This window comes from Silene latifolia, chromosome Y, assembly GCF_048544455.1.
Source record: "Silene latifolia isolate original U9 population chromosome Y, ASM4854445v1, whole genome shotgun sequence".
Classification (NCBI taxonomy): Eukaryota; Viridiplantae; Streptophyta; class Magnoliopsida; order Caryophyllales; family Caryophyllaceae; genus Silene; species Silene latifolia.
This window is the reverse complement of record NC_133538.1, coordinates 47,633,821-47,777,999: the sequence shown is the minus strand read 5'-3', so window position 1 is coordinate 47,777,999 and position 144,179 is coordinate 47,633,821. Positions and strand designations below refer to the sequence as shown.

The window sequence follows — 144,179 nt, the reverse complement described above, 5'->3', positions numbered from 1 at the left end:
GCCTACCTTGTTGAGCTAGTATCTTTGATTAGTTGTGTTTGGGTGCTCATTTGGGATTTATTTTATCTTGAAATATAATTGTGAGCTTGGTCTTAATGCTCTTGAAGAAGAAATAAGAAAAGGAGGAAAAAAATGAAAAGGAATGAATTGAAAAAATGATGAGGAAAAAAAATGATGAAAAGAAAGAAAAAGAAAGAAAAAAGAGAAAAAAAAAACATGAAATGAAAAAAGAAGAAGTATGATTTGAATTGAAAGAAGAAGAAGAAGAAGAGGTTGGTGTAAGAATACTCTCATGTCTTATTCATATATTTTGGAGAAAATTCTTATGATTTGTATCGGAATTATTGGGTTAGTTTCGGGATTGAGCATCCTTTCATTTTGGATAGTTGCTAGCTTAACATAAGCTCCACATTTCCATAATTCATTTGTTCCCCTTTCTACCCATGTCTTTTACCTTCTTCTTACGCATTTGGCTTCTTATTCATGCTTGCATATAATTGTTTTTGGCTTGTAGTTTTTTTTTTTGGTGAAATGTGAAATATATTATAAATGATCAAAAACGGATTATATTAGTTCACTCACCAAGCTATGACAATTAACCATTACAGCAAAATTCATCCACACAAACAAACTAAGGCACTAGCTTGTCTGCATCCCTGTCAGTGCCCCTGGTAGCTGATCTTTAGAGGTAGATAGCTTCTGCCTGCAACGCTGCTGTACCTCAGAAATTACTTTTTTAAGCACAAAGAAAGAAGTGAACAACTTGGCTTCTAGCCTACAAACATTCCGAGCATGCCACAGGTGGTACCAAAGAGCTGTGATTGCAGTGAACACAACCTGTTTCTTTAACAGTGATCTGCTCCTCCAATTAACACTCCATTGTACCACATCTTGTACAGGAACAGTCATCCCAAGCCATAGCATTAAACTGTCCCAGCATTTCTGATTGTAGATACATTGAGAGAGCAAGTGCTGATGGTTCTTAGGAGCATCAAGACAAAATTCACATATTCCATTAGTAGGTAACCCAAAAGCTTGCATTCTATCCTTTGTAAATAGCCTACCCTGAACTGCCAGCCACCCCACAAAGGAGTGTTTAGGAATACTTGACTTATTCCAGATCAAAGGAAACCAATCACACTTCACCTGCTCCCCTTGCAACCATTTGTAACCCTGTGAGGAAGAGCAGTCACCAGCAGTCCCAGTCCACACACAGTTAGTATACCCAGGTTTCATAAGCTCCTTAACATGACAGCTTCGTCTCCAAGTCCAGGTAGTGTTACAAGTAGGTTGATAATCCATATTAGATTGCGGGCACATTCTCATGAGTCGAGGATAGATGAGTGTTATTCACACAAATGTCCTTTCACATACAAATGAGTTAGAGTGCATCGTGAGAGTCCATTAGTCAAAAGATCATGCAAGAGCATAAAGGTTCATTCAAAGTCTTTCGTACTACGCCGTCATGTAAATCTCATCCATGTTTTTGCATTATTCCTTATGCCCATGTTGTCTCGGGTTTTTAATCATTATGCTTAGCTTGTTTTAGGATATTGCAATTGATGGAATATGGTTTCTTGCGTGGGGACAAGCAAGAGTTTAACTTGGGGGAGTTTGATGTGTCCATTTTATATATAGTTTAACCCCCTATTTTAGCTCTATTTATTTGACTATTGCGCTTTATTTAGTGTTTTTGTGAGCTAATATTGCATTCTAGGTGTATTGCTCGTATTTGTTACATTTTGTAGGAATCTAAGCGATCGGAAGCTTTTTCCCGAATATTTTAGCAAACATCGGAATTTGCAAGGCTAAGTAGAGGCAATCTTGATCATGTCATGGCAATTTATAAGGAGTGTTGGTCCAAGCAAAAATGACAATAACTTATGTTAGTAGAAAAATGAAGAAATGAGCCCAAGTATAAAATCAAGTGTTAAAGCCCAAGTAGAAAAGATGGGAGAATGTCTTGGATGCTCATCTTAGGAAGCTCTTTGGATGCTAATTGAGCAATTAACCGGGTGTTTAAGAAGGAGTTAATGGCCAACATGGGATTCTCTTGGCAATTACTCAAGAATTGAAGGAAAATTAAGAGTGTGCTTAAGATGCCATTTTGGATTCCTTTCCAAATTTTACTCCCTTATTCTTATATAAAGGGTGTTGATCAACACACCTTTACACACCATTTTTCTTATTATTTTCTACACTACTTTCAAGTTCTTAGGTTCTTAGTTTAGTTTAGACTAGATTTACTATAAACATTTTCCTTTAAGCATTTCAATTTATATTACAATTTCCATTTCAAGTTATATTCAAGTTATTTATATTTGCATTGTTCTTCAATTCCATTACCATTTCCATTTCAAGGTAATTCTATTCCTATTTTCATTATGTTTATCATTTCAATTGTCATTAGTTTAGTTTACATTTACATTATGCTAGAGTAGTCTACCTTGTCTAGGGAATGAAGGGAGCCATGCATAAAAAGTATTTGTAACATCATAAACTAGGATGTTATAATACCGTCTCATTGTTTCTATCACATATTTGTATCGTCATGTTTAACCTTTTTTTAAAGGCCTTATTCATTTATTAAGTTTGTTAATTCGTTCTATAAGTCTAGAGGCACGGAATCGGATTAGACTAAGCATGTGTAGTAGGACGACCTAGTCATAAACAAGAGTTTGTCTAGGATCCGGTCTATGGTTGACACTAATATAGTGAGGTGGGTGTCTCTAAGCCTAAACAATTAATGATTCATCAACTCCTATGTTTAATTTGAGCATTTACATAATTTGCATGTGTGACCCGACCTCCCTAGACTATTTCTTTATCATTATTATTTTCTTCCATCATCCAAACCAACCAATCATACGATAACCGACCTTGATAAATTTCAATCCATAACAACTAATTAACAACTACCGTCTCTCTGTAGATTCGACCCCTACGTACTACATTCATTTGTGTCTAGGGTATTTATTTTTGCATAGGTGTGTGATAGCCTATCAAACCCAAAGAACGAATCAGACAGTTTAAAAAATATAGCTAATTGCGTAGTGAAGGGAGAGAATGAACCATCTTTATCTAGGAGCCGTATCATTGTACCATCAATATTTTTAGGAGGTTGCAGCTACTTGAAAGCGAACTATCAAGATACAATGGTGATTTACAAATACTATCAAGAGGGAGACCAGACTTCACGCACCAAAAAAGTTTCTGCCAGTGAAGATTGAACAGGAATGATGGTTTTGTCATGTCTGAGAAAAAAAATAGCCGAAGGGTATTAAACCCCGATCATATTATGCTATTTTAATGCAATGTATTCAAATAAATCATCAGCGTGTGTGCAAATATCGTTTGACTATGGTTTTTAGAACCGGAAATAATTACGGTATAAATTTTTGGGTTACTCATAGTTGTGTTTTTTCCCCTAATTTCAGATCTACATTCCTTCAGAACATAAAAAATCATAAGTAAGATCAATTTAATTACCAATACAACAATCGTTAGCATTATATAATCAAAATAGCTGAAACGAAGTTGATAATCAAGGTACGAGAACTCATCGAGGCCGATTAATTGAACAATCGAACATGCAAATGATCTGGGAGACGTGAGTTGATCACTTCACCGTTAAAATGATCATTACGCCATATATTTTAAGATTCATAGTTGTGATTTTTTTTCCTTAATTACAGATCTGCGTACGTTCCTTCCATGTAACACCCGTGAAATTTCCATTATGACATTTAAAATTTATTTAACCGTTTAATTACTTTATTTTATATTTTTGAATTATTTAATTTTACTAATTTTATTTTAAACACGATTTTTATAAAAGTAATATTTTAAAGCTTAATTTATATAAAAATACGTATTTTAGTCGGATAGTATTAATAATAATATTAATGGTAGTAAACTTCCGTCTTAAATTATAGTAGGTTGAAGGTGAATTTCCGTCTAGCAAGACCGTCACATGTTCACATGTGAGACTAGACTTATCTACTCTCGACATATCCCGTGTCGACAACACACTCCTCAATTTTGACACCCAACTAAAATTATAATAATTACACTCCCTGGCTGACCAATACCATCCGGCCCATTGGTTTCCTCTTTTGTCATCAATTTGTAAACAACCCACAAACAACAAAAAAAGAAAGGGGAATGCAGCAACATCATTCAAACAAGCAGAGTCTCTAAAAACGCCATTTTCGTGAGTCACTCGTGACCCTTTAATACAGATCCCGGCTCCATTTCTTCACCATTCCTCTTAATTTTTGCACCATTCTCCTCCTTACTTCCTCCTACATCTTTCAAGGTAATAAAGTCTCATTTTTGTGATGGTTTCACTTTTTGCCGTCTTATAAAAGTTTCATATTTTAGCTTCTTTATCCCGTTTTCATGCTCTTTAATGAAGGATTTGAAGACCCGGAGTAAGACTCAAGCTTTGGGAACCCTTTATTCGAAGAATAAGGAGCGTTTAAGGTAACGGTGATAGGTTACTCGATAAACGTCAAAATTTCCGTCTTATGGGTCGTTTTGTATGTTCTTTTCTAATAAAGTTTGATTCTTTACTTATCTCATTTGTATGGTCAGTTTCTGTCTTATATTAGTGTCTGAAATGGACTGTTTTGGGGCGGTTTTGTAATACTCCGTATTTAAGAGTCTTTGGGTACTCTATCGAGTAGGCCTTACTCTGTCGAGTAAGGGTGAGTTGCGTTTTAAAATAGTTTCTGACCTGTTGGGTACTCGATCGAGTAACTAGGATACTCGATCGAGTAAGGGGGCACTCGATCGAGTACCTTAGCTACTCGATCGAGTAGCTCGCTTAGCGGATGATAATTCGACGGGTTTTGTTAATAACACGGATTAATATATAAATCTTTCCGTCACTTTCATAATACACTTTTACAAACCTAATAACATTAAAAGGGAGATTCAAGTTACGTTCTTCGCATTCATCCGTGTTGTTGACAAATCCCGGAGCTTGAGAGGTCAGATTCCATCGTTCTTTATACCTTTGTGATCCTTGCGTCGAGGGTAAGATCTACATATCAATTTTATAGTATTTCGTCAAGTTTCGTTAAACCCTAATTTTGGGATTGGGGGTTTTGTTGTAGATAATGATTGGTAGTGATTATGTGTATGTATGATAGGAGAAGGATTTGTAGAAGAGGCTTTTTATACACGGTTGTTGAGACCGTCTCGATTGTGTTCTTGTTCGGGTAGGATTTCCTACTCAGTATTAGTCCCATAATGGGATATTGGTTGATGTGTTGTGATTGGTTGTTTGATATAGTAATTGTATTGTGACGGTTGTGATTGTGGTTGTGATCATTGTCTATGGTTCGCGAAGCGTGGCCTCGGCTGAGTGAGGTCACTTGCGGGAGTGGCTTCACGCCCTAGTTTCGCCTTCTGTGGAACCCGCCACAGAAGGGATGTGCACATTAATGGACAGGGTTATCGCTCATTATGAGGAGCGGGGATTTGGTGGGTACAGTGCGGTCCCCCCGGCAGGGTGGTCCGGTGGACGATCGGTGATTGAGATTGTTGGAATTGGTGTGGTTGTGTGTGTGACGGTTAAGGTTCATCTGTTTATCTTATTGTTGATATATATATTGAGTTGTGTGATTAGTCGACCCGTTTAAATGTTTTAAAAGCGTGGTGATCCATTCGGGGTGGTGAGCGATTATTGAGCGAGGTATGATGTGATGCGTATGGGATAGCCGGGATAAGTCATCACGTGGCGATTAGAAGTTTTCACGTGTCAGACGATGTTTATAGCTTTGATAGTTTTAGCGATGAGACCGTCCGAGGATCTTGTATTTCTTTTTATCGATTTGGATTGCTATGTAATCACTTTAAACTTTATTTACTTTTAAAGTTGTTTCGTTATTGTCTTATGAATATCATGCCTCGGGTAACCGAGATGGTGGCATCCTTATACCTGAGTGGTCCTGGTAAGGCACTTGGAGTGTGGGGGTGTTACAAATGGTATCAGAGCGACGATCCTGAAACCTGTAACCAATGAATCTAATGAATATAGGGAGTCAATTAAAATGAACCCGGGGTAAAGGTTGTAGGAGCTAATGCAAAGGCTTGGGAGACGTCCTAAAGTCGCGAACTTGCCCTACAATTTTGAACCGGTCACTATGGGATATGAGTCGGGATCGCTATGTGTTTACCTTGTGTATTGTGTACCTATGTAGTGATGTGTGGCATGAATCAGTGGATGTATGTATGTTGAGAGTGGGGAATGTGTAGAAAACATGGTGATGATGTGATTTCGTATGTTGTTGATTGAAAGCATGTTGAATGATAGTTGGTTTACAATGTTGGTTAGAATTGTTAGAAAAGTGTATGAGAATGATGAGTAATGTGTTGGAAATGGATGAATTGATTGGAAAAGATGGAGTAGCAATTGCATGAGAATATGAATTTTGTGATTATGAATATGTTTAGGTGACGAAGTGTATTTGTAATGTTGTTGTATTAGTAACATGGAAATAGGATTTGTAATGTATGAGAATGTTTTTTGTTACGAAAAGTTATAAAATTTAAAGTATGCGGTTAGTACATGACTAATGAGTTAAATAATATATGTGCATCATGGATGTTGTTGCTTGATTTTTGAAGATGGTAACATGAGATTAGCAATACTGGTTTTATGAGTACTGAGTCGTTTTGTCTACCTTGTTGTTGTTTAAGTCATTTGGGAAGTAAAAAATCAATAGTTGTGTTTTTCGTTTATAAAGAGGTTGTCTTTAAACTGTTATAACTTGAGATGCATAAATGATTTTGATGTGATTCCAATTGGAGGTGATAGCTTGTCCTTTTACGATTCTAACGATAGGTCACACGCCCAAAACGACCAAGTAATGAGTGAGTTATGACTGTTTTACGAAAACTGGACAGTGCTGAGAATTGGGGTACTCGATCGAGTAGCCTTGGTACTCGATCGAGTAAGGGGGAACTCGATCGAGTACGTTAGTTACTCGATCGAGTAGCCCTGGTGATTTGTTTTACGTGCTTCTGATCTTCACCTACTCGATCGAGTAAGTCCCTTACTCGATCGAGTTGCCTGTACTCGATCTAGTGACCCCTGTTTTGGGTCATATGCTTATCTTTTGACTTCGTTGCATATTATGTTTAATTCAAAGATGTTATTTTACTTCTTTATGCATTGTTTTACATGTATGTTGATCCTGATGCGTAAGTTACCCAATCTTATGGTGTAGTGAGTGGCACCTGTGGTGAGTAGGAGTTCGGTGGGAGGACATGAGTTCTATGTGTTGTGATAGATAGTGGAAAAAGAAAAAGGAGATTGGTATGGCTTAATTGAGGCATAGAGCATGTTTTGTGAGACGGAATGAGTGATATGATTGTGTGTTGAGTAATGTAAGAGTAAGTGAATGTGGGCAAAGAGCGATGTAAGTTTAAGGAACGTGAGAATGAAAAAAATTGAAAGAAAGGATGTGGATAGTAGCAACCTGAGATGTATAACGAATTATGGAAGGAGATGGTTAGAAATAGTGTTGAGTAAGAATATATGTAATGAAAGGTCGTTTTAGAGGAATTGAGAAGAATTGGTTATAGTGAACTTAATGGAGACATGTCGCGACGTGGATTTGCAGATAGTGACTGAGTTTGGAAATTTGTGTTATCGAGAGACGAAACTAATGTGTGATTTCCTTGGGCAATTAACGGTAAAAATTTCTAGAGATGTAATTGTTTGAACTTTAAATGTTGATTTTTATGGACAAATTAACGACAAGTGTGAGTGAGTGAGTGGAGTGATGAGAGGGGACACATGGTAAGGAAGAGTGAGATAATATCGATAAAAAAATAATGGGATTGGAATTCTGGAGCAATGAGAAGGTGATCGGAGCACTAAAAAGTTAGGAAGAAGTAATAAGGAGTTGAATGGTCAATTGCTTTAGTCGAGTGTAAAAAGAAAAGCATGAGGAGAGTAAAAAGTAAGCTAAGGAAAATTTTCACCGAAGTTATGTGATATAAAGGTAAGGAATCATCGAAATGTGTGATATTATCATGAGGATTTTAGTTAATGGTTATATGGGAGCTTCAGGACAACATGATTAATAATGAGTTTCGAGAAATTAAGGAAAGTAAGAAGTTAGTAGAATATCTGCATGATATGAGATTTTGGTGGAGAAATGGATGATGATTCAATTAAGGAAAATATTGGGAAGAATGTTGAGGTAATTTTGTTCATGGATTCGATGTTCGTTGTTTGGGATGTTAACCAAAGATAGAAAAGAAATCATGATGTATAGAGATGAGTGAAGAGGTTTGATGTCCAGGACGGTGGTAGTGTTATGGTCTTTGACTAGTGGTTAAGGGTGAGGGTATATTAGAAAAGTGGCAATTCTAAAGAGGCTGATTTTGTAAAAGACCGAATTGATAAAAGTATGGTTGTCGGGAAGTATAAGACATAGTCTTAGGAGGTGGTTTCTCATAATGAGTGTTAGTTGTATGGTTATGTATGGCGAAGGTCTTTGGTGATGCGAATGGAAGAATGTGATGAGGGGCATGCGAGTTAAGCTCGGACAACAGGTAACCTTTGTTGAGTGGTAACTTACGTGATCGGGATTATTTGGTTGGATGTGATTACGGGTCTGTGATATATAAATGTGTGTGTGAGGTTTTGACCTCACAAGACGTGGTATGGTGTGATTATCATAAAGTTGTTATTTGAGTGTTCTGTAATGCATGTTGAGTACGCTAATCTAATTGAATGATATTCAAAAAGGTAATAATTTGAGTGATCTGGCATGACTGGCTATACTTGTATGTATTCATGATACATGTCAAACTGTGATATGGTAAGAGGATGATATTCACGAGGTTATTATCTGTTTAATTCATATAACATGTTGCTTGTGATTTAGTAAAGTGGATTTGAGTAAGTTTTTCTTGTTCGAGAAGTTATGTTGAGCCAGTACTTATGGGATTGTGTAAGTTGTGATGACTATCGATGTGGTTGTGGTGCCTCGGGTGGTGATCCGGGCACGATATTTAGTGTTGTGATGCGGGTATTTTCGCATTGCGGTGTGGCTGTTGGTGGCGGTGTTGTGATGCCGTCGCCGGATGTGGTGGAGTAGGCAGGATGTTTATGATTCGAGTTTCGAAAGTACATACCAATTATACATAGATTGTTGTTTTGGTTGATGTTGCTCCCTGCGAGTTTCAGTTGGTGTAGATAGAAAGTTGTCTTGTTTATTGATGTTTCTTACCAGTTCAGTTTTGGTATGAGAGTAGAGTATGATATGAAGAGAGTTGTATATGTTTTCGTTGTTGTCATGGTAGAGTGACATTACGTTGATGGGACACGATCGTCGAAGTTATTCTGATACTTTTGATCTTGTTTTAAGATGAGGCTTTAGACATAGTCATGGTAAGTGATCGGTGGAACATGTGTTGTATTGATACGGGCTGCAGGTGGTTCATAATCAGATTTTGGGACAGTGAGTGTAGGGTGTTGGGAATTAGTGTCATGTTAATTAAGTTTTGTATGAGTTTTGCGGTAATAAAGAAAAGAACTTGAGGATCTAGTGTGAGTGAACGTAACAAGTGTGGATCGTGAGTTATGCTTTTGACGATAAGAGTTTTATGTAGTTTATATAGAGAGGTGTGTCATGTTGCGGTAATAGGGAACAAGTGAAGTTTTGGATTAAGTTAAGGATTTTGTGGTATAGGTTAGGTGGTGTGACGAGTAAAGTGAAGTATGAGAGTTGTTTAAGTAAGAGAGCCTTGGATATGTGCATGGCGAGTGTTTAGGTTCTAGGTGGTTATCTTTGACATGCGGTGGTGATGAGGATAATGAAAAGATATATCTAGGATTTACTATTAGTGAGTTATGAGGACGTAACATTTATCTTAAGAGGAGTAGGATGCGATAAAAGAGATTTGATGGTTGTACATATGGTAGTATATTTGGAAGTAGAGTGTTGGTGTAGCATAAGATATGGATTTGTATATGTTGTGGTTGATAGTGTTAAAAGGTCATGGACGTGCTTGTAGTAGTTCGATGTTAGGAATGCGAGAATACTTCGATAGTGTTGACAGTTGGATGATGAGGTTATGAGTGTGAGTAAACTTCGAGGACGAAGTTCCTTTTAAGAGTGGTAGAATGTAACATTCCGTTTGATGTTTATGTAGTTGGTTATGTATGGAGTTAGTGTCGGGAGAGTTTATGATGTAGTTGATACGACATCGTGAGCGAGTTGTGGAGGTAGGAATAGTTGGTGGAGTTGGTGTTAAGAGTTCATGGTTTCATGTTCGGTAAGTTGGGGTTTTGTTTTGAGTTCTTAGTAGCGTTGTTGCGTCTTGACCGAGTTAGTATGTTTGTTTTTATGTATGGGTAGAACTTCGGGGACGAAGTTCTTTTAAGAGGGAAGAAAGCGTAATACTCGTATTTAAGAGTCTTTGGGTACTCTATCGAGTAGGCCTTACTCTGTCGAGTAAGGGTGAGTTGCGTTTTAAAATAGTTTCGACTGTTGGGTACTCGATCGAGTAACTAGGATACTCGATCGAGTAAGGGGCACTCGATCGAGTACCTTAGCTACTCGATCGAGTAGCTCGGTTAGCGGATGATAATTCGACGGGTTTTGTTAATAACACGGATTAATATATAAATCTTTCCGTCACTTTCATAATACACTTTTACAAACCTAATAACATTAAAAGGGAGATTCAAGTTACGTTCTTCGCATTCATCCGTGTTGTTGACAAATCCCGGAGCTTGAGAGGTCGGATTCCATCGTTCTTTATACCTTTGTGATCCTTGCGTCGAGGGTAAGATCTACATATCAATTTTATAGTATTTCTTCAAGTTTCGTTAAACCCTAATTTTGGGATTGGGGGTTTTGCTGTAGATAATGATTGGTAGTGATTATGTGTATGTATGATAGGAGAAGGATTTGTAGAAGAGGCTTTTTATACATTTTGTTGAGACCGTCGATTGTGTTCTTTATTTCGGTAGGATTTCCTACTCAGTATTAGTCCCATAATGGAATATTGGTTGATGTGTTGTGATTGGTTGTTTGATATAGTAATTGTATTGTGACGGTTGTGATTGTGGTTGTGATCGTTGTCTATGGTTCGCGAGGCGTGGCCTCGGCTGAGTGAGGTCACTTGCGGGAGTGGCTTCACGCCCTAGTTTCGCCTTCTGTGGAAACCGCCACAGAAGGGATGTGCACATTAATGGACAGGGTTATCGCTCATTATGAGGAGCGGGGATTTGGTGGGTACGGTTGCGGTCCCCCGGTGGGGGTCCGAGAGACGATCGGTGATTGAGATTGTTGGAATTGGTGTGGTTGTGTGTGTGACGGTTAAGTCATCTGCATTTATCTTATTGTTGATATATATATTGAGTTGTGTGATTAGTACTGACCCCGTTAAAAAGTTTTAAAAGCGTGGTGATCCATTCGGGGTGGTGAGCGATTATTGAGCGGGTATGATGTGATGCGTATGGGATAGCCAGGATGAGTCATCACGTGGCGATTAGAAGTCTTCCATTTGTGTCGACGATGTTTATAGCTTTGATAGTTTTAGCGAGAGACCGTCCGAGGATCTTGTATTTCTTTTTATCAGTTTGGTATTGCTATGTAATCACTTTAAACTTTATTTACTTTTAAAGTTGTTTCGTTATTGTCTTATGAATATCATGCCTCGGGTAACCGAGATGGTGGCATCCTTATACCTGAGTGGTCCTGGTAAGGCACTTGGAGTGTGAGGGTGTTACAGGTTTGGTCCTCTGTTTTGGGCAGTTGGAGTAAGGGTGGTGTGGACTGTTTGGGTGTTGTGCTGGAACCGTGACGGACGGGTTTTGGATTGTCGTTCTGAGTGCAGTTTCCGTCTCAAAAGGACGGGTATTTATAGCTTCTTTTCTGTTCTTTGTCGAGCTTGGTGGTGATAAATTTCGGTGGTCATTCAATCTCAACCTTGCTTTCATTTCTGTCGTAATTTCGAGTCGGATAGATGGTTGTGAGACTCTGTTTGTAACCGTAAAAGGGACTGGTTGGGCTCTATTTGGGGTGATCGAGATGGTGTTTGTTGGGTAACCGGTAATAGCCTGTATTTTGGTTTGTTTTGGCGGATCTGGTGGTCTACTTTGGGTTCTGATTTGGCTTGCTTTTGGTGGCGTTTGGGCGGCTGAGTTGGGGGTTAATGGTGGCCATTGTGGCTTGTGTTGGTGGCTGGTTTAATTTATTTGTGGGTTAGCAAATACGATATTAGAGTTGAGGAAGGTTTGTTTTAACGCAAATAGGAAACTGAAAGCTTAAGAATATGGGACTATGAGGTGTCGTTGTACAGTGATTCTTGAGGATGGCTTTGTAATGGAACATATTTATGGAATTAAGACGGTGGTATGTAGTTCGTGCATACTCCCTCCCATCCAAACCAAAGGTTACATTTGACTTTTTGGCTTGTATTTTGTCAAGTAGCGAGGCCATGTTTTCATTAACAATTATTATATTGGTATTGCATTGTTGTCGCTTTCTCACTTACCTATAATATGAATTTTTAATCCGTTCATTCTCATTTATTTATCGTATCTCAAATATGAGTGAATTATTCTACTTGTTTAATTAAAGGGTTATTTAATAACAATAATCCAACCTAAGCCTTCTCTTCCCCATTTAATCCATCCTATTGATTATCTCATATTAATCTGTTCTATGCTATCATTTATCGGATTTTGATCTTTTGGAAGGGCAACCTGTTAAACAGGTTACCATTTGGGTTAAACATCATTACCATCTCTCACCATATCACAAACACTCAAACACCATTCAACTACCCCATCCAAGCGCTGCAACACCACAACCACCACCATCGTACTTACACCACCACCATCCGCATCCACCATAACGACACCACCACCATCCACATCCACCATAACAGCACCACCAACATCCACATCCACCATCCACCATCCAACTGCCGCCACCACTCTCTCTGATTTTCTCGACTCCGTTCCGGTATCAATGCTACAACCAAATCCAACAAACCACGCACCACCGCTAGTCGTAGCTCGATTTCGCCATCGCTCTCCGGTCTTACATTTCCCCAACATTCTTTCCCCAAACCCCTTTAATCTCTTAAATCACTTGGTAAATCTTGCTCCACATTTTATATTGTTCCTATTGTTGTTGATGATGTTTTGATTTTGTGAAAAAAAAAATGTAAAATGAGGATGATGATTTAGATAGTGGTGGATGTTGTCGGTGGAGGAAAGAAAGGAAAGAAAGAAGAAAAATGAGTATCGATTTTGGGCACTTTAAGTAAAAAAAAGAAGGAACAAATTAAGGGAAAAGGGAGCTGTAATGAAGAACAAATAAAAGAAAAAATTACAGAGAAAATGAAGAAATAAAGAAGGAAGAAGAAGTGATGAAGAATGAGAAATGAATTAAGAAACAAAAAAATAGAAAAAAAAGCGGGCCCACGTCATGACCTGTTTGTTAACCGGTTCTAGTAGGTCAAATATGGGACGAGATCAATGAAAGTTAAATGATAGGAAAGATTAGATTAATATGGAATAATCAATAGAATAGACTAAATGGGGAAGGGGAGGCTTAGGTTGGATTATTGTCATTAAATAACCCTTAATTAAATTGAGTCATTTATAATTGAATGCTTGTTTTGCTTATTATAAATGGTTCATCTCCGTTCCTTACATTTTTATTCAAGTGACAAATATTGAGGAAATGGGTTACTTATTCATATTCATGATTATGATTTGGCATTAAATGTCTCACTTGGATTATCATCGGTTCATTACACGTAGTGGTCTCTTTCCAAGTTGATTCGTATCGCTTGGTTAAGTCGTATACTTATGATAATGCCTTTATGCTATACCTTATTCCTTAACTTATCTTTACGCCTCTTTTGGACTGTCCTGCCGATTTTGGGTTTAGCTCATATCTTCCGCCTCTTTCGGACTGTCCTGCCGATTGTGGGTTCTCGATTTCCGATTTCGGGTTCGGGACTTGGATGCGGACTGTCCTGCCGCATGTCGAATCGGGAACTGTGTTGTCCCGAGAGTCTGGCCAGATTTAGACTAGGACTGGGTCTTGGGAGTACCATTGTCGTCCTACCAGGGGAATTATATATTTATATATAAGTATTAAAGGTCTTTCTTGGTTATAGATATTGGTATTTGTCTTTCAAGGCAAGAGTTATGCCTTGGGTTGTTTGTGTAACATTCCGTTTGATGTTATAAGTATCTTGATATTGGATTTGGTAGTGGATGATATTATGGAGCTAGCAGCGTTAGAGGATGGTAGTTGGTAGTGTATGGAATTAGTGTCGGGAGAGTTTATGATGTAGTTGATACGACATCGTGAGCGACGTGTGGAGGTAGGAATAGTTGGTGGAGTTGGTGTTAAGAGTTCATGAGTTATAGGGTGAGGTTTTGTTTTGAGTCTTAGTTGCGTTGTTGTGTCTTAGTCAAGTTGGTAGGTTTGTTTATGTATGGGTTGAACTTCGGGGACGAAGTTCTTTTTAAGGAGGGAAGACTGTAATACTACGGTTTTATGAGCCTCTGGGTACTCTATCGAGTAGCCCTGGTGATTTATTTTACGTGCTTCTGACCTTCACCTACTCGATCGAGTAAGTCCCTTACTCGATCGAGTGGCCTGTACTCGATCTAGTGACCCCTGTTTTGGGTCATATGCTTATCTTTTGACTTCGTAGCATATCATGTTTAATTCAAAGGTGTTATCTTGCTTCTTTATGCATTGTTTTATATGTATGTTGATCCTGATGCGTAAGTTACCCAACCTTATGATGTAAGGAGTGGTACCTGTGGTGAGTATGAGTTCGGTGGGAGAACATGAGTTATATGTGGTTGTGATAGATAGTGGAAAAAAAAAGGAAGATCGTTATGGCTTAATTGAGACATAGAGCATGTTTTCTGAGATGAGATGAGCGATATGATTGTGTGTTGAGTAACGTAAAAGCAAGTGAATATGGGCAAGGGATGATGTGAGTCTAAGGAACGTGAGAATAAAAAGATTCAAAGTAAGGATGTGGATAGTGGAAGCTTGAGATGTGTAAAGAATTATGGAGGGAGGTGGTTAGGAGTCGTGTGGGTTAAGGATATATGTAGTGAAAGTTCGTTTTAAAGGGGTTGAGAAGAGTGGTATACAGTGAACGTTGATTTTATGGATAGATTAGTGGCAAGTGTGAGTAATAGCATAATAAGAGAAGATCCATGGTAAGAAAGAGTGAGGTGATATCGATATAAAATAATGGAATTTGAGTTTTGGAGCAACGAAAGGGTAACTGGATTACTAAAGAGTTAGCTGGAAGGAATAAGGAGTTGAACTATTAATTGGTATTGTTGAGTGTAAAGAGAAAAGAAAGATAAAAGTAAGCTGAGAAAAATGTTGACCAGAGTTATGTGATATAGAAGTAAGGAATCGTCGAGATTTATGATATTATCATGAGGATATTAGTTAAGGGTTATATATGAGTTTCAGGACAACATGATTAGTCGTGAGTTTCGGGGAATTGAAGAAGGTAAGAAGCCAGGTAAAGAATTTACACGATATGAGATTTTTGGTGGGAAGTTAGATGACGATACAATTAAGGATAGTATTGGGAATAATGTTGAGGTAATTTTTGTTGATGGATTCGATGTTCGTTATTTGGGATGTTAACGAAAGATAGGAAAGAAATCGTGATGTTTAGAGATGAGTGTAAGAGGTTTGATGTCCGGACAGTGGTAGTGTTATGGTTTATGACTAGTGGTTAAGGGTGATGGTATATTAGAAAGGTAGCAATTCTAATGAGGTTGATTTTGTAGGGGCCGGATTGATATGTAAGGTTGTAAGGAAGTATAAGATGTGGTTAGATGAGGCGGGTGCTAATAGTTGAATAGTAATGGTATGGTTATACTTGACATGAGGTGATGGTTATGCGAATGGGGGAATATGTTATGAGGGGCATATGAGTTAAGCTCGGGTGAGAGGTAACTTTTATCAAGTGGTAACTTACGTGATCAGGATTGATTGGTTGGATGTGATTACGGGTCTGTGATATATATATAAATGTTTGTGTGAGGTTTTGACCTCACAAGACGTGGTATGGTGTGATTATCATAAAGTTGTTATTTGAATGTTCTGTAATGCATGTTGGGTACGCTAATCTAATTGAATGATATTCAAAAAGATAATAATTTGATTGATCTGGCATGTATAGTTAAAATGGTATGTGTATTGATGATACATGTTTATTCCGTGAAATGGTAATGATGATGTTCATGAGATTCTTGTCAGTTCTTTCCGCATAATATGTTGTGTTATAATCTAATAAAACGGTTTTGAGTGAGTTTTTCTTGTCCAAGAAGTTATGTTGAGTCAGTACTTATGGGATTGTGTAAGTTGTGATGACTATCGATGTGGTTGTGGTGCCTCGGGTGGTGATCCGGGCACGGTATTTAGTGTTGTGATACTGGTATTTTCGCACTGCGGTGTGGCTGTTGGTGGCGGTGTTGTGATGCCGTCACCGGTTGTTGTGGAGTAGGCGGGATGATTATGATTCGAGTTTCGAAAGTACGTACCAGTTATACATAGATTGTTGTTTTGTTTGATGTTGCTTCATGTGAGTTTCAGTTTCTACAGATAGACAGTTGTTTTGTTATTGATGTTTTCTTTACTTGTTTAAGTCTGGGAATGAGGGTCGAGTATGATATGAAATAGAGTTGTATATGTTTTTGTTGTTGTCATGGTATAGTGATTTTCCTGTTGATGGGACATGGTTGTGAGAGGTTGTTACAGTACTTTTGATCTTGTTCTAGATAAGGCTTTAGTAGATATGGTAATGGCAAGTGAGTCGTAGAACATGTGTGGTAATGACCTGAAAGATGCAGGTGGTTCATAATCCTTTGTTGAGACAGTGAGTGTAGGGTGTTGGGAGATTTAGTGTTATGTTAAGTTATGCATGGGTTTTGCGGTAATGAAGGAAAGAACTTGAGGATCTAGTGTGCGTGTACGTAACGAGTGTGGATCGTGAGTTATGCTTCTGGGAGATAAGTGCCTTACATAGAGAGGTATGTTGTTTTGCAGTAATATTGGAGAGTTCGCATGGTGTTTTGCTACGAGTTTTATGGTATAGATTAGGTGGTGTGCCGAATGAGTTGAGGTAATGAGAAATGTTTAAGTAAGAGAGCCTTGGATATATGCATGGCGAGTGTTTAGATTTTAGGTGGTTATCTTTGACATGCGGTGGTGATGAGGATAATGAAAAGATATAGCTAGGATTTAGCATTAGTGAGTTACGAGGACGTAACATTTATCTTAAGAGGAGTAGGATGCGATAAAAGAGATTTTGATGGGTGTGCATATGGTAATTTATTTGGAAGTTTGAGTCTTGATGTCGAATAAAAGATTGATTCGTGTTGTGGTTGATTTTGTTAAAGGTCATGGTCGTGCTTGTAGTAGTGTGATGCTTAGGAGTGTGAGAATACTTCGATAGTGGTAAGGGTTGGATGATGATGTTTAGGAGTTCGAGAGTTTTGATAGTGGCATGATGATGTTTATGAGTGTAAGTAAACTTCGAGGACGAAGTTCCTTTTAAGGGTGTTATAATGTAACATTCCGTTTGATGTTATGGATATCTTGATATTGGATTTGGTAGTGGATGATATTATGGAGCTAGCAACGTTAGAGGATGGTAGTTGGTAGTGTATGGAATTAGTGTCGGGAGAGTTTATGATGTAGTTGATACGACATCGTGAGCGACGTGTGGAGGTAGGAATAGTTGGTGGAGTTGGTGTTAAGAGTTCATGAGTTATAGGGTGAGGTTTTGTTTTGAGTCTTAGTTGCGTTGTTGTGTCTTAGTCAAGTTGGTAGGTTTGTTTATGTATGGGTTGAACTTCGGGGACGAAGTTCTTTTTAGGAGGGAAGAGGCGTAATACTACGGTTTTATGAGCCTCGGGTACTCTATCGAGTAGGCCTTACTCTGTCGAGTAAGGGTGTGTTGCGTTTTTAAAATAGTTTCGACTGTTGGGTACTCGATCGAGTAACCTTGATACTCGATCGAGTAAAGGGGAACTCGATCGAGTATCTCACTACTCGATCGAGTAGCCGGTTTCTGGTAATGTTTTGACGGGTTTTATTAATAATGCGGGAATGATATATAAGGCTTTCGTCACTTTTTCTCAAAACACTTTTACAATCTAAAAACCTTCAAGAGAAGATTAGAAGTTACGTTGAATCATTCTCGCCGCATTATTAGCAAATCCCGGAGCTAGAAGTGTCGGATCTTGTCGTTCTTTATATCTTTGTTATCTTTGCGTCGAGGGTAAGATCTATGTACCGAATTTGTTATATTTAATTAGGTTTCGTTAAACCCTAATTTTGGGATTGGGGGTTTTCTATGTTTATGTTGATGTGGTAGTGATTGTATGATTATGTGTATAAGAGAAGGGTTCGTAGAGGAAAGGTTTTGAGACAGCTGCTAGATCGTTTGATGATTGTGTTGCTTTCCAGGTAGGGTTTTCCCTACTCAGTATTAGTCCCATGATGCATTGTTGGTGTTATGTGATTGTTGAATATTATCGTATTCGTATTGTGACGGTTGTTGGTTTTGATTGCTGTTTAATGGTTGTGATTGGCTGTCTTTGGTTCTCGAGATGCGTTCTCGGTTGAGTGGAGTCACTTGCGGGAGTGGCTTCACGGCCTGGTTTCGCCCTCCGTGGAACCCGCCACGGGAGGGGATGTACACACTAATGGGACAGGGTTTTCACTCGGTATGATGAGTGGGGCTTAGGTGGGAACGGCTGCGGTCCCCCACTGGCAGGGCTGGTCCATTGGACAGTCGGTGACGGAGATTGATTGGAGTGGGTGTGATTGTGTGTGTGACTGTTTGAGCTGCTTGTTTACTGTGGTGTCGGTTATATAAATTGTGTGATTAGTACTGACCCCGTTTAATGTTTTAAAATCGTAATGATCCATTCGGGGTGGTGAGCGATTATTGAGCAGGTATGATATGACGCGTATGGGATAGCCGGGATGAGTCATCACGTGGCTGTTAGAAGTCTTCATTTGTGTCGACGATGTTTTATAGCTTTGATAGTTTTAGCAGTAGACCGTCTAAGAATCTTGTATTTCTTTTTATCAGTTTTGGAGTTGCTATGTAATCACTTTAAACATTATTTACTTTTAAGTATGTTTCGTTATTGTCTTATGATTACCATTGCCTCGGGAAACCGAGATGGTAGCACTTCCATGCCTTAAGTGGTCCTGGTAAGGCACTTGGAGTATGGGAGTGTTACAGTTTGTCTTGGTCCTATCGGATACTAGGGGTGAACTATAAGCCCTCTAGTTGCGATGTGATCGTCGGGATTGATCTTCCCATCCGTTCTTATGGTGAGATGAAAGCCATGAGTATGAATGTGACATTAGTAGCCATGTCCCGTCAATGTTTGCTAAGTGGTTTTCCAAATAATGGCTACGGTTTCTATTCTTGTATTTGCATTCGTTGATCCCTTACTTAACTGCTTCACATGCTTCGGATTCTAATCTCATATCTATGTTGTAATTCCTTGAAATGCGTACTTTTGCATAATTGACCGTATTCTTGTCTTTCATATTATTAAATTGTCTCATATGAGTGGTTTAGTCGTTATCATGCTAATGTTGATCTATCTTGTTCTATCTCATTAAATTGCCATATTTAAATATAAACTTGATATTCATATCTTTTGTAAGTATCTTACATGATTTTACCTGTTTTAGTTCTTTGTCATGTTCATTTCGACAATTTGTGGCCGGGAGAACCTTGAGTTACTTCCCACTGACTGTGGCGTTCATGTTTACATGAATGACAGGTACTAGTTGGTGCATTCATGGGGTGAAGACATGTGTGAGCTAGCGAGCACTTTGGCTCTGTAGTCGGATTATTAGGATTGCTTAAACTCACCTTTTATTGTATTGTCATTCGAGGGATATATTTTCCCTCACCTTGACTATCACGTTTGTATAATTTAAACTTTATTTCCGCATTCTTTATTTCTGTTATAGATTTTTATTATTGTAATTTTCTTACCGTTATTGTGGGGGTTCACAGTTGGTATCAGAGCCTTTGTTGCTCCCGACGCACACACGTGTACCCCAAACTTAGTTTGAACTTGACCTTGAATAATGAATGAGAGATGGGTAGAACTAAGGTCCTATGTTGGTAGTCTCTTTGTGTATGTTATTTGTTAGGTGCTAACTTGATTGATTTATTTGGTGTCTTGAGAAGATGGTGCGACCAACCAAGGTGGATAATACTATCATGGAAGCCCTCACTCAAATTCTCCGGAATCAACAAGATGCCAATGCTCAAGGCAATCCTCGTCCTAACTCCCGTGGCGAGAGATCCTTTGTGCCCTCATCTTCATCATCTGCTAATAGGAGGAAGAAGCCCTTTCCAAGAAGACAAGGACCAAGTGGACAAGTGCAAGGTCGACAAGCTTCCTCATCGGAAGACAACCCTGAGGAGACCCGCAAGTGCTTCAAGTGTAGGCAAGCTTATCACCCTGGGAATGGATGCTTTGATATGCCCTTAAAGTGTTACCATTGCAAGAAGCCCGGTCATCTCATCAAGGATTGCCCCGAGAAGAAGAAGATTGCTCCTCCTCCTCATGTTCCGGAAGCCAGACCAAGAGGATCCATTCGTATCGAGAATCAAGTCGGAGCCGTCGTAACTCCCGACACCGCTTCGGGTGTCTTTTCTATCCTTGATCAACCTTATCTTACTTTTATCCCATGATACTCATCCTTCTTCTAAACTCCGTTTTGTTTTACCTTGGGAGTTCATCTCATATCATTCTTTCCGTTTTAACCTTGGAATTCTTTTGTAATTCTTCCTCTCAACTCACCTTTGTACCTTTCCCTTTTCCTTGACCATAAGCTTTATTGTTCATGCATCTCCTATTCTTTTGGTTGTGCTTTCCCTTTCGATTCTAATCTAGAGGCTTATGAAAAATTCTATCTTTGACATCCTTGTTGAGCTTACTTCGACTCTTACCCCGAGAAAGTTCGTCATAGTTCTTTTATTGGTTAAGTTTAAATTCTCTGAGCGTGCTTTGTAAACGTAATATCTAAGTTGTTTTCCATTTCGTACAATTTCTAAATATTTCAAGCTACCATTTTTGGTTCTTTGTTAAAAATTTATATTACTATTACAAAACTTTATCTATTTGTAAAGATTTGAAAAATGAAAATTTGCTTTAATTCTCCTTTTGTTCTTTGAATATAACTTCTTTATCATGATTTTAATTACTAAACCTGAATTTCTTTTAAATTTTGCTCAATTTCTTACTAACTTTGATTTATTTATGATTCTTTGTCAAAGTTTAATGTTATAATTTCAAGAACTTGACTCCTTTTTTAGTTTAAAAATGAAACTTTCATTTTTGTTTGGCTTTTGCAAAAGAAAATTTGAGTGGATTACCTTTTTCGATTGTTTTTAACGATGATGGAATGTTAGGACTCGTTATTAAAGGCGTCTAATAACTTGTCCTACGCTTATCGATTAATGATTTTTGTTTTAAACTTGTCTTTGAATTGGAAAGTTAGCGCTCTTGTGTGCACGACAAGAGCAATTTCGTTTCATGAAGGAGACTTATACCTTTGAAAACTCTTCATAAATATTTTCGAAAGTATTTTGATTTTGGATTTCTGTAAAGGATTTGATTTTTGACCTTGTCTTCGATTTGGAGTGTGATGTTCTTGAATGCGCAACGAGAACACTTCCGTTCCTTTGACGAGAATCTGGTGCTGCTGGAAAATTTACTTGAAAATTTTGAAGGAACTTTTAATTTTACAATAAGTTACCTTTTAATATTTTAATTACCAATTTCAAAAAGTCCAACTTTATTTTTATAACCTTTCATTTCTACTTTCAAGTTTCGAGGACGAAACTTTTTAAAAAGATGGGGTGATTGTAACACCCGCGAAATTCTCATTTTGACATTTAAAATTTATTTAACCATTTCATTACTATATTTTATATTTTTGAATTATTTAATTTTATTAATTTTATTTTAAACACGATTTTTATAAAAGTAATATTTTAAAGCTTAATTTATATAAAAATACGTATTTTAGTCGGATAGTATTAATAATAATAATAATATTAATGGTAGTAAACTTCCATCTTAAATTATAGTAGGTTTAAGGTGAATTTCCGTCTAACAAGATCGTCACATGTTCACGTGTGAGACTAGACTTATCTACTCTCGACCTATCCCGTGTCGACAACACACTCCTCAATTTTGACACCCAACTAAAATTATAATAATCACACTCCCTGGCTAACCAATACCATCCGGCCCATAGGTTTCCTCTTTATCATCAATTTGGAAATATCCCACAAACAACAAAAAAAGAAAGGGGAATGCAGCAGCATCATTCAAACAAGAAGAGTCTCTAAAAACGCCATTTTCGTGAGTCACTCGTGACCCTTTAATACAGATCCCGGCTCCATTTCTTCACCATTCCTCCTAATTTTTGCACCATTCTCCTCCTTACTTCCTCCTACATCTTTCAAGGTAATAAAGTCTCATTTTTGTGATGGTTTCATTTTTCACCGTCTTATAAAAGTTTCGTCTTTTAGCTTCTTTATCCCGTTTTCTTGCTCTTTAATGAAGGATTTGAAGACCCAGAGTAAGACTCAAGCTTTGGGAACCCTTTATTCGAAGAATAAGGAGCGTTTAAGGTAACGGTGATAGGTTACTCGACAAATGTCGAAATTTCCGTCTTATGGGTCATTTTGTATAATCTTTTCTGATAAAGTTTGATTCTTTACTTATCTCATTTGTATGGTCAGTTTCCGTCTTACATTAGTGTCTGAAATGGACTGTTTTGGGGCGGTTTGGTCCTCTGTGTTGGGCAGTCGAAGTAAGGGTGGTGTAGACTGTTTGGGTGTTGTGCTGGAACCGTGACGGACGGGTTTTGGGTTGTCGTTCTGAGTGCAGTTTCCGTCTCAAAAGGATGGTTGTTTATAGCTGCTTTTCTGGTCTTTGTCGAGCTTGGTGGTGATAAATTTCGGTGATCATTCAAGTTTTTAGTCGTGTTTATTTCTGTCTCAAGCTTGCTTTCATTTCCGTCGTAATTTCGAGTCGGATAGATGGTTATGAGACTCTGTTTGTAACCGTAAAAGGGACTGGTTGGGCTCTGTTTGGGGTGGTCGAGATGGTGTTTGTTGGGTATCCGGTAATAGCCTGTATTTTGGTCTGTTTTGGCGGGTCTGGTGGTCTGCTTTGGGTTCTGCTTTGGCTTGCTTTTGGTGGCGTTTGGGCGGCTGAGTTGAGGGTTAATGGTGGCCATTGTGGCTTGTGTTGGTGGCTGGTTTAATTTATTTGTGGGTTAGCAAATACGATATTAGAGTTGAGGAAGGTTTGTTTTAACGCAAATAGAAAACTGAAAGCTTAAGAATATGGGACTATGAGGTGTCGTTGTACAGTGATTCTTGAGGATGGCTTTGTAATGGAACATATTTATGGAATTAAGACGGTGGTATGTAGTTCGTACATACTCCCTCCCATCCAAACCAAAGGTTACATTTGACTTTTTGGCACTATTCATAATTGTAGATAATCTTTAGTATTATTAGTAATGTATAAGAGAAAACATAGTCATCCGAGATCTTGTTTGATTCATCGTCATGAATGCTATAAGAATATCAAGTTTTTATAATTTTTAATAATGTGTAACTAAAGATATTCACGTTGCAAAACGCGCCTCAGCAAGCGTAATAAAGTCAAATGTAACCTTTGGTTTGGATGGGAGGGAGTAGTTAAGAGTGCCATTTTGCTTGATATTTTGTCAAGTAGCGAGGCCATGTTTTCATTAACAATTATTATATTGGTATTGCGTCTTATAACAAGTTCTCCAATTGTAATTTTGTTGTTGCTTTCTCACTTACCTATAATATGAATTTTTAATCCGTTCATTCTCATTTATTTATCGTATCTCAAATATGAGTGAATTATTCTACTTGTTTAATTAAATTTAGTCATTTATAATTGGATGCTTGTTTTGCTTATTATAAATGGTTCGTCTCCGTTTGCTTACATTTTTATTCAAGTGACAAATATTGAGGAAATGGGTTACTTATTCATATTCATGATTATGATTTGGCATGAAATGTCTCACTTGGATTATCATCGGTTCACTACACGTAGTGGTCTCTTTCCAAGTTGATTCGTATCGCTTGGTTAAGTCGTATACTTATGATAATGCCTTTATGCTATACCTTATTGCTTGACTTATCTTTACGCCTCTTTCGGACTGTCCTGCCGATTGTGGGTTTAGCTCACATCTTCCGCCTCTTTCGGACTGTCCTACCGATTGTGGGTTCTCGATTTCCGATTTTGGGTTCGGGTCTTGGATGCGGACTGTCCTGCCGCATGTCGAATCGGGAATTGTGCTGTCCAGAGAGCCTGGCCGGATTTAGACTAGGACTGAGTCTTGGGAGTACCATTGTCGTCCTACCAGGGGAATTATATATTTATATATGAGTAGTAAAGGTCTTGCATGGTTATTGATATTGGTATTTGTCTTTCAAGGCAAGAGTTATGCCTTGGGTTGTTTGTCTTGGTTCTATCGGATACTAGGGGTGAGCTATAAGCCCTCTAGTTGCGATGTGATCGTTGGGATTGATGTTCCCATCCGTTCTTATGGTGAGATGCAAGCCATGAGTATGAATGTGACATTAGTAGCCACGTCCCGTCAATGTTTGCTAAGTGGTTTTCCAAATAATGGCTACGGTTTCTATTCTTGAAATTTGCATTCGTTGATCCCTTACTTAACTGCTTCACATGATTCGGATTCTAATCTCATATCTATGTTGTAATTCCTTGAAATGCGTACTTTTGCATAATTAACCGTATTCTTTTCTTTCATATTATTAAATTGTCTCATATGAGTAGTTTAGTCGTTATCATGCTAATGTTGAACTATCTTGTTCTATCTCATTAAATTGCCATATTTAAATATAAACTTGATATTCATATCTTCTGTAAGTATCTTACATGATTTACCTGTTTTAGTTTTTTGTCATTGATAAGACAATATTTACTCATATTTATACCCTTTATCTATATATTTTTACGGTCGTCTTTAGCATTATTTTATATTCGTTAGTTTCGGAATTTAATTACCAATATTATTATAATAAATATAAATAAGTGGACTTAGTGTGTTTTGGTAATACTAGATTGCAAGACGGAAAAGAACGGGCCGAATGACGCGCTTAATAGATCAAAAGTATGACGCGAGGATGTGTAAAACAGACCAAGGAGCAAAATAAGAAGCGAAACAAAGAAATAAAAAAGCTCGCAAGCAGGCATGTACGTAATCTAATTAATCACGTAGCCCGTGTCTTAAGAGGTTAGAAGTGTCAGGAAATTTAGATAAGAACAGAAGAATGGATATGGACGGAGCTACTGGAAACATGAAAACTCTCCATCAATTCGGATTTTCATTCTTTCCGAGTTCTACCTACAGTCAAATTCTGTATGCTCAAAATCTATCCTATATTGCTGCAAAATTTATCCCGAATCCACCAAAAAAACACCGACCTTGGTCAAGTGTAAATACCCGATTCCATTATCCTAATTGGGGGAAGCAAGTTTATACGAAATACCCAAATTACTAGTGAGCGAGATTGACGGAGATCGGAGATAGGAGCAGTCCATCGATTGAAGCGTCTTCAATTCGAAGGAAGAAGGAGAAAGCACTTGCAGAGGCTTGCAACCGAACCAAGGAGGCATTCTTCGGTCTTAATTCTTAAGTTCTCCACTCCTTTAGCTTGTTAATTTCAGTTTACTAGTTTTTTCTTTTAAACCTTCGATGATTTAATCTTTCAGTTATAATAAAGTTTGATGTCAATTCTAGCATTATTGAGTTAGTAGTATTCATATTATACTCGTTCATATTGTTTCCGATTCATTCTGTTGGCTGCAATTATTTGCTTAATTTGCTTAGTAGTTTGAACCGTTAGCTAGTTGGCGCGGCGTTAAATCGTACAACATAGTAGCAACTAATTCAATTTGGGACTGCAATGATGTCGCTAGATTGCATTAGGAGTATAATTTGGTCTGACTAATTAATTGGTTAGGGTTACTGATATATTTCTAGTACTTAATGCAGTTAACTAATTTGCGGAACTTTGCAACTTGCGTAGAATTGGTTAGCTAGAACTGGTAGTCGAGCGGCTCGCTGCTGGTTAAAACTAAGGATTGATAGGGAGGATTTAGCGGCTAAGTTCTCTACAGTTAACATGTTATTGACTTAAATATTCGTTAGAGGAATCAACGAGTTAACTGAGTTATTAATTAAATCTGAGAAACATGTGCTTAAACGTCATACTTGCTTCACTAGTGAGTAGTAGGACTGGTATTAGCTTATTATTCTCCAATCGAAACATTAAATGAACCCCCCCCCCTAATCGTACATAATGTTAATAGTCGTATATATATAAGTTAGTGAATAATAGTACTATATAGTTAATTAGTTTTTCCAGTCTCTCTGTGGGATCGACCCTACTTATCCTTTACTATGTTATTATTTTTGAAGTTAAGATAGATATTATAAATTATTAATTTGAATACGCTGAACGACACATATCAAATTTTGGCGCCGTTGCCGGGGAGATTGAATTTAAAATTAATTTTCTATATATCTTGTATATTCCCCCACACTCATGTAAACTCTAGTGCTGTATGTCTTATTTCAAATTTTAGTTTTTAGTCGGATTTTCTTAGGATGCAATTTGAGTGGAAGACGTGTTTTCTAACAAATTTTTGCATGTGTTTACTCATCTTGTTTCATCCTATTTTTGATTCTGACTTTATTAGTTTTTAGCAGTTAGGTACTTGCATTTAGATTCACATGTTTTTATAACTCTAATAGCATGCAGTAAGGATCCTTTGTCCCACTTTTGTGTCCCATTGTGTGTGCCACCCCACTCACCTTTTGACACATCACTTGTTGCAAAATAAAATATTGCAATAATTATATTAATTTGTTGATGTGTTAGAACATGATTGGATTGGTACATGCATTGGGACACCAAATGGGACAGAGGATCCCCACTCAATAGCATGTCTGTAGTTTTTCTAATGATTAATATCCACAATTAGCATAGTATGCATACTTTCCCATGTATTTGTCGACCATAGTATCATTTAGCCTAAACTAGTTTACACATACTAATATGTTGTTGATGTAATGAAAACTCTCTGGTCCTGAGCTACAATATGGAGTTTGGAGGTGATGGGGTTAGTATTCACATGTGAGAAGAGTGATCCACTTTTCAAATTGTACTCCCTGCCATTTTGCTAATAATAGGCTTAATTTGATTATGAGCGTGCACATGTACTTGGCAAGCGAAAGAACGAACATTAGGTAGAGTGACATTATTTTTTTTTGCAGGGATTAGTAGCGTAGCTAACTACTTGCTTTCTGTTTTACGTTCGCTCAGGCTTTACATCTCTCACGAATAGCCTATCATCTGAATCACCCTTTCTCTTATTTATGTTCCCTTACTTTAACCAAAGTATGGGGGAATTATTTGAAGACGTAAACTCATAGTCAGCTATTGAGATAATATAAAGGATATAGTGATTGAATTATTTGAGACACCAGTGAGCTAGATTTGAGGAAATCATTGAAGTTTTGAGTTGTACTTGCTGGGTACATTTGACGGAAAAATAAGTAGTGTCTGAAAGTTAGCCGTTGTTGCTGAGAATATGAGATTTTATTAATAGCTGAACTGAATTAGGAGTTGAGGTCTTGGAAGACATAGTTACATTCTGAACTGAAAACAATGGTACTACTTGACTGCTATGCGTCAAGTGACACGTTGAATGACAGAAAGAGGAATTTGAGGTTTTAAGACATATATATTTGCTGGTACTTGGAGAAATTTGCTGGTGTATTGTGGACTTAGGTTTGAATGACCTACAAGCTGGTAGGTGCTGAGATATTAGATTGGATGAGCTGATTACAATATTAGTTATGGAAAAATAACTGAGCTTGTTGTTGATAAGTTTAATTATTTTTTAGAAGAATAGAACTATGTCGAGCCACGACATTAAACTAAGCGCTTCTTGGGAGGCAACTCAAGCTTAATTTTTATTGCTTTCATGTGTGATTAATATTTATATACATCTTAGTTGATTAGTTGAGTCGGCTTAAGTGCCTCCCTGAGTTTCGTAACCTTTGTAGGGGGATGTTAATAGTGTCGGTTGCACAAAAAAATTAGCTTAGGTTAAGAATAAAAATAGCTGCTAGTATTTTGGTTATTTCGCTTCCTCCATATTTCACGGATCTTGGTTGAGGGTTCTATTTTGCAGGTGCTGATCTATATAGCTGTCGGGGTTGCTTATGAGTTAAAGATGGAATAAAAAGGGCGCTACTGTGAGTTTCAGTAGGAGATCGACAGAGCTTAGCCAGAGGCTGAAAAGACTATCAACAACAATCTAATCTACTGGAGGTGGTCGTAATTGGTTGAGCTTGACAAACGTTAACAAAAAGCTGGAGCGTCTTGCTGCAAGTTGCTTATAAATTAAATCCGCTAAGTACCTTTATCCCTCTTATTTTTATTATATGTTTAATCTCATCGAGGACGATGTCGAGTTTAAGTGTGGGGGAGAGGTAAATTGTGATGAAACTTGTGGAGTTGGCGGGTGGCCATTGGTCTTTAATATGTTTTACAGGTTTTAAATTTTTTTGGATATGACCATTTTTAAGGGAGGTGCTGTCAAAATTTGGTCAGAAATTGGTATAACTAAAAAAGACCTTGTTTTTATTGGACTAGCTGGACTAGCGAGTCGACGACAAGCTCTAATCTAACAACTTTTCAAAAATACTAACTTTTAAAACTAATTTCACTAATATTAGTAGTACTAAAAATGTTTTGAAGTCGTGTATACTTGAGTTTTTCCTCCATTTTGAACTTGGATTGACTAATTAAGTGACGTACATATTTTAGTCTTTTTTAAATTAGAATAATAAAGCACTTACTTTGGCTATCTTTATTACACTTTTTGTTGACTCTAGAGTGTGGGAGCGTAAGCCGGTCTTATTAACCAATTTACTTTCATAGGTGACTCCCTCTTTAAGTTCTTGACCTCAATTCTATCTGGTGCCCGAGTGATTAGACCCTTAGGGGAACCCAATCAATGTATTGGGAGAATGCCTAATGACTTGTCCGAATGGGCGGGATCCATTGGTCGAAAGCTCGCTACAAGGGACACTGGATATATCCACGTGTGCGGAAGGTGGAGATGGTAAGAAAAAAAGAAAAAAAAAATTGAAAAAAAAAAACAGAAAAAAAAAGTCAAAACAGAAAACAAACAGAAACAGAAGAAACAAAATATGACAAATTTGTAAAGAAAAAAACGTGGACAATGTGATGTTGGAGTGTTGGTGGTAAGTTAATTGAGGTATGACGGATACACTTGAATGTTCGGGAGAACGATCCTCGTACTATGTACAAGAAAGTAAATCCCCTTTTCCTAGGACCTTAAATTGCTGAGCCCCTCCTCTACGAGTCAATACACTTGCACATGCGCACGAGGATAGTTGGACCGAGTGTATTACTAATGCAATTATTTATCATTATAATTTAGAAGCGGTTTAAAATATTTATGTTGGCTAATTAATTGGTTGTATAGTGTGAAGTGGAGGGAAAAATTTGGTATATGTTGCTTTCTAATATAACTACAAATGTTTTCCGTTGACTACACTACTTAAATAAAATGATTTTCTAAAAAATGTTTTAGTTTGTCGTCGATAAACTTTGTCTTGGTTATGTCTAAAATATTTGAGGTTAATAAATAATCTTTGTAGCTCATGTTTTGTCATTTCGAGGGCGACAACAAGCTAAGTGTGGGGGAATTTGATAAGACAATATTTACTCATATTTATACCCTTTATCTATATATTTTTACGGTCGTCTTTAGCATTATTTGAGCTATATATTATATATTCGTTAGTTTCGGAATTTAATTACCAATATTATTATATTAAATATAAATAAGTTGACTTAGTGTGTTTTGGTAATACTAGATTGCAAGACGGAAGAGAACGGGCCGAATGACGCGCTTAGTGGATCAAAAGTATGACGCGAGGATGTGTAAAACGGACCAAGGAGCAAAATAAGAAGAGAAATAAAGAAATAAAAAAGCTCGCAAGCAGGCATGTACGTAATCTAATTAATCACGCAGCCCGTGTCTTAAGAGGTTAGAAGTGTCAGGAAATTTAGATAAGAACAAAAGAATAGATATGGACGGAGCTACTGGAAACATGAAAACTCTCCATCAATTAGGATTTTCATTCTTTCCGAGTTCTACCTACTGTCAAAATCTATATGCTCAAAATCTATCCTATATTGCTGCAAAATTTATCCCGAATCTACCAAAAAAACACCGACCTTGGTCAAGTATAAATACCCGATTCCATTATCCTAATTGGGGGAAGCAAGTTTATATGAAATACCCAAATGACTAGTGAGCGAGATTGACGGCGATCGGAGATAGGAGCAGTCCATCGATTGAAGCGGCTTCAATTCGAAGGAAGAAGGAGAAAGCACTTGCAGAGGCTTGCAACCGAACCAAGGAGACATTCTTCAGTCTTAATTATTAAGTTCTCCACTCCTTTAGCTTGTTAATTTCAGTTTACTAGTTTTTTCTTTCAAACCTTGGATGATTTAATCTTTCAGTTATAATAAAGTTTGATGTCAATTCTAGCATTATTGAGTTAGTAGTATTCATATTATACTCGTTCATATTGTTTCTGATTCATTCTGTTGGCTGCAATTATTTGCTTAATTTGCTTAGTAGTTTGAACCGTTAGCTAGTTGTGTTATTTAGCGCGGCGTTAAATCGTACAACATAGTAGCAACTAATTTAATTTGGGACTGCAATGATGTCGCTAGATTGAATTAGGAGTATAATTTGGTCTGACTAAATAATTGGTTAGGGTTAATGATATCTTTCTAGTACTTAATGTAGTTAACTAATTTGCGGAACTTTGCAACTTGCGTAGAATTGGTTAGCTAGAACTGGTAGTCGAGCGGCTCGCTGCTGCTGGTTAAAACTAAGGATTGATAGGGAGGATTTAGCGGCTAAGTTCTCTACAGTTAACCTGTTATTGACTTAAATATTCGCTAGAGGAATCGACGAGTTAACTGAGTTATTAATTGAATCTGAGAAACATGTGCTTAAACGTCATACTTGCTTCACTAGTGAGTAGTAGGACTGCTATTAGCTTATTATTCTCCAATCGAAACATTAAATGAACCCCCCCCCCCCCCCCTAATCGTACATAATGTTAATAGCCGTATATATATAAGTTAGTGAATAATAGTACTATATAGTTAATTAGTTTTTCCACCAGTCTCTCCGTGGGATCGACCCTACTTATCCTTTACTATGTTATTATTTTTGAGGTTAAGATAGGTATTATAAATTATTAATTTGAATACGCTGAACGACACGTATCAGTCATGTTCATTTCGACAATTTGTGGCGGGGAGAACCTTGAGTTACTCCCCACTGACTGTGGCGTTCATGTTTACATGAATGACAGGTACTAGTTGGTGCATTCATGGGGTGAAGACATGTGTGAGCTAGTGAGCACTTTGGCCTTGTAGTCGGATTATTAGGATTGCTTAGACTCACCTTTTATTATATTGTCATTCGAGGGATATATTTTCCCTCACCTTGACAATCACGTTTTTATAATTTAAACTTTATTTCCGCATTTTTTATTTCTGTTATAGATTTTTATGAACCCGTGCTTTAAACTTTAAAAGTTTCAAAAAAATTCCAAAAATTCCGCACTTTATTATTGTAATTTTCTTACCGTTATTGCGAGGGTTCTCATTCACAACATAAAAAATTACAAGTAAGATCAAATTAAACTACAAACACAACAATCATTAGCATTATATAATCAAAATAACTGATACGAAGGTGATAATCAAGGTAAAAAAACTTACCGAGGACGACTAATCGAACACGCGAGATGATCAGGAGAGATTTGAGTTTGTTAATAACTGATACGAAGGCAATAATACGTTTTAGCGTAAAGACAACTACTCAATGTCTTAATCAACACGCGGTTTTATACCTTAGCGATGATAATTCAAATACAATAGGCACTACTTAAACACAGAAAAAGGCACTCGAAAACATAGTTCTCAAGAAGATATCACCAATTTGCCCAGTGAGAGATTAGAACATAAATTCGACACGCTAACTAAATGAAGAAGATGTGAATAGAGGTATAGACATACATATTGTTCACATCTATACTCCCATTTCATTGTCCATGGAGGATATTGTAATACCCCGTAATTTAATAATAATTTATGAGAATAATTTATGTAATTTAAATTAATAATTAATGGCATTTCTAATAAAAAGTTGTGAATAAGACGTTAATTAAATAATTAAATAAGTAAGCAGGTCGGAAATTGGGCTTAGCTAATAATAAGGCATTGGGCCGTGTGCTATAATTGTATGGATAGATTTTAATTGCTTAGTACGAGTAGTAGTCGGGAATAAATAATAATATATTATGGAAATAATAATATGTGAAGGTGATAATAATTATAATATTAATTATCCTAATAATATTGGTCATATAATAGAATTAGTAAAGGAAGTATGTATTACTCTTACTTGTGGAAAGACCAATATAATAATAATAATAATAATAATAATAATAATAATAATAATAATAATAATAATAATAATAATAATAATAATAATAATAATAATAATAATAATAATAATAATAATAATAATAATAATAATAATAATAATAAAATTTATAATGGTAATAATAATTGTATAATAGTAATAAGGTAATAGTAATAGTTTCCTAATTGGTTTCTCATACACCCAAACATAGACTATAAATACGTAATAAATCTGAAAATAATTCATAAAAGAAGAAGGAAGAGATCTAAAAGAAAGAAGAGAAGAATTAAGGAAAAGAAAAGCAAAGGAATTAATTTTATTATCGCCTCAAGGTAATACTTTAAGACCGTCTCATGTATACACCTTTGCTTTGTCATAACTCGTAAACTAGACAACCGTTTGACGAACTGAGACCGTCACTATAACCGTGGGACACCAGGGAATAAGCGGACCTCCGTTTGACCACCATTGACTGGCAGGGAAAGGGTTGTTACTGGGGTTTTACGTGGTTGTTTAGTGGTGTTGTACAGTTGGTGCAACTCGGATTTTACCCTTGCCATGACTGTTGTAAGACCTGGACCTGGGTTGGGTGGCTCCTAGGTGGTTAGTCGACCATTGTGGCAGGTCAGGGGCGGTTAAAGGTGGTGACTTTGGCGGTGGTTGATCGGGATTCGAATCTGGGTTGATTGTGATGTTAAAACACGGTTTGCACGAAATTGACCACCGTATAGTCTGACCCAAATCTGGCCGGGGTTAGGGTTGGTACCAGGGGGAGGATTAGACCGTGATGGATGGTCGTGGGTGGCCTTAAGCGGTGGTTTGTGTGGTGGTTGTTACTGAAATCGCGGAACAGGGGAAAACAGAGGGTTTATGTGTGACCGTTTTAAGACGACTACAATTGCCATGTTTGTTAACTTACCAAGGAAAGGGGACCACCCCTGGGGTTGCCGTGTGTCAGTGGTGGTAACGGTGGTGTCCAGAGGTGGTATCTGAAGGAAATGTAGATTCATATACATATAAACATACTCATATATGTCAAAATTAATTTGTCATAAAATTAAATACGGATTTTATGCATGCAAACAAATAAATATAATAGAGAAGAAATCATCCTTACATTGTGATTTCGGTTCTAATGGGCACAAAAGAAATCTCCTTTTCTTTTGTTCTTGAGCTTTCCTTATGGATGAACAAGATCTAAGTATAAGATCTCTCCCTAAGCTTTATACCCAAAGCTAACTCTTAATCTAATTAATATTATTTGATCTAGTATAATATTAATCTTATGAAAAATTGAACCAAAATATTTGGTATTTTAGTTCTCAAAACCGGTTGAGAGAAGAGGAGAGGAAGAGAAATTATTTTTATCTCTCTAAAAATAATTATGTTGAGTGAATGAATAATTATCTTACACACTATGCATATAGTGAAAGATAAAATAAAAAATGAAAAAGAACCCTTGTTCTTTTCAAGGGAGAACCGGGTAGGGTGAGGGAAATGGCCTATGCATGGCCTTTGTGCTCTTACACAAAAGGCACTAGGTATGCATACCTATATTAGATAAATGATGATTAATTCCACTAATCTAAATTAACATAATATGTTAATAATTCCCAATATTTCGGTCCACATTGTAATATGGATTCCATATTATTTTTGTCAAATGTCAATATGTCACATGTCATATGTAACATAAATTGTTTATGTATTTTTAACATATTAAAAATCAACGCATTAATAAAAATACGTCATATACAAAATTGACTTAGTAATTCATAATTACTCGTACCAAAATATTTTACCGTTTATAAATCGCATTTATAATAATTCATTCAAATCCAATTGTTTCTTTAAACAATAATTTCATCCGAGTAATGATACAATTTGATTACTCGGACCGTATCTCATTTAATCACATTTCAATGTGATACGTAAATTTTACTTCCAAAATCGTCAGTCAATTTTTCAAGTAATTTAATTAACTCGTAACATTATACGATTAATTAAATGATCAATTAAGAGTATCGCCCTATAGGTATGACCTAGGGGTCAGTCGATCACCACCGTCACACGACGGTAATGTCAAACTCTAGTCAGCCAATCATTACCGATATATGTTGACCAGTTGACAGTAACAATATTACTTCCCAATTGTATCCATTTTAATGAGACTTAAACATGTGATCATCATGATCAACAGTCGTGATCGCATTATTGTCGGAGGACACATATTCCAACAATCTCCCACTTGTCCTCGACAAGTGTGCGTCACCAATTCTCTTGTCCTATTACTATCTCCCACTCAATGCAAGGTGTCTTTCAGTTCGTACTTGCAAGTGATCATATCGAGAGTGGTTTCCTCGATCCGGAGAATAAGCGATTGACCGGATTTATCCACTCGGATACCTTCCGAGCGTGGCCACGCATTTCGATTCATTACTCCTCGAGTGGCCTTGAGATATTGTTTTAACCCTGACAAGGGGATGGACAATTCTTATCGCACTCATTCCCTTCGACTAGCCACGACCATCATAACCCAAAATATGCCCATTTGACCCCATTTACGAAGGTCGTAGTAACACAAATCAAAGTTAATCTGAACTGAGCCATCTTAGGTGAATAGTCTTTAGTCAAAAGAATCGACTCATTTGAATACTATAGCAGCTCTCGCCACGACCAGGCTATATAAATTTGCCAGAACTCTATAAGCGGTCATTAGGCCCGACAAAAAGTTCCTAACAGTCTGCCTATGTGATCGACTAGTCATCTCACATGACTCTATGGCATTTGAACTTGCCATCAATCGCATCACACTCTAGTCACTTCGAGATGTCACCTCATACAAGTGACTATGGGCGAATACCATGCTAATCCGCGTTCACTTTAACGGGGTTCAATTGTCTTTACAACCCGTTTGGATGTAACAAGGTATAATAAAAGAGTTTTAAAGTAAAACTCGAACGACAAATGCGATTATCACATATGAATAGTCAATGCTTGATTACTATTTCATAATCTATAATCTAATTTGATCTTGTATGTAGTTGTTCATTTCAATTCAATTGAAATGACATGACTCATCATGTTTAGCCTTTGAGAAGGCTTTGGTTAGTAGGTTTTATCAATTTCTTGTACCTTACTCAACCTTACTACATACTCGTTTTCCTTTGTAATGTATACGTTTGCATTACAAAACTTTCTGAGTACGTGTCGAAATCCAATCAAGACATAGGCCCTCTAGCCTAAGAATAGCTCCCACTGTTTTCACAGTGTGCGGGACTCATCCTTCTTGCACATCTCATGATTGCAAGTGTACTCAATTTCCGTTATAAATATCTCTCATTGTTCTTTATTGCCTAGAACGATTCTAGAAAATCTACTTCTTAATTAACATAGCCACAATGGTATCTTAACCATCTTGATGTGTTTTGATTATGGTTTTGTCGGAAACCATGCGCAATCTCAATTGTCAATTGTCACTTGTGTAACACCCTTACACAAAATTGCATCATAAACACTTTGCTTTACTTCCTTAATGCCTCTTCATGCACTTAAGGGTAATCTTTATGGCTTACTTGGCAAGGATTACTTAAATTCGATTTTGAAAAACAATTCATCATACTCAAAGCATATGAAGTGTTATACATCATTACTCATTTAATTGATCCGGCAGCGGAAGCAAATGGAATCAATCAAATATGTTCAAATTAATTGAACTAGTCATGAATCTTATCAACATAAGACTTCTTATTGACGCTAATATCATGTGGATTTATCTTCATAAATCCGGATATTCAAGATGTATTATAATACTCCAAAATTCTTAAATCATTCTCAATGATCAATATGTCATCCACATATCGGACTAATTAAAAATTCCGTAACTCCCACTAAACTCCATGTATAAACACAACCTCTCGACTTATCGAGAAATGTTTTATCACATGATCAAAATGTTGATTCCAACTCATTGATGTTTTACTTAAGATCCTCTCTTAAGTTTCAAATTATCTTAGGATTGCAAGAATCTATAAAACTCATGACATGTATTGAATACATTCCTTCTTTTGAAGAAGTGAGTTTTAGATTCACTTGCTACGTATTTCATAACCTCATAATGAAACACAATCCCTAAGAAGATCCAAATAGACTTAAGCATTTCAATTAGTGCAAAATCCTTTGCAATCAATCTTGCTATGAAATATCTCTTTATTAGTGCAAAACCCTTTGTCACTAATCAAGCCTTTTCGTTTCGGATTTTCATGGCTCTAAGCCTTGTATTGAGTTGTGACTTAAACACTCTTATGTAAGTCATATGTTCATTACTTTCTAGAAGTAATCAACTTGAATCAACCATTTTGTTTTGTAAGTTATAAGCTCTTTACTTTCTTAAAAGTAGCATGAATTCATCATTTTTAACCAGTGACGAATTTAACCTCCTAGGTTTTGAAGAAACAATGTCTTACACAAAACGTCTCATGTAGCCAAGAAAGACCAGTTTCTTGCGACATAACATTCTTTGTGGCTCTTGAATAATTTCTCCCACTCTGTCTTCAAAAATAAACTTGTATTTTAGAAAGACAGCTTCACGAGCCACAAACCCGTCGTACTCGTGATTATTGAAGGGGAAAAATGAGTATTTGTTTCTTGTGAAAACTTACAAACATGGTACCCTTACCATTTCATATCTCATATGATTCGATTTAGTGGAAAAATAATTTAGACAAAAATGATAAAATCCCCAAAAGGATCAAGTAACTCAAAGTAACTTGATATAAATCCAAACCATATTGAATAGCGTTTGAATTCTTATCCAATCACACATTATTCCATAATGTGTGTTAAGAGAGATTAACTTGTGATACTATATCACATTTCTTTTGGCTTATATCAAAGTCTTCATTTTGATAATCCCATCACGACTAAATCGTGATTCCTTGAACTCTTTAAACTTCTTCAAAGATTTTTTTCTATTTACCTTATTAAGTGAACACATAAGCGTCAACTTAAATCGTTGGTAAAAGAAAATGATCAACCTATTATGGATCAATGATTTACAACCTCGATCTCCTTTTCAACCAAAAGGCACGAGACATCTTGCTTTGAATACAAGATACGCATATACCATTAACAATCTAATGGTTTTAAGAGTACTCGATAACTCTTTGCGTTCATCATTCCAAAATTTAAGGTTTAATCTTGGGTTACCAATTTGAGTCTTACATCATCTTCATGATATATCATTCTAGTTTGGTTTAGAATATAATCACCTTGATGATGGGCTAGCCATACATCAAATCATGGTGTAAAGGGTCACAAAGGTGAAAACCTCTTTTGTATCTTAACAAGTTTATATTCTTATTTAGAGTTTATGCACTTAATAGTCATAATTAAGTACAACTTTAAATCCAAAAACTAGATTGAGTACACAATTACTCTATCTCTCGATATTATTGTTGCTAGTCGTCATATTCTAATCATCCTATGTATCAAGTACAATGATGAAAACCTCCATTGGTTTCTAATATTGACGAAGTAGTACTAGCAAAATTTTATGTTTAATCAAATAAACAATTTAAAGAAGAAGGTCCCATTAGATGTCCCACAACTAACTTGATAATTCTTCAAAAATTTGGGGTAGTTTCCATTCTCGTGTCCAACATTTAAGACAATGGAAACTTTATCGGTCGGGATTGATAGGTTTAGTATCGTCATTCTCAACAACTTTACCTTTAACATTACCTTGTATCAATTCCTTTTACTTCTTGAACCTCGTCCTCATCTTAACGGTTTAAGAGAATGCTCCCACTCATTTCAATGAGTCTTTACTTAGAGAAGCAAAGGTGAATCTTATAAAGATTACTCTTCAATTCAATCATTTTAGTCTTAAAACTTTCATTGAAGTGGTTGCGTTATTTTGGTCAATTACGAATTCTGAAAATCTAATCACCAAAACAATTTATCGCTTCAAGGTACTTAATTCAATTAAGTATATGAAACATAATCCATTGTAAGTAGAAGTGTTAGTCATGAATCAAAAACCTGTTTGATAATGAATAACTTTAATCTATACTCTTTACAAGAGATCCTTATCAATGGTTCATTTGAGGTTTCAGAAGCAAATTCATATTTGTCTTTAGTTACGATGTTTTAATGGAGATTTGAATCAAAAATCGAAATGATATCGTATATGAATTGTGGTAAAGAAATAGAACAATATAATAACGGAATAGTGGAAAACTTAACATTTATCGTTTTATTAATACTTGTAAACAAGTATACCATTTACATAGTGACCTCTACCCAACTATGATAAATGATTCCAAGATCCAAATTCATATTAACTTGGGCACGGTGGGGCCGATACATCCATTATCAATATAACTCGGTGGATTAACTCTTTAATCGATTCTACTTTTAGAACTCTTGGTCGATAAAATTACATTAACATTTATCTTTAGCCCAAAACACATCGACAAGGGCACGGTGGGGCCGATACATCCCTTATCAAATACTTTTGTTGAGTTCAATCCAAATTTCGAATAAATGTGTCCATGATCCAAACCCACATTAACTTGGGCACGGTGGGGCTGATACATCCCTCATCAACATGAATTCGGTGGATAAACATTCATCACCCACTTCCCCTACGTAACAAGGTTTGTACCCCGGTGTGGCCGAGTGCACTCCCTCACGAAATAGGTTTTCATGGTTTCTACTATTTGGTAAGGCTATGTCTCAATTGATTGTTTTAGCGAGAGGTCATGTCAATTTATTATCTATCACGTTTTAAGTGAACTAAAGCGGTGAACTACGATAATTCTAATTGACACGGTCGATAAACTCGATAAAAGATAATGCATGTTTAGTTATGGCGATTTAGCGATGCATGTGACATAAAATAAAATGCAAGCATAAAGATAAATAAATCCTAGTATGGCATTTCCTAAAATAGAAAAACTATTTAACTATTACATATTCGGAAACCAACTCCATTGGTCCCTTGAACTTCGGTTGTGGCACACATCTCGAGGTAACACCGTCTTTGTGTATCGCCATTCTTGAAGAAATCCGTCTTTGGGAACTCCGAGAATAAATAAAATTACATAATAAATTACATAATTTCCTATTATACATATGTAATTAAAATAAAATAAATCTATTAAATTACAAAACGGTGATACGAGATCACAATAAAAATTACAACCGAATCGATATTCCCATACATTTCGGGAAATACCAATTAAAATCTAAGGCCATACTAAGTAAAAATTACATAATTCAAAAATTACATAAATTAAAATTATGACAATCATAAAGAAAATGCAGCATTATAATATGTATGAACATGCTCAATTTTATGCTAAATCGCCTTTAAATTAGCCAATATCGTATATTACTCGGTTTTTACGGATTTGCGTGATTTCAACATTTTATAATCACAAAAATACATAAACTCATATTTATGCATAAGTTAATTACCCTAACCTCTTAGGACTCAAAATTTAGTCTTCACTAATAATTTGACCATAATTAACCCATATTTTATAAAATTGTTCATAAATGGACCAAAATTACAAAAATAAGCTATTAAACTTCAAATAAATCACAAAATTTCAAATAAATTCAAAATTTGAAATTTAAACTCATGAACATTCTGGAAAATTTCCATGACACTCATAATGTTCAAAATCTTAGGTTAAAAATTTCGAAAATTTACCGGAAAAACAATGTTGCGGTTTATCGATTTTTAATAAAATAATCATAAAAACATGGAAAAATTATTTTCACTAACTTTTCAATTTTAGATCTGAAAAAGATAATAAAATGCAACATTAGACGTTTTTCCTAAGTCATAGATTATGTTTTATTAATTTTCCACTAATAATGTCACTATTTATGCTATTTTTCTTCAAAAATACATAAATCATGCAAAAAGACTTCTTTATAGCCAATTATTTTACACACATCTTGTAAAATTGCATGTGACAACATATTAATTTTCTATGACCAGATTCGAAATTTAACTCATATTAACCTATTTTTCACCTAAATCCGAATTTAATAATGAAAAATTCATTTTTCGAGCATAACAAGTCCAAAAATTATGAAAATTTGCAGGTTATCTCAAAATAATATATGTGACAACATATCCAAAAACCAAGTTAAAATTCGAAGTATAGCTAATTTTAGACCAAAAATGACATTTTTACTCATAAAATCACATTTAAATGCCATTATTGTAAATTATGAACAATAAAAATCCGAAAAATAACCAAAATATCCCAAAACACTTTAGGACCAGAAATATTAACATGCATGTAATAATTTCGTGATATATCATAATAACACAAATTTTACAAGTTTTATTTGTTATTCTTATAACTTGGAAAAACTTTTAACCAATTTGCATGCAAACAACCGTGGCTCTTGATACCGATTGAAGGAAATGTAGATTCATATACATATAAACATACTCATATATGTCAAAATTAATTTGTCATAAAATTAAATACGGATTTTATGCATGCAAACAAATAAATATAATAGAGAAGAAATCATCCTTACATTGTGATTTCGGTTCTAATGGGCACAAAAGAAATCTCCTTTTCTTTTGTTCTTGAGCTTTCCTTATGGATGAACAAGATCTAAGTATAAGATCTCTCCCTAAGTTTTATACCCAAAGCTAACTCTTAATCTAATTAATATTATTTGATCTAGTATAATATTAATCTTATGAAAAATTGAACCAAAATATTTGGTATTTTAGTTCTCAAAACCGGTTGAGAGAAGAGGAGAGGAAGAGAAATTATTTTTATCTCTCTAAAAATAATTATGTTGAGTGAATGAATAATTATCTTACACACTATGCATATAGTGAAAGATAAAATAAAAATGAAAAAGAACCCTTGTTCTTTTCAAGGAGAACTAGGGTAGGGTGAGGGAAATGGCCTATGCATGGCCTTTGTGCTCTTACACAAAAGGCACTAGGTATGCATGCCTATATTAGATAAATGATGATTAATTCCACTAATCTAAATTAACATAATATGTTAATAATTCCCAATATTTCGGTCCACATTGTAATATGGATTCCATATTATTTTTGTCAAATGTCAATATGTCACATGTCATATGTAACATAAATTGTTTATGTATTTTTAACATATTAAAAATCAACGCATTAATAAAAATACGTCATATACAAAATTGACTTAGTAATTCATAATTACTCGTACCAAAATATTTTACCGTTTATAAATCGCATTTATAATAATTCATTCAAATCCAATTGTTTCTTTAAACAATAATTTCATCCGAGTAATGATACAATTTGATTACTCAGACCGTATCTCATTTAATCATATTTCAATTTGATACGTAAATTTTACTTCCAAAATCGTCCGTCAATTTTTCAAGTAATTTAATTAACTCGTAACATTATACGATTAATTAAATGATCAATTAAGAGTATCGCCCTATAGGTATGACCTAGGGGTCAATCGATCACCACCGTCACACGACAAGTAATGTCAAACTCTAGTCACCAATCATTACCGATATATGTTGACCGATTGACTTGATGATAACAATATTACTTCCCAATTGTATCCATTTTAATGAGACTTAAACATGTGATCATCATGATCAACAGTCGTGATCGCATTATTGTCGGAGGACACATATTCCAACAGTATCGGTGGTCGTGGTTGTCGTGAATAGTGGGTTAAACCGTGTCTTTTGTGTACGTTGCGTCGGGATCGAATGTTATTGTTAGGTCATGGGAGTAGCAGCTATGGCACGAGTTTGGAGCCGTGTATGGAGGTGTTGGTAGTGGTGGTTAGGGCAGGCTGGACCCGTGGTCATGGGTGGTTGAGTAGGTGGTGAGGAAGGGAGGCAATGGTGGTTGTGTGGCCGTGGGATGGGGGATATTAAGGGGTTGAGTGAACATGGGTAAACGGGTTGTGGGAGGAATTGTTATCACGTGAATTACGTGGGAAACTGTTGTGTTGCGGGATTTGTTAGTTGGGTTGAGTCGGGTTCTTATAAGACGGGTTTTGCATATTAATTTACAAGGGAAATAAGTAATGTAAATAAACTATGATCGATTAAATTATAATAATTAATTAAATCGGGTTTTTAATATTGTAACCTTAATAATGTCAATAAATAGTTAAATTGAATCAATAATATAATAAATGGAATAAACAAATAAATATTTGAATTATTTATGATTAGGTGACGGTATTGTTGAGAAGCTTAATTGGATTTCTACTAATTGGATTGCGTAAAATGGAGTGCTTGCTTTCGAGGTAAGGATAAATCCTACTCAACTTTTACTCGATAATGTTTGTTGGATGATTTATATTAGAGTGAATTGATCATATGAGAATTGTGTTGGTTGATATCATTGAAATTGTTGAAAGGGAGAATTATATTATATATGTTGGTTGGATTAGTTATGAGGGAGTTACTGTTATTGCATTGGTTATTCATTTATCTTGTGAGACATCCCTTCGTGGTGATGTAGATTATTTTTTGCGGTTATATTGGCGGACGTCATGGTAAGAGCCTTCGGGTGACGTATTTCAGATTTATTCTGGCAGACGATATTTATCGTGTTTACTCGAGGCAGGCCCCAGATTGGTATGCAGGCCATCTGGTGGATATTACTCAACTATATGTTTGAGGCAGACATTACCTTTTGGTAATGTAGTGTGTGTTTACTCACCTTCGGGTTGAGGCTGCCCCGGCCAGGGATTGGCGGGATGACTGGTGTGACGAGTAGAGCTCGGCTGAAGTGTTCTAAGTAAAAAGGAGGAGCACGTTGTCAGGGGGTTGTGCAATGTAAAAAGGAAATTGGATTATTTATCGTATGTTTTTGTTGTTAGTATTTATTCCTACTCAACTTCGCGGTTGACTGTGTATTAGTGAACACCTGCGGTGAACCGTTTTATGGGGAGCAGATTTGACAGGTACTAAAGATTAGCTGACTTGGGAGCTTATGGGAATGCGTGAGGACTTGGACAACCTACCTAGAAGTCTAGACCACATTGAATGTTTTATCACTTTATTTATTTCCGCTGCGAGTTGTAATTAATTTATATTAGGTTTTAGTCGATTAATTTGTAATAAACATGTAATCGTAAAAGTTTTAATTTAAAGTACTTTGGTGAGTTGGACTTTGTTATTCACTACCTCGGGAAACCGAGATGGTAACAGTTCTATTTACTTGGGAATGTCTAGCTAAAGGCTCCTGAGTAAATGGGGGTGTTACAAAGTGGTATCAGAGCAAAACGATCCTCAGGCCTAACCAATGAATAATAATGAACGTAGGATGTGTCTAAATAAAATGAACCCCGGGTAGAAACTGTTAGGAGCCCCCTTAGTACCGTTAGGAAAGCGCGCGCCTAATTGTACCTTGGCCCTTCCAGTTTTGAACCGAGAACCTTGAGAGATATTACAGTGTGGGGTAATTTAAAATGAATGTAGTATTTTTCTTAGGAGTTTGTTTGCCTTGTTTACAATATTGTTTATTTTGCCTTGGGATTTCTTGTTACCTTGTTTGAATGTTGTTTTCATTGATGATTGCGGTTACGGGGACGTAAATTTGCTTGTGATATTGTGAAGAATGTGATTTGATTGATTTCTCGAAATTTTACCCTTGATTATTTTGGCTGCCACTTACTGTCCGTTTAAAATTTTTATACGAGATTTTTATATATGATACCCTTGTGAGTTAGCTTTCATATGCCACTGGTTTCATGTTCATATAATATACGGTTTAGGAGAAATAAATATTTTAGTGGACAGTTGTCAGAATATTCCTGTACAGTGATGTTTTCGCGCCATGGTTTTGTAAAAATTGTCATTTAAAAACTACTTAATGATTTGGTATAATTCCAACTCCACTGTTTCTTAGACTCATGTAAGTTTTCAAATTGATAAGCCACGTCATAATTTAAATTTTTGACAATTAATAGTGATTTTTACAAGCTGACCTAAGTTTCTGACAAGTTGCTGTGAAATTTCTGTTTCGACCTAATAATTTGTGAAATGCATTATAAATAGACCTTGTGAGTTTTTGACTTAATTCTTTTTCTCATGGTTTATTAACTCTCTTTATTTTCTAAAAAGTATAAGCTCTCGAGGAATAAGTAAGCTATTATTTATTTATGATTTTTAGAAGTTATAACATGTTTTCCTAGCCTTGAAATGTATAAGTTTTTGTTTCTTATTTTTTGCACGTTGATAGTTTGATGTTGTAAATTATGTGAAGTAGATTATCATGTCTAGTGATATGCGGAATGTGTTGCCCTAAGCCATAAATATATTCACATTAATTGTATCCATGTTTAAGTTAGATATATGTGTGTCCCTTATTTTGTAGCATTACAACAATAATTTGGTTGTTCCTATTGTTTGTTATCTCGAACTTCGAGGACGAAGTTTATTTTTAGGGGGAAGGAATGTAATACTACAAATATTTTGAGTTATTAACTGTATACCTTGTGAAAGGATTGATGTGGTTCATAATCGTAAATGGATAATTGTGTTGAATGACAGTAGTTATGAGAATGTTTATAAGTGTTGTGGTAATAGTTGTGGGCGAACTTCGGGACGAAGTTCATTTTAAGAGGGAAAGACTATAATACCCCGTAATTTAATAATAATTTATGAGAATAATTTACGTAATTTAAATAAATAATTAATGGCGTTTCTAATAATAAGTTGTGAATAAGACGTTAATTAAATAATTAAATAAGTAAGCAGGTCAGAAATTGGGCTTAGCTAATAATAAGGCATTGGGCCGTGTGCTATAATTGTATGGATAGATTTTAATTGCTTAGTACGAGTAGTAGTCGGGAATTAATAATAATATATTATGGAAATAATAATATGTGAAGGTGATAATAATTATAATATTAATTATCCTAATAATATTGGTCATATAATAGAATTAGTACACGAAGTATGTATTAATCTTACTTGTGGAAAGACCAATATAATAATAATAATAATAATAATAATAATAATAATAATAATAATAATAATAATAATAATAATAATAATAATAATAATAATAATAATAATAATAACAATAATAATAATAACAATAATAATAATAACAATAATAATAATAACAATAATAATAATAATAATAATAATAATAATAATAATAATAATAATAATAATAATAATAATAATAATAATAATAAGAATAAAATTTATAATGGTAATAATAGTTGTATAATAGTAATAAGGTAATAGTAATAGTTTCCTAATTGGTATCTCATACACCCAAACATAGACTATAAATACGTAATAAATATGAAAATAATTCATAAAAGAAGAAGGAAGAGATCTAAAAGAAAGAAGAGAAAAGCAAAGGAAGAGAAAAGCAAAGGAATTAATTTTATTATCGCCTCAAGGTAATACTTTAAGACCGTCTCATATATACACCTTTGCTTTGTCATAACTCGTAAACTAGACAACCGTTTGACGAACTGAGACCGTCTCTATAACCGTGAGACACCAGGGAATAAGCGGACCTCCGTTTGACCACCATTGACTGGCAGGAAAAGGGTTGTTACTGGGGTTTTACGTGGTTGTTTGGTGGTGTTGTACAGTTGGTGCACATCGGATTTTACCCTTGCCATGACTGTTGTAAGACCTGGACCTGGGTTAGGTGGCTCCTAGGTGGTTAGTCAACCATTGTGGCAGGTCAGGGGCGGCTAAAGGTGGTGACTTTGGCGGTGGTTGATCGGGATTCGAATCTGGGTTGATTGTGATGTTAAAACACGGTTTGCATGAAATTGACCACCGTATAGTCTGACCCAAATCTGGCCGGGGTTAGGGTTGGTACCAGGGGGAGGATTAGACCGTGATGGGTGGTCGTGGGTGGCCTTAAGCGGTGGTTTAAGTGGTGGTTGTGACAGAAATCGCGGAACAGGGGAAAACAGAGGGTTTATGTGTGACCGTCTTAAGACGACTACAATTGCCGTGTTTGTTAACTTACCAAGGAAAGGGGACCACCCATGGGGTTGCCGTGTGTCAGTGGTGGCAACGGTGGTGTCCAGAGGTGGTATCGGTGGTCGTGGTTGTCGTGAATAGTGGGTTAAACCGTGTCTTTTGTGTACGTTGCGTCGGGATTGAATGTTATTGTTGGGTCGTAGGAGTACCAGCTATGGCACGAGTTTGGAGCCGTGTGTGGAGGTGTTGGTAGTGGTGGTTAGGGCAGGCTGGACCCGTGGTCATGGGTGGTTGAGTAGGTGGTGAGGAAGGGAGGCAATGGTGGTTGTGTGGTCGTGGGATGGGGGATATTAAGGGGTTGAGTGAACATGGGTAAACGGGTTGTGGGAGGAATTGTTATCACGTGAATTATGTGGGAAACTGTTGTATTGCGGGATTTGTTAGTTGGGTTGAGTCGGGTTCTTATAAGACGGGTTTTTCATATTAATTTACAAGGGAAATAAGTAATGTAAATAAACTATGATCGATTAAATTATAATAATTAATTAAATCGGGTTTTTAATATCACTTGGTCTCCCTTGTGACGGGTTAACATTTGTGACGGATATTTTGTGAGATAAAATGGTAACAAAATGGGTTAGTGGAAAAAGGGGACCACATGAATAGTGTTGCAGAGAGAGAAAAAGTGGGTACTTTGTGAGATAAAATGGTATCCGTCACAAGCTTGTGACGGATATGTCATGTCTTCAATGAGAATTTGTGTTTTAATATTGTAACCTTAATAATGTCAATAAATAGTTAAATTGAATAAATAATATAATAAATGGAATAAACAAATAAATATTTGAATTATTTATGATTAGGTGACGGTATTGTTGAGAAGCTTAACTGGATTTCTACTAATTGGATTGCGTAAATTGGAGTGCTTGCTTTCGAGGTAGGGATAAATCCTACTCAACTTTTACTCGATAATGTTTGTTGGATGATTTATATTAGAGTGAATTGATCATATGAGAATTGTGTTGGTTGATATCATTGAAATTGTTGAAAGGGAGAATTATATTATATATGTTGGTTGGATTAGTTATGAGGGAGTTATTGTTATTGCATTGGTTATTCAGTTTAATACTGGCAGACATCCCTTCGTGGTGATGTAGATTATTATTGCGGTTATATTGGCAGACGTCATGGTAAGAGCCTTCGGGTGACGTATTTCAGATTTATTTTGGCAGACGATATTTATCAGGACGGAGGTAGTACATAGCAATGATGGTTACACTTTTTTTTATATCACAAAACTATAATCAAAGTTATTGTAGGAAAATAAAATGAAGATAAGGTGTTGAATTACATAATAAAAACTTTAAACTTGTTGGGTTCAACGACTGTTTAGTTGAGTTTGAATTCGAGTTTTTTTATATGCAATGCAAGACACTTTTTGAGATTTTCATATGGTTTTAAATAATTTTACGCTTATTATATTTGCTACCCCAGATTTAAAATCCTGGCTTCGCCCCTGGGGATAGTTGCATCCTTTATTCGCGCGTGTTCTTTGCATGCGTCTTTGGTAGTTTTATTTGTGTTTGTTTGTTTGAAACGTAACAAACATGTTTATCCTATTTTAACAAACTTATCATTACATGTATGTCATGTATAAATAAGAAGGAAGTTAGTTAATCAACTTTATAATTTTCAGATTTTGTCTAGCAAAATAAAATTGATAAAACTCCATTAAGTAATCTCTTTATGTTTGCCTAGATGAAGAGGGCCTCAACCGTCATATCCTACAAGGGATTTCGTGTAACCCAAGGTATGAAATAAGATCTAAATACTCTTAAGGAAAGGGCGCTCTTCGTGAATCAATTGATATCCAAGTTTACGATCATTATCACTGTTACCCTATACCAATTTTTCCTTGGTTTCTTACAAGATATTACTATGCAATGATTTATTTGCAGCTTGTACAAGTTCTGGATCATTGAATGTATACTAGTAAAACTCCAATACTGTTTAAATTATTTGCATCACTGTTTAATCGAGTATTTCGAAAATGGAAGATAGGGTCTACAATAAGGAATTTGGATTATTGAATCAAAGCATCCATCCTTGTGCATATCCATTAGCATTTTGAGTTGATGTTGTGGCGTTCATGTGATCTTCTGTCAGTTCATTGTACCTGTCAATGAAACAGTAATAACTTATTTTCAGTTATCAAAGTTGAAGACAACCTTAGATCGACATTCATGGCCTCGTATGTGTGAATCATGTAAATTTACCACATGTACTTCCTCCGTTCCGGTCATTTGTTGTCCTTTGGTTTTGGCACAAAGACCAAGGAAAGTGGAGGGGGCCAATTATAAGTTGACAAGTGGAACAAATTGAGTGTGAATGATCAAATTGTTCATCAAATGCAATTCTAAAATAGAAAGGACAACAATTAACTGAGACACCATAAAATGAAATAGGACAACAAATGACCGGGACAGAGGGAGTAATTATTACTACAACATTTTAGTTAAAAACCAAAAATGTCCCACAATATAGACGTGTCGAACTCAAACCATACAAAAAGAACCTAAACTTCCATTTTCTTTAGCGATATGGACCCAAACATTGATTGTTTAGCAATAAGGATCTAGCCCCTCATTTCATCATCGTTCCTCGAGCGTCCTTTTCTTTTGATCTCTCCTTTATTTATTTATCTGCAAATCTTTCCATGCCTCAAAATTTCTTTAGCTTTTGTTCAACATGTCATCAGTCATCAGTTCTCATTCTACTCATTTTAGCTATAATACTCTATTTGAAAGAATGATCGAATTACTAAGAACGAAACCAGAAGTTCTCATTCCCCAGGGTTAGATGCTTAGGGCAGAAAATACTAAAGCTTACAGAATGAGATCCGATATCAATGCAAGTCCATGAACATAATGACACTGAAGATCATGGAGTGGAAGTTATAGAGATTGTCGATGATGATGATTTTAGAATGGGTGGCTTGATAAGGGTGATTGAAGCCACAACAAAGATGAAACAATGATGGAGAAAATGGCTTCCTTTGCTGGTGGTGAAGGTTGAGTTTGGTGATTGCTTAGGTCGGGTTTCTATGGTGGTATGTCACTACTATCTCTCACAGGTTGGCGTATAGCAGAAAGGGAATGTAAAGTTTGAAAGATAGAAGTGAAAGTATAGGTCCTCTTTGTATGCTTAACCCTCTCGAACTAAGTTGTGTATCAAAGAGTTGAACCTTAAACATGTCTACAGTCTCCTGAACTTCTTGCATTTAGCATCATCTTAGTAAGTCGCTTTTTCTCTTATCCTCTAAATTTTGGTTTTCAATGGTGAGTTTACTGTTGTAAATTGAATGAATGATTTCAGAAAAGAAGAATTTGCAGAGGAAGATTTTCTGTATTGATTGAGTGAATAAAACTGAGCAAATACAATGACTTAAATAGCAAACTAACATCGACAACTAACTCCCTGCTTCCTCTCGCTCGACTCCACTATGCATGACTGAAATCATGCCTACAAAACAGCAACACCACTAGCTCCACTAACTAACACCCCATGACTTATTCATCCTAACAGAATGCTCCCTGAAAGATAGCCAGGAACATTGACTCAACAACAAAATGAAATATGACTAAGTAAATGTGTGTGTGTGAATTATATTTTAACACCACCCCTTAATTCAGACACACCAACTCCAATCCTTTCCACGAAGAACTGATGCTTTGCTTGAGACAATCCTTTTGTGAACAAATCAGCATTCTGAGCATTTGTTCCACAAAACTGCAACTCAACTTTTCCTTCATTCACAAGTTTCTACGATGAAATGATCGTATCTCAATATGCTTTGTCCTAGCATGAAATGCCGGATTCTTTGTCATTGCTATGGTTGACTTGTTGTCACACCATAGCTCAGTTGCATCCTTCTGCTCATAGCCAAGATCAGCCAGCAATTTTCTCAGCCAGACAGCCTGCCTACCTGCTGCACCAGCTGCTACATACTCTGCCTCTGAGGATGACAGTGCCACTGTCTCCTGTTTCTTTGAACTCAAGTGACGGCCCAGTACCTAGGCTAAACACGGACCTGTGGTGCTTTTCTGTCATCAATGGACTGCCGATCCTTTGTCTGTGTAACCCACCGGCTTGAGTTTTTCGCCTTAGTATACCGGATGCCATACTCAATCGTCCCCCTTACATACTTCGAATTCTCTTAGCGGCTCCCATATCTTTGTCTTGTTGGATTGTGGAGATACCTTGACACCACACTGACACAGTAAGCAATGTCTGGTCTAGTGTGAGTAAGGTAGTTCAGGCCACCCACAAGACTTCTATACAGCTTCTCATCTGCACTTGGTGTTCCATCATTTCTTTGTAGCTTGTCATTTGTATTCATTGTGTGTGACTACATCATCTTCCTTCACTTTGAACTTCTTCAATAAATCCTGAGCATACTTTCTTTGGCTCAGAAATATGCCTTGCTTTCCCTGTTTCACTTCTAGGCCAAGAAAATATTGTAGCAAACCTAAGTCAGTCATCTCAAATTCTCCCATCATTGATTTCTTGAAATTTTCTAGGAGTATTTGAGATGAGCTGAAGTATATGATATCATCAACATACGTAACTACAACCAGAAACCTTGATCTTTATGTCTCTTGATGTATAGTGTTGGTTCATTTTCACTTCTTTCAAAGCCATCCTTTGCAAAGAAATGATCAATCCGCCGTACAGGCCCTTGGAGCTGTTTTGATCCATACAAGGCTTTCCTCGGTTTGTAGACCTTGTTTTCTTCACCCTCTTTGACAAACCCTTGTGGTCGCTCAACATACACTTCTTCCTGCACTCACCATTTAGAAATCCGACTTGACATCAAATTGATACGGAAGACTTGATTTGTCTTTGCTAAAGCCAGAATGACCCTAACAGTTTCAAACCTTGCCACAGGTGAGAATGTCTCACTGAAGTCAATGCCTTCAACCTGTGCATACCCTTTTGCTACCAGACGAGCCTTGTGCTTCTGAATTGTTCCATCTGTGTTGAATTTGGTCCTGAAAACCCATTTCAGACCAATCACATTCTTTCCTGCAGGAAGATCAACCAAATCCCAAGTCTTGTTCTTTTGAATTGACCTGATCTCATCCTCCATTGCAACTTGCCATTCTTCTGCTTCTTTGGCTTCAGTAAAGCTTGAGGGTTCTGCAGTCATAAGAGCAAACCCACAAGTTTCATATATCTCGGTTAGTGACTTCATCTTTCTTGGAGGTGAATCATCAGATGATTCAGATGACTCAGGTGTCTCTGAATCACTGCTGCTGCTACTTCCTGGTGGAGTAGTATTGTTACCATTCTCCTCATGTGGTTGTTCATTTGAGCTCTCAAATGCGAACACCCTTTGATTTTCTCCACTGGTTAACTCTTTCTGCCAACTCCACTGAATTTCCTCATTAAAAACAACATTTCTGCTAATTATGACCTTCTTATTAGTTGGATCATACAGCCTATAAGCCTTTGATTGAGTTGCATAACCAATAAAGATGCACTTAATTGATTTGTCATCTAATTTGGTTCTCAAATTTAATAAAGAGTATGCAACACAACCAAAGATTTTGAGATGGCTTACTCTTGGTCTTCTGCCTCTCCATGCTTCATAAGGAGTCATGTCTGCCACAGCTCTTGTTGGTGAAATGTTCAGCAAATACACAGCTGTTGCCACAGCTTCAGACCAGAATTCATTTGGCAATCCCCTTGCCTTAAGCATGCTCCTTGCCATTTCCACCACAGTCCTGTTCTTTCTCTCAGCCACTCCATTTTGCTCAGGGGTGTAGGGTGCAGTTAGCTCCCTTTTAATTCCATGAATTTCACAGAATTCATTGAACTCCTTAGACACAAATTCTCCCCCTCTATCAGTCCTCAAAACCTTAATTAATTTCCCACTTTGATTTTCTACCATGGCTTTGAACTTCTTGAAATTCCCAAATGCTTCAGACTTGGTTTGTTGGAAATAGACCCAACTCATTCTGCTGAAATCATCAGTGATAAGCAAGAAATATTTGCTTCCACCTAATGACTCAGTCTCCATTGGACCACACAAATCAGCATGGAGTAGCCCTAGACACTCACTGGCTCTCCATGTACTTTCAGTTGGAAATGAAGCCCTGCAATGCTTTCCATACACACACCCTTCACAGACATCAAGACTACCAAGCCTAGGCAGACCATTCACTAACTCCTTGTTTCTTAATAATTGTAAACTCTGCATATTAAGATGGCCATACCTCAAATGCCACAGTTTAGCATCATCATCTCCCTTGACAGTCAATGCATTCCCTATTTTCTTTGTTAAATCCAAAGAAAACATTCTATTTCTACCCATAAATGCCTTAGCCACAATTTCATTTGTTTTCTTATCTCTCACAACACAGGATTCACTATCAAAAATCACAGAATATCCACAGTACAGTAGTTGGCCTACACTTAGAAGATTATAGGCTAGCAAGGGTACATACTGAACATTGTGCAGAAGCTTTATGTTACCTTGCTCAGTTTTGACAGCCACTGTACCCATTCCTTCTACTGATAACTGTTTATCATCTCCCAATCTGACTTTGCTCTTGACTGATTCATCTAGCTCTTTGAACAATGCTTTGGTACTTGACATGTGGTTTGAGCACCCACTGTCAATATACCAAACATCATTCTCTCTGACTTGTGATCCTTGTGTTGTTATGAACAGTTTCTCCTCCTGTTCTGCAAAATTTGCCTTGCCAGCAGTTCCCTGCTCACCTTCCTGATCTCTCTTCTTTTTCCAGCAATCACCTCCTTATGACCAGGCTTGTTGCAATAATAACACTTCAATGAGCTCCTTGATTTTTGCTCTTGGCTTTCAGATGACTGGCCAGAGAATCTTCCACGTCCCCTGCCTCTGTAGCCTCCTCTTCCTCTGCCTCTACCTCTTCCATGGAACTGATTTGATTTTTCCTTGGAAGAGTCATCCTTGACTTGGAATGCCTTTTCTTCTTTCTGTTCTGAGGATTTGTTCAGCCTCTCCTCATGAGCTTGAAGTGAACCCATTAGTTCATCAAGTGTGTAAGTGTCCAGATCACTTGTTTGCTCAATAGCTGCTACAAGATGATCAAACTTTTGTGTGAGACTCCTTAGAATCTTCCCCACCACATGCTCATTTGTCATCTGCTCCCCATATGCCTTCATTTGCTGCACCACTTCAGTCATTCTGGACAAATACTCTTGCACAGTTTCTTTGTCCTTCATGAGGGCAGTCTCAAACTCCCTCCTCAAGGATTGTAGTCTTACTTTGACTACTTTCTTATCACCTACATATTCTTTCTGCAGAATATGCCAGGCCTCCTTTGATGTGGTTGCAGAAGCAATGCGAGGAAAGATCTCCTCATCTAAGGCCTGTTGGAGTATGAACAGAGCCTTAGCATCTTTCTTCCTCTTGTCCTTGAGAGCTTGATGCGGTTCCTGCGCAGGTTTTTGTCTTCAAACCCCTGTCTCAACCAGTTCCCACGATTCTCCCGAGATTTGAACAATGTTTTCATTTTCAATTCCCAAAACCGATACTTGACACCCTTGAAAATGGGCAAAGAGGAGAGGCCATTGGAGCTTGATCCATTGGTCGACATGATGTTAATATTCCCTAAAACGAACCTAAAGACCGATACCACAATGTTGTAAATTGAATGAATGATTTTAAAAGAAGAATTTGCAGAGGAAGATTTTCTGTATTGATTGAGTGAATAAAACTGAGCAAATACAATGACTTAAATAGCAAACTAACATCGACAACTAACTCCCTGCTTCCTCTGCCTGACTCCACTATGCATGACTGAAATCATGCCTACAAAACAGCAACACCACTAGCTCCACTAACTAACACCCCATGACTTATTCATCCTAACAGAATGCTCCCTGAAAGATAGCCAGGAACATTGACTCAACAACAAAATGAAATATGACTAAGTAAATGTGTGTGTGTGAATTATATTTTAACATTTACTGTTATTCATTTAAATTTGGCAGATTTAGATCTACACTTTTTTTTTCCATCAGCTCAAACTATTAACTCCATCGATTCTGTATCTTTCAAAGTTTGTTTATTTCTTTGTGACATTGTTTTCTATTACTCTGCCAAGTCCAACCTTCCCTCTAATACGATAGCTACTTATATTTGTATACAAATTGTTGAACACGACGCCGGTCATAAACCAATAAAAAAGCTTAGTAAGTATTTCTCTTTTCAGGCGTTAGTACTTCTATTTAGCCAAGGGATTAGTTACTTCTGTTTTCTTTCAAATTGTGGTATCTTAGACTAATTTCAGGTTATGGTCACCTCATATTGTCACACGCTCATACTATTTGGTCTCTTAGATATGTGTCTCTTAAATGGGTGTCTCATACAGCCATACTCTGACGTTATAGTCTCTTAGAGTGGGGCTGGATTTAGGGAGCAAGGGAGTACTGCTATTTTTGGGGTGATTGACGTCTAATTAGCTGTACTAATATTCGAGACACAAATATATTAGTTTATGATTAATGAGAGCTTATAGTTAGGGCGAGGATCGTCTAAGCAGACAGTATTACTCTTGCCCTTGTTGTTCAAGTAACTTCTACATGAAGGGACCGTGGCACATCACATGTAGCAGCGGAAGACGGAAACGCGGTCCTCCTGAGACCTATTGCATTTAAAAACTTGTAAAATTGGATAAAGGGACACATACTTTATGTGTAGACAATAAAATTGGTCTAACCCCGAAAATACGGAGTCTCTAGTGTATCCACACCGGTAGATAAACTAACGTTCTCAACCTTTGAGACCACCTCGGATATAGAGAAAACACTTTTCTCACTTTTATTATATTTATGAGAGTATGCGGGATCGGAACTCTTTCCGATTGTATGTGTACCTTATAAAACCAACGAAACCTTACTATTTATAGCAAGGAATTTCTTGGCCAATAAGCAAGCCTTAGGTGAATCATTTTCTTAACCATTAAGAATTCATCACAATAAGGTACACGTAGCTTCATGGATATGTATGCCAACTCACCATGACACATCCTTAGTCTTGCTAAGGAATACAAGTACCATCAAATAGCACGTGTCCCGTTAAGATCAAAGTAATACTTTCGATCCACTTCTCATATAAATGTCTTTCCGATATTAACTATATTTTCGTGTTAGCGAACAATATAAAAATATGTCGTCGAGATTATTTAATTAATTATCTCATAATAAATTAAATAACTGTAAACGTTAAATACCGACCGTAAGTGTGTGACCACATAGGTTCATCACTAAACCGGTAATAATTAATCTCATTAACTATTAATCGAGGTTGGCGTCTAACAACACTCCCCGACGGCCGGATAGCGTGAATAATACCAATATTCACTGTACTAGAACCTGGTAAAGGACACTGTATTTATTTCCCTCCGTCGTTCCAACTCCGGATCGTCCTAGGGTATGGTTTGACTGTCAACCCCCACTAGACGACCACTATGTTACATGTCGAACATTATTGGTCGGGAATGACTTTAAGAAACTCCTTTCTTAAATCATTCGTCTACCCTGGCCAAGGTTTTTGATATGACCACTAAGATTAATGACAACATAGAGTTCAAACTCATTACCTTGAGCTGACGGATTCCATCTTGACTCATCATTAATTGCATAGGTACTCAATTATACCCAATGACCATTCAACTAGCATTTTTACACACTAGGTGTCCGGTATCTAAGTACAATAAGTAGTCTATTAACTACAATGATGATCTCAGGTCAAAGGATAAAATATACAACTATTCCTTAAGAGAATTTCCATATTGACAGTGCATAGGTAATAATAACCATTTGGAAAATCTCACTGTTGATCACGTTTAATAATCATATCTCCATATGCATTATCTATATTATAACTTAATGAATGAGATCCATTAATACTCATCTTATGAGTGCCGTTATCAATATATTGGTCTATCCGGATTATCATAGTCCCATTCTGATGATCCAACGACCAAGAACACTTTTAGACTAAACTTTATAATACTCGACTCTCATTATCATAATCTCCATTATGATGTCAAATATACCAGTTTAATCAAGGACTTATCATCGTATTAATACCTTAATAAGATAATAAGAAAAAGCCATCTAATTATTAATCTCCATTAATAATTACAATGTATGAAATTTGTTCAAAAACGTTTCATAACGATTGCTCTAGGGCATAGTTCCAACACTACACCAAACTGAGATCCCAAGAAGAAGCATTTGTTCAAAATCTTTATTAATGCGGTTCTGTTGAATGTCTTATTCACTCTAGCACTAATCATTTAACTGGGGAAATTTCAAAACGAAACTTAAATAAGAAGCTTCATAATATCTTCTATTATAATCATCGACTTCTGAATGTTGATTGTGGTGTCTGCACTTGCTACTAAGTGCTTATTAATGAGCCCTTGGGCTTTTAAAGTTGTATTAGGGGAAACACCAACCAGTCTCGTTTACATTTTTTGGCGTGGAAAAAAACCTTGAATTCGAAAAACCGATCTTAAATGTGTTGAGTTGATAACAGGCGATCACTCAATATGAGTAACCTAAAAACCTGATCAATCTCTATCGAACTGAAATTGAGCCGAGTTTAGGAAAAAAAATGAATGTAAGCTTGATAAGCGTAATAAAGACTCAAAACCATCATAATTGGTTCTCTATTCTATTAGAAAACACTACTAAAACGCTGAAATGATAATATTTTTATATGAAATGTAGTTGTAGGAGGAAATGAGGCTACACGATGTTAATAATATGAATGACAAAGTCTAAGTTCACTTTAGCTCAATGTCTACTGTGCAACAACCTCATAACAACTAGATAATTAGCACATGTTGTAACTAGTCAATATTTGTTAATAACTAACCCTAGATTCTAGCCTTTAGTTACCTTGCTTATAGCTTACTGTTAATACCTATGTTAGTATAAATTCATAAGCTTTGTAATTAGTTCATTCATTTAATATAATTCATCAATTGAAACCAATACTTTACATGGTATCATTCCGACTTACGATCCTAACTATTCTTCTTCTCACTCTTGCATTTGACAAACAAACACCCATGGCCAACTCCAACAATCTCGTTCCTAACATCGACGAACCCAACAAACCTCTTATATCGATCTCGTTCCCAACCTGCACGAAACTAACCCCTACGACCTATCGTTCTTGGCGTTTCCAAATAACCCGACTCCTTCAAGGCTTTGGTTTATTCGGTTTCCTTGATGGATCCAAAACCTCACCACCTCACCTTTCACACCCTCTGCTCATGCGACTGTAACCCGTCACTACCCCAACCATTCTCGGCCACACCAGTCCACAACCCACCACCCTACTGCCACCCACACTCCAACCCAAAACCGCCAGCCCTACTATCACAACAACAACCACCGTGACCACTACGACAATCAACCCAAACCATTCAAAGGGAAATGTCAATATTGTCGCGCTACGGGTCATGTTATTAGTAGTTGCCCCGATTTTAAACGCGACTACCCGAATGTTGTCTTCCTTCCACCACCACCTCGCCAAAACCGACCCTATGCCCATACTGCCACCGTCTCGCAACAACCCAACACTTCTTACCTTATCGATAGCGGAGCTTCACACCATGTCACGAATGACCTCCAACCTCTATCTATGCACCAACCCTATGATGGACCCGATGACTTAATTATCGGCGACGGCTCATCCCTTTCTATCACTCATATTGGTTCATACTCTATCTCTACTCCTACTCACACTCTTATTTTTAATAATGTGCTTGTTGCACCAACTATTTCACGCAGCTTACTTTCCGTTTCTTAATTTTGTCTCGATAATCATGCCACTACCTTTTTCTCACAAACTTCCTTTTGTTTTAAGGAAACTACGACGGGAGCGAACCTTCTTCAAGGACCATGACGGATCCTATCAATGGCACCCGTCTCCACCAAATCCCATCGCAAACTCAGCCGTCTCCAACCCTATCAGCTTGTGGCACAAACGCTTAGGACACCCTTCTTTAGCTACTCTCAAACTATTAAATTCAGCATTTAATTTTCGTATTTCAACCTTTTTACATTGTAATGCTTGTTTAACTAATAAAAGTCACAAGCTTCCGTTTTCCGATTCAACGCTAGCTTCACACGCCCCACTCGACCTTATTTTCTCCGACGTTTGTTGTTCACCTATCTCGTCTTATGACTCATTCAAATATTACATTATATTTTTCGACCACTTTTCTCATTATTTTTGGCTATATCCAATTAAAAACAAATCCGACTCCTTATTAATTTTTAAACAATTCAAAGTCATTGTTGAGAATTACTTTAAGAAACCAGTTAAACAATTTTATTCCGACAATGGTGGCGAATACAAAAAACTCACGCCTACCCTCCTTAACTCGGGCATAAACCACCTCACTTCCCCACCTCACACTCCCGAACACAATGGCTTTGCCGAACGACGGCACCGCCATGTTGTCGAAACGGGTCTTGCCCTCCTAACTCAAGCTCAAATGCCCCTCACGTTTTGGCCACTCGCCTTTTCCGCTGCCACCTATTTAATTAATCGGCTGCCATCCACCACATTAAACAATGACTCTCCATACAAAATTATCTTCTCTCAAAATCCCAATTACCAAAAACTTCGGCCCTTTGGCTGTCTATGCTACCCTTGGCTCCGACCCTACAACAACCACAAACTCGAACCCAAATCGAAATCTTGCGTGTTTGTTAGATATTCTACAACCCAAAGTGCTTACCTCTGCCTTGAACCCGTTTCTAAACGACTATACACCTCGCGTCATGTCCGGTTTATTGAAACCGAATTTCCCTATGTCGAGCTCACCAAGACTTCTCCCTCGACTCTACCCTATCCGGACAAGTGGTGTATCCTAACCCTTCTTATCCTTCCTCCTTTAGTCGACCCCACCACAGCTGCCTCACCACCACCTCCTCCACCCCCTCCAAATACCACGACCCCTACCACCTCCACACCCCTACGACACTCGCCTATTTTGCCTGCCACAACCAACACCGAACCTCCCTCTACACCTACTTCGCCTCCCACACCCCCTCATCTACCCTCTCCTCTCCTGTCACCTCCTCACCACCTCCACCTCCACCACCACCACCACCTCCTAGCAACCGTGTTGTCACTGGACTATGTCACAACATCATAAAACCCAAACCAAAGTACTTTAAAACAGCCAAGACAGCCACACTTTCTTCGGTTCATACCACCCCAACAACGACCAAACAAGCCCTTATTGACCCACGATGGCGGCATGCTATGACCGAGGAACATCAGGCTCTCTTATGCAACCAAACCTGGACTCTCGTACCCAAAACCCAAGCCCCCAATATTGTTGGATGCAAATGGGTCTTTCGAGTCAAATACAACGTTGATGGAAGTATTAAACAACACAAAGCGAGACTCGTTACCAAAGGTTTTCATCAACGACCTGTCATCGACTACTCTGAAACTTTTAGTCCGATAATTAAACCAACTACTATTCGACTTATTTTGACCATTGCCATAACTCAAAAATGGCATCTTCACCAATTGGATATAAACAATGCTTTTCTACAAGGTAAGTTACATGACTATGTTTTTATGACACAATCACCCGGATTTGTTGACCCGGAAAAACCCGACTATGTGTGTAAACTTCAAAAAGCTATCTGTAATACCCATCCTTTTAGGGGCTCGTTGACCGACGTTGACCGACTTTGGGGGCAGGTAATAGCTCTTAGTGATACGTGCCAGAGTTACCTTATGTCTTGATTGCCTTTAGAAATGAGTGGTACTCGATAGAGTAGAGGTTACTCGATCGAGTAGCTTGGGCACTCGATCGAGTAGGGGCCACTCGGTACGTCAGTTACTCAATCGAGTAGCATCTTTCCAGCGAGGGTTTATAGTCGTGTTTTGTTAAAACCGCAAATCATTTCCGCCTCTTTCCCTAAACCTAGATGTCGTCTCTTCCTCTTCTCTTAACCATAGATCATCCCATGAGAGCCTTTAAGGATGCTTGTGCCATAGGAGTGAATTGCTTGAGTCGGGTAGCGGTCTCTTTGCCAGATTTCTACAAGTAGGTATGTCGTCATCATCATCTTTGTCATTGTGTTTTTAGTTAGGGTTAGAATGGTAGTGATAGAGGATTGTATTGTATGTTTAGGTGTTGCTTGATTGATGGGTGTTGCGTGTGTGGACGTGGAATCGCTGCAGTCGCGCAAAGGTAGGTTCGTCTACTCAGTTTCTGTTGGTTGTCTAGTGTGTCGGTCGTTGTTATACCTTTGCTATGATCTTGTGGTTGAGTGTTATGGTAATCGGTTGGTGTATACTGTTTTGTTGGTTGTTGTTGTGATGCAGCTGTCTGTGATTGTTTGTCTCTGGTTCTCGAGGTGCGTCCTCGGCTGAGTGGAGTCACTTGCGGGAGTAGCTTCACGCCCTAGTTTCGCCCTTCGTGGAACCCGCCACGGGAGGGGATGTGCACATTAATGGGACAGGGTTATCGCTCGGTATGATGAGCGGGGCTTAAGTGGGAACGGCTGCGGTCCCCCACTGGCAGGGCTGGTCCAGTGGACAGTCGGTGACGGAGTTTGGTTAGAGTGGTTGTGACTGTGTGTGTGTTTGGTTGTGTTTGTAATATGTTGATAGTTGATTGTTGTGTCTTGCCTTAGTTACTGACCTTGTGTGGTTTGTCTTGTTTGTCTTGTTGTGTCTGTCGTAATCCCTTATGGTGAGCAGTCCGTCTTAGCAGGTGCTGTCTTGGATGCTAGCTGGAGTCCTGGTTGGGACGAGTCCTCACGAGTAATGACAAGAGTAGTATATAGTTGATGAGTTGTATCTTTCATCTGTTAGTTTAGCTGTAACACTTGTAAAATAACTGTAATTGTTCTTTTATCGACTTTTGATGATTACTTACCTCGGGCAACCGAGATGGTGATGCCCTTATATGCTGAGGAAGGTCTAGTTAAGGCTCCTCGGTATATGGGGGTGTCACAAAGTGGTATCAGAGCGACGATTTTGGAACCTGTAACAAATGAATCTAATGAACGTAGTGAGTCTAATAAAATGAACCTGGTGTATGTATATTGGGAGCCCGAGCTAATGCTAGATTTTGGGTGAGTAGGCGCCCTCATTTCAAAATCTTGGCCCCATTGTGCTTAAGCCAGTCACCGAGTACGGGAATGTGGAGTCGGTAAATATGTGCCTAATGTGTATGGTGATTATAATAGATTTGATTGTGGTTGAGTCTCTGTTGAAGTTAGTATGTGCATAATAGTTATGTTAGAATAATATATGGTAAAGTTCCTAATGGAGCTAATAGTTGTGTGTGATACTAATGAGAAACGTGAAGGGTTTTGCGTGATAGAAGTCTGTGTGTAAAAAGGGTACAAACGTGTGATAAGATAAGAAATGTGGTGATGGCTGTGTGTGACGATCCGCACACTCGAGCCCTTAGATTTATTTATGCTTATGTAATTTCATTTTCCTTGTACATTTGTAGTAAGTATTTTCTTAGTAGTTTTAGAATAGGTTTCCATAAATAGGTATATCGCTATTCTGAACTAAACTTGTAAATTCAATGTATCCTGCTACCAGGACCAAATAATCAAATTTCCCTCTTTGAGAGGTGCTAGTCAATGAAAAACCGCTTCTCATCCAAAAGCTTGTTGTTGCTTGTTGCTTGCTTTCAATAATCGTATTGCTTACTTTTATTGCTTTCGTGTGCCGGACTTGATAATCGTGACTAGGATTCCCGACACACACCCCCGAGACCCGAGTATCGTGCTAGTGGGCGATCCCTCACTAGTACGTAGAGCCTTGTCGCTTGCATCTTGCCTTGAGAAGGGGCAAGGGTGCGCGCCACGGTCCGGCAAAAGTAGCGGACCGTGACATTTGGTATCAGAGCCCGGTCTTCGGACGGGCGTCGGCGAGCCGCATTTGTTTATCGAGATCGAGAAAATGGGCGAAACAATCGAGGACCGAGTGGATGCCTTAATGGACACAATCGACGTCAAGCTTCCCAAACTCGAGAGCATCGTTATGCGGATGGCTGCGAGCCTCGAGGAGTTGCAAAAGACGGTTTGCGACCTTGAGACGAAGGTGGACGGGATGGATTCCCGCATCCAAGCGATCAGTGGTGCGATCCCCGACGATCGGGAGGAAGAGATCAATCATCTGCATCGAAAGGTTGAGATGTTAGAGAACACATGTGCCACGCTTGTGAAAGCGGTGGCCAATGACGGGAAATCTGTGGGGAGCCATAAGGTGAAGGCACCTCCACCTCGTGCCTACGATGGGGCGAGGGATTCGAAAGCGGTGGATAACTTTATCTTCGATATGGAGCAATACTTCCGAGTAAGTGGGCTCGACGAAGACGCGGAAGTTGTCACGGCAAGCATGTATCTAGTCGACGATGCCAAGATGTGGTGGAGGGCTAGGTACAAGGAAATCGATGCGGGCACGATTACGGTGACATCGTGGGCCGACTTCAAGAAGATCTTGAAGGATCACTTCTACCCCGAGAACACGGAGTTTGTTGCTCGGAAGAAGTTGAAGGAAATCAAGCACACCACATCAATCCGAGAATATGTGAGGGAATTCTCAGCGTGCATGCTCGAGATTACCGAAATGTCCGAGACGGATAGGACATTCGAATTCATTGACGGGTTGAAGAGGTGGGCACAACAAGAGGTCATGAGGCAGAATCCCAAAACTCTGTCTTCGGCCATATCGGCTGCGGAGCGCCTACTCGACTTTCACGGAGAGCGAGAGGCACCAAGAGTTGTGGCATCAACGGGGAATATGGGTGCATCACAAAGTGGGTACAATGGACAAAGGCCACAAAGCAGCGCCATTTCAGTTGGGAACAGTCGGTTCCGTTCACAAGGAAGTCAAGCCCAATCGGCGAGCACTACAAACTCGCCCTCAAGCTCGTCTTCTAAGGTGGGAAACTCTACTGCTTCCACAACGAAGAGACCGTTCGCGTGTTTTGTGTGCAAGGGTCCTCACAAGATGGCCGATTGTCCGAACCAAGCGGAGTTCAATGCCATGTTCAAGAAGATGCCGAAAGGGGCTCAAGAACATCTTGATGGGGCGTTGGCCAACTATCACCAAGAGTGTAACGAAGACTCGAGTGATGGTGAAGACCAACCACGGATGGGCTCACTTCAACGGATCAGCGCGATGGGGAAATACGAAGATTCCTCCGCCAAGAAATCCAACGGGCTCATGTACGTGGACTTGATGGTGAATGGGAAGCAAGCACGAGCCTTGATCGACTCGGGCGCCTCCCACAACTTTGTTACGAAAGAGGAAGCCGATCGGTTGGGGCTAGTTTCGGGATGCTAACAGTTGCCTAAAGCCGGTCAATGGGAAAATGAGACGCGTCCAAGGAGTGGCTAAGAAGGTCGCGGTCCAAGTGGGTGAGTGGGCGGGGGAGCTCGACTTCACCACCGTTCATTTGGATGACTTCAAGTTAGTACTCGGGATGCGTTCTTTGAAAGCATTGGTGGTATTGAAACCGAGTGACGGATCGATGCTACTAATGGGGTCTATCGTAGTGAATACGGTAGATGGCGACGAAGACAAGGGGCAGCATCGAACTTCGGCTATGAGGGTGATACCGATGTGCGAAACAAGGGATGCGACCTTGGAGAATGCCTAAAGGTTCGGTGGAGCCGAGGGCGAACAAGACCCAGGCTAACTACGATGCTAAGTGGCCTGGGGGACGAAAGAAGAGTCTACACCCTCACGGAGGAGTAGACAATGAGGGCAGAGATGCCCAAAGAAGTAGGCCTCGTACCATCAGGGGGCGCGTCGATGTCTTGAATCGACGTCCTGGGTTTTGCGGGTCGATCGACCCAAGAGATAAGGCCTCGTACCATCGGGGGCCGCGTCGATGTCTTGAATCGACGTCCTGGTTTGCGGGTCGATCGACCCAAGAGAGAAGGCCTTGTACCATCAGGGGGCCGCGCCGAAATGCTGATTCGGCGTCCTGGAGAACTCACTTACCCTTGAATGCAGGTGTTGAAGTGACGAGAGACAAGATGAAGGTCCGTTGGAGCCAGTACTTGGAGAAAGCCCGAAAGAGTTCTTTTCAAGCAGCGGCAAAGTGGACTTTCCCGAGAGACAAGGAGCATGTGGTGGACTTGGAGAACATGATGTTCGGCAGCTTCTATGTCAAGGAACTCCAGCCTATCCTTGAAGGGACGAAGATGCCAGTCATTGTTTGGGATGAAGCGCAGATTCAAGCCGAGTTGTACAAGCCAACCCCCAACACCGCATGGACAGTCAGAGCTCACCGAGGATGTCTCACGGAAGCACCATTCAAGATTTTTGTGTTGCCGAGGGCGGCAACAGATTAGGTGGGGGAGAGTGTGACGATCCGCACACTCGAGCCCTTAGATTTATTTATGCTTATGTAATTTCATTTTCCTTGTACATTTGTAGTAAGTATTTTCTTAGTAGTTTTAGAATAGGTTTCCATAAATAGGTATATCGCTATTCTGAACTAAACTTGTAAATTCAATGTATCCTGCTACCAGGACCAAATAATCAAATTTCCCTCTTTGAGAGGTGCTAGTCAATGAAAAACCGCTTCTCATCCAAAAGCTTGTTGTTGCTTGTTGCTTGCTTTCAATAATCGTATTGCTTACTTTTATTGCTTTCGTGTGCCGGACTTGATAATCGTGACTAGGATTCCCGACACACACCCCCGAGACCCGAGTATCGTGCTAGTGGGCGATCCCTCACTAGTACGTAGAGCCTTGTCGCTTGCATCTTGCCTTGAGAAGGGGCAAGGGTGCGCGCCACGGTCCGGCAAAAGTAGCGGACTAATGTGTATGGTGATTATAATAGATTTGATTGTGGTTGAGTCTCTGTTGAAGTTAGTATGTGCATAATAGTTATGTTAGAATAATATATGGTAAAGTTCCTAATGGAGCTAATAGTTGTGTGTGATACTAATGAGAAACGTGAAGGGTTTTGCGTGATAGAAGTCTGTGTGTAAAAAGGGTACAAACGTGTGATAAGATAAGAAATGTGGTGATGGCTGTGTTTGCTTCAAGTTATTCTTAATGGTAGTCCCTATGAGTATCTCTAAGTTTCATAATGATAATAATGATGATAGTTAAAGGGTTGTAGAATTGTAATGAGAATTATCAGAATAGTAATGGATGCATGTAATATATGAATGGTTGAAAGCTTCCGCATGTGACGTGATTAAATTGAGTAGACTAGTTGTTTGTGCTAAAGCATAGTTACATTGCTAAGTAGACTTGGATGATACATGGATTTTCAATGCTAAATAAGTGTCTAGAGTAATGCGATTTTAAGTTTGTTAGCGACGTTGTAGACAAAGGTTTAGATATGAAATAACGCCCTAAGTGCATACGTGAATGATTTAATAGTGTGATAAACTATGTTGTGTGAAGTTCGTTATAGGATTACATGGTATGAATTTTAGTTGGTGAAACCATTGCGATACATTTGAGTAGTAATAGTATAATGTGAACGAATATGATAACCTGTGACGACTTCCGAATTTGGTTTGGAGTCGACACGTGATGTTGTTTTGCAGGAATCTTCAGTTAATCTCGTAAATTCCTACCGCGTACCCAACCTTACTTGACCGAGTATGAGTGCCTACTAGACCGAGTAGACCTCACTCGATCTAGTTAGAAAGCTATGAAGTCGAGATGTAGGAATTTCCTACGGTCACTCGATCAAATAGCGCCTACTCGATCGAGTAGAGGGCACTCGATCGAGTACCCTACATACTCGATCGAGTAAGCTACAGTACCGGCAATTTCACGGGTTCATAAACCCCTTTTTCTTTACTCTTTCTTCTTACTCTTCCTCACAACCTCGCAAACCCTAACCCCTATATCTCTCTCAAGCTCTTGAATTCTTGTGTTTGTGGTGATCTAATTGGTGATTTTCCTTGCTTTTATTTATTTGTTCTTTCACTTCCTGTTTGATTAAGGTATGAATTTCCTTCCTATTTTAATGCTTTTCATCAACTAGGAACAATTAGGATGATAGAAAAATCAGAAAAATTGATTTATATGTGAGAAAATTTGCTTGTAATTGTTGTAATATGATCTAGATGCTTCCCTTTTATGATTGTTGATGTTTATAATATAAAAATCGAATAGCAATTTCATATAGTAGTGACCGAAATTCTTAGGGTTTGATAATTTGGAGTGATTTTTGATTGATTAATACATGAAAAATGGGTAAAATTGAGTAATATATGTTGTTTATACCATGTGGGGAATTGATTTTTGTGATTTTTCACCTCAAAATTCGTCTTAAAACTCCATCTTAAAAGTGCCTCAAATTAAAATTTGTCTCACATGATTGGAAATTCGTGTTGTACATGGATGTATTTTGAAGATTTGAGTCCTAAAATTTGTAGTAGTTGAGTTAATTCATGTTAATTATGATAAAATTTTCACAGCTGTAAAGACCGTCTGAGCTATAAGAATTTGAAATCTTACTTGTAAATTGGGAAATTGTAGGTGATAGTGTGTACTTAGATGGTTCTTTCATGATTTAATATGCGTATCTTTGCATATTTTGGTGCATATGTGTTGGTGTACTTAAATGGTATGTTGAAATAGATGCTGAGACTAAACTTAGGGACCAGACAAAGTGAGAGGAGTAGGGCTGCCCAGCCCGAAGATGGGGAGGGTAGTGGACCGGTGGTACCAGCTGTACCAGAGTATCCGTCTGTGGTCTTTGTAGACTACGCACAACGGGAGAGGTTTGTAGCCTTACAAACCCGAAAGATGAGACCGACTCGCTGTATGGACACCACACTTTTAAAGGACCTGAGGATTGAGACGGATGTCCGTCATATATTCGAGACTTTGGGGTTCACTGGGCTATACCGTTTACGGAAGCATTCCTATGCTTTTCTGACCTTAGAGTTCATGAGCTCGTTTAAGTACGACCCGGCTGAGCAGACGGTGCAGTTCCGTCTTATGAACACCAGTTTTGTTTTAACCATGGACCTGTTCGCTTCCCACCTTGGTTTGGCTAAGCCTCCCAAGGCATCTCTCCGTGACGTTCCAGCTAAGTGCGGAGTTTGCCGCCTTATGCCCTGCATTACCGAGAAGTCAACTCCCACCGCTAGTAGCATGTTGATTAATGAAGTGCAACATGTTACCTTGAGGATCTTTCTACGTGCCGTGTCATACCTTCTCTATGAGAGGTCAGATATGAGTAAGTTAAACTCCCACGAGTTGTTGCTTTTGATGGCTTACCTCAACCCCGAGAGGACCTAGAGGGTGACCTTTAATGCTCCCGTCATGGTTTGTGCCAGTCTTGCCTTGATGGCCTCTTCTATTACTAGATTCCTGAGTTGTGGTGCTATTGCCACCCGGTTAGCTGAAAAGCGAACTTCTTTTGAGGCTTCCTCCGAGTACGTTCCCTTAGCGACCCCGGTGCCTACCATGGACAGAGATTACTTCCTCGACCTGAAATGGTTGAGAACCTTAGAGGATGGTAGTCTAGCCTGGAGGGTGTGGGGCATGAGCTGGATGAAGATACCAGCTCCTGAGCACCTCCCACCGGCTGCGCCTTTAGCTGCGGCAGTGGTATCTGCCGATTCTGATGAGGAGGACGATGAGGATGCACCTCCGGCGAGACAGACATACTTCATCGACCAGGGGATCCTTCAGGTTATGCCCGAGCCGAGGAAGGGGGAGAATGTGAGAGCTGCGGAGGACATACCCAGGATAGGGAGAGGACCACGCCGTGTGAGGGAGAGGATGGCTGAGACCCAGCCACAGCCGGCAGTACCACCACAACACCCGTTTCCTAGCTATCCCTTCCTTGATACACCAGAGACGCGTGTGAGCTACCTAGCAGATAGAGTGTCCTCTATCCTGACGCTCTGGAACATGCACGAGATGGCATATACTCAGGGTATTGGGACCGCAGGACCGCATCCAGTTTGGTGGAGAGGAGTGGGAGACTACAGCGGGGTTTTCCACTCCTACAGGGTGGACATGTCCACATGGGGAGCACCTCAGTCTTATCCTTACAGCGGTTTGACCCCATGGTACATGAGTCCAGAGGTTGGAGCAGAGGATGATGCGGGCCTTGGGATTTCAGGAGCAGGCACTCAGGTGGTGACGGAGTTGGGGATGAGGTCATGGATGAGCAGCAAGAGCAGGAGTGATACTCCTTTCTTTCTATTTTGATTATGATTGTTGGTTGTGTCGGATAGTAGTTTATTTTGTTTCGTACTTGTTATATTCGGTTTGTATTGGTGGCCATAAGGCCGTACTTGATTTTCCTAGACTTGTAGCAGGATTTGTGGTCGGGTTATCATCCCGACTCGCGGTTATGCGATAGTGTATATATTTATTTTGTGTTGTGTCAGGAAATTTTGGAGTAGCATTTGACCTCTGGCCACTCGACCGAGTGCCCCTCACTCGATCGAGTAGTTGCAGGTGTGACAAGTAAAGAGTAATCTGATCTCTGGCTACTCGATCGATTAGCCAAGACACTCGATCGAGGAGGGTCAGCTCGATCGAGTACCTAGTACACTCGATCGAGTAGCGCTGCTACAGGGACCTTTCGAGAATTAAATGGTTTGAATGTTTATATCTTTGCATGTTTCGACTTTAGCATGGTTGTTGACGGTTAGTAACATGTTTTGGTCGTTAATTTGGTATGTTTAGGGGTCGTGCTTGGCTTATGAATGATGATTTGTGACGAATAGTGAGAATATTAGTTGGTTCTTATTGCATTCATATACATCCTCAACGCTTACATGTACACCTAACTTATTTCGTATCGAAAAGACTCATTATTTATTTCATATAATTTGCATATTTTCATTATATACAAATGAGTACATACATGTCTTCATGATTGTAGTTAATCATTCTCGTAAAGTAGCAGATATATCTATAAGTTGATGTTTGTGGTAATTAGCGAGTAATGTCGACAAGGTGCGATATGTGTTGGGTAGGTGACAAGAAAATAATTCAGTGGTGAACTTCGGGGACGATGTTCCTTTTTAGAGGGGAAGAGTAATGTCGCAAAAGAAAAAGGCCGAAATTATAATAATTTTTTTGTTTGTTTGTAATATTTCTTATTGTCTTTGTTATATTTCTAGCATGAAGTTATAACTGTTTAATCGTTTTGATGAGTAATTTATAAGTTTAAGTAAAGGTTGAGTAATTCGCTATGAAAAGATAGTCATAAAGAGATAAGTATGTCAGAAACAGTAGCGAAGTGGCGCAACTTTGAATCATGCATTGTAACTAGATCGTTGCGTGACATATTTTGGGTTGGTAGTTGTTGACTAGTCAAAGTATAGCCTCGTAGTTGCGTGTCTGTAGAGTTCGGCGTAGTAGTATGGTCGTTGGTCGTGTTGGTGCATGTTATGAATTTGGTAATTAAAGTTATGGTTCGTAGAAGTTTGTGTATATGGTGTTGGACAGTTGATGATGATGACATAGTGGGATAGTGCTTCTAGAGAATAGTGGACCTATGTCGGGAGAACGGTTAGGTCGACATTGGTTTCTTGTCTTGTGGTTGGGGGAGGATGAGTTGAATTTCGGGGACAGTTCTTTTTAAGGGGGGAAGACTGTAATACCCGTCTTTTTAGGGGCCCGTTGACCGACGTTGACCGACTTTGGGGGCATGTAATAGCCCTTAGTGATACGTGCCAGAGTTACCTTATGCCTTGATTGCCTTTAGAAACGAGTGGTACTCGATAGAGTAGAGGTTACTCGATCGAGTAGCTTGGGCACTCGATCGAGTAGGGGCCACTCGATCGAGTACGTCAGTTACTCGATCGAGTAGCGTCTTTCCAGCGAGGGTTTATAGTCGTGTTTTGTTAAAACCGCAAATCATTTCTGCCTCTTTCCCTAAACCTAGATGTCGTCTCTTTCTCTTCTCTTCACCATAGATCATCCCATGGGAGCCTTTAAGGATGCTTGTGCCATAGGAGTGAATTGCTTGAGTCAGGTAGCGGTCTCTTTGCCAGATTTCTACGAGTAGGTATGTCGTCATCATCATCTTTGTCATTGTGTTTTCAATTAGAGTTAGAATGGTAGTGATAGAGGATTGTATTGTAAGTTTAGGTGTTGCTTGATTAATGGGTGTTGCGTGTGTGGACGTGGAATCGCTGCAGTCGCGCAAAGGTAGGTTCGCCTACTCAGTTTTTGTTGGTTGTCTAGTGTGTCGGTCGTTGTTATACCTTTGTCGTGATCTGGTGGTTGAGTGTTATGGTAATCGGTTGGTGTATACTGTTTCGTTGGTTGTTGTTGTGATGCAGCTGTCTGTGATTGTTTGTCTCTGGTTCTCGAGGTGCGTCCTCGGCTAAGTGGAGTCACTTGCGGGAGTGGCTTCGCGCCCTAGTTTCGCCCTCCGTGGAACCCGCCACGGGAGGGGATGTGCACATTAATGGGACAGGGTTATCGCTCGGTATGATGAGCGGGGCTTAGGTGGGAACGGCTGCGGTCCCCCACTGGCAGGGCTGCTCCAGTGGACAGTCGGTGACGGAGTTTGGTTGGAGTGGTTGTGACTGTGTGTGTGTTTGGTTGTGTTTGTAATATGTTGATAGTCGATTGTTGTATCTTGCCTCAGTTACTGACCTTGTGTGGTTTGTCTTGTTTGTCTTGTTGTGTCTGACGTGATCCCTTATGGTAAGCAATCCGTCTTAGCAGGTGTTATCTTGGATACTAGCTGGAGTCCTGGTTGGGATGAGTCCTCACGAGTAATGACAGGAGTAGTATATAGTTGATGAGTTGTATCTTTCATCTGGTAGTTTAGCTGTAACACTTGTAAAATAACTGTAATTGTTCTTTTATCGACTTTTGATGATTACTTACCTAGGGCAACCGAGATGGTGATGCCCTTGTATGCTGAGGAAGGTCTAATTAAGGCTCCTCGTTATATGGGGGTGTCACACTATCTATGCTCTCAAACAAGCACCGAGAGCATGGTACACCTCTCTCAAGTCTCACCTGGTTAGTCACGGTTTTCGAAACTCACTCTCGGATCCGTCACTGTTTATTTTAAGAAAACCACATATTAACCTTTTTATTCTTGTCTATGTCGACGATATTATCGTCACGGGACCGAATAAAGACCAAATATCCCAATTTATTTCACATCTGTCGAAAAATTTTTCGCTAAAAGATTTAGGACCCCTTTCTTATTTCTTAGGAATATAGGTCACACCTACCAAAAACGGGTTACACTTAAATCAAACGAAATATTTGTCCGACCTTGTTCATAAATTTAATCTTCAGGACTGCAAACCTGCCTCTACTCCTATGCTATCTCACCCTCCTCTTATAGTTGATCCCCTACAACCCGTCAAAAACGAAACCGACTATAGGGCTATAATTGGTAGCTTACAATACCTTTCTCTTACCCGACCCGATATTGCGTTTCCAGTAAACAAACTGGCGCAATTTTTAACTCACCCGACACATACACACTGGGTTGCCCTAAAACGCCTATTATGTTATCTACATGGTACTCTACATCTTGGTATTCACTTCAGTCATTCGTCTCACTCCGTCTTCACGCCTATTGTGACGCTAATTGGGGCGGTGATCCCTCGGATTATGTGTCAACAACTGGGTACCTTGTTTACTTGGGTGGAAATCCTATTTCTTGGTCTTCTAAGAAGCAGCTGCTCTATCTCAGTCTTCCATGGAAGCGGAGTTCCGTGCTATTGCTGCTACGACCACAGAATTATTGTGGCTCAATTCTCTACTTCTTGAACTTGGTATCACTAATATCCCAGCTCCAACGATTTATTGCGATAATCTCAGTGCCACGCATTACTCCGTCAATCCGATTTTTCACTCTCGGATGAAGCATCTTGCCATTGCCTTTCATTTTGTCAAAGAACATGTTCGTCAAGGAACAATTCGAATATAACACATTAATGGGACGGACTAGCTAGCTGATACTTTAACGAAGCCATTGCATAAACCTCGATTTTTCGAATTATCTTCCAAGATTGGTCTTCGTCTCCGACCGTCCATCTTGAGCGGGAATGTTAATAATATGAATGACAAAGTCCAAGTTCACTCTAGCTCAATGTCTACTGTGCAACAACCTCACAACAACTAGATAATTAGCACATGTTGTAACTAGTCAATATTTGTTAATAACTAACCCTAGATTCTAGTCTTTAGTTACCTTGCTTATAACTTACTGTTAATACCTATGTTAGTATAAATTTATAAGCTTTGTAATTAGTTCATTCATTTAATATAATTCATCAATTGGAACCAATACTTTACACACGATAGGAAAAAAAAAAGAATGAGTTATCGAAATGTCATTCCATGTTGCAATTAATGATGGTATGCTACGTATAGGGGCTTTAGAGTGATTGTGCACTTGTGTGATAATTTTGTAGGGCTCTTAGGGGGGAGCTTTCGTTTGTCAAGTATCGAGGATGAGTTGTTTTCCAGTATACGCGACCAATTTAGACAATGATAATGCAGGAAATCTTAGTGGTCAGCTCCACTTAGGTAAACCCTAAACAAATTGAAGAGGGCACAAAAGGCTCCTCGTCCTTTTTTTTTAGACAAAGGTAAAGGCTCCTCTTCCTTTCCTTCTAAAATATGAGAAGTTGTCCACACTGTTGCTTATGAACCGTGAAATCCTTAAGAACAGTTCTTACCCTTAGGAATAGTTGTCCATCCAAGCCACTCACTTTAGCCGAGTGATTCATCCAAGCCACTCACTTTAGCCGAGTGATTCATCCAAGCCACTCAATTTTGCCGCGTAATCCATCTAGGCTACTCAATTTTGATGATTAAGCTCTCTCCAGCGGTCAGGTATGTTCAGATCTCAACTCCACTTCCATTCTCATGTCTTCTATTTCAGAATTTGATCGTCTACCAGTTTGGCTCTTACTTCTACATCATCATCAGGTATTAGGTTTTAACTTTTATTGCTATCAAATGAGTAAAATGTAGCACGAGAATCAGGGGTGTCTAAGGCCACGGGCAACCACGGGCGGCGGAACCGGGCCTCCGCTTTTAGCAACCCCAAATTTACAAGGTTTATTGATAAAATTTAATACAAATCTCGACATATTGTACATGTGCATTCATAGTTGGGGCCTCATATTTTTATGGTGCACCGGACCTCCATTTACTTTAAGACGCCCCTGACGACAATGAAGATGACAAGAAGAATTTGGTTTAATCGTTTATGCTAATCATTATTGTCATCTTTCGAATTTTGTTTCTGACTTGCAAATTGGTAAAGGATGATATTTGAGTATATTTTTTTGAAATACTGAACGCATACAAGGTGTTCGACATATTGCGTAACTGAACTTTTTTGTCGAAATGCGCATCGAAAGACCCTTTTTCAGTTGTCTTGCAATGTTGTTTCCAGACCCATTTTGCAGTTTTTTTTCTAGGGCGAGGATGATCGCGGAAAAGTGAGGCTCTAGGTTAAGTCAAATCAATGGTAATATGTCATCTATACCTGCAGTATTTGATGTTCCATACTTATTTGTTTAACTCCCCCTGTCTCCTTGTCTGTTACTTTGGTGGATGTTTGGTATGAAATCTTGTTATTTAGCTTTATATATGGCATGGTAGCCATGATTCATTATTCTGCTTGGTTTCCTAAGAGCTGAAGGAGGTCGGAGTTGCAGGTGACGGTGTTGAAGGTGTCTGAATGTGGTCAGTTTCATTCTTTTCAATTTCAGTTTACACTCTTATTTCTTTTCTTATTTTCTCATCATTTTTAATGTATACTACTTTCATTTACGTAGTGGTTCATTTCATTTTGATTTTGTTTTTGTTGGTTGCGATAACGATGGACATGAAGGCAGGAGGCACTGGTGCTTGTGGCACAACTGATTATGGTGACATTGAAGGTGTCACATTTCTAAGGAGGAGGTGCAATATGGAAGTGGTATATGTTGATGATGATGCTCCCTCTTGCTTTCTTGCCATCTTATTTGATTTTTAAACTCCCTTTGGTGTTCTGGCCTACATGAAAGTAAAGCTAAAGGCATGGGCGGTTGCATTGTTGGTTCTTTATCACCTTGGCAAGGTCCGTTTCAGGAATCTTTGCCTCTACCAATCTGCAGAAATCTTTGCATCTATCAATCTGCAGAAATTTGAGTTCTGATTCTTTGTTTTTCTTGAATATTAGATCATCGTCGGATAAGGACTGCATTCACTCAGTTATATTATTCAGTAAACTTATTTTGCTGCCTACAATGTGGTTTCAGTAAACTTATTTAGCTGCCTACAATGTGGTTTCAGTAATAATTTATATAATTTACACACAGAGAGAGAGAGGGGGAGAGTTAAGATCCGTGAGAACAATCATTCGGTGAGAACGCACACTAAAAGATTCAAACCTATCTAACGGTCTTTATTAAATTAAAATATCCAACACCACTCGGTAAACTCCCACCACCCATCCTCTCTCATAACTCAACACCACCTCACTGCCAGTGGCCCCACCACCACCACCCAAAATGTCGGCGATCCCACCACAATACCGGCGAAACCACGCACCACGACGGCATCATAAGTCGACATGTTTAAAACATGAAACATAATTAAAACGTAAACATATCTCTTCAACATCGTTACTAACTTGATCGTTGTTACCGTCATTATCGACATGTTTAAAACCGTTTATCGAAAATTTCATAAACTAAATTACGATTTTTTTGTAAAAACCGTCTTGTTTTGTTTGTTTTTTTTCTTTTTAAAAATCGTCCTTTTTAGAAAGATTTTAGAGAGAGAGTGAAAGGGCGGAAGTAATGGGGGCAATGTTGAAAACTTATGTTAATAGTCGACGATAATTAGTAAAAGTGTCGACGATATTTAATATGACCCTTTTTAAAAAGCGTATCTAGAATTTGTGTAAAAGCGTACCTACGATAGTCTAAAGTATATCTAAGAATTTTAAAAAAAAAGTGTAGATGGTATATATTCTAATGATTCTAGCTCGTTCTCACCGAATGAATATATATATATATTGTTCCGGGTGTAATTCCAGAGCAGATATTTGTTACCACTCGTAGCTCGTAGAATGACGTCTTTGCTTGAATCCTCCTTTCGGTCTCCTGAAACGATGAACAAACTGAGGGCTCGGCTTGAGGCCGAGCGAACTCACTCCGACGCTCAAGTCAGTAAACTTATGGGATAAGTTGTTGTTACTTGACTAAATGTATATTGTAGAGAGATAAGTAAGATAATACCAGATGAATAGTGATTCTTAGGTTAAATTGTGGATCCTTTCCTCAATGAAGGTTGAGGAGTATTTATAGACTTTCACCTTTTATCACGTAGTGGCCAAGTGGCCAAGTGGCTAGCAGGTGGAAATACTGATCTACCCCTCGGCCGAGGGACCTATGGCAGGCCGGCGGGTCCTGTTGACTCACCGCCAAGGGGTCTTGGATATGAGTACGCGGGTATGTGCCCCGGCTGGCAGGTTGCCATGCCGAGACCCAGGCTGACAGGGCGATGGGCTGCATCGGCTAGGCTGTCTAAGTTGTTGACTTGCTGTGGTCGTCTTTGACCTTGCTCAATATGTTGACTTGGTCAGCGGTGCAGAATATGCCCCATCAATTTGCCCCCAGCGTAGTCTATGCCGTGGTATGGGCTCCGATGTATGCTTGAGCGTATATTCTGCGTAAGTAATTTGTGAAAAATTTTCTGCATCGGCTTCTTCTACTGCGTCGGCTTCTTCTACCTCGGCCTGGTCTTTCTTAGGCCGTACCATATCCCCCCTCCACATGGATGTGTAAAGGGCATCCGATGTGGAAAAGAAAGTGACGCTGGCCGAGACCAGGGTTGAGAGTGCCGGTTGTTTTTGATTGCCCCGGCGCGCTACCTAGCTTGGTTGATCATGTGGCGGCAGAGAATGATGCCTGGGAATTTGTTGAGGAAGGTGAATAGGCGGAGAGATGTGAATGGGCGTGTTGAAGACGCTTGGTCACTGTTGCATTGATTGACGTTCAACTGTTGCAACGATTGACATCCCGTGGTTGCATGTCCGACACGTGTCTGCACGCTGATTGGTTGACGCTTCATGGGCTGTTCTCTGATTGGTCCTTCTTCATGGGCTTTTCCCTATAAATAGGGCAGTTATCCCGTGAAATTGGCCACCAATTTCATTCTCCAAAATTTTCCTCTCTAAACTTTCAAGGGTTTCATTGTCTTCTAATTTTCAGAGTTGTTACTCCGGCGGGTGTTTTTCTTCAAGGTAAACAAACAAACTTTCCAATTTTTTAACTTTGTAAGTTTTTACTGTAAACATGTCATCTGCTGATGTCGGGACTAGCAAACCGGCGCCGAGGGGTTCCCCGTCGCGTCTTGATGAGGAGGAGAAGCCGGACGCCCTCGATAAGGCACGGGGGCCCTAGGTCTCCTTCTCCCGAAGTTGATCCTCGAGTTTTGGAGGAATGGGAGGATGACGATGATGTCGATGATGACGCAGACGATTTTGGTGATGATCTTTGAAAAGGCTCGTCCTAAAGAGGGGAGGCGATGCGTTATGGATCACGGTGACGCCGTAAGGTACGCGTTGACCGTGCTTGGGCCCATAAGTTAGCCGATTGTTCGGCGAGACATTTTTCGAGGGCCATTTCTTCTTTGGCAGAGGATACAAAATTGTTATCCCTGAGGAGGGTCAGGCCGTCTGTTGCCCTCCACCGGGCCACACCGGCGTATACATGCGACACTTGGAGTACGGGCTCCGGTTTCCGCTGAATGAGTACGTTATGGCCATCATTAGGGCCATGAACGTTGTCGTTGCCCAACTGCACCCGTTGGCTATTAGGACCATAGTCGGCTTTGCTTCGGCTTTGTCTCTTCAAGGGGAGGCCCCAACGGTGAATTTATTCCGCCGGCTTCATCATCTCCAGCCGTCAATCTCTGGCCGCGTCGGATGGTACAGTGTGCACATGGAGAAGGGTTATGTCTCTGTTGACAAACTTACTTCTTGCAAGGACTGGAGAGATCGGTGGGTGTACGTTAAGGTCTTGGGATGACTATCCACGCTCATTGCTTTCGGCACCAAGTTAACTTGCGGTGTGAGACTAAGGCGGAGCATGACAGATGGGTCACCCGGAAAAAGCTCAAGATGGATGCCAACAAGGTCCTTCTCAAAGAGGATGAGAAGTCGCGATGAGGCTTTTGAGGCGGACAAGAGTGGGGTGCCGAAAAGATGGATTCCCCAACGCAGATCATTCTTCAGGATGAGCCGCTCTGTCATGTCGGCCTCATACCGGCCCTAGCACAGGGTGAGTGGGGTCGGTGTGAGGCCCATCACCGCTCTCAATGTTCCTGTTTTTCGAACTTCGATTTATTTCTTCTACTTAACTCTTGCTTTGTTTCCTTCGCAGACCACTTTGGACCGGATTTGTCTGAGGATATCCTCCGGAGAATGGGGCTGCACAAAGATAAAACCGTTGCTAACTTGCATCCCAAGGCTCTAACCCATGACCGTCGGACGTCGCCGAATGATCTCATGGATCAGCAGCTGAAAAGCTTGAATGCGGTGGAGGCCCAGGCGAAGGTTGTTAGCAATATGCCGCGCCATACGCGAAAAACAAAGCCTTCGGCGACGATGGCGTCGACATCGGTTCCACCTCCCATCCCCCCTGTTCGGAAGGAGACGGTGGAGATCGTTGATATCACCAATGGGGAGGACTCCGATGAGGAGGGGTCTCCCCTTGTTCGTAAGAGAAAGGAGACAGCCTTTACCGCTGCCGTTTAGCCGCCTTTGGCGAGGAAATGCGTCCTCGCCAAGAGGGCTAAGCATGGTACCGATCTATCCCGATGCTCGGTTACGCTGCGCTGTTCATTAGCGCGCCGATGACAGCTCTCGGCATGCCTATGCATACCGACATCGATGCTTTCATTAAATTTTGTAGATCACCATTGTCGGCCGTCGCTCTTATTGAGCGACAAGTGGAGGAGAATCCCCGCGCAGTGGTGATCATAACGTCGCCCTTGACTCTTCATCCCGGAAGGCTTCCCCCTCCCGACTGCAAGCTGGTGACCGAAACGTCACCACTGACTCTTCATCCCATAAGGTTTCCCCTTCCCAGCTTGTAGCGGAAAGCGCGAGGTTGATCGAGAGGCTGGCAAGGTGGAACGAGCTGACCGGTGCTCGTATTATAGAGCAGGAGAAGGCCGTGGCTCAATCCGCTTTTGAGCTTAATGCCACTAAGAAGGTGGCCGTGAAGGCGAAGTTGGATCTCCTCAATGAGCAGAGGCTTAGGGGGGATGCTGAGAAAGCGCTCTTGGCTGAGAGAAAACTCAGGGAGGACGCTGAGAAGGAGGTCCTTGCTGAGAGAGCCAAGGCCGAGGCTGCTGCGGCCGAAGTTGCAAAGCTGCTGGCGAAGTGTGACCTTGTTCAGAGGCACGCCGACCTTTATTTCCAGCAGAGGAATGAATTCAGGGACCGGTTTCAGATCCAGGGGAAGGTGATTCGGAGCAAGGAGGCCATCATCAGACAAAAGGAGGATGACATTGAGATGCTCCAAACCGTTATGCTCCCTAACATGTGCGGCGAATTCCGGGATCTGGCCGAAGAAGCTGCCAGGGAAGTGATTGGGGAGCTCTTCCCTCTTGATGGTTCCTTTCCGTGGAGCAAATTTAACGAGCTTTTTGACGACAAGCTCGAAACTAAGGAGGAGGCCGTGGCGGAGAAGGCCAAGGAGGCGGTGAGGGTGAAGATAGAGAAAGAGGCGGCCGCGGAGGAAGCAGCCCTTGCTGAGAAGGCTAAGGCGGCCAATGAGGAAGCCAAGAGAATGAGGGAAGCTGAGGCTGCCGAGGCTAAGGCTGAGGCTGCTAAAGCTGAGGCTGCTAGGAAAACTGCTGGGTTGCCCATCGAAGAAGATGCTGCTACCGCTGCTGATGGCAAGCAGTAACAGACATAGGGAGACATACTTGTAACTTTTTGTCTTTCTTTCCCTTGTTTTGTTGTAAAACTCTCGGTAGGTTGTGTTTAGGCTTATCCCTATGGGGGCGGCCGTCGTCTGCATTCTCCTTGCTTGTAACCTGTTATTACTCTTAATAAGAGTTCGTTTCTTCTTCCTCCGGCTTGGCCGAGGTTTTTACCTCACTTCTTTTTCTTGCGCTAGTATTTGAGCGTCTCAACTGTACTTTAGCGTTTTTACTTTGCCCCTGGCTTGGCCGAGGTTTTTTTTTTCTCGTCTTCGTCTGGGTTGTCTTCTTACGTTATTAATTGAGCGTCTTTTTTGTTTCCGCCTCGGCTTGGCCGAGGCAGTCTAGAGTGCGTATCTCAATTGTGTTTAACGCTTCCGAGGCGTTTTGATCGCTTCAGCGAGTGTCAATCTATTTGGTCGTGGACCGTCGCGGTGTTTGTTTCTTGTCAGCGACTGCCGTGGCGTCTACCACTTGGAGTGACTGCGACGGCGTCAAACCTCTTGGGGTGACTGCCGTGGCGTCTACCACTTGGAGTGACTGCGACGGCGCCTACTTCTTGATAGAGACAGCCGTGGCGTCTACCACTTGGAGTGACTGCGACGGCGTCAAACCTCTTGGGGTGACTGCCGTGGCGTCTACTACTTGGGGTGACTGCGACGGCGCCTGCTTCTTGATGGAGACTGCCGCGGCGTCTACCACTTGGAGTGACTGCGACGGCGCCTACTTCTTGATAGAGACAGCCGTGGCGTCTACCACTTGGAGTGACTGCGACGGCGTCAAACCTCTTGGGGTGATGGCCGTGGCGTCTACTACTTGGGGTGACTGCGACGGCGCCTGCTTCTTGATGGAGACTGTCGCGGCGTCTACCACTTGGAGTGACTGCGACGGCGTCAAACCTCTTAGGGTGACTGCCGTGGCGTCTACTACTTGGGGTGACTGCGACGGCGTCTATTTACTGATAGAGACTGCCGCCCTTGTCGGTATGACAGTGTGAGCCGGCGTCTGCTGCTTCCTAGTGACTATGGGGAAAATGAACATTTTGATGGAAGACTTGGACGATTTTTCATTAGATAAAAACATGCGTCGGGGTGCCCACAGCTGTTTTGGACACCTCCGCCGCTACATAAAGTTTTTCATGAGATCAGCAGCGTCCTAATGGCTCATCAAAGGCACACCTTCCCAGTCAGCCACCAATCGCATCCATGAGGTCGCCCTCCTGTTGTAAGGATGGACTTTTCCCTTTCTCTGATTTCTTTGCCACTTTGAGGGATTGCATGTTGCATCCTCTGGCAGCTATCTGGACGTTGACCACTTCGTCCTTCTCGTCCTTGGAGACGAGCTTATGCGCTTCCCCCCGGTCCGAGACATACATCAGTGTTAGGGCCCGGATGGACATTACCGCGTCGGCCTCGCTCAGAGTGACTCGGCCTATGAGAACATTGTAGGCGGACGAGCCGTCAATGACCACGAACTCGGCTAGGACATTCTTAGCCGCCTTCCCTTCGCCGAACATCACCGGGAGTCTGATTGACCCCAGTGGTACCAGGCCGGCCCCAGAGAAGCCGTACAATGGGTTGGTGCGGGGCTTAAGTCCTTGACTTTCGGTGCCGAGGCCGAGGAAGCACTCCCGAACATGATGTTCGTGTACGCGCTGTGTCAATCGGGCACCTCTTGACCAGGTGGTTGGATATGTCCAAATTGACTACAAGTGGGTCATTTGTGAGGAGCGATGACTCCTTCGTAGTCCTTCCTTCCAATGGTCATATCGGGGATGTTGGAAGCGGGGATCGTTGTGTTGGGCACAAAGTTGATGGCACGATATAGCTCGTTCGGGTGTCGTTTGTGCCCATGAGCGGACCCTCCGTTCTCGTTGCCCCGATGACAACATGGATCACTCCTATCCGTTCGAAGACGGATTTCTTACCTGAACTGCCGGCGTCAGTCTTTTGGCCTTTGGCAACGTACTTGCCGAGGCTCCCCTTCCGGATCAGCTCTTCAATGGCATTCTTCAGATGTCGGCAGTCGTTGGTTAAATGGCCGGTGTGGCCGTGGTACTCACAGTACTGGCTCGTGTCACCGTCACTTTTTGGCTTGGGGGGTCTCTCCCACTTCTGGCCCTCGTTTTTGCTCAGGGCGAAGACCTCGGCGGCTGATACGACGAGAGGGGTTTTATCATTATACCGCCTCTGGTGGTACGTTCCCGAACTCCACCCGGCGCCCGTCGAGTCCTGTTTCCTGGCAGATTTGTCAGACCGTGACCTATTATTCTCACGGCGTCTTTCATCGGACCGTGACCCGTTGTTGTCACGGCGTCTTTCATCCGGGTTGTCCTCCCGGCGGCTCTTCTTCTCTGAGTGCCCGGCCTCGCTGGGGCCTACCCAGGTCTTGTGATAGTCCTCTACCTTGATGGCTTGGTCAGCCATCTTCCTGGCGGCATCCAAGCCCAGGCCTCCGCACTTGATGAGCTCATTTTTTAAGTCTCCCCTTGGGAGGCCCTTCATCGCCGCAAGGCCGCCGATTCGGGATTAATTTCTCGAATCATTGGACCTTTCCGTCGAACCTCTTCACATAGCTTCGTAGAGACTCGCCCCCCTCCTGTTTGATAGTTAGGAGGTCCGACGTCTCCACGGCCCTCCTCTTATTGCAAGAGTACTGGGCTAAAAAGGCGTCCCTTAGGTCGGCGTAATAGTATACCGAGCCGTCGGGAAGCCCCTTGTACCAACTTTGAGCCATCCCATGCAAAGTTGTTGGGAAAACTCGGCACCAGACCTCATCGGGCTGCTCCCATACCGACATGTAAGACTCGAAAGCCTCGGCGTGGTCGGCTGGATCACTATCTCCTTTGTATGATATGGGTGGCAACTTGAGCTTAGTTGGCACTTGGACTTCTAGGACGTAGGCGCGAGGGGCTGCCCCGACCACGTGTCGAACGACACGCGGCGATCGGCTCCTCGCATTCCTAATCCGGCTCCTCCCCTCGTAGCGGGAAGGACTCCTTCTTCGACTCGGACTTCTTCTCCAACTCTGCTGAGTCGGACTCCTCTGGCTCCTTTGGGGTAAGCCTCGTTCGTGCTGCGGGGACGCTGTCCTCCCATGAGTGCGGGAAGGACTTACATAAAAACTGAATCATGTGAGGCACCCTTCTTAGGGTGAGGTAATTGTACCCATCCTAAACCATTAGATTAAAAAGCCACATATGCATCAGATGATACCACGTGTCCTCATACAAAACCTCATCTAAAACATATTTCCCTCTTCAATTTCACTCATTTACTCCGACTCACAATCACTCACATTTCTTCACTTTCTCTCTCTTCATCTACTGTTCTTCAGCTCAAATTCGTCGTTCACTCGCATTCGATCACCATTTTATCACTCTGATTTTCATCGTCCACACCATAATTATGCTGCGATTCACCATGTTTCTTCGATCTTCACATTTTGATCTTGACTCTTATTATGTGTTCATCATCTATCTCAAAGTAAGTATTATTCTCATTTCTCGCTTTTATTCTTTTTTTTTTTTTCATTTATTTGAATGTTAAACTTGCGCCATATCATGTGATTTTTTTCAGTTATTTGATAATATACTTGCTCTTTTATTGTTCAGATTTGATTATTGTTAGTAATTTGTTCATCTTACACAACTATTAGTTTGTTTATATATTATTCTGGTGAAATTATGTGATTAATTGATTAGTTAATTGATCGATTGTTTAAAATTTAAGTATTTGGGGTATTTGATGATGTTTATGATGAAAATGAGCTCGTGATTCACGACCGCGATGATTTTCGACGATCTCATAGTTCTTTCGATTGATTCTCCTAATTTTAGTGGCATTGATCGTCCTCATATTCACTTTTGTTTGCTTCGTCTTTTCACTTCCTTATCTTGTGTTATTTCGTATCAACAATCGGTTTAACCTATTCACGTTTATTTGATTGAAATTAGTGTGTGCTTATCTGTCATTTAAGCATTATTTCTTTGTCATTTTAGTATATCTACGGTGTATTTAGGCGAAAGGTAATAGTGTGTAAAAGGAATATGACGTATGTATAGCGAATTTGGAAAAGCGTACTAGAACGACAGGAAATCATACTAGAACAACAAATAAATATTACTGAAATTTGAATTGGTAGATTTTTGCGCCGTGAAAGGAATATGCTAGTGTATGTTAATAGTTTTTTTCACAATTTCTGTCTTTCTAAAGTTTGATTATGTGAAACCTGGACTTTATTTTGTGAAGTTTCGACCTAATTATGTGAACCCTAGACGTGACTTTGTGAAACCTGATTTTGTCAAACATTTTGTGAAACCTGATTTTGTGAATGTTGGAGCTAATATTGTGAACCTTGGAGCTAGTTTTGTGAATTTTTATGTAAAACCTGGACTTTATTTTGTGAAGTTTCGACCTGATTATGTGAACTCTAGACCTGACTTTATGAAGCCTGATTTTGTCAAACATAGACATGATTTTGTGAAACCTGGACTTGATTTTGTGAAGCTTGGACTAGATTAATATGAACCCTAGACCTGACTTTTGTTAAACCTGATTTTGTCAAACACTTTGTGTAACCTGATTTGTGAATGTTGGAGCTAATATTGTGAACCTTAGAGCTAGTTTTGTGAACTTTGTACTTGATTATGAACATGGACTTTATTTTGTGAAGTTTCGACCTAATTATGTGAAATCTAGACCTGACTTTGTGATACCTGATTTTGTCAAACAAAGACCTGATTTTGTGAAACCTGGACTTGATTTTGTGAAGCTTGGACTAGATTATGTGAACCCTAGACCTAATTTTGGGAAACCAGATTTTGTCAATCCTAGACCTGATTTTGTGAAAGCTGGAATTGATTTTGAAAAGCTTGGATGTGGTTATGTGAACTTAGAACTTAAATTGGTTAATTTCATAGTAAGAAATAATTATATGAAGTTGTATCATGTTTCATGTGTTTGTTATTTGTTGATGCATAATTTACTGTTTCTCCTATATTATCTATTAGCTCAAAAGGTAGAGCATTGGTGCTATTGCGCAAAGTGTGGGTTCGAGTCCCACATAGAGGAACAAATATAAATATACGATCATTATATAATTTATCAATGCTAATATATGTCACAAAATCAGGTCTAGGGTTCACAAAATTAGGTCCAGGATTCACAAAACCATGTGAGTTGAATTCACAAAACCTTGTCAAACTTGAATTTGGGCTTATGTGTGTTTTAGTTTAGAGAGAGAAAGTATTTGGGCTAAATGAAAAGATTAAGAATGACCCAAATTTTCAGCCCAATGAACAATTGAAAATCAATCCAATGAAGGAATTTGATGAGGTCGGCCGCCTTGCCATAATTAACGGCCTCACCGGACCCGGCCTATATATATATATATACACCAAAAAAAAAATGAAGTTGTACCTCATCTGGAGAGTGATATTACAGGGCAATGGTTGGAAGAAGCCCTCACCGGGCTGGCGTTGATAGGGCACATTTTGCGCATTGCCATCCCAATTTTGCCCAAGGGATGCACAACTTTCTTCCAACTGCCAATCATTATTCATTATACCATATTAAACATTGTACTTTATGTATATTAACATATAGTCTTGGTTATTGTAATATCGTGCTTCATACCTTTTCTTTCAAAGCTCTGTTCGACTCTAATAGTACCTCTTCCTGCATATTCATATATATACACACATTATCTCTCTAGTATATCAAACAAATGTGATTTATATTGCGTTTTATCTATATACTTGTGTATTTTTCACTTCGATAAACTAAAGTGTAACTCATTAAAATTTTATTACATAAACATACTCCTTTCATCCCAAACTTTACATAATTTATCCTAATTAATTGTCCTTTTTCTAGATATTGATACGGGATATGCTGGGTCAAAAGATTGGTGCACTTATTTCCGGACTCAGGAATTCTACACCTCGTGGAGAATAAGTGTAGGATGCCGTATAAGGTAGAAGTATGGAATTTGGATTAGGATGAGCGTTTAGAATTGATCAAATCAAGTTGGAACTTGGAATACTAGATTTATTGGCTCTAAAACATTCATTCTTTATAGACGTTTCAATGCTCCAAGAAATGCTATGAAGAATTGGTCTTGGGAAATGAAAAATAAATGGAAGCTTAAATGGACTGATTTTGACCTTGATTTAGAGAAAGGCATCCAAATCACTACACAAAATGGTGATTGTTCCAAGTATAAGGCTATGCATGATCAGTTAATAGAATATACAAAAAATTCTGCAACTTTTTGGAAACAACGCGCCAAACTAAAGTGGAATGTCGATGGAGACTTTTGTACTAAGTACTCCGTATTTTTTTAATTAGGTGAAAGGTAGGGCTGGGACTAATTTTATCAAGGGGATTAAAAATAGGGATCATATTTGGAACCTATAGTTCAAGCTTTACTGTACCCGGATAATGCTGTGCGTCCTTTGAAAGTGACGACTTCACCGAGCTTAATCCAACCGTCCGCAGATCATGCCGTATCGCCACCGACGAAGAAAATGAAGCGTGCCCAAAGTCAAACAGTTCAAACTTCGAATGGGAAACCATCATCATCTAAGGGTAAGAGAAATGTGAAGAATGGATCCTCTAAATCTTTGACGGTTTCCTTAAAGGTGAAACCTACTTCTAACCCGGCTCCTCGATCTTCCGGCAAAACCGAGGAACCTAGTATTCGGCACCTCCTCGACGACCCTGTTGAAGCAGACGATTATCTTGTCGTTGACGACATTCCTGCTATTAATGAGGTAAGTTCACAATTTTCAGCGCTTTCTTCTTTCCTTCCCTTTTTTTTTATTATTTACCCTTTCTCTTTTTTTTTTTCAGAGTTCTATGCCTCTGGCGAGCGCCACACCCGATTTGTCGGCCACTCATATTGAAAAGGTGATTGATAAAGTGGAGCCTTCTCAAGTCAAAGGATTTTCCTTCAATACACAACACATGATCCTTGAAGTTGAACGACATGCGTATTTGTCCATGGCTAATAAGCTGCGAGAAAATTTGTTGAAATCTTCCCTTGACGAAATTCCAGCATATGAAAAGGAATGCGAGACTTTATTCGAGTATTTAAAGTCAAAGAATGTTGATGCCTCAGTCCTTTGTGCTAATGTCCAGAATTATCTAAGATCTGCTTCAGTTCTTCAATCTATGGGAGAAGATCACACGATGAGCCAGCCTACTCCTTCAGAGTTCGAGGAACAGATTAAGGCTGTCAAAGACCGCATCTCGAGTGCTGTATCTTTGGTAAATCGAACGAGAAAAGAAGCTGCGGCTCTTCGAGGAAACTTGCAGGAATCTTTGGCGAAGGAGGAGCAGTTGAAGAATGAATTAGAGGAAGAAAGGGCGAAGCAACAACAATTGATTGCGTCTATTGCTGTTGCGGACAAAGAAGAACGCGACCAGGCCTCAGTTGTCGAGACTTCGACTCAAGAGGAGTCCTCCTTGGAAGCTCGTATGATGACTGCAAGGCAAGTAGTCGAGAAGATTGAACATGTTGAAAAGACCTTCACTGAATCATCTGAAGCTCTAAAGAACTTAGCATGGTCTCCGTGATGTCATTCGTTGTATTTTTTTTAGACGCTCTTTTTTTTGGACACTTAGAAGTGTGTGTTTTTTTTTCGAATCATGGATAATAATAAACTGAGCTTTATTTGTTTTTTTTAATCTCACTTATCCATTTCATTTTGCCGTTCATAGTTTATACTCTTATGGGCCAGAAGTGAATTTTTTTTTGTTTGGTGTGGCTGGACTAAAGTAAATGGCTTACTTCAGCTGCCTACGTACTCATAAAGCACAAATAAATATACCTTACGAGATCAAGCCAACGTAGTTCAAAATGAAGAAGAGGTGATTTTGTTTGGGGATTTTGGCCGCACCTAAGTAAAAGAGTTTTACTTAAGCTGCCTACGTACCTACAAAGTAATAATATTTCGCAGGATCAAGCCAACGTAGTTCGTTAAAGGGAAATTTGTTTTTTTTTGGCATTTTTTTTTGTTTTTTTTTTTGGATGAATGACAGGTGATAGTGTTGCTTTTGGGGGTGAAGATGTGTGAGCTAGCGAGCGTTGTACTTACAACGAATGACCTTCCTCGTTGTAGTTTAGAATCGTATTTAGTTTTATAATTGTGTTCTACTTAGGGATTAAGATCCCGCACATTTAGCTAAGTTGTATTTTCGTATAAAAGCTTTATTAAACTCAACTTTTTGGTTTATATAGTGACTTCGTGGGTTTTAATATAAAAGTTTTTAAAATCTCGCTTTTTCCGCTACAAAGTTTATATTTACTTTATCGTAAGATCGCAGGAGTTCATATGTGACATGGTATGATGAATGTGGTAGCTTATGCACTAAGTCGGAAATCGTTACATGTTTTACGTTCTGCTATGTCTAGGATGTGCGTGAGGGAATAAGTGAAAAAGATGGGTATTAATGTGATTTAGAAGGGAGGAGTTATGGGAGAACTTGAATAGTTCGACCTGAACTATATGATGATATAAAGGAGAAGCAGTTAATTAACTCAAAGATAAGACGAGCTAGTATTGACACGAGAGAAGCTTTTAGGTTTACTATTCACCTGGATGGTAGTATTCTATTTGAGGGGCGTCGGTGTACACCTAATGATGAGGAGCTGAAGAGATAGATCTTGACTGAGGCTCAGAGTACTCCCTGTTCATTGTTTCCTAACATGATTTGGGTTATCGTAGATCGTCTAACTAAGGTGACTTACTTTATCAATATGAAAGATACATGAAGCAAGGTGAAGATGGTTAATGCTTATAGGAGAAATGTATTAAAGCTGCATAGGGTGCCTAAGGATTTAATGTCAAAACGTGATTCTAGATTCATTTCAAGGTTGTGCCAGGAGCTGCAAAATTCGTTGGGTACAAACGGTCTGACTCAGGCCCTATGCCTTAGAGTTTGGTGGTCTACGGAGGATAGACTGGATTCAATTGAATTTTCATATAGTAATAGTTATCATGTTAACATTGGAATGACACTATTTAAGGCTTTGTGTGAGAGGAATTTTATACTATTGAGTTGATGATAGCACCACAGATGACCTAGGATAAGATAGCTCAAGTGATTCACCAAAAGATGATAGCAGAGCTATACAGATTTAACTTGGAGGAATGTCGTGTAATACTCCATGTAAACCGAAAACGTTATTCGGGTTGGGTACCCCTTGAAGAGGTTCATTGATAAGTTTAAATAACTAGTGTTAAAAGGGATTGAAAGTGCTACTTATATCAACAAAGTGCACTTTTTTTTCTGGTTATCTATGCGAAAGAACTCCGCAATTAAGCCTGAGAGTAGTATTAGGATGGGTGACCTCCTAGGAAGGTTCCCGGGATGCGCATGAGTGATGACAAAATGTGCTTGATCTGTGGGCTGACCCAGGTGTTACATGTCGAGTTTCAGGTAGGGGATAAAATTTGACTAGGAGTGACGTCAAGTTTCAGGTGGGTGATAACATGGTGCTGAACATTTCACCTATGATTGTGGTGATGAGATTTGGTAAGCGGGGCGAGCTGAGCAAGAAGTTCTAGCTGATTGGGCCATATGAGATCCTTGATAGAGTTGACGTGGCTTATCGTTTAGCTCTTCTCCCGGCCCTTAATAAGGTACATAAAGGAATTATTTGAGTTACCCTAGTTACCATGTGCTTGATTGGGTCATTAGTCACGATCGAGCTAGACGAGACTTTAGCATATGAGGAGGTAGCAAAGGAGATCTTAAATTGGAGGTATGGGAGACTTGAAATGGTTTTGGTGAAATTTATGTGGTCTAATCATTATGTCGAGAAAGCTACTTAAGAATCTCGGGAGGAGGCTGTGAAAGAGAAGTACTCAACAAATTTTCTTTGAAGGGGGAGTAGAATTTCGCACCACGTTCTAATTGCTCATACCTTATCTTTTTTCAGCGTCGGAGTTGACTTTGCATGTGTCTTTAATATTCTTTTAATTTTGTGGACAAAGTTCGTGTAAGGGTGGAAGATTTTAGTACCCATCTCAATCGTAAATTAAATTAATTGAAAAAAATAGGTGTAATTAAATTAATTAAGGAAAGGTGATTATGTCGAGAATTGAATAATGAGTGGAGACTGAATTTGAGATGAGGAATTGAGAAACTTATCGTTTCAAGATTAAGTAATTACATAAGTCGGGTTTGTGCAATAGCTAGTTGTGACTGGGGTTTACTTTATCACTAGGTAGAATCCAAGTTTGTATATGCTATTAGTCTATTACTAATTAATAATAATATATCTATTTGAAAATTTTCTAGATTTTATAATGAATAAAATACTAAGTACATATTTAAAAAATCCGCGAAAGTGGTAAACAACCCCCTTAAGTTTACTTTTACGTGAGATTAAGCCACTTAAGTTTGATTTGGAGTAAATAACCCTCTTAACTTTGCTATAAATTGAAATCAAGCCCTTTTTATTTTTCCGGTCAAAATCTCACCGGATTTTTCAAATTCTCACCAATTTCTCATATCGGTGTACATATTAGGTATAAATTTCTCTCGGATTCGTTTACTTTTTCATTTGTGTGCTCCTGTCATCAAGTAAGGGCGGTGATGATGATCCTAAAAAACTGTCGAGTTGTTTACCCGGTAATCTAAGATCAAATCCATGGTTTGCCAAATTGGTCTTCCCCTCCTAAATTACAAATTAAATTGTTCAAGATGCAACTATTATTCTTAGCATCATTCAAGGGTGTTGGTAGGGAAAAATATGTTGTACGACTATTGAGTGTGCGCAATTATTGGAATTCATAATTATTCTTCATTCACGCATTTAGTCGGCATTTTGATTGTTAATATCAAGAGTATGATCATGTGTTTTTTAAGACGCTATAAATATTGTGGTACATCTACATGTATAAAATAATGAGTGAAATTTATACCTAATATGTACACCGATATGAGAAATTGAAAAATTCGGTGAGATTTTGGCCGGAAAAATAAAATGGGCTTGATTTTACTTTATAGCAAAGCTAGGGGGTTGTTTACTCCAAATTAAACTTAAGGGGTTTAATCTCACGTTAAAGTAAACTTAAGAGGTTGTTTACCACCTAAATCAAATTTCTCCTACTACTACTACTTGTGCCATTAGTACATATACTTTTAAAAAATTCTCATTGCTAAAGTGTATGTATTCGTTGGTGACACACTTACTTTTATAATTTGAAATGTTAACTATTGGATTATAAATTTTACTCTTTGAAATAAAAATTATTAAACGCATAAATTATCTACTAAAGTATCTATAATAGTTACTCATAATATAGTGTGTATATAATTCGGCCAACCAGTTTTTATTCTTTAATTTTGTATTCAAACATTAAAATGTGATACTCGTATTGCATGGTGAATATTTATCACATTTTTAAATGGGTGTTTATTTTCACAGTTAGTCTATTATTCTCTAATGATAGAGTTTATTCATAACTCATACTTTTTATAAAACCATCATTTGAATAACTAATCAAAAAAATCTTTTTGTCAAAATAAAATTTGTATTTTCCAACAAATATTAATCATGAAAGGACTAAGAGATTTGAAGTTTGAAGTTTTCATGTTTAACGAAAAGCTTAATTATAATCTAAACCAAATTAAGCCATAGAGTTAATCAACCCCTTTTTCTTACCCATTTCTCTTAAAAAAAAACAACCTATGAACTCATCTCGGTATCCATGTTGTTATGGCCGTCGCCCATCGCTAAAATAATACCCCCTTCGTGACTCCGCCTCAATCATTTGTTTACCTTTGGTTAAAATACTCATTACAAAAAATAAAAATGGTAAACAAATGATTGAGACGGAAGAGTGGACGTAAATGTAGCAATTGAAAAACATACTTTTTAATTTGCAGATTGTAAATCTTTTGATAATAGCAAAGTTGCAGATTACCGATATTTTGATAATAGCAAAAATATATTGCATACTCTGTGAGTCAGTCAGTTGTGAGGAAAGGGAAGATAGTGCAATAGAATCAATAGATGCGTATATATATTACTTAGGGTTAAGAAACCAAGTATGTACATAGAACTTAGCATTACGGAGTAATTAAGTAGTGCGATAGAACAATTTCTGAATACTTTGAATGTGCTCAAAAAAATGGTGTTTATAATTTAGGTTGAATAAGTATCTTGGAAATACATATGAAATGTGTATGCAAAACACATATTGTGTACATGAATTATCTCGGGACTACCACATCTCTACCTTCATATTTTTCACTTAATTAATACGGAGTATAAAATAATGTAAAACATGAAGATAAAAAAATAATGTAAAAAGGCATTTATAAGATAAAATGCCTGTATTTTTCATATAGGTGATTCTCGTATTTTAAAAAAATTATGCATATAATTAATATTTCTAAAACAAATGAAATAAAACGTATACCATTATAAAAGTTTTTTTTGTAAAGGATTTAATGGTATAATAGAGTTTTCTCCATATATGTTCTGTTGAATTGATAATATTGTGAGAATGCTCACCTAATTTCTCTTTATACTTCAAATCCTAATATATTTTTATAAATATAATGAAATTATACTTACGTAAAAGCATTTTTTTTATTAATTTAACTATTTATGTTTCAAAATTATTCTCAAAATATTTTTTTCATGAAAATTAAATTTAAAGAATCATACTTATTAAATGTAATATAATAAAAAAACATACATTGAAATTTAATTAATATATTACTGAAATCTATACAACATTTATTTATAGATTTTGTTGCAATTAATGCTTGTATTTAAGAAAGGAATGACACGTGGCGAATCCACAATGTTTCAACCCAGTTTTATATATATATATATATATAAGATTTAATTACCGAGTTTGAATTTCGTTAGTCTCCCCTTAACACCATACTTAGTGGTTACCACTAATACTTAATTTGTGAACATAATAATGTTATATAAATAGTTGATTTGGTAGAGATAGAACAGCATCTATTAGTGCCTCTCGTTCAACAAATTATTTACGTTTTTATTATTGTGAAAAGTATTTTTTTTTTTTTTAGGAAAACACCCCTAAGGGTATTAATTCATTAACAGATAAATCCAACAAAACCGCAGAGTTCGCAGCCGCTGGTAGGGCAGTCAACCAACAAGTTTTACCAACCACTCTAGGCACTACGTGAGCTAAAGCATGAGCAACAGAGTTGTTAACTCGACCCGTATGTGACCAAACAACCGACTCAAACTCATTACAAAGTAACAGAATATCATCGATCACTAACGAAAATTCACTGCGTCCCTTGCTTCTTCCTTTCAAAGCCTCGATCAGCTACAGACAATCGCTCTCCAGTACCACGTTCCGATGCCCCCACTCCCGAGCTTCCTGTAGGCCATCCAAGACCGCTTCCGCGAACCATGGCTCCCAATCTGTATCTCGCACCAGAGAAATCCCTCATATAGTCTCGCCCTGCCCCTCACGACACACCACTCCCGTGTTCACACCTTCCCCCTCTTTTACCCCCGCATCGACATTTATCTTAACCCATCCCTCCGATGCCGGTCTCCATCCATCATTCCCGCTCTCCCTTGACCCTGTAGCTCGCCTTCCACGCTTGCTTCTGTCGACGCCAACACCCACAGCCTCTTCGTTTAACACGTCCCATATGGCCTACACAATCCTATCCGGCTTGATATTCGCTCCCTCAAACGCCACTTTGTTTCGATATTCCCATAGCGCCCAACACCCAACCATTACCTTCCCATAGTCCGCCACATCCATCTCCTTCCACACATGCTCAATCTAGTCCCGCACCTCTCCTCTCCGTTCACTTCTGCACAATTCAACCCAACCTCATTCCAAACCCATTTTGCCACACTACAGTCTCGAAACAAATGTAAGCACGACTCAGAAAAATAAGAATATAAATAACAAGTCGAAGGGAACTCACCTCTAACTCGAGACGCTATGTTGTCAAAGGTTGCAAGAGCTCTGCTACACAGCTGCCAGAAGAATATTTTGACGTGAGGCCATACCGAAACTTTCCAGAGCCTATTCCAGATCCACCTTTCCCTCTCCCAGTTCGAAGGCCCACCCATGTTGTTCCTATCGTCAATCAAGCAAGCATAATCCGTCTTTATCGAATATTCACCATTCTTTTCGAGGCTCCAAAACAACCCATCACTCGGTAAATTACGACTCACCCGAATGTTCAAAATGCGTTGCACTTCAAACGGCAAAAACAATTGTTGCAACTTCTCGACATCCAATCCTTCTCTCCCCGGCCTCAGTAACTCAGCTACAGTCATACCCTCCCTTCCCGGCTGGCATGGCGAGATGACCCTCCCCCTATCATTCCCATTAATCCACGGCTACCCCCAAATCTTCGTATCTTGACCATTCCCTATTCGTCGCCTCAAACCCCGTTCCAGAGTACGTCGGACACCCATAACACCCCGCCAAGTATAGCTTGGTCTATATCCAATAACAGCCGCCATAAAGTCCGACCTTGGGTAGTATTTTGCCTTCATCACCCGAGCCCATAAGCAATTTGGTTCCGCTATAAGTCGCCACGCTTGCTTCGCTAGAAGAGCATCATTAAACACCTCTAAATCCCTAAACCCGAGCCCTCCCTCTGATTTGGGTCGACACAACTTCTTCCACGACATCCATGAAATACCTCTACTCCCCTCCCCATTCCCCCACCAAAACCGTGAAACCATCGATCGGAGTTCATTGCAAAAGGTCGCAGGAATTTTGAAAACACTCATAACATAGGTAAGAAGTGAATTGGCCACTGCCTTTACAAGAACCTCCCTACCAGCCCTCGACAATATTTTCCCACGCCAACCATGTAACCACTTACTCAGCTTGTCCCGAATAATATCAGTTAACACTTTGTTATACCTACCCACAACAGTGGGTAAGCCTAAATATCGCTCTTGGACCTCTACTTCACGAACCCCAATCAAACAGCCACCCCGTTTCTAACCATACTAGGGACCTCCTTGCTAAACGAAACCGTTGTTTTGTCAAGACTAACGAGCTGTCTCGATGCTACTTCATATTGTCGCAAAATCGAGTTCACTATATCAGCTTCCCCTTCAGTCGCTCGCACAAAAAGAATGATATCATCCGCAAAAAATAAGTGAGAAATAGAAGGGGCATTGTTCGAAATTTTCAGGCCGTGTAACGCCTCCTTAGCTACAGCTCGTCTCAAAAGATTAGATAACGCCTCAGTACAAAAGATGAATAAATATGGCGATAAAGGGTCACCTTGTCTCAGTCCCCTCTAAGGTTTGAACTCCTCTGTCTGAACCCCATTAATAAGAACCGAGAAAGACACAGAGGACACACACTCCATTACTCTATTAACCCATCCCTGGTCGAAATTCATAATCTCAAGGACCCGTCTCAAAAAGCTCCACTCCACTCTGTCATACGCTTTCGCCATGTCCAATTTTATCGCCATAAACCCATCTAGTTGCCGCAAATTTTTTAGATGGTGGAACATCTCAAAGGCTACTAAGACATTGTCGGTAATTAGTCGGCCAGGTGTAAATGCGCTCTGATTTTCGGACACAATCTCAGCTAGAAAGATTTTAAGTCTATTCGCTAAGACCTTTGAGACCAGCTTATATACCACATTACACAGACTGATCGGTCTAAAATCCCTTATTTTATCCGGCGCCTTCTTCTTTAGAATTAAAACAATATTCGTCTTATTAAACTCATTTGGGGTAACTCACCACGAAGAATTCCTAGCACTGTATCGATGACATCCTTCCCAATTATATGCTAGAAAGACTGGAAAAAGAGACCATTCATGCCATCTGGACCCGGCGCCTTCAGAGTATGCACCTGGTTAAGAGCCTCTACCACTTCCTCTTCCCTATAATCAGCCTGTAACACCAAATTCATACGGTCTAAGACCCGGCCCTCCATCCCTATCAATACCTCATCGAAATTTGATGGCTGCGTGGATGTGAAGAGCTCCCGAAAATAACCAGTGGCTACCCCCGCTACCTCATCATGTCCCGTTCGTTGCACCCACTCTCATCAAGCAGCATACCAATATAGTTCTTCCTCTTCCTTTCCCCTGCCCTACTATGAAAAAATTTGGTATTACGATCCCCGTCTTGTAGCCATAAAGCCCTCGATCGTTCCCTCCAGTACTGCTCCTCTTGCCGTCGAAGAGTGGCAATCTCAGCTACCAATCTTTTCCTCCTACACACCTCCTCCTCCGTTCGGTTCCCTGAGTTCAACCAGTTCAATTGTTTACTCTTTCGTTCCACCATGTATGCAATTTTTCGAATTCCATTCTTTTTCCATGCCTGCAGCTCTCGAGCACATTGTTTCAAAGCATCACCTAACCCTCCCCTCCCCTTGCTTACCCCACGCCATACCGCCTCCTCACAACCCTCCTCCCCCAGCCAAAACTATTCGAATTTGATCCCTCTCTTAGCCTCAACCCCCGTCACCCTCTTGTAAAAAATGAGTTTAATCGGAGCATGATCAGACGACTCCCGAGCCAGGTATATAAGTTTCGCGTAGGGGAAAATTTCCAGCCATGAGTTCGTGCACATCGCTCTGTCTAACATACACTACAGGTTAACTTCTCCCGTCTGTCCATTGTCCCAAGTAAATTGATAACCCTCCCATCCTACAGACAAAATTCATCAACAGCTGCTTGGAAATTATTCATTTGCCATTGCGCTTTACTTCCACCTTTCATTTCAGTGGAAAAAAGAATCTCATTAAAGTCTCCAATACACATCTATGGCAGGTCTGATTGCCCATTAAGAAGGCGAAGAAGCTTCCACGATAAATGTCTATCTCCAACCGCAAGCCAACCATAAAAGCCCGTGACCCTCCACTCCCTTTCCCCTTCACGAACAGTAATATCAATGTGATGTACAGAGGCCGACTTCAAAATGAAATCTAGCTCTTTCTTCCACATGAAAGCAAGTCCACCCGATCTCCACATACAGTCAACTTCAATGCCGAAATACCCCTCCAATTTTTCCCTCACCTTCCTCATATCACGACCACACAGCTTAGTCTCGCACAGAAATAGCATGGCCGGGGCTTCCCTCCGTACCAGGGCACGAAGATTATTTACAGCGTCGAGGTTCCCCAAGCCCCGACAATTAGAGCTTAGGAGATTCATTTGGCCCAGCGGGGTTGAGCTCCCTCAACCTCCGCCTCAGATATTAAGACGTTCCCGTCTGTGGTTTGTTTTTGTTTCTTCCCACCATCTTCCATCACCTCCTCATCCCGGCCTCTCTTACCCACTTTCTGGTTCAACACTTCCCTTTTCCCACTCACCACCTCCCTCGCTAATCTCGTCCATTTTTTGGCCCCGTAAGACGACTTCTGCCCACCCTCCTGCATACCCCCTTCCTTCTCCTCTCGCCTGGGAGTCACCGTAGCCAAAGACGACCCCCCCCCCTCATCAGTCACCATATCCCCCTCCTCCCTCTCACTTCCCCTTGCATCCCATCCATTTCCCGTAACTGACACCTCCCCAGCCGGCGCCTTTACCTGCTGTCCCCCATCAACACCCTCCTCCCCTACCAAAGCAACCTCCACTGTTCCCCCCTCTATTCTTCTCCTCTCCTCCCCGCCTTCACTATGTTTCACCACTGCCTTTGCACTTGATTTCTTTATTTTTAAGTCAATGACAATGGATTGTAATTTCTCTATCATTTTTGCACTTTTAATCTCTGAGTTTTTTTTCTACCAAAAAAAAAAAAATCTCGGAGTTTTTCCTCTCTTCAGCCTCGAACACTGCACTTAAGTCTCTTCGAGCTTGCCCTAGGCCATCAGGTAAGGTTTTAGTAACTTTCCATGGTGATGCTCTTAGCCAGTCCCCAAACTTTAAGTCGCTATCCTCATATGGTCTGTCATCACAATCTTTCTCCCCATGCCCTAAATGCCCACATCCATAGCAATACAGTGGAAGTCGCTCATATTTAACATCGAACTGAAGCACCTTCCCTCCCTTCATTTTAATCGGAACAAAGGCTTGCAAAGGTTTACGAACATCGTGCAATACGCGGATTCTTATAGCCCTATCAAGCTCTGTATTAGGACCCTTCTCCACATCAATGAATGTCCCTAATATCGCTCCTATCTTTTGTATATTTGTCACACTCGATCGACCCAAAATGGGCAAATCGTAGACACACGTCCATCTCGGGAAATGAAATAAAGGAACATCAGTAAGTTTACCTTCAAGGTTTGGTTCGTTAAAGCACCATAGAAATTTGTCGAAATGCCAGGGTTGCCCCTCCAAAACCCTAGCCTTATCACGCTCGTCACCAAATCGAAGTATTTTAAATAAACATAAAGTATACTTTCGAGAAAAGAAGCACCATTATTGACTTGACCCAAAATACCCAAAAGAAACAAAAGAAAGGAGTGAGATTTGCTATATCACGCCCCTTGTTTTACTTGTTACGCCCCCTATTTTTTCATTTATTCCTATTTTGCCCTTAAACTACGTATTTAGTTATGTAAAATATTTCTAGTTTTTTATTTTATGATTTTTTGAGACGGTTTTTTACAAAATTAAATAAAATTAAAGCGTACTCATTCATTCAAAACGATATTAAATCGTTACAAAAAATCGTCTAGAATGAATGAATGAAAAAATTATATCGTTTCAAGAATAATGATTACAAGATTTAAAAAATAAAATAAAATTTAGCGGCACACATAACACGATTTAAAAAAATACGAAAATTGGCCTCGTCATGTAGCTTACAAGACACAGCCAAGGACCCGTCATGTGGATTATAAGACATGGCCAAGGACATGTCGTGTGAATTACAAGAGACGGCCATGGCACTGTCATGTGGCTTACAAGACATGGCCATGGACCTGTCATGAAAACCACATGACACACCCATGGTTCTGTCGTGTAAACCACACGACATGGCCATGGCACCGTCTTGTAATTCACATGACACCGCCATGGCCGCGTCTTGTAATTCACAAGACAAGGCCACTTTTTTTTTTTTTTTTGAATAGTTAAATTTTAATTAAATGCAATAGTTGGTGGAAAATACGTCTTTTTAAGACCGGGTACATATTAAATTAATTACTCTAAAAATTGCCCCAAACTCAGTTACGACAAAGCGATAATTAAATCAAAAATGAAAAGTTCAACAAAAATCATTTACTATAATATAATTATTAGTTATTCTAAAATATATTACCAAAATCAAATAATTATAAAACAATAATTTAAAAAACGTCTCCGATTATAATTTTGTAAAACCCGTCTCTGAAAATCATAAACTAAAAAACGAGAAATATTTTTTTACTTTAATTAGTTACATACTCCAAGGGTAAAATAGGAATAAATGAAAAAGTAGGGGGCGTAACAAGTAAAACAGGGGGCGTGATATAGCAATTTTGTTATATTTACCTTATTTTGAAGATCTGCAAGTTGATCAAGCATATGTTGAGTCTGCAAATCGAATAAAAAACTACATTATTATCAAATTATACACATAATACGAATTGGCATAAGAAAATTTTTTTAGAGTATTACGTCAAAAAATAAACTGCTATTTCTAAAATATAAACTAATCAATATGTTACGAGGTTGATGTCTAAATGAAATACCTTAATAGACCGAATTTGCCTCAAAGACTTGTCCAATTGATGCTCAAGCTGCTCAAGCTCCTTTGTTCTTAGGTCCCCCAAATCCTCTCCAAGGAGATTCCTATAGGATTAGATGCCATCTTATAAATGTTAGAAACAAGGAAAATAATAATCTGAAATTGATTTAACTATTGATAACAAAGTTTGATTATTTATAGATATACATATGACGGTTACTTTTGAATGGACACAACTATTCAAATAAAAGGACACAACTCTTCATAAGAGGTTAACTTTCAATGGACATTACTTTTCATTCCCTCCCTTGAACTAAACTGTATGTAACAGTTAGTTTACTTCATGTACAGTGCAGACTCCTAGCTCCTTTCTTAATCTCTGGAATGCTTCCAACTTCAATGGCTTAGTGAACACATCAGCTACTTGATCATTTGTACCATAATACTTCAAGTGTATAATTCCGTCATTCGCAAGATCACGTAGGAAGTGAAAACGCACTTGAATATGCTTACTTCTCCCATAAAAGACGGGATTCTTTGATAACTTAATGGTTGAGCTATTATCACAATAAATGACTGTGTTTTCACTTCCTTCATACCCAAGTTTTTTTAGTATTCTTTTCATCCATATTGCTTGAGTTGAAGATGCGGTAGCGGCTACATACTCTGCTTCCGTTGTACTTAAAGTAACAATTGGTTGTTTACGGGATGACCAAGATACAACAGCGGAACTTAAAATAAATCCATAGCCTGATGTACTTTTTCTATCATCAACATCGCCAGCATAATCACTATCTGTGAATCCAATCAACTCCTTGTTGGCATCTTTCTTATAAAACAATCCAAAATCTGAAGTTCCCTTCAGATAACGCAAAACTCTTTTGGCAGCCGATAAATGAAGTTGTGTAGGTCTCGACACATATCTACCGATCAAACTCACACCATACATAATATTTGGCCTTGTCGCTGTGATATACATCATGCTTCCTACCAATTGCCTATAAAAGTTTTCATCCACCTTCTCTTCATTATCGTCTTCGGAGATTATCGCGCCCGGGACAATTGGAGTTTGAACAGGATTACATTCCTCCATCCCAAACTTCTTTAATATATCTAGAACATATTTCTTTTGATTAACAAAAATTCCTTCGCTTAGTTGTGATACTTCAATCCCGAGAAAATATTTCATTTTACCAAGGTCTGACATATCAAATTCATTCATCAATGATTTCTTAAACTCGACAACCATATTTTCATCGTCTCCCGCATAAATCAAATCATCAACATAAAGGCTTACCACCAACAATTTACCTTCTTTGCTAATTTTTGTAAAGAGAGTAGGATCGCTATCACATTTTTCAAATCCTTCTTTTATAAAATATGCTTCAATGCGACTAAACCACGCTCTAGGTGCCTGCTTGAGCCCGTACAAGGCTTTGTTGAGCTTGTAAACTTTGTGCATTTCGTTTTTCACCTCATAACCTCTTGGTTGATCAACATATACATCCTCTATAAGGTTACCATGGAGAAAAGCAGATTTAACATCCAGTTGGTAAACATACCAGCCTCGTTGCGCAGCCGATGCAAGAAACATTCTAACAGTATCCATACGTGATACGGGCGCAAATACTTCTTCGTAGTCAATCCCATATTCTTGCGCGTAACCCTTAGCGACCAAGCGAGCTTTGTATTTATCTATTTCACCATTCTCATTAACCTTTGTCTTGTATACCCATTTAACCCCAATTTTTTTGCCCCTGCAGGCAGCTCTGTTAAATACCAAGTATTGTTTCTCTCAATTGATGTTATTTCTGAATCCATTGCTTCTACCCATTTTGGGTCAGTCGCCGCTTCTTCATAGCATGTTGGACTTGTTTTAACATAAAGTGCCCAATTAACAAAAAACTCTTCATCATCCGAAAGCCCTTCTCCGGAAACATAATCGTTCATCCATGTCGGAGTTCTTTTAACTCTTGCACTCGATCTTCCCCATGAGTGACCCTGAGTGCTTGTTCCTCGTCCTCTATGTTCTTGAACTTTTGCTCATGAACAAGTAGAACTTTGTAATGCATCTACAGAGAGACTATCAATATCCTTTGACTCTTCTATGGAACATACAATATAATTCCATTTATCCGTCAAAGTTCTCAAGATCTTCTCCACGATTTTGACATCAGTAATGTCTTCTCCGCAATTTCTCATATCGTTTGCGACAATCATCACTCGACTAAAGTAGTCAGTGATAGACTCATCTCTTTTCATCGCAAGTATTTCAAAGTTTCGACGAAGACGGTTGAGTTGAGCCCTTTGTACACGAGCATTTCCCTGACATTTCATCTTCATAGAGTCCCAAAGTTGTTTGGATGTCTCCTTTTGTGTGATTGTTTTTAGAATTGTCTTGTCAAGGGACTGGAACAAGTAATTTTTAGCCTTCAAATCTTTCAATTTTGACTCTTCAAATGTTTTCTTTTGCGCATCTGTCATTGCCTCCATATTGCTAGGTTGTACAAAACCCAATTCCACGACTGTCCAATACTCTTTGGACCGAAGGAGATTTTCCATGACCATGCTCCAATGGCCATAATCACCATCAAACTTAGGAATAGTAGGTTGAGCAAAGTTGCTATTTGCCTCTGCCATTTCTCTCTTAATCTCACAATTTTCTATCTTATTATTTTTATGAAAAACTGACTCTGATGCCAGAATGTTAGAAACAAAGAAAATAATAATCTGAAATTGATTAACTATTGATTACAAAGTTTTACTTATTTATAGATATACATATGAAGGTTACTTTTCAATAAATTCATTGCCTCGTGATATAAAAACCAGAGCATAAGGCCAAAATTTTGTTTATACGCTTGAGATTTGGGTGTAATTAAAAATTTGAGATTCTGAAGTGATGATCATTGCTACAACAAACCATTGTATTAGATATTTGTTCCTCCCAACAGCCTAATAATTTATTTACTTTCTAGTTTTTGTAAAGGTGTCATGTGGTGCATTACAAAATACAATGCTTAGAAATTATATTTTCATGATTTTTCACTTCCTATGAATTGAAAAATGCATGTTTGGTAATTTTGAAAATGTAATTTAGGTAAGAATTTAAGAATACATTAACTAGACTAGCATCTATCTTAATCCCTACTTTCTAGACCGTCAATAAAAGGTTATCTTCATCAAGAAAGGAGCATTAATAACAACTGTTTCGTACAATCAACTTTTTAACCAATTCATAAGGTAATTTGATTTATGTTACGATTTCGATCCAAATAACAAAATGATTTTCTTTATTTCGCCATATTAGGTAGTACATGAGTCAGTAATAGAAATGTGTTTAAAACCTTATTATATTTAGTGGTAGGATACCAAATTCTCTTATCATCTTATTTTTGAAAATAGTAATGTTCATTATGCTATTAGGGTTCTCGTAGAAATATAATTCTAAGTAAATCAGTTGATTTCGATGATATTTAAGAATTCTAACGTCAGTTTTTCTTTCTCAATTACTTGCATTGACTATCATATTATTGATCATGCTATTACTCTATTATGGCACTCTTAAAAGATTGAAAATATGAATAAATAGTTGAATTGGTTTTTACGAAAGTGATTCAGTCATGAATGGTTCATGATAAATTGAATTGTTTTTTTATGAAATGTTATTGGTATTCTTAGTTCTACATCTATGCAGCAGTTAATGTATTCAACTGGTTGTATATATAACTTATTCAATGTAGTTGAGCTTTGTTATAAAGTTATCGAGCTCTATTAACAAAATTATCGAGCTATGATACAAAGTTATTGAGCTTAACACAATAATTATTAAGCTCAATAACTTCGTAAAATAGCTCAATAACTCCGTAAAATAGCTCAATAACTTGTAAAATAGCTCAACAACTTTGTGTAAAAGTTCAACAACTTTGAGGCGGTTGTACAATGCTACTATACAACTGATTGTAGGATAGTATTTGCGACTACTTTTAGATGATGAATTCTTGATTCATACATCCTAAGTACAATGTTTTCTTTTGTCATTTTTTTATGGTAATAATATAATGATGGTGAGAATGAAGCTAAATAGCACATGATGATATTAGAATGATGGTGAAAATATAATTATGGTGATTAGAAAATATTCACCGAGATGAAACTAAGAAGGATCAAGTAGATATTTTGATGAATTTTGTTTGTGGCCTAGTTTTTAATTTGGGATGTTTATTGTTTGGGATAATTGTTGAGTATAATTCGTGTGGTTTTATATTTTTAGATTTTTGAATAATGGCGGATAATCGAAATCCCAAGCGTTAGAAGAACTTGTTTTCATGAATTAAAAATGACTCTTCTACGTCAATTCCAGTTGAACAAGATGAAGTAATTAAAATTAAAAATGACCAACATGAAACGAAGAACAAAGAGGGTCAACGTGAACAACAAGATGTTCAAGATTATAATATTCCATCACTTTAACGGGGTATTGTACCTTTGAATGAACAACATGATGTCCAAAGAGCTTATGTGGTACATGGACCTTATCAAACCTATTTAAGCGATTATCCATCTACATAACATGGAAATCAAGGTCGAAAGTTTAGTCATAGGTGGTTCAAAGAGTGGCCTTAGCTTGAGTATTCTCTGGCTAAAGATAAGGTATATTACTTTCCATGATTCTTGTTCGATGAATATCCATCCCGAAATCCTCTTTCACCGAAATTAGATTTAATGGTTAGAAGAATGTGTTGTCTAAGCAATCGGGCATCATTCGTCATATAGGAGGGATAATGTCAATACACAATGCCTCAATGCACAAATGGGAAAATTTGAGGAACCCATCTAAGCATCTAGAGAGGGCTATTAACACATTATCTCACTAAGAATTAGCAAAAAATCGACTTCGACTTGTTGCTACAATAGAGGTTGTTAGGTTGCTAGCTCGAGAAGGATGTTCATTTAAAGGTCATGATGAGTTGGCTGATTCTTTGATGCTGTTTTGAAATCTTTCAAAAGAATAAATGATGAAGTCAACAAAGTAGTTTTTGTCTACTTTGACTATGATTGTCAATTTTGTTGATTCTTCTGCGAAAAGACATTTTAGGTTAAGGGCTTCCAGAGAAGGGGGAGAAATTTGGTGCTGGTATACTCGAGAAGGGATCGGGAAAAAAAATCAAACTACCTCTTTGCAAAGAGCCGCAACTACATGGTGAGGTTCACATTTTCGTTTATTTCAAGCCTTATTAAGTTGTTTTGGGTTACACGAGCAACTATTGATGATTTGTATGTAAATTGAGTACACAAACAGGGGGAGCAGAAGAAATAGGTAAAGTTTCTCCCGTGGCATAAATTTTTTTCTAAGTTAGTATGTGAAATTTATCCCGTGGCTAAGCAAAATTTAGCCACGAATTATAAATTCTCGTGGCATAATTCGTGGCGCAAGTGTCAATTTGTTGTAGTGTATGGGGAGCAAGTTTGGTTTTGACTGCGAGCGAAACATGGTATGCGGCTATGCGCATTGGACTTGCTTGAGAACGGCGAGTCACCTCCATTGAGGTGGCATAGATTACGTTAGAGATATAGGTGTTGTAGCAATGAGATTTCCCTTTTATGTACTTTATCTTGTAACGACATTAAACTTGGTTTGTAATAAAATATTTCGTTATTTGAGTTTTGATGCACTACTTCGGGAAACCGAGACGGTAACACCCTTGGTTACCTTGGCCGGGTAATAGTGTTACAACGAAAGACTAACTTAAAGACATGGGAAAAATGGTTGGAATGATTTAATTAAGAAAGTTAGAACGCTTTGTTGTGAGCGCGATAATTTTACGCCGGATATGTTAACTCCTTAAAAGAAAGGGCTGAGAAATTGTGAAAAGAATATCACAAATGAGCATTACAATCGAGTGAGCATACTTTACATGGTGATAATAGACTTTGATACTAGATTTAAGGAAAGTTCGTTTGAGATTATTCTACTAAGTGCTCATTTGATCGAAGTCATAGTTTTCGAGCATTCAAAGGCGAAGATGTGTGCAAACTTGCTTTGAAGTACTATCTTTCAAGCTTTTCATCATATGATAGGAATGCTCTAGAGTTAGAGCGCAAGTTCTTTGTAAAAGATGTAAAAAAAGATTCAAGATTTACAATTACACCTTCAATATCAAATTTGTGTTAGATTTGTGTTGACGCATGGTTGACTTTTGTAAGACAACACTCTATCCTATGATTTATCGGTTGATGTTAGAACACACTTGGTTGATGATGACAAGTTTTCCTTGTTATTTGATTGTTTGTTCTTAGTTACAAATGCTTAGTGATTGAAGCAATCAAATGGACTCTCAAGAACGCTTATCATGATCAAGATGAAGTCAACATGATGTCTAGAAAATGATATGTCCTTAGCCTTAGTCAAAAGGTGTAAGAGTAAGTGTAACATTCTCATTTAAGTCAAGTGGTTGCAAGACCATGCAACAGTGCGCTGCATTGTGGTTTCTGATACTACCGTATGGAGGAACTTTTATATGAAATGTTTAATTGTTGAAATTTTTACAAAATTCATATCCTCAAAATTTTAACATTTGAATTATCAAAGTTTGAAAATAAATCAGAAAATTAAAATCACAAATCTCCATTGTTAAAACCTCTAGATTTGTGCATTTGCTTTTTACCAAAATGGTAAGATTGAACTTGTCAAAGTTCTAAAGCTATAAAAAAATTTTGCCAATTTGGTAAAGTGTCACATGTTGAGTGTTTTGGGAAGATTTTTCTGATTTTGATTAAAGACTTGTGCTTTAGTCTAAAACCTAACACTTACCATCACTCAAAGGCTACCCATTTTATATTGGATTTAATTAACGTAAGTTGTACTTTTTAGATGGTGAAATCCACTATAAATAGTGAGCCTTAGCATCATTTATTTCTCAAGACTTTCCAAAGCATTTATTGAGAAACCTTGCAAATCATTTGTGCATTTAAAGCTTTGTTCTTTAAGTATTTGTAAAACGTTTTTCTTATTTAAAAAGTCTTCGTTTGTTTTCAAAAGCTGTAAACCTCCACTATGACATAATGAGTTTGTTCCATGATTCTCGTGTTTTAGTCTTAATCGTGATATCCATGTTCATTAAGTGAACCCTTTGTAACATCCCACGGTAATTGAAGAGATCCAGTGATAGACTTAAATGACTAGTGCTTAAAAGGATTGGAAGTACTACTCATATTAACAAAGTTCACTTTCTTTTATGGTTATCAATGCAAAAGAACTTCAAAGTTAAGCGTGCTTGACTGAGAGTAGTCCTAGGATGGGTGACCTCCTGGGAAAGTTCCCGGGATGCAGTGAGGACAAAATGCACTATAAAGGACCTGTGTTGATCTGTGGGCCATGTACACAGCCTGGTGAGCTATCATAAATAACTGCTCCCGACCCGGTTTGGGTCGGGGTGTTACACCCTTGAGATTCAAAGACTCTGTAAACCTGTGAGATAGAACATATAAACTCTTGAAGCGAAGTAGCTTTAAGTTTGAGTGCAATCAGGGTAGATTGGCAAGTTATTTTCATTGTAAGGGTTTAGTTGTTTGAGTAAATTTCTAAACAAACAATAAAATAACGGTTGGACGTAGGCCTCGGAGTAGAGGCTGAAACAATTTTTAAAACATCATTTGTTTGTTCATTTACTTTTACGTTCTCTTACTTTGTAGTTTGTTCTACCTTGTTCATACATATTTCCTGTTCTGTGTCACAGTCATCAATACTGTGACATAGAACCGCTGTACCATCTTGTGAACATATATTCTATTAAGTTTCTCAAGGTTTGTACTTCAAGGTACTTCACTTAAGTTATCAACTAACTAAGTTAAGAATAAATTTTTAAAAAAGAAACACCTAATTCACCTCCTCCCCCTCTTAGGTGTTTATCGTTCCTAACTCTTCAATTGGTATTAGGGCCTCCTGCTCTTGATATTGGTTAAAACCAAAGAGTTGATCCCATAGTTATGGACGATTCAAAACACACCAAGTATCCCATATTCAAGGGAGAAAACTATGCTTGGTGGAAACATCGCATGGAGCACTATGTCAAAGGTGCAGACAAAGAATGTTGGTTGATCATTCAAAACGGTCCCCTTCCCATCACGGTCACTAATGCTTATGGCACTAGTACCACAAAAAGCGAGGACAAGTATGTCGAGGCAGACTATAAAAATGTCGAAAACAACTCTAAAGCCATGTCCTTCCTTCATATGGCATTGGTGAACAAGAGATTAACCGGATTTCCGGATGTACCTCGGCCAAAGAAATTTGGGACACCCTAAGCCTTGCTTTTGAGGGAAGGTCACAAGTTAAAAAAATATTGAGTCGATCTTCTCATGCAACAATATAAAATGTTTAACATGACAAGAGATGAGTCTATAAACAGTTTGTCTTCTCGTTTTTCTAGCATTGTCAATGACCTCAAAAGCCTAGGTAGGGTTTTTGAACCCAAGGACCTAGTTTGTAAAATCCTTCGTAGCCAAACTGAAAAATGGCAACCGAAGGTTACGGCTATTGAGGAAGCAAAGGATCTATCTAAGCTACCACTTAATGAACTAATGAGCTCACTCATGGCTTATGAGTTAACTCTCATAAAGCGCTCGGGTGAATGCTCTAAAGGGAAAGGGCTCGCTCTCTATACTCTCTCAAGTGATCAGGAGGATGGAGATGACGAGTTTGGATTGTTCACTAAAAACATTGTTGGCATGATAAATGATCGAAACTCACAAAGGTATGGCAACAATGCTAACAAACGCCGCTTTCCTAAGAGAAGATCGAGTTCCACAGTGACATCTACTTCTTAAGTTCTTAATTTGTGTCACTGTAGATGATTGTAAATGATTTTGTGTCATTGTAGATCATTTTACAAGATATGATCCCTTACAATGCTAACAAACGCCGCTAGCAAAGGTGGAAGTCGCTAAATTTGTGTCATTGTAGATGATTTTACAAGGTATGTATGGCTCCTCTTCTTAAGTTCTAAAGATCAAGTCTTTGATGAGTTCTTAATTTGGGTAAAAAAGGTCCAAAATAAATTTGGTTACAAAATTATCTCCTTGAGATCCGACCGTGGGACTGAATTTGAGAACTTATCATTTGAAGCTTATTGTAGTGATCATGGTGTTAGCCACAACTTCTCGGCCACTAGAACCCCTCAACAAAAATGGGGTAGTGGAACGAATGAACCGGACTCTTGAAAATATGGGTAGGACTATGCTCATTAGCTCTAAAGTACCAAAGAACTTTGGGCCGAAGCCGTTAACACATCTTGTTACATCTACAATCGTGTCATGATTAGAAAATTCATTGAGAAAACCCCTTATGAATTACTACGAGGTAGAAAACCCAACATCTCACATCTAAAATGCTTTGGTAGTAAATGCTTTGTTCACAACAATGGCAAAGACAACCTTGACAAATTTGACGCTCGTAGTGACGAAGGAATTTTTGTTGGATATTCCGATCATAGTAAAGCTTATAAAGTGTATAACAAGAGGACTATGAAAATGGAAGAAAGTGTTCATGTAATATTTGACGAATCTAGTCTTTTTGTTTCAAATACACAGGTTGTTGATGAGGAAGATGATGAGTATGATGATGACTTTGAAATTGGAATGATTCGACATGATATGGATCAAGTGGTGGTGGAAGAAGATGAGCAACAGTTGGAGCCACTGTTGCTTGAGGATGGTGGCCAAAATTCAGGGGGAACTAATCATCCTCCATCTCAAAAAGATGCTAGCTCATCCAAGGGGAATGTGGATACTGGAGAACAGTCCAACCAAATAATAAATGAGCCACAATCACCTTCACAAAATAACTCTCATGCAACAGTGACATCCACAGTGACACCAGAACCAAATGACGCCTCCAACCCACTTGTTCCTAAAAAATGAAAACACCAAAGTTTTCATCCTCTATCAAATCTAACTAGTGATCTAACCTCTGGGATAAAGACCAGTTCATCGCTCCAAAATTTCTGTGCCTTTGATGCGTTCCTCTCTCAAATCAAACCTAACCATGTCACAGTAGCCCTGACTGATGAATACTGGGTGACAGCCATACAAGAGGAATTGGAGCAGTTCGAAAGGAACAAGGTATGACATCTTATCCCTAGGCCCTCTCAACGTATTGTAATTGGTACGAGATGAGTCTTTCGCAATAAGCTTGATGATGTTGGAGAAATCGTAAGGAACAACAAAGCTAGACTAGTAGTGTAAGGTTTTAATCAACAAGAAGGAATCTATTATGATGAAACCTTTGCATCGGTAGCTAGGCTTGAAGCCATACGAATACTTATAGCTTTTGCGTCTTTTCAAGGCATAACTTTTTCAAATGGATGTTAAAACTGCATTTCTAAATGGCTATCTTGAAGAAGAAGTTTTTGTCGAACAACCACCCGGATTCATAAACAATAAGTTCCCTAACCACGTTTTCAAACTTGATAAAGCACTTTATGGACTAAAGCAAGCTCCTAGGGCTTGGTATGATAGGCTTTCCAAGTTTCTGTTGGAAAACGGTTTTTTACGTGGTTCGGTTGATAAAACATTGTTTGTCAAATCACAAGGTGGCGAACTATTGCTTGTGCAAGTATATGTTGATGACATTATCTTTGGTGCAACTAATAATGTCCTTTATAAATACTTTTCTGATTTAATGACTTCCGAGTTTGAAATGAGTATGATGGGGGAACTTGGACTTTTCCTTGGCCTCCAAATCAAACAAAGTGAACAAGGAACAATGATCCATCAACAAAAGTATTTAAAGGAAATGTTAAATAAGTTTGGGTTGATTAATTCAAATCTTATGCCTACACTAATGGTCCCTAAGATCAAGCTTGACAAAGATGAACATGGTAAGAGTGTAAGTAAAAAGTTGTATCGAGGTATGATTGGTTCATTACTTTATTTGACCGCTACTCGACCCGACATACAATTTAGCGTTTGTGTATGTGCCCGTTTCCAATCAAATCCTAAGGAATCACAATTCAAAGCCGTTAAACGGATTTTTAGGTATTTGATTAGAACACAAGGGCTATTTCTTTGGTATCCAACTCACTATGAACTTGATCTTATAGGATACTCGGATGCGGATTATGCCGGTAGCTCATTGGATAGGAAAAGCACTTCGGGTATTGCTACGTTCTTAGGGCCGTGCCTCATCTCATGGGTATCTAAGAAGCAAAATACCGTTGCCTTATCCACGGCCGAAAGTGAGTATGTAAGTGCCGCTCTTTGTTGTGCACAAATTCTTTGGGTAAGACAACAATTACATGATTATGGTCTTATCTTTGAAACCACTCCAATATTTTTTGACAACACAATTGCCATTAACATATCAAAGAATCCCATACAACACTCACGTACTAAACACATCGACATAAGGCATCATTTTTTACGTGATCAAGTCGAGAAAGGTAATATATGTCTAAACTTTTGTAGAACGGAAAATCAAATTGCGAACATTTTCACAAAACCGTTAGAAAGAGAACAATTCGTAAAACTTCGGTTGAAAATTGGTTTATTAGGTGACATGTGATACAAATTGGATTATTTTTCTCAATGATTGATTAGAGGTTTGATTAACATGTTAATTAAATTAGTAAAATACATTATTTGTTGCATGCAAAATGGACCAAGTAAATTGATTAAACAACTTATTTTCAATAGAGTTTATGCATTGAGCCACCCAAACTCTTTATGTCATATCACCTAATTAATCTCAAACCATCACGCACCTTTACTACACTACACTCAACCGTCCACATTAATCATCACCCCCTCGTAAATCCCACCAACCAAACCTTTACTCCACATGTAAATATATAAACCCTCTATTACCCACTAAACAAAACCACCTCACAACCACTTTGAATTTCAAAACCGTCAAAAGTGCCTCATCCCTTCTTATACTCAAAATGCTCCCAAACCAACATATTCCAAAGATGTCGTCAACTTAAGAAACTCTTTTAACCCCAAATATATTGCAAAAAGAAAATGGCTGCAAAATCCGCTACAAACACTGATATGACCGCTCCTGCTACTACCAAGCCCACCGTTGCACGAAAGAAGACCACTGCTAAAAGAGGTGGTGGGCGCGGCATGGGAGGTCGTGAAAGGAGACCTCCGATCTCGCTACAGTTGGATCCAGAGGTTGATGTTGATACCGATTCGGAGGAACCCACTTTCATGCAATCTGATAAAGTGGGTACAAGGGAAAAATAAGGAGAAAAGGGAAACTAGAGTGAGAAGGAAAAAGAGAAAGAGAGGGAACTCAATGTGAAAGAAACAGAAAATGAGGGAGAATCAAAAGAAAATGAAAAAGAAAGTGTGGGAAAATCAAATGAAGAGGAAGAGAATGAGCACGAAAAAGAGGAAAATGATGAAGTTGGTAATGATGAAACTATGAAGGAAGTTGATGGCGAAAAAGAAAAGATTAATGAAGTTACTGAAATTCTAAAGGAATTAGAAAATGAAAGGGAAGGAGAAACCGGCGATAAAGATCCAACTGAAAGCATTGATAAACTTCCGAAAGATGATGCAACAAAGGGGCGGAATGTTGAAAATATCATCAATGTTGAAGATGGTGATGATCAAGGTGATGCCGAGGAGGTTTTTGATGATGGGCTTGACCCATTGTTCTCTAAACAATCCTCCAGGACTCGATTCAAGAGGAAAATGGTAGAGCTCTTTGGTGATGATGATGATGCGACACCTGAAGCATCTCCTCCAAAACCCAAAACCACCGGTAAAAGACGAAAAGGATCCGGGTCAAAACCTCGGGCACCTAAAAAGCCTAGGTACCCACGGACCATACCCGGTTTGGAAAAGGGTGTGGCTAATGAGGACGAGATAATCGAAGAAAAGGTGCCTCTCAATACATGCATGGACTTGATTGTGACACCGTATAGAGAATCATTCAAGAACGATGTTCTTCATCACGTCAATTCACTTGATCTTCCGGAAGATGTAATAGCTTAAACTATGTCACGGTATGCTCGTTTGTTGCTTTCACAATGAAAGGAGGTACAAGAAATCTTGGTATGATTCTTCTCCTGCTTTCAAATACTTCAAATAAGGTGAATCTCTTGGACAAATACATCCCTATGTATTTATCTGAGATCATTCAATTTTATGCCAGAGTCAGAGTCGATGTCGATGTTGCATCCGGAACTCTTTCAGCCTTTATTAACCAAAAGCCTTTTGTCTTAACTGTTGAAAAACTTGCTGGCCATCTCGACGTATGTCGGGCTTACCACTTACCCAAAATGAGACTGGGGTGAGATTGATGACATTACCTCTACCCAAGTCATGAAAGTTCTTTGACCACATGATGATAATGGCCCAACCAATATCTATGCACTTGAATTAACCGCCCCAATTAGGTTCATTTTCAACCTAGTTTTCCGCAACCTTGTCCCAAGCAATAACAGTCGAGGGAGATGCTCTCTCCTTGACATGCTCCTTATTCATCACATAGTCAAACACAAACCAATCGACCTTCCCCGTCTTATGTTCTACCGAATTCAAGAGATGTCCACCGAATTCCAAAACGGCAACTTTGACAAGAATGTCATGGTACCATATGGCATGTGGCTCTCTATTATCTTTGTGAATGAAGGCTTGGTGATGAAAGGAAGCCTCGCCATTGAAAAATTGAGTGATAAACTGACTTCGAGCCTTCTTTCTCGGATGAATATGGAGATTCGCAATGGGAAGTTGATGAGAAAGAATCAAGGTGTAGGTGATGCTACGGTTGGGTCGACTTTTGATCAGGGGGTAGTTGTTGCCAAGTTGGATCAACTCGTTGGGCATGTGAATCACTTGATCAAGGAAAATGAAAAGCTTAGGGATGAAGTGGCTGATCTCTATACCATGAATGAGGACATATTTGAACGCCTTGATGACAAGAAGCCGAAAGACAAGGCTTAAACCATTGCCTCCCTAATCCTTTTATCCCCCATTGCCTTGGCTTAACGTTTGTTGAACTCTCCTGCAATTTCTGAATGTTTTTTTATTTTGCTCGAACAATATTTGCATGTGGTTTGAATCGTGTTGCTAGTTTGAATATGTTTTATCCCTCCTTGATGATGTCAAGAGGAGGAAGTAGTTCTAATATGCTTATGTGTGATCTTTTAACTCTTAGGCTAACGTTCACCGTGATTATGTCTTAGCTTCCATGATTAGATATTCTACATAGCCAAGCATGTTGACCCTTTCACATACCTTGATCATTTTTGAATTATCTCTTATGTTGAAAGACCAAAGACCGACTAACCATGGGCTAAGGGGGAATATCACACATGTTTGAACTTGTCATCATCAAAGGGGGAATTTGTTAGAACACACTTGGTTGATGATGGCAAGTTTTCCTTGTTATTTGATTGTTTGTTCTTAGTTACAAATGCTTAGTGATTGAAGCAATCAAATGGACTCTCAAGAACGCGTAGCATGATCAAGATGAAGTCAACATGATGTCAAGAAAATGATATGTCCTTAGCCTTAGTCAAAAGTTGTAAGAGTAAGTGTAACATTCTCATTTAAGTCAAGTGGCTGCAAGACCATGCAACAGTGCGCTGCATTGTGGTTTCTGATACTACCGTATGGAGGAACTTTTATATGAAATGTTTAATTATTGAAATTTTTACAAAATTCATATCCTCAAAGTTTTAACATTTGAATTATCAAAGTTTGAAAATAAATCAGAAAATTAAAATCACAAATCTCCATTGTTAAAACCTCTAGATTTGTGCATTTGCTTTTTACCAAAATGGTAAGGTTGAACTTGTCAAAGTTCTAAAGCTATAAAAAAAAATTGCCAATTTGGTAAAGTGTCACATGTTGAGTGTTTTGGGAAAAGTTTTCTGATTTTGATTAAAGACTTGTGCTTTAGTCTACAAGCTAACAGTTACCATCACTCAATGGCTACATATTTTATATTGGATTTAATTAACCTAAGTGTACTTCTTTGATGGTGAAATCCACTATAAATAGTGAGCCTTAACATCATTTATTTCTCAAGACTTTCCAAAGCATTTATTGAGAAACCATGCAAATCATTTGCATTTAAAGTTTTGTTCTTTAAGTATTTGCAAACCGTATTTCTTATTTAAAAAGTCTTCGTTTGTTTTCAAAAGCTGTAAACCTCCAAGTATTAGTTCGCTACACTGTGACATAATGAGTTTGTTCCATGATTCTCGTGTTTAAGTCTTAATCGTGATCTCCATGTTCATTAAGTGAACCGTTGAGATTCAAAGATTCTGTAAACCTGTGAGATAAAACATATAAACTCTTGAAGCGGAGTAGCTTTAAGTTTGAGTGCAATCGGGGTAGATTGGCGAGTTATTTTCATTGTAAAAGTTTAGTTGTTTGAGTAAATTTCTAAATAAGCAATAAAATAACGGTTGGACGTAGGCCTCGGAGTAGAGGCTGAACCAATTTTTAAAACATCGTTTGTTTGTTCATTTACTTTTACGTTCTCTTACTTTGTTCTATCTCGTTTATACATATTTCCTGTTCTATGTCACAGTAATCAATACTGTGACATAGAACCGCTGTACCATCTTGTGAACTTATATTCTATTAAGTTTCTCAAGGTTTGTACTTCAAGGTTCTTCACTTAAGTTATCAATTAACTAAATTAAGAATAATTTTTTTAGAAAGGTACACCTAATTCACCCCCTCCCCCTTTTAGGTGTTTATCGTTCTTAACTCTTCAGTTGATTTGTTTTATTCCGACTCTTTCATTTTCCACTGCAACAACGGAAAGAGCATTTTCTTCGATGATGATCATAAAAATCACACTTAGAAATAATATGAATGACTTAATTTCTAAACAACTTTATAAGAAACAGTATTGAGAATGAAGAGGTGGTTGCTGAATTTGAATTGAGTAGACCTCGTAGAGTAAAATTTAGTTAGGTGTATTGATTTTTAATTTGTATTTTTTTATTGTAAGCGACTTGTTATACATTTTAATTATTAGTCGTCGTACTTTAAATTCCTAGATCCGGCCTTGGATTCAACATAACGTCATGGAAATTATAATCACTAAATTTTCCGTCCCGAATTCATATTGTGACAAGCTGACACCAATTAGCTTTGTTTACTGTGAAGTCAATCATCTCGAGGATAATAGCAATGGTTGTATTTTCATATAATAATTCAAAACACATCATCATACACGAAATTAGTTATTTATTCTCAATGGTAAGAGTTTCGTGCACTCTTTGTAGTCCTCCTTCCCTCACCTTTTTGTGACATGAAAACTCGTTTCCAAAGTTAGAAATCAGTTTTATATAAGGAGTTCTTTATGTATTACGTAGTATGAAACTTCTTATATAGTTGTTGTAAATAATTGTTTCAAAAAAATTTCATGAGTAACAAAGAATATTACAAAAAAAATAGAATACATTTACGTAAAAAGGTACCTATGAGATCGCTGTAGAACATCAACTTTGGCTTTGAGCTTAAGATATTCTTGGTAGCTACCCTGCTCAGGAGTCACCGAGTCACGCCATTATGCATATATACGAGTCGATATGACATTAATTAGAGTAAGTGAAGATACCAAAAAAGAAGGGCACGCCAGCCCAAGTTTACCTCAATCTCTTTGGAAGGTTGGTTTGTTTCAAGGGAACCATAACTGCACCTTTGATATCTCTCCAAAGTTTTGGTTATGCTGACAAAAATTGCTTTACATTAGCAATCCAAGTATTACATATTCATTCTTCTGTTTCAACATTATTACATTTCACCTTAAGTCAAAGTTATATTAAAACAGTCAAATGCACGATTATTTATTGTACTATAACAACAACAACAACATCAAAAAGTAATACTCATATATGTAGGCCTGTTCAAAAACTAGACCGACCCGATAAATCGGACCGAACCGGACCGACCGGTCCAGACCGGACCGGACCTGCTCTCATCCGGGCCGGTCTCCGGTTTTGTGAATGCTAATTTTCGGTCTCCGGTTCGGACTGGTCCAAAACCGGGCTAAGACCGGAGGACCGGTTCAGCGAATATACTGTTATATGCTGTGCATTTCGTCCGTATGCAATTGGGAAGTTCTGCATTTTTGGAAGTGGTGATAATGGGCCATGCATGATTGACAGTTGACAATGACTACGGTTGTTTTATAGGGTATTTAATTAATGTATTTATATTATTCAAATTTCAAAAGCTTTGAAAACTGAAAGATATTGTAGATTTCTAGCCTGACGGTTCATATCCATAAACCGAGTCCAGATTCTCTCCAGTTGCTCCAGTACCCTGTTTAATCCGAAGGCACGTGGCTATGCACATAAGCAAGGGCTAGGATTTTGTCATCAATTAAAATATTGACACTCATCCTTCTAGTTATTTCTCCTCATTAATTTTTTTATTGTAAACTCCATTTCCATAGCCAACTACTGTTTCCTCACCAAATTATCTCTCCTTATCAAATTTCCTCATCAAATCTTGTCATTTTCACATTAACTATTGTTTTATCGGAAAATTCACGTGGTACCCTCGAATTTTGCCATTTTGTACATGGTACCCAACTTTTTAAGTTTGTGCACATAATATCCTTGAGATTTGATTTTCAAGCACAACACGTCCTTTTTATCGTTCTTAATATTTTCAATTGAGCATAAATCATAAACCAAAAATCGGAATTGACTAATTTTTTTTTTCAAATTGATTATCTCTTCGAGATCTATAAATTGATAAAACGAAAATGGACATTCAGAAGTTTAACATAGAAAATATGGTTGATTTGAGATTTCCGTTTAAAAAAACCCCATAAAATATCAGCCGACAATTTTTTTTTCTCAAATCGTTGATTATGAGGAGATAATCATTTTAGGAAAAAAAGTTGGCCGATTCTGAATTCCGGACTCGGAGTTATGCGCAATTGAATTTTTTCTAGCGACAAAAAGGCATGTTGTGCATGAAAATCAAACATGAAGGGTATCGTGTACACAAACTTAAAAAGTTGGGTACCACGTGCAAACTGGCAAACTTCGAGGGTACCACGTGAATTTTCCGTTGTTTTATTGGTTAGGCTAAATACGGATTATTTGGTGATGGTGGTGATGGTTTTGTGACGGCTCGAAATGGGTGACGATTTCGGTGATTTTCTTTGGGAAATGCTGGAAATTAATTTAATTTGTCAATGAATATGGTTTGGGGATGGAGGAGATGTATTTCTAGGTTGATCGTTTTGGTGTGTAGTTGGTTCGAGTTTCTTAGAGTGACAATGGCTTCTTAGAGTGACGGTTCGGAAAAGACCGGTACTGTACAGAGAGATGACGGTAAGGTGCTTTTCCTGTGGATCTTGGGGGTGGATATTTGTGAGAGTGGAAGAGTGTGGCATTATAATATAATTATGGGTTTTTTGATAACTGCTACTACATATAATTCAGATTTTACCAACTGCTACCAAAGTAAAATTTCTTTAAAAACTGCTACCAATGTTGTTGGTTCGGATTAAAACTAACTACCCAATGACCACGAACCTCCTATTTACGCATGAAAAGACAATACTACCCATATTTTACACTCTCCTCACTCATATCATCCCATTACCCAAACTTATCCCTCTTTTAACCTACTTAATTTATTTACTTCACTCATCACTCATTATTCAACCTAAACACAATCCCTTAAACTTCTCATTTTACTCCCAATTAAATTGGGGATTTTGCAACCTAAAATCGTCTAAACCTTATTCTCCAAATCAACTAAATCCCTGATTAGAGTTAAATCCAATCTGAATAACCCAATGTTTTCCAATCCTAGAATCCCCAAATTCGTCCCTTTTTGCAGTTGGCACCCCACAACTATTTAGGAAGGGTTCATTCCCAACGGCTATGTATCTGGAAATGGGTGCAACGGGGTTTCATTAAGCTAGAGTGGTGTTTACATGAGTAGAATAAGCATAAAAGTAAGAGCGGAAACTCAATAAGTGAAGAGATATTGCAGCAACAATGTGCAACAATATTTCCCACCTCACCTGCAATAGGTTACTCCATAATAGAGAAGGAGACGGATAGCAGCAAGCAGCAAGGTGAGAAAATGATTGAAAGCAAGTAAAGTGAGGAGTTGGCAATTAATTATTGTCAATTCCATTGCCCAATTCGACATTGCTACAAATCTAGAAAACGAAAAAAATTAAGAACCCTAATTTGATAATATACTATGGGTATATGAAATGGAGGAAGAAAAAAGATGAGATAGAAAAATTATCTGAAATTGATGATGAAAAAGTTGAAATATGAAATCAAATGAATGGAATAAAGAGAGAGTGAGTGAGAATGAGAATTGAAATTGGTGAAATTTAAGATGAATGAAAGAAGAATGAATTAGAAACACACAAGTGAGGGGGTAAGGGCATTAAAGGAAGAAAAAATAGAACTTAAGATCAGAATTTGAAATGGATGGCTGAGATCATTTCTATTTGCTTCCTAGCCTGATTTGGTAGTTAGTTTTAATCCGAACCAACAACATTGGTAGCAGTTTTTAAAGAAATTTTACTTTGGTAGTAGTTGGTAAAATCTAAATTATACGTGGTAACAGTTATCAAAAAACCCTATAATTATTTAAGTCACCATTGATGAACTTAAGAGGAAGGAAGCAGGGGTCTCTGTATTCTTTTCTTTTTCTAAAAAAAAAAATAATGACAACGAAATATTATGGGCCATAGGATTTTAGAGGCTAAAGCAATCTTAACCCTTGAAAATAACTGGACCCTCCAGTACTTTGACCAGTACTTTGAGGGTACTGGAGAGGATCCAATTCCCCATATACCATAGTTCACACTTCACACGTTTTACACTTTTTGGCTAGGGTTTTTTCATCTTTTTTTTTTCTATAAATAGTCTTACGTTCCTCTATTTGTCTCAATTAGATTGCACATCTTATTTCCATTCACTTTTGAGTTTCTCAAACAAATACCGCACTTTTGCGAGAAGATCGTAAGTTTCTTCACCACAATTTGAAAGGTATGGTGTTAATTTCTGTAATTTAATTTGCTTTTTTTTTCATTTCTTAATTTGGTTTTTTAAATGATGATGATGATGATGATGATGATGATGATGATGATGATGATGATGATGATGATGATGATGATGATGATGATGATGATGATGATGATGATGATGATGATGATGATGATGATGATGATGATGATGATGATGATGATGATGATGATGATGATGATGATGATGATGATGATGATGATGAATTTTTTTATATTAAACATCTATTTTTTTTTGTAGATTTGAAGAAATATGGAACAATAAATGACGAAAAGTTTTATGGAAATCTAAGGAATTGCAAATTTGGAGAATTTACGAAAGCATCGGGACTTGCATGGAAGATTTTATGAAATTAGATTCTTCTGGAATTTGTTTAAATTTGATTATGTTTAAGTTTGATATATATTTTAGATTTTGACAATGCTAATTACCAACAGCAAGATGCTGTTCATTCGTTTGAGTATGAACTTTTATTTGCACAAAGTACTTTGGATTTCTACTTTCGTTTTTTTACATAATCAAAGTACTCATGCGGTCTGAACCGGTCCGGGTCGGGTTAAAACCGGCTGGTCAGGGACGGTCCGGGTCCGGTCAGCTTCAAATCCGGTCCGGTCTCCGGGTAATAGTATTTTCGTCAGTTCGATCTCCAGTCTATCCCGGTTCGGTTCCGGTCCGGTCCGGTTCTGGACCGGTGAACACCCCTACATATACTATGTTTGTATTATTTAGTGACATAAACCACTTTCCGTCGAAAAGGTATTTATGTTCTGATCAAAAATTCCACGAAGCACAAGGAGAAAAGGTATTTATGTTTTGATCAACTATCTGAGCATACCACCTCTGTTGTCCAAACGAGAACCAATAGAACCCTGGTCTCCATACCTATCAATAACCGAGGCAGCAGTCAGTGTCATGCTAATTCCCAGAATATTATTTCAGCAAGTCTCTACTTCATGTAGAGACTAGGTACACATCACTTGAAAAATGGTTCTTTCACTTGTTACAGCCTTTTATAGCCTTCTATAAAGTGCGTTTTTATTTTTCAGTCTTGAAATATCCATGTAGTAACTAACTACCCCCTGAAAGCCATTATGAGCAAACTAGAGCTATCAGGAGGAATAACCAATGACCAATGACCAATTGAACCACCCACCTAAGTGCTTACAACGCGAAGTCCGAACCTCGAACGACCATTAAGTCACGGGCCATGGTAGACTCTGTACCTGACTTTAGTCCAGCACCCCAAACCTGAGTGGATAAGTGTAGATACTCGTATCCGTCGATATTGGGATTTATAGAGAACCCGACAAACACCCGATGATGATAGGACACATGTATTTATTAGTTGTCATTGTCATTATTTGGGTTCGTTTTACGATGTAGAATGAGCATTGTCGACGGAGTATTTTATTAATTTAAATGATATTTAAATTAAAGCTTTTTTAAGGTGAATTCATTTTACTTTATTTTGAGTTTATTTTCTCAAGTTTATTTTATTGAAAATAAAATAAATATTTGATTTGAAAAATCATTTTATGAGTATAATTGATTTGAAAAATCATTTATTTTAATGTGTTAATCGATTTGAAAAATCGAATTTGAAAATCGAAAACTCGTTTTAACCACGCGTTTTGGAGCTCGATTATAGCTCGGTTTTTGAGCCCGTTTTCTTTACGAGTTGGCACGAATCTCGAGTACACTAACCAACCTAGGCCTCTACCCATCCAACCCCAGTTCGAACCCCCATACCCACGGCCCAAATCCCGTCCCAAATACTCCCCAAACAGCCCGCAACACAAGAAGCCCCCCCCCCCTGTTTTGCGTGCTCAAACCCGAGCCCAAAACCCGCTCCAAACACCACATAAACCCGTGCCCATTAACCCTACACCATACCCTAGTATCCTACCCATATTACCCTAGCTTAACCACCAAGAAACAGCCCTCCAAAACCCTACACGAGCTCACAATAGCTGCTGGACAGCAGCAGCGAAACAGAGCAGCCCGACTGCTTGTTGCTCTCTTTTACCCTACTTTAACTCCCTATAAATACCTCCCCTCTGCCATACTTTCATTCCTCTAAGTTCTCCATACATACTACCATCACTTACAAGCTTTAAACTCCAGAAACAAACCCTAATTGCCTCTCAAAAACCCTCGACAAAACCGGCTTACAAACTGAGAATCAGTATGTGTGTCCTCTTTGAAACCGTTCGTTCAACCATCAAACCTCCATTAAAATTCGAGTTTCTTGTTCCAAATTAACCATACAACATCCACCTGCATCTTAGACAGAGATTTACGAGCCAAATTGCCCTTGAGAGTACACGAATCCCCTCGAAAAACAGAGTGTTATACACTCTGTTTTTGCGGCTTTTCCTGTCTGTCCAGTTCTGTTTGTGCTCGTTTTTCGTGCCCAATAACTCAAAACGAGCAGGGATTGTTTTAAGATCTTTGTTCTCCTCTCTTTCTAGTTTTCAAAACATCTTTTAAATCTAATTTTCACCGTGAAACGAGTGAGAAATTGCAGTTTGAAAGTTGCTGTCCAGATTTGCAAAAAACGTGTTATTGCTTTGTTCCTTCGTCGACGACGGCCTCTCGAGATAAAATATACGATCGATTATGAACCAAGACGGTGTCAACGATACATGTAGGTTGAGGGTGCATCAAATCCTCCTCTTCTCCTTTTTATTTCGTTCTTTTATGTTTTTTTTTTTATTATTGTTTATCGTTTTGTTTATCGTTTAATATCATTAACTATGAAACTAGTTTAGTCCGAGTATGAGTTAAAGTACCACCACGAACACCCGCGTTGACTTGAGATGGGAAAGAAATCCGCCACATCGGTCGGTCGTACACCCCGTCTCATTTACATATCCTCGTGTTCAAGGTAGGGCATTAATAAAACGATTTCTAACTTCGTTCCTCGCTTTTGATCCCTCGTTTGTTCCGACCAATTCGACCTACCCTAGGACCCGTCGCATGTTAGTTTGACCCCTGTTTGTTAACATATGATTCACTTAGACGACTTTAGATCGATTAAATAACCTAATTAGACATGTTAGGGTGCATCGACATAGCTTTAAAAATCGATTAACAAATCTACAACCTAATTGAACGCATCTCTCTTTTCACTTGATTTCTCGCTAGCATAGGAGTGCGTGATTAGCACCTTCTTATTAACACTCGATGAGTTTAACTTAATTAGCGAACTTGCCCTAATTCGACCCTTTTAGGCCGTGTAGAACACTCGGTTTTAGGCGAAGCCTTCTGACCTCTTTTATCATCAATTTCTAATGTATATCCCATATCGCTTTGCAAATCTATTTAACCTAATGAACCTAACCTAGGAACTAGGGTGGCCGTGCCTGGGGCCGTGTGCTTGGCCGTGCCTTCTGTCATTCTTGCTTCATCTTTACATCGTTTATTCATCGTTGTTTTGTATTTTGTAATTACCTTTTGCTTATCGAGTCGTCTCTTGTAATTCACTTGTAATTAGTTTTCTTTTGGGTCGAGTCAATCGATTTATAAAAACCTTAGTCTTATTTGGTTAGATAGTTGTGCTCCAATTCATGTAAGAGCGTAGTAAATCGCATGTTGTTTAAAGCGACATGGCCCGATTTATGCTAATGCATGCTTTGGTGTGTGGCCCTATGTCTAATTCGATAAGATTAAGTGAAAGCACGCATTACGGGGAGTGACCTAAGGCCGTGAGGCATGTAAGCCGTGGGCCACCCCCCTTGTGCACGTTTTCCTAGGCCGAATTAGCCGTGTAGTGTGTCGTGTATGGTTTTGTGTATAGCGTTGTATTTTAGATCGAGTTGTATCTTTAGTTTCTTGTTGTGTCGGCATGAAATGCCTGGGTTGTAATAGGATAGATCCCAACGGCTCCCCCATTCCCCCTAAGCCTTGTTTGTTTCGTTTATATGTTGTTAGATCAATCAACCCACATGCTAAATTACAACTTTGACAAAGTTAGTTTAGTTGCATCTAAATCGACATAGAAACTTCACATGTTAGGGTTTTAAAATGATGTTTGCATATCATATATCGCAGTAGCTACGTCCTTGTTTGAAATCCGATACTTGACTTAGTAGAGGCCGTTATCGACGGGCGGGGTTAGGTGTCCTTATGGGCTTCCTAACACGTACCCTCACCCCTTACTCAAGATCTATGGTTTGTGGATTCGTCTAAATACCATTGGATTACGAGAGTCATTCAAATCGAGTGATATAGGGTACAAGTCTTTATCTTTAATCATTCGTAGTCGATTGGCTTTATGCTTTTCGATGAAAGGTGTAAAGTTGACTTGAACGGTTCCAAGTTCCCATAAAACTTGGTGGCGACTCTAATTTGTCTTAATTCGATTCGAAAGAACCTCGAGTCGATAATGCCTAGTGTGGATCCCGCGGACGCAGTTCCCGAGGGCCTTGTCCACAATAAGAACACCCTGAACCTAAAGGAAGACATGGGAAACCAGAGATGGACGTTGCGCACTGGTAGGGCTACCAACATAAGGGGGATAGGAGTAGGCCTAAAAGTCAGGCACCTGAAAGTTAGGCACCTGAAAGTCAGGCATCTGAAAGTCAGACACTCAAAAGTCAGAAACCTGCAAACATCCGAAACCAGGCAGGTCCCCAGCCGGGGACCGGAACCTGGAGGCAGACGCCTTCACAACCCTGGTGGCAACATTCAAGCCAGGTCTCTTATCAACTATACTTATGGTTTTATGTGTTACAATCAACGTTAAACAAAGAGGAAGAAGATTCATATCCATAGGCACATAAGCTGCCCCTGAGGTAGTCAGTGTATTTATGATCTCATTACTTAATTTATATTTTGAACAATTACTGCTTTGAGCGTCGAAGGGTCGTTGGCTATGCCAGCTGCCAGCCCTAGCAGAAATATTTGTTGCAGGACCATCATGAGATCTCTTTGCCAACAGGAGTGGTCACACGGGCTCGAGAACCTGCCACGCCTCCCCCAGATCAAATCGCTCCTTCTGCAGAACACAGAACACTTCCTGTAGAAATCATTCTACGTGCAGGACCAGCCTTTCAGCATGCATATTAGGCCACCCGGCCTGCAGATCACCTTGATTGCAAAATACTTTGCCTCCTCCTGCAAATCAGATTACTCTACCAGCAGAACAGCTTGTTGGGACAGCTTGTTGGGAGAACCACTTCTAGAGGAGTAGCAAGGAGGTAAGCGACTTCTAGAGGACCAACAAGGAGGTAAGATATTCAGTAAGTTGATTGTTTATTATCTTGTGCTGTAACCCTTGGCAGGATATGAATAAGCAACTTGGGGGCAACCCAATCAATGTACCGCCAATACGTAAAAGTTCCTAGCACCTTGAATATCCAGGAGACGGGCAGCATGCTGCAGAACACATCCTTACAGCTAGGGTTGAGCAAAAAATATCCGATCCATTTTTTTTCCAAATCCGATCCAAAATCCGAATAAAATAATCCGAATATATGGATACCATTTAAATTGGATATCCGATCCAGTTTTTCCGAATAATCTGGATCGGATGTGGATTGTGATTTTCTTAAAACCGAATATCCGAATCCGATCCGAATTTTAAAAAATTATATATATATATATATATATATATGAAAACTTTATGTTTAGTTTATGCGGTTTTTAGACTAGTTTTGAAATTTGTAATAAAGACTTGTAATTTATGAAATTAAGACTTGTAATTTATGCGATCAAGACTTGTAATTTATGCGATCAAGACTTGTAATTTACGTGATCGAAGACGCTACCTTTTTTAGTGGGTTGCAAAATGCCAAATGGACCGAAATTGCCTTTAGTTTTAGTTTGCCAATAGTCCAATACCACCAGCCCCGGTGGACCCGGTGGAATTTTTACTGTAAATTTAAATCCGGATCGAAACCGGTTTCCGAAATCTGTATCTCCGACTTTTCTGATTACAGATTTTCGGATATCCGAATTATTCGGATCAGATGTGGATCAGGAAAAATGATAATTTTAAATTCGGATATCCGATCCGGTTTTACTCAGCCCTACTTACAGCAGCTTCCTGAAGCAAAAATCATAACAATACATCCTACCATTAGCCTGGTCCGCTGGGGACCAGAACGTGAAATAACAAATAACAAGCAGAAATGCATGCCCTCCACAACAAAGCTGTGAAAGTTGTGCAGGGGGCAAATACTACATTGTCCGTTTGGCAGCCAAAAACAAAAATAAACCAGCAGTCTAACGGGGAAGCTGAATTGTTATGGAGAACTTGAAAATGAAGAAACTGAAGGCAGAAAATCTCCAGTAGAGGTTCTAGTATCTAGTCACTGGTATGGATGTATAATAGGGAAACAGAACCAGGTGAAGAAGATAAGAAGGCAGAACAAATCAACAAAGGAGAAAAAAATCCCACTGATAGGAATACAATCACCTTGACAGATGTACAATCCCCCTTATAGGAATCTCCATACCTGGTGGAGAGTGTTGTTGGTCGTGGGGCGTACAAACAGTTTGCAAGGTCAACTTATACACAAACCATGGGACATTCTTCACCTGATGACGTATCACGTTTAATAAAGTATTGATACCTTAGTGTTCAGAGGAATAGTCCAAAAAACCAAAAAAAAAAAAAAAAACTTTTATAAAAAAAACGGTATACTTATACCAATGGTTTGCTTTCAAAACCAGGGGTATTTTTCTTACTTCTTTTTAGGTTTTTTTTGGAAGAAAGACTCTGAGCTCTAACCTCCATGACACGTTAGGGGTGGTACAACAAGACTAGCTCCTGATCGCGGCGTGACAAGGCACACGACACTCCAACATGCCTAACCTAATTCCTGAATCAGGCACCCTCACGAGGCGGGTAGACACGAAATGGAGCTTTGCCGAACCTTAGAGCTCATGCAGCTACCCCGGATAACAACCGCAAGGTAGCTACCGACGTCGAGTACTCAATGTAGTCATGGTCCCAGCATGCATGCAACAAAAGGAGTTGAGGGATTGCTCATCAACCAGCGTCCTGCAACACTCAAATGGTCCTAGAACGACGATAAACTTACCTAAGATACGCCACTGATGGCTCAAACATGATGAACACACCTTGCGTCATGAACAAGGATAAGTAATCGACAACATATATCCTGCTCCCTGAGCAAAACTGTTTTAGAACTCCGTCTCATTAAGGCCTAAATAATATATCTTTACTAAAGTATTTTAAGTCATTTAATAGTTTTAAGTTTTAATTATAGTGACTTATCTATTTTAAAGCCCTTGAATTTATTTTATACTTTTGAAAGTGAAGTCTAAGCTTTTGGTTTTGAAGAAATAAAAGTGTAGTTCACTTACGAACCTGTGAAATAATATACTTTGAATAAGAGACTATCTTTGAGATATTTTAAGTTTGGAATAATTAAAGTAAGGGCAAAGAATAAGGAACTAAGGCATACGGGTTCTTATACAGCTATATGATTGGGTATCCTGCGGGCGGTACAAATTGTCGTAAAGTCATGTACATGTACTTAGACTAGGACTTCGCACTGCGTGGTAAGACGTGTCCTATTATAGCTTGTTGTCTAGTGAGTGGACCTGGAGTTGGTCACCTTTGCGTGACACTGGGTTCCCGAAACTAGTGTAAGATGCTGCGGTGTCAAGGAGTATAGCGAAAGTGAAAATCTAGCCTGAACTATATTATTTTCATTCTGTCATTTGAGGAATTTTGCTTTTAAGCATGCAACACGTTTATCTTAAGCGTGAGTTTGATAATTTATTTTCGTTACATATGTTTTGATATTTCAATCTATTTTTGATATATTATTGCTGCTGTAACATTTATATCATGTGATATGGCTGGGAGGACGTCGAGTTACTCCCCACTGATTGTGGCTGTTATGTTTATAACATGACAGGTATTAGCTTTGCTGGGGATTTCTGTGTGAGCTAGCGAGTAGTTTGCAGATCCTACTCTGTTTTTCTGCTTTCTTTTTTGGTTTAGTCTTGAACACTTTTGGAAGTTTTCTTTATTTTCGCCTTTTTTATAAAAGTGGCATTTGTTTAGACTTGACCATTTAATTTTATGCTTGAGAATTTTATACATTCTCAATTTAGAATAGTTAGAACTTTTATCTTTGTGTATTTAATCCCATTCGACAGTGTTTCCGCCACTGTTTTGCACTAGATTTTATAGGGGATTACACCCCATCACTTAGGGCTCCTATACTTTTAGGGGAGGTCCCCAAGAAAATACAAAGATTTTTTTGTGTTTTTTTGTGGAGGTTTCCAAAATGTTGTGAGTAATTTAATTTTTTTGGGGAACCTCATTGTTGCGCACATGATATTATAAAATGGGGAGGGTAGATGAAAAAGTTAGTGAAGAATGTGGTGGACGAATAAGAAAAGGAGAGATAAAATATGGGGAGCCTCACCATTGCGGATGCTCTTAATATACCATATTCCTAAATTATAACGTCGATATCTTAATATATCGACACATATCTCAACATGTATATAATGATCGTTTTGTTGATTTGACGTAAAATGTAATGACCCGACTCGCCACCGTCATAACACAATCTCAATACGATGGGATGCTCTCTCTGGGCCCATTATTTGTCCTCACTTAAGCCCCAGAAGGAAAAGACCTTGTTACTAAGTGGTGGGTAGAATCTATTATAAGTTTTTCAAGATCTCCTTACTCTTTCCAAGTGGGACAACTTCCCTCACATTTTATGGGGTGTTACATAAAACTTTGAGATGCATGTGAAATAATATTTAAAATAAAATTTTACATCCGAATTTAAGTTGGATATATAAACTAGTTGGTTTTATCATAAGAGAATTTATTTCAGGGTTATTTTGATTAACGCACTTATATCGCGGGTGAAAATCGAACCCTCAATTTTATGGTTGGAGTAAGAGAGCTCTTACTACTTCAGCTAACTATTGTTCTCATATTTCATGGTTATTTTGAAGGATCAAGGAGGAGTAGATAAGTCAATTTCTCTATTTTTTTTATCGTTTGAGAAATCATATAAATTGACAATTTGTCCTTTCGCCAAAATGAAAAACAACAAAAAAACCCTCACTTTACACTTTCTGTTTTTCAATCCTCACATTTTATCTAAGGCAACCAAGTAATGAAATCCGTAATATTTTAAGGAGAATTCATGAATCACAAGAGAAATCTACCTATACAAACTTTCCTATATTTTACTCATAAAAAAAATGTGCTCTGTAATATTTATTTGCGTACTCCGTAAGTCCATAATACTTTAGCCTAATTGGCGAGTTGAAATCCTCTGTCCCATTTTGTCCCATTTTTAGGGTAGGGGTATTAGCCTACTAGGTTACATTAGTTTTTGATTTAAATTTGTTTTACGGAGTACATATTAATACTCCCCAAGTCATTATAAACTGAAAATCTCCTATCTATAAAAGACAAAACATTTAGAGGCTTCTTATTTCCAGCTTCATTTTTGGTTAAATGGGGCCCACGATCATTTATCTCAATTAATTACTCTCTCCTCCTACCATTTATTCATTCATACTTCCTCCATTCAACTCCACTCTACCTATTTCTATTTTCGACACTATTCACATGTGCACATTCAATCTCGATTTTCTCTCAATACATAAGTGAAAATATATTCATGTGAGATCTTGTTTGATTCGTCTTTACAAGTACATTAAAAATATCTAACTTTTATAATTTTTGCAAATACGTAGCTAACAATATTTACCGCGTAAAACACGCGTTGACGAACGTGCAAAAGAAAAGTGGTAGAGTGGAGTTGAATGGAGGAAGTATGTTATGTTTATGATAAAAGTTTATTTACATAAAATTTTATGCTAAAAAGGAAAATACAAAAAATAAAAAACGAAAATCTGAACAAAAATTCATATATTCAACGACTAAAAATTAATAAATTTCAAACTAATTAATTAAAGAATAACAAATCGAATGAATAATAATAACTAAAATATAGACAAGCAAATTATACACCATATTTGACACAAAGATCCAGATTATAATATCTTGATGAAAAAACCAAAAAAAACCATTAAAATTAATTATGGCAAAAAAATTATGAACACTTATTTTGCATGCGGAAAAAATATTAATTATCGGGATATTTTAGTTACTTACAAAAATCCCAATAATATTTTTACAAGAACATAACCAAAAAGAAATGTAAATATGATTTTCTAAAAAACCAACTTAGGATTTAAACCGTAAGTATAATTTTCATATTTATATGTATTTTTATCGGCTATTATCCGTTTTAAGTTTAAAACGAGTCAATATCAACCTCACGGATATATAGGACAAATATTTTAATTTCCCATGCATAATTCTTTTGTTTTGTCTTATTCATCCTATATATATATATATATATATATATATATATATATATATATATATATATATATATATATATATATATATATATATATATATATATATATATATATATATATATATATATATATAAAACCCGTACGAAACTTAAATGGATAGTGTCATCTTAAATAAGAATTTGTGTATTTTTATAATGTCGAGCTAATACGTTGTTTTTACTTACGTCTAAGTTAAGCGTATAAATTCTCTTTACTTTTTTACATCGGTATAACTTTAATACTAAACTCATATTTTTATTAAACTTATTCACCTTTTTATTAATTTTTTCAATTTAATAAAATTAAACCCGTACATTTTTTACATGGGCGTAAAACTAGTAAATTATAAAAGTGATAACAAACCTCTTAAGTTTGTTCAATTACGAGATGAGCCTTTAACTTTAAAGGCTTGTAACTAACCTTGTACTTTAGCCAAAAGTAAAATTAAACCTAATTTTATTTTTTTAACTTAACACTTCTGATAAAATTATTTTATACTTTAAAAGTTCATCACACATATACATCTAACTCTTACAATTTTCTAAATTTATACTATACAATTCGATATAGATTTTAGAATATTTCTCTTAATTTACCAATTATTATACAACTCATATAAATTTAATTACTTTATATAATTTGTTCATGTAAAAATTATTTTTATAATAAATTTCTATAAAAGTAGAATAAGTTTGTGAATTTTTTTTGTGTGGTTAGAAATGGTATAAATTAACATCCCTTTACTATAAAAGCTAAACTATTTAGAAAGTTCTTATTAGGCTCTGTTTGGCACGACACTTCAGGTACCTTTTTTGACTGAAGTAGCTTTTTTGACAAAAATTTCAGGTAGCTTATTTTTTTGTAAGTGTTTGACAAGTAGCTTATTTGCACAAATAAGCTACCTGAAATGAAATGCTACCCAGGGTAGCATTTGAGATTTCAGGTACCTGATCCTGCTTTAAATTACATTATTACCCCTTCAATTTATAATATTAAATAATTATTATATACTTTTACGTCATTTCACAAAAATAAGCTACCTTTTCAGTTTGTTTGCCAAACATAATTTTACATAATCAGCTACCTTACCAGTTCCTAATTTTCAGCTACCTTTTTAGGTTTTAGTTAGCTTTTCAGTTTTCAGGTACCTTTATGAAAAAAACTTTAGTTTATGTGGGACCCCATCTTTGTGTGTACATAATTAATTACCCTCTCTCCTCCCATCAATTAATATTCTCCTACTTCCCTACCTTACACTTAATTCAAAAAGTTTTACTTAAATTTCTTTCTCTAACATTGTATTAACTATATACAAACACACAATAGACTTATAAATAGACTATATTTTATTAAAACAATGTGAAAAAAATCCATCAAATTTCCCTTTCTTTACACAAAGTTAGTTCAAACCTAAAAAAAAACATAGCTTTGCAGAAATAGAATTAATAAAATATAAAAAATATACCCATATAAAAGTAAAAAAATATTTTAAGTAAAAGATCAGATTTTTATAGTAAAGAGATTACATAAATCACTTATTTGAAGGAATACATACATCTAATGAATGGAAACGCATATATAAAATAGATATATTAATTCAATAAATATAAAAAAAAATAATTTTAAAAATAAACCAAAATACATCGGATAAAACTAAAAAAACATGAAAAATATTGACTTTTGGATTAACAAAGATAGAACAAACCTTAAAAATTAAAAAAAAAATTAGGGAATACTTACTAGATGACTAGATCTACAATCTCCATTTTAAAATAGTGAATTTAAATGTTTTTTGATCCAAAAAGACTTCCTATACTTGAGGCGATTATCTAATGAACATGGTGAAGATTAAGTTCGGAACATGATTTTAGGGAAAAGATGAATAAAGCAATGTTCTCAAATAAAATAAATTTCTGGAAAAAGGAAATAGGTTTGGATTTTTGATGGTGAGGTGAGGGTCAAGGTCAAACGGTAAAAATGTGTCTATTTGTTTTTTTTTTTTTTTTTTTTTTTTTTTTGGTATAAGACTATGTCTATTTGTGAGAGGGTGAGAAAATGAGCAAGTGAAAGTGTTGAGAGAAAGGGTGAGATAGGGTAGGGTTTTTGATTAAAAAATGGATTTATAGGGGCTGTTTGGTTCAAAAGATCAGAATGGATTGGAATGGAATGAGATACCATGAGGAGATGGATTCAGAACCTCATACCCATTATTTATTGTTTGGTTCACTCTAAAATTGTATGGAGGGGGAATGGAGTTAGAAACCTGAGTGGGAAGCTGGGTATGGGATTCCAAGGGGTTGGGGTGGAATTAGAATCCATTAGGATTCTAACTCCATTCCAAAATGTTCCAACCAAACAATAGAATCACTCAAATCCATTCCATTCCATTCCAACACCCCCAACCAAACACCCCCTAATTTGTATTTGTGGACTAAATTATCTCATTCAAAAAAATGAGTTTGACGGACACAGTGCATTTGGGGCAAGTAAATGTAGCCCACCGAAATGAAATTTCATGAGAAGTAAGACTGACCAATTAATCCATATGAACATACAATTGCTAACACCCATTAATGTGCTACCTGTAGCTAATATGGTAACTGGACACCGTCCACGACCTCTGAAATTAACTAATATGAAATTCGAGTGCATATTATCTGTATTAATTGACACACATTAAAATTATACATGGCTGACAAATCATAAAAACATATCTATAGATCTCATATTAATTTCATGTCATATAAATTAATATTTACTCTACTCATTTGAATTCTATACGTTTGTTTAATATATATGAGATATATTTTAATAAAACATATAAAATATAAGTGAACGGAGAAATCATTTATACTTTATATTTTAATTGAAACGAGTCAACAAAAAAGCCAATTGTTATTGCCTTTTTATGTTCATATTATTAATATTCTTAGTTTCTTACGACATGCTACAACACATCTAAGTTTCACCATTACAGTGTCGTATCAAACTATCAATTAATATATCTCAAGTTCTCAACCGGTGCATTTTTTTGCACATGTATAAAACTAGTAAAATTATAAAGAATTGATTTGATCTAATTTTTTTATTAGTTTAAAAAGATTAATTATTGCTTTCCAGTAAATTTAGAAGGCTTAATTTCACACTTAAACAACTGAAAGGGGGTTATTAATTATCGATCTGGCCGCGAATAAACGATAGAGTAGAAAGAATTTTGGAGCTTATTAAGAAAATATGTAGTGATTAAGTTGTAAAGGAGTAAATCATGAGCTTAATGAACCAAATAAGAGATCACATACAATAATCATGTTTTTTAATTATTATTAATGGAAAAACAAGGTTTTTTGATAGATCCTCCTTAAGCAACACGTTTATAGATAGAAAAAAGCAGGAAAGAAATGCCCTATACTAAAAACTAAACACAAAATATACACAAGTTGTTTGGTAAGAAAAATTCTTGTATTCTCCGGAAAGTACGGTACTATCGATCAAGAATAAATAATAGATTAATTAATATTTAAAAACTGAGGGAAATTATTAATTAAATAAAAAAATAAAAATAAAAATACCTGGAGGAACTGCAAAATTCATAGAGCTTGCCACGGTTGGAGAAAATAATAAGAGCAACTTCAGCATCACAAAGAACAGAAAGTTCATAAGCTTTCTTAAGCAAACCATTTCTTCTCTTTGCAAATGTTACTTGCCTATTTATTTTGTTCTCTATTCTCTTTAACTCTACTCTTCCTCTCCCCATCTTTTATATCTATATGTATTTGTATAAATATATATAAATACAAATTGTTGCCAAGTTATTTTTACTAGAAAGAAATCAATTCTAATATTATACTAATTATGGAATCCAATTCCTCTTTTGGTTTTTCAACTATTTCTAGCCCATTTTCCTTTTTTTTTTTTTTTTTTTTTTTTTTGTAAAAATGTTTCTGAAATAATATTGGTAGGTAAGAGACTAGAGAGAGTAGAAAGGCAAGTGAGAGGAAATGGAAACCCTTTCAGAGTACTTTTGTTATTTGTTGTAGGGAGGGCCTGGGTGTGAAAGAGTACCAATGACATTACTAATATTGTTCCATTGGGCAGGAGTTAGATACGCGTTTCATCTTTGGTTTTAAGATAATACACTTTGTATATCTATCATTTACATGTGTTCACTTAATCTACCCATGATAAACATTTAAGGCACTATGAAAACCTTACATTTTTAATTTAGATGATTCTTTTAAAAGCTTTGACAACGATAATACTCCTCCTTTTCCGTCTTTTCTTCCCTATTTTCGTTTTAGGCAATATGTAAAAGTGGCAATCTAGACTTCAAAGAGGGTGATCTCGCGCCAATCTCATCCCGAGCATCCAAGACAGCTTTTCAAATCTAAGCTGCTATATAATCTGCTCCTCAATTAACCGGAAATATTAATTGGTTCATTACAGGACGTCATCAATTAAAGCAAACATCATTTTATTTTTGACATGACACAAACACACGTCAACCAAAGGTTGAGTATAGAAAACAAAACAATGTATAAAAATAGCAAAATCTACAATAATCGATTAATATACACAATTACATACAGAGACGAAGCACATGCCTGGCCAGGCGGGTCATGGCCCGGGCGGGTTTTCCGAAAATTTTCTACACTTAAAAAAAATTACTAAAAATTTTAAAAAAATCTGTCCTTCCTTTTCTGAATCATCTCCATATTCATTGTTGCCATAACAAATAGAAACATAGTTAAATTTGTATAGAAATTAATTGCAAATAACTACCACAATTAAAAAAAAATTAAAATTTTCTATGTTATATATGGTAAAAAAATTTATAAGTACTACTGGAAAACAAAGTTAATAAAACAAAGGGCCATTATACAAAAAATCGAGTCTCCATTGCCGATTTGCGTTGATAGGAAGTAGATACTTCGGAATTTGGAGATCAATTTCAAGTAATTTCTTATCAAATTTATTTTTTTCCTTTCGATTTGCAAACTTAGTGTCTAGAGGTGATTGAAATTTCAATTAAACTGCTTACTCTTTATTTTCATCGCAAAATTCATAAACATAGATAGATTACTTACCTTATTGTAAATAATGAAAGTAGAAATCAAAAATAATTGATTTTGTATTTTTTTTTTTGGTACATTGATTTTGTATTTTTCAGATGATAGAAAATTGAAGATGGAGTTTGCTCCGTATAGGCTTACTACATAGAAATGGGAGCAATAATTTGTCTAATTGGATTTAGATGTATGGTGGGTCCGTAATTTTTAGGGACTTAGGTGAATATAATTTTGCCCTTCAATTATTTTTGATTTCTTCTTTCATCAAATAAAATGTTACATCATAACTTTAATGTTATATAAGGAGTATATTTTTTAAAAGTTATAATATGTAAAAACTCCAACTAAACTCCAACAATAATTGAGTTTTTCGAGAGGAAAAATGGTGAAATTTCGACAAATGAGACAAATGAATCGTCAACAAATACACCTACGAGAGTAATATTTTATTACATAAAGCCTTCATGTGAAAGCGATTTTATAGTTAACATAACAAAAAATTTCGACCCGGGGTGAAATTTGGTCCGAGCTTCGTCCCTGATTACATAGTAAACAATCCTCCACACCATCCCCCATATCACGACACACAGCCACTCCGGGACACAAAGTCCACACCAAGACACACAGTCCGGACACACAGTCCCGCTTCAGGTCCACGGCCCTTCCACATCCCCGTGCCTGACATATATAATACTCATCTCAACTTATGCCAAATAATAACTCCCAACTCCACAACATACAATAATAATGTCATACAATAATAATTTCAGTCTCAGCAATATAATCAACCAATATTATATAAGACAATGGCACAAGACAAAATCCAGCAAGATAATAAAAGATCGTTGTATACAGTTAAACTCATCCTCCACCAATCCACCACAATATACATTTAATCCATCTTTTAGAAATAACAAAAATAAGACAAGATTGAGTAGTTTCCTACCTTTTTCACAAATCCGCGTACACATAAGCCAATTAGTATCGATCCTCTACAAAGCCGAAATCTTTAGATCTTAAGGCGGAAAGATGATAAAGCTCCATTTAATTCTCCCTTCAAATTCTCCCTCCCTCGTTTTATGTGAATTGTTGTGAATTTTATGTGAATAAAAACTAATGATTTGTTTGAGTCTGGCTTATATAGTGATAGGGTAAGACAATAAGGAAGTTTCTAGGAAATTAACAATTATTATTATTATTATTATTATTATTATTATTATTATTATTATTATTATTATTATTATTATTATTATTATTATTATTATTATTATTATTATTATTATTAATAATATTATTATTATTATTATTATTATTATTATTATCATTATTATTATTATTATTATTATTATTATTATTAGATTTTGGATCATATGAGAATGGCACAACCAAGAGAACGGTGAGAACGCGCGTCAGTCGTTGGATCTTGTCTGACGCGGCTAATCTAAGGGCCTATAACGCACGCTCCTTTACCAAAACTTGAGGGCTTTGTCTTTCTTTTTTCCTGAAATTTACCTCGCGCTTCTTCGTTAAGCTTTCAACCATGGATTTAGACCTTCTTCGTTAAGCTTTCAACTATTTATCTCTCCTTATTCTCTGTAGAGTTGCATTTTCATCTTTCTGTTGGATTTTCTCTTACCTATTTCGTCATGAAGGTATATACTGTTTAGCTTCAAGCTTTTTTCGATTTCATCCTTAATTTATTTAGTCCGTTTTATGTAACTCTACTGTAACCTAAATTAATGTTTCTTTTGTTCATTTTGCCGGATTATTCATTTATTGATGAATTTTGAGTTCAGTGTTGTTGTTAAAATCGAAATTTGCGTTTTCATTTGCATGCTATCGGAATTTGTATTTGTCGCATTGTTTGTTGATTTTGTAACTTGCTTATACATTTCGATTTGTTTGTTGATTTTTAGTTTGATCTAATTTGTGCTTTTTTGGATATTTGTTTGAATTTTAAGTACTTTTAACGTAAGTAGCATCAATTTAAGACCACATGCAAAAGGTCATAATTGCGTGCACATTATTGTTGTAGATCATGCACATTTCAATAAAACTGATAGGACATTTCTTCGTGAAACGTGTACAACACAACACAACTCATTAATATTACATGCAAAACTACTTTCATTTTTTGAAGCGCAAAGGCGATCGTGGAACTGTTACACGCCGTATTTCTCCAAGGTTGAACAACCTCAGTCCTACTGTTGATGATCCTACTCCAACGTTCTCCCGTATTACCACCCGGATGTCACCTAAAATTTTTGTTGATGTCCTTCGACACCTTGATTACAATCAATGGTGTGCTCTGGAAGAGATTGGTTTTTCTTCATTGTTCTGGCTAAGGGTTACAAGGCTTCCTTTATGCCTTGGTTATTGGTTAATTGAGAACTACAACCCGTATTCGGATTTCATCATTCTACCTGATAAACACCGCTTTCGTGTTTCTGCTTCTTGTATTCATGATGCTGTTGGCCTCCCAATTGGAGGAAAACCTGTTTTACTTTCATGCTGTAGTGACGAAGATGCGGAATGTGCCGCGTTTTACGCGCATTGGAAAGCTCAATTTCATGTTGATGGTCAAGTGGATATCAAGACCCTTGCAGAGCATATTATTTGTCATGATGATTACAGTGATCAATTTAAGATTAATTTTATGGTGCTTGGTGTCTCTTTGTTAATGCGCAACAATCAGAAGTCGTTCGTCAATCACCATGTACTTAAATCGCTGAGGAATGTGTCTGCCATTGGTCAACTTGATTGGTGTCAATTTGTCATGGAGAGTTTGCGGTATAACACAAAGGATTGGGTCAAGAAGGGGAAGAAGAATCACTTTGGTGGACCTATCCTGTTTCTAATGTTACAAATCTTCTGAGTTACATTTATTGTTAGTTATTATGGTTTTAAAACCTGCCATTTTGCAGTCATAATCCTTTTTTACTTGCAGCTTGTTTATGTTGACCGTGTTGTCCATGAAAAACGATTCGTAGAAAGAGATTACTATACTCTTTTGAAGTGGACATTTGCTGCACTTTTCTCAAGGGAAAAGTAGGAGATGGAAGCTGGTCAGTTTGGTCTTGGTCGTGTAAAAGGTCGACCGATGGAAAGAATTAGATTTTCTCATCCATGTAGACAAGTGGTTGAAAAAGTGCGGAGAGTGTCGAGGGATGTTAGTACTGATACAAAATCTCCAATTTCGTACTCGTCTCCGGAGGTATATCCATTGATTCTCGAAGTATTCACTATTCCTTTTCAAGATTCACTTTGAAATATTTTCTTTGTTAGATGTGGTTGTTTACATAAACACCTTTTCGATTATTATCCCAAACGTACCTTCATAGTACTAAAGATGTACCTTCATACTGTCCCTTGTCCAGGAGTTTGCAGATGACTACACTGCTTCAGCAAAGAGAGTCATGGAAGATATGGTTGTGTTAGATGAGAAATACGCGGTTGGTTTGCAATGTTTCACAGGTGAAGAGTGTGTCAAACATGCCCATTCAGCAACTGAATTTGTATATTTGACATATGGTGGTGGTATCGTAGATGTGTTGTGTGCACCACCGTGAGAATCCAGCACACTGGATGAGGATGAACAGTTTATTGTTGTAGCAAATGCAGCCGAGAAAGTGTATGATGCGTGTCCTAAATATGATGTTTTACACCCTATTTTACACGCATTTCAGAGCTCATTCGTGTAATTTATGCTACTATTTTCCCTATTTCCGTCTACTTTTGTGTTTTTATGTAATATTGCAGAAATGTGAAGAATCCAGCGAAAAATGAGCCAAATCCGTCCCCGAATACTTGGCATATTATTTAACATGAAGTATTTACTCAAGAAACGAACTTGGTGCGCGTATCAAGGCCTGAAAGATAGATTTGCGAGAGTTTCAGAAGCGGATTACCAGCTACAGTGGTCTATAGACTGACCTACGTGGTCTATGGGATCGTCGAATCTTTGAATAGAAGTCTGCAGAAAAGAGAGCGGTCGATCGACTGGTCCCAGTGGTCGATCGACCACACCACGAGACTGACGCGCAAATTAAAAGACGAGAGTTAGAAGCCCAATTGTAATTAGGTTTTAGGAATAAGAGTTACGTGACATTCCTATATAACGTAACCCCTTCCTACTCTTTTATGGATTGATTGATATTGGGGATTCAGATTTATATACCTAGTTTACAGTTTGCATTAGTTCGAAATAAAGTTCTTCTTTTGCATTCGGATTCGCTTTTTCTTGGCCTTCTTTATTTCTGGTAATTCTTGCTCTAAGTTCTATTCCTTCTTTATAGATTAGAATTGACTAGTTAGAATCCCTAAGCCCTAGTTCTTTCTTTATGCGATTTTATTGTTCATTTAATTTAGTTATGAATCATGTTCTTTTCATCTTTATTTTTGTTTCTGTTATTATTTCCAGTATGAGTAGCTAAACCCTTCGTGCCAAGATGTAGGGGACCTGTAGTGTAGGCGGCGTAGATTTCGTAGACCTGAGTCGCGTCATGGTCGATCGACTGCCTTACCTGGTCGATCGACCGGCTCACGTTAGATCAGCTCCGTCTTAATTAATTTAATTGCTATATTTGATGAATCGAGTGCACGCGACTAGTTGAATGCTTAGGAATTGACCGACCTGATAGATTGAAAGATAGGGGAGGGAAATAGACTACTTAATTAAGACGACTAAATTAATAAGATCGAGAGATAAGTTAATTTAGGCTTTTAAATCACTTTTCAGGGCGAGAGTCAGTACTAGTGATATTAGGGACCCGTAGCTAGATCGAAAGATGCTACCTGTTAAGAATGGACCGAGAGGACTTCTTATTTTCCTGTCTTACGTGATTATTTTAGACTTACTTAGGATACTGCCGTCAAAACTACAGTGAACCGACCATCTTAGCATCCTTTTAATATTTTATTTCATCCATTTTCTTTAATCACTCATTTATTTGTTTTAGTTTAATTTTTAAATTTGATTGCCTTTAGTTATAAAACTGTTCAAATCAAACCCCCTCATAACTGTAACTTTAGATTAAAATTAGACAACTATTAATTGCATCGCCTCTCTGTAGTTCGACCTTGACTGCCACTAGCTATAGTAGTAGTTATGTTTTATAAATTTATCTTTTATACTCTACGACGGTATCAAATTTTGGCGCCGTTGCCGGGGAGGCAATTGTTTAATTTTTAGTTGTTTTTTATTTTAGTCTTTTTCTTGGTTTAAGGGACATCTGTTCCTTAAACTATTCTCATATTCTACTTGTAGTTTCTTCTTATGCGCAGGTCACAGGGTGCTGAACTACGACCGTTAGATCCTGAGATCGAAAGGACTTTGCGTGAGTTGAGACGATCATCTAGAGTATTGCCGACAGAGGAAGAGCTGAGTACTCTGTCCAGTTACTACGAGAACGAGTTATTTGAGGAGGATCCACCTTCGTCTCCTATTTCTACTTCTTCAGCTAAGATCGTTACATCTCCAGATATGGCTGAAGAAGTAAGTATAGCCAGTCACTCCGAGCCAAAAGTTGAGAATCTCTATTAGGGATTCGTGTTGCCAGTCGGGACAAAATATACGGGAAGGATACTCCATCATAGACTCACAGCAAGGTACGTTCAAATCCCATACCACATGTTTTTCGTATACCAATCCGGTGAAAGCAACACAACGACTACCAAAAGTACACATCCTACACACCCATACAGGATTGCACGTTCATGCTACTTACAATATAACATAGATACAACTTCAAAGAAACGTAATGAACTTCAATAATGTGTAACATAATGTGATTCCAAATACCAACATAGAAGTGGTTCAAGTATTATAGACATAATTCATCATTTGTCCCTGCGACATTACTCTTCCCCTCTTAAAGGAACTTCGTCCCCGAAGTTCACCGCTAGCTACTTCCCGTACCCAAAGCCAATGCACACATCATGACTGTGACATTACCCATAAACTCTTGTTGCACAACTTACTTTATGACATTACACGCTTGTGACTCATAGAGACAGAATGTTTCAGCAATTAAGTAGTGTATATAAATCCAAATATGGGGTTAGCAAATGATAGCAGCTTTATTCATAAGCTTTTAAGTTAGACATGTACCGGCCACTAGTTTCTCTCATCCAGTTGGAGCGATTATAACTGTAACCAAACATATACACGTATAAGACTGCTGACAGCTACAACATCGTCTGGGTATTGTGTTACATTTATATATTGTTTAAAGGCTCATGTATCACCTTGAACAATTTAAGTTCCTGGATATTAACCAATGCTATATAACTAAACATTCACAAATTAATATGTTATCCAAGCAATCACATACCTGTGACATGATAATAGTCCATCTTTTGGACAATTGATTACACAAAACGACAATATAAGGCACCCACAGACTCCGTCATACAATTATTCACATAACTCTTGCAATTCGTAACTATCACACGTCATGGTCTCTGTATCAGCAATAATCGGCCGAGTATGAATGGCTACTCGGTCGAGTAAGTTCTACTTGGTCGAGTATACTTGTATACTCGGCCGAGTAAGCTCTACTCGGTTGAGTAGTGGCTATACTCGGTCGAGTTATGACAGGCAGAGGGCTTTTGACGCCATCACGTAGAGCATTCACAAATTAACCTGCAACCAAACTCTCCACAACGATACCAAACATAACTAATTTCTACCATAACGAAATCCAACTCGTCTCCACACGATAAGTTAAGTAAATAACGGCCTTATGGCCGAGTACAGTCATCCAACAGTAAATAATAAATCCTGAAAGTAAACATCCAACGCAAAAGTAATAAATCCAACACAAAAGAAATAAATCCAACACTAAAGAAATTAATCCAAGCAATATAACAACACAAGATCAATAACCAGGACCCTCCTCCATGTCATCGTCACCACCTTCACCAGAAGTACCTGCACCTGAACTGCCCGCTCCTGGAAAGCCTGCTGCTGCTGCTGCCGAGGAATCTCCCCCTAGCTGACTGCCATAGTTGGCTCCCCACGGTCCCGCGAGGCAGCCAAACTCAGTCTCCTCCGGAGGCCTCCAGTAATTGGGGTCGACGCCAAAGCTATGGAAGACTCCTGAGTCCACTCCAGGTCCTCTCCACCAAACAGGCTGTGCTAGCTGAGTCCCTATGCCCTGGTTATAAGCCATCTCATGCATGTTGCGAAGCACCAAACTAGTGGAGATCCGCTCAGCCAGGTCACTCGGCTCCATCCTGGGGTCAGGCACTGTGGGGGTAGGGCGAGTACTGGTAAGGGTAGAAGTCAGGGGCGGAGTAAGAGGGCTCAGGTATAACCGGGTCTACTCTAGACTACCTCACCCTACGGCGCTCTCGAGGTGGGGGAGGTGCCTGCTGCTGTCCCTCAGGCACGGTGACAGGCTCAGGTAGGTCTAAGAGAATCATTGGGACAATCAGGTAGGTCTGGGGCTCAGGCCTAGGAATGGCACAAGGCTCCCACTCAGTTAAATGGTCAACAACAGGGAGATGGGCTGGGTCTGGAAGCACCATCCACATAAATTCCCTCACCCTCTAGGCATAAGTCCCGTCATCCATCTTCCTCAACCATGTGTTCTGACGCCAGTACTGAGCGTCCATGGTAGGCACAATCTCTACATACTCATCCCCCTCAGGAGGTGGGGCCTCAAAATCTGTTAGGCGCTGAGCTAGGCGGGTCACTATGGCCCCGCAAACAATGTGTCGGGTATCGGACTGTGCCATGCGCTCAAGACTAGAGCACACTACCCCTGGAGCACTATAATAGAACAGTTTCTGACGGTGTAGGTTAAGGTAAGACATAAGCAACATGACCTCGTGAGAATTAAGCTTACTCACGTCGTCCCTCGCATATAACAGGCAGGTTATCATCCTCAAGAACATACGAACAACATGCTGAACATCGTTAATTAGCATGGAACTGACGCTAGGAGTAGGTCGGCCAGTCAAGTATGGAAGATAAAGAGGGGCACCGCTGTTCTTGGCCACATCACTAAGGTACCCTTCCCCCTCGGCCTCTAGACCCAAATGGTCGGCAAACTCGTCTAGGGTAAGTTCATGATCCTCATTCATGAGGCGAAAAGAGACGGTCTTTCCCTTCTTGTCATAAATATAGGAGCTCAAAAACTCGAAGGTCAGGTGGGGGTAAGATTTCTTCCTCAGGTGGATAACCCCTCCATACCCAGAATCCGAAAGATGTGAAATATGTCCTCTTTAATCCCTAAAGTCTCAAGAATACCAGGATTAATACAGCGGGTGGGATGGAAAGGACGACGCATAAGGGCCACAAAAGCCTTACGTTGCTTGAAATCAGAGAAAATTACCGATGGATGTGCCTCCACCGGTGGAACTACAGGTTCACTGCTTGACTGACCCGTCTCAAGCTGGACATTAGCACGAGTTCTTTTGTTGGGTAGGCCTCTGGTTTTCACCATGCTGTAAAAGGACAATCTTTAACAGGGGATTGACACACCAACTCTTATCGCAAAAAGACGGACTGTTTTCAATTGTATACATATTTTGAAACGATCTTTTAAGACAAATTTTATCAGGAAGTCACCAAATTCCTTACAAATTATATGGTTACAAGCTTCAAGTTGTCTCAAACCAAAGGATAAACAACAAACATAGAGTGCTTCGTTTTTAGCAACCCTAGAATACAGAAATCAAATTTTAAACCATGAAATTGCTCAAACAAGGGCATACACGAGATTTATATACGATTAAATCCAAGAAATAACAAGATAAAGACTCAATTTCAGTTGCCCAAAATGAAAATTCGAAGTATAACTGAAATTATACCATAACTTTGAAAACAAAGAGAGGAATCGAATTAAAACCTTACCTTGGATTGGTTTATAGCAAGGGAGAATAAATTAATCACCAAGGATTAACCCAAAAAGCTTGAGAAAGGAAGGGTATAGAGTTTTAGAGAGAGAGAGGGATGTGAAGATAGGAGGCGGAAATAAGAAAGAATGGGACGAGAATAGGGTTTTTGTATAACCCACTTAAGTCCCAATAAAGCAATACTCGGTCGAGTGTTGGGCATACTCGGCTGAGTGTCGACTACTCGGTCGAGTATCCTTCTTGCTCGGCCGAGTTTTCAAGGACAGTAGCGATTTTAATTTTCACCAAACAAACAATCGGTCGAGCAGCTTAATACTCGGCTGAGTATGGTCTACTCGGTCGAGTACAGTTATCTACTCGGTCGAGTTTCCAAAAGTGAAGACGAAATCAGATTTTTCATTGTTCCTGCAAAATAAATAACATCGTTCAGAGTTCCGTGTAACCGGCTCGTCACTATTAGAGCCTACTTCTACCACATTA

At 38.2% G+C, this 144,179-nt stretch overlaps 2 protein-coding genes and 2 long non-coding RNA genes across 5 annotated transcripts; 1 reads left to right on the top strand and 3 right to left on the bottom strand.

Annotated features, from left to right (window-relative positions):
* Nucleotides 1-639: 639 nt before the first annotated feature.
* LOC141627995 (uncharacterized) lies at nucleotides 640-1,302 on the bottom strand. The gene has a single exon (XM_074441190.1). The coding sequence runs from the start codon at nucleotides 1,300-1,302 to the stop codon at nucleotides 640-642; it is 663 nt and encodes a 220-aa protein (XP_074297291.1).
* Nucleotides 1,303-48,546: 47,244 nt separating this feature from the next.
* Nucleotides 48,547-133,864, bottom strand: LOC141633370 (MADS-box protein CMB1-like). Of its 2 annotated transcripts, none has more exons than XM_074445859.1 (8): nucleotides 133,341-133,864; nucleotides 115,964-116,042; nucleotides 115,792-115,853; nucleotides 99,342-99,441; nucleotides 99,142-99,183; nucleotides 85,342-85,383; nucleotides 85,126-85,250; nucleotides 48,547-48,884 (listed from the first exon to the last, which is right to left on the bottom strand). In XM_074445859.1, exons 1-8 carry the CDS (start codon nucleotides 133,523-133,525, stop codon nucleotides 48,800-48,802), a joined length of 720 nt encoding a protein of 239 aa, XP_074301960.1. In that variant the 5' UTR covers nucleotides 133,526-133,864; the 3' UTR covers nucleotides 48,547-48,799. The 2 variants fall into 2 exon arrangements, with proteins under 2 accessions (XP_074301960.1, XP_074301961.1); XM_074445860.1 differs by lacking the exon at nucleotides 48,547-48,884 and adding an exon at nucleotides 73,509-73,687.
* Nucleotides 49,068-55,638, bottom strand: LOC141633373 (uncharacterized). The gene is made up of 2 exons (XR_012538142.1): nucleotides 54,729-55,638; nucleotides 49,068-50,055 (listed from the first exon to the last, which is right to left on the bottom strand). It is a non-coding gene; the product is annotated as an uncharacterized LOC141633373 (long non-coding RNA).
* Nucleotides 119,266-119,756, top strand: LOC141633372 (uncharacterized). The gene is made up of 2 exons (XR_012538141.1): nucleotides 119,266-119,352; nucleotides 119,629-119,756. It is a non-coding gene; the product is annotated as an uncharacterized LOC141633372 (long non-coding RNA).
* Nucleotides 133,865-144,179: the final 10,315 nt, after the last annotated feature.

Excerpts from the sequence above, each read along its gene's own strand:
- LOC141627995 (XM_074441190.1), bottom strand. The coding sequence starts at position 1,302 with ATGGATTATCAACCTACTTGTAACACTACCTGGACTTGGAGACGAAGC.
- LOC141633370 (XM_074445859.1), bottom strand. The coding sequence starts at position 133,525 with ATGGGGAGAGGAAGAGTAGAGTTAAAGAGAATAGAGAACAAAATAAAT. Across the intron at positions 115,854-115,963 it reads AACCTTCCAAAGAGATTGAG|GGTAGCTACCAAGAATATCT; the intron begins GTAAACTTGGGC and ends ACTCCTGAGCAG. Across the intron at positions 85,384-99,141 it reads TTGCAGATCTTCAAAATAAG|GAAGAGGTACTATTAGAGTC; the intron begins GTAAATATAACA and ends ATGAATATGCAG.